The sequence below is a fragment of the Pelecanus crispus genome, chromosome 4 (assembly GCF_030463565.1).
Source record: "Pelecanus crispus isolate bPelCri1 chromosome 4, bPelCri1.pri, whole genome shotgun sequence".
NCBI lineage: Eukaryota > Metazoa > Chordata > Aves > Pelecaniformes > Pelecanidae > Pelecanus > Pelecanus crispus.
The window spans coordinates 85,559,015-85,697,227 of NC_134646.1; the positions used below are offsets into that span (position 1 = coordinate 85,559,015).

The following is a 138,213-nucleotide window of genomic DNA, read 5'->3' on the forward strand; positions in this document are numbered from 1 at the left end:
AATATAAAACACAGGTGTCCCTCCTGACTGCAAATATCTTGGAAAAAGGAATATTTAAAAAGCAGGTCCTGGCTTGTGCCAACAACATGTTAATTGCAAAGCTTTTGACACGGGGATTCGTTCTGTCTAGCGCAAAAGCACCCGGGCGGCAGAGGACTCTGGATGTGACCTCAGTGGAAGTGTTTAATAAAAGCAGATATACAGGACTGTGAATATTACGACCTTTTAATTAAGAGTCTCTGTCCCTTACCACAACTGATGGTCCCAGGCAGCCCGAGAGGATAAAGTGATCTACGAAGGGTCGTGATGTCCTCAGCTACTGCGCTTTTTAACCGACCTCTTGGCACACCAGCAAAATACTAAGCTGTTCTTCAAGCATTTTGCTGAAGATCTAATTGAGTTTTCAGGCTGTTGGATTCGGATGTGCTGAGGTAGTTGGGAACTTACAATTATTGGGAGCCGGTCAACAAGATTCTTCGGCTGTTCTGGAAAATCTCGGCTATTTTAGTGTTTGCGTATTTCAGTGTTAGGTATCTCAAGAACACTTACACCTGATGGAGCCGGCTCCACTCTTGTCTCTTCCTGGTTTGCGACTGAAAAAATGTATGTGGCTTAGTGGGAGATACCTGGGGAATCTCTACATCTAGTCTCGGTAAAAAAAGAAAAAGTGAGGGGAAAAAGCAAGTAAGTGAAGATAAAGCATCTCAGTGGGCAGAAGGGTGGGCAGCAAGGAGAAAGAAAGTGCTCATACGTGAGAAGACTGATTAGGTAGGTGATTCAATTAGTGAAAGGACAGTGGGAGTGCTCCATTAAAAGAAGAGCTGAAATGTGTATGTATTAGTGTGAGTGAAGGAGTTCAAACTGCGGATGCAGGACATGAAACCAGGTATTAGGATAACGATGATAATAATGAGTTAGAGCTCATGACTAGAGCACAGGCACCAAAGAGTCAGTGCTGCTCAGGGAAGATGGAAATAAATGTATGAATGGGGAGGCTGCGCTACGTGCCGTGGTTTACTAGGCTGGAGAAACAGGAGCTGTAACGGGTAGAACAGAACCAGCATAGGTCAACATGACTTTGAGGAAAGCTGGAAAAAGATTTTTCTCCTCACTGTCTGCGGTAGCGCTAACAAGCTGCCATAATTACTGAAATACTGTCGGAGAAAGCAGGAGGGTTTATTAGCTGATTCTGTCTAAATCAGATTGAGGGATAAACAGAATCTGGGCTTAACTGCTGTTTCCAATATCAAAAGAGCAAATCAGGATTAAACGAAGAAAACTGTTGAAAGAGATCATAGAATCATAGAACGGTTTGGGTTGGAAGGGACCTTAAAGACCATCTAGTTCCAACCCCCCTGCCATGGGCAGGGACACCTTCCACTGGACCAGGTTCCTCAAAGCCCCATCCAACCTGGCCTTGAACGCTTCCAGGGATGTGATAACATGATCTGAGGAACTTGGGCCCAGCATCACTCCACCCAAGCTCAGGCAACTAACTGGGGTATTTAAGTTGGGATGATGGTTGCCTCACAGTCCCTAACGAGGTATAGGATCACCAAATGGTTTGGGTTGGAAGAGACATTTGAAGATCATCTAGTCCAAGCCCGCTGCCATGGACAGGGACATCTCTCACTAGATCAGGTTGCTCAGAGCCCCATCCAACCTGGCCTTGAACACTTCCGCGGATGGGGCGTCTACAACTTCTCTGGACAACCTGGTCCAGTGTCTCACCACCCTCATCTTAAAAAAAAGATTCAGCAAGCCTAAGATCCGCTCTCTGAGGGTACATGGTCCCTTCCAGTGACCCCAGAAGGTGCCTAGGATAACTCAACACCTAAGTAAGGTACTCTGGTAAGATGCCCAAAATTAGGTTAAATAGACCCAAGTTTTGAGGACCTGAACATGGAGAAAGCTTGAAAATTCTTTCTGTCAGTGGTGCATGAGTTGTTTAAAATTTTACTCCATCTACAGGAGGGAAAACCCTGTGTCGAAAGGCTCTGGACCTGGGTGGAAAACAACCTCAAAGAGGGTACTGGGAATAAACAGGGACCCTAAGAGGGTGATCAAGAGCACTCATCACTGAAGAAAGCTTTATCTTAGGGGTCAGAAAGCTTAGGATGCAGTTAAGAGTGTGAAAGGGTGAGCCGGGATGAGAAAAGGAACCCCAATGCCTTCCTCCCAAAGAGGTGGGTAATGCTAAGCCCCCGATTTCGAGCAAAAGGAGACCATTTTAGTCAACCTTTCTCCAGTGATCCAAAGTAGGCTGATATCGCTGCTGCAAAGTGTGCTGTTTATTGACATCCCAACCGACAACCAGACAGTGCAGCTCCTGCAAGTATCGCAGTCACAGATTCAGGACTGGTGTCTTGACTCACATCTTATGCAATCCTTCTCCTCACCAGGAAGCGAGAAAAAAACCTATTAAATCTGCCCACACAGCGTCTCTAATGCCTGAGCTGAAAGTGGTAGGAAATTATGATAGATGTATGGAGCTCTTCCCCAGGTTTCAGGCAAATCAGGGGAAAGTTCCTTTGGAAAAATGTACAACTAATTATGGATTTTCCAGCTGCGATAATGTTTGGAGGTCTAAGTCTTTCTTTAATTAAATCAGAGGTTTACGACTGAACGCTTACATTTCTGGTAGGAGTCTGTAGGGAGTAGTCTTTGAATTGGTAAATCAGCTGCCTGAATAAACCACTCGGCAAGCGAAAACATTACGTTCTTTGAGTTATGTGCTAAGTTTAAACAAGAAAATAACGAAGTGAATTTAGTGAGGATGAAAAATGACAAACTGGCAGTGCTGGAAACTGGAGTCTTTCTTTTACCCACAGGTTCAGAACAGCTCCCGCAGTACACTTTCTGTCTGTGCCATCCCATCAGCGTGCTTCTGCTCTGACAGCGAAATCGTTTGCACTCCATCACCCATTCAGACCTTGTTTTCTGTGCTGCACGGAGCTGCCAGAAATATATTCATTTCTGCTAATTTTACTGGTGGGTTTTAGACACTTTGGACCTGGGCTACCCATTTCTTCAGACTGATCTCCCAGATACAATCTGCAGTAGCATCAGGGCTCTGAGGCTGTGCCTGTGGAATATCAAGACGTCTGTTTTATGCTTGCAATATTGAGGAGTCTATTTAAGTTTTCCATCTGTCTTCTTCAGTAGCATACTCCCGAGTCCATTCACCACACTAATGCCCTCGTGTGTTGGCATCCAGGGTATCTGAATTACAGACCAAGGGTGGAGTTCAGCTGGCAGATAAAAAAAGTCTGAATTTAAGTCTCTACACAGAGGTTTTTACATGTGAATTGTGTGTTTAAACCCCTCTACAATCAGCGGCAATGGAGGATGGGATCCAATTGCCTAAAAGTAGCACCTAGTTCAGTCTGAAGTACTTCCACACCTGCCTGGAGCTGGTGGGGGGAAGGCCCTCACCCTTCTGCCATAGCAGCTTTCAGTGATTCCCGAGGCATTCAACTGCTGAAGCATGGGCATCTACTCTGGGGTCAGTTGAATCACTCCTACCCTTCACTAAGCTCAACTCTTGTTACCTACCCACAGACATCTAGTGCCACCTGAGATGTAGCAGAGTGCCCCAGACGTCCATGCAGAACTGGTAAATCAACACCAGACCTATGGGAGACCTGTGTCTTTATGGAAATGGAGATGTGATACTGCTGGGCATCTCAAGTAGCACTCGATGCCTATGTTTGGGCAACAGAACTGAGCCTCAGATTTTAATTGACTGTAAAGGGAGCTTAGACACCTCATTCAGATGCAGGTGTTCGCATACTCCTTTTTCAGGAGCCCCAGTCTTCTACTTGCAACTCTTAGTCAACTTTCACGCTCTCGAGAGGAACCACTCACTGATACTCTCCAGACACATTTTCTTTGATGGCATTTTCTGAAGCAACCTCCTCTCTTTCAGCATTGACCATAAACCCATAGTTAGTTTTTCCGTGACATCCAGATGGCCGCTATTGATTAATTGTCTTCTGTGCTCAGCCATCTCACCTCTGTCTTGTCTCCACTCTTCCATATCTTCTACCTTTGACTTTTATGCCCTTCTTTCCCACTGCAAGATTGCCCAGTCTTAGCTCATCCCTGGTAGCAGTTCTCTGCTCCCTTGTTCAGACTGCAGAGTGTTTGGGGTGGCAGCATGGCAGTTATCTAAGGTTATATTCCTACGGCACAGACTTCTAATCTGAACTCGAGTGTGTAAGCTCCCTTTATAATCTGTGGGGAAAAAATCATACTCTTGTAGGGCATGAGTCAGCTGCTCTGTTTTAGATCTCTATTTTAGGATGAGATGAAGCATGCCCTCAAAGTTTCTGTTCTTCTGCGTTGACTTTAAAGGGAACCCAGGGTGGCTTGCTCAAATGGAGATACCTGTGCTATGAAAGTCTATCTTTGGTCTGATGAATCGCCACAATGAAGAGCAAGGGTGACTTCATCCATTATATATTCATTCTTTTGAGTAGATTCACTCAGTCTCGAGTTCTGCTACCTGGCTAATACACTGTTAGACTCTTGCACTGCTCAGTTCTTGAGGATCCCTTTCTTCTTTGCTCTGCTTCTTTCCCAAGAGCTTATAGACAAGACATATTGTCACCCTTCCCTACCTCTGTGCTTCCCTGCTCTCAATCTGCCTTTCATTTTTCTCCTCCCTGGTCATCAGTGCAGGAGTTTCTTGATTGTCCCTACAATTGCCTCAAATATCTCATGCTATCTCCTTTGCCCTCACTTTCATCCCATCCCCTACTCTCTCCTTACACCCTCATTCTTGACTGCTAATTTCTCATGGTACAATCACGCTTTAGGTTCTGTCATCTCCAAAAACTCTCACTCTGAAACCCATTTGCCACCTCCATTCCTGCCCCACGTTGCCTTCTCTCTCCACATCCAAGCTCATTGAACACACTGAGCAATTGCTGCCACAGATTCATAGAACAGTTCAGGGCTGGAAAGGACTTAGCAGATCCAACTAGATCAGGTTGCTCAGCACTTATAGAATCATAGAATCATAGAATGGTTTAGGTTGGAAAAGACCTTTAAGATCATCCAGTCCAACTATTAACCTACACTACCAAGTCTACTCTAAGCCAATCAAGGGTAGACTAGACTAAACCATGTCCCGAAGTGCCACATCTACCCGTTCACTGGACTTTGTCCAGTGAAGTTCTGAATATCTCCAAGGATGGACATACCAAACCTATCTTGGATTCTTCCAGCATCCATCCCTTTCAATACCTAAGAAATGCTGATTCCAGAGTCCCTCATGACTTCTTTAAAGTTAAATCTCAAAACCAATATTTCATCCTCACCTTCCCTGACCTGTCAATCAATTCCAGAAGTTACACTGATCTCCTTGAAGTCTTGTCCTTCTCTGGCATCTTCCTGTTCCTCCAGTGGATCCTTCAGTATGGACTTTGGAGAATATTTCTCTTCTCGCTCCCAGGCTCTCTGTGTAGGTCTCACAGGGCTCTATATGCTGTGTGCTGTGTGGTCTCCTTGTTACATCTCCTCTGGGAGAATCTCATGGACACAAACCCAGGTACTGCCTCTGTGACAGCGACTCGCAGGTCCAGCCCTTTACTCCACCTGCCCTCCTCAGTCTGGAGCAGAAGCCCAGCCTGTGTTTGGTTTCTTCATATTACAGATGTCAATTCAAGCTCTGAATGGCTTCTGCCAGCCCTCCTCTACATTCCTTAGCAGCCTATCACTCAGACCTTTCATTTGGGCCCCACCTTTGACTTGGGTCTTCCTCTTGATCCCTTCACTCAAGCTGTCTAAATGTCTCTGACTCTTTCCATCTGAAGGCTCTGAGATGCAGTCACCCACACCTAGCCATCTCCTATCCCAAATGTCCCCTTCTCTGGACTTCACAGCCTAACCCCACCTGTACTTACCCAAGGGGCGGCTGCAAAACCTAACATTTTGCTTCTGATGCCCAGCGTCCTCTAGCTCCCTCCTCTCCATTGCCTCCAACTTGAAGCCTTGCTCTTCATTTTTGAGGCCTTTTTTACTTATTCTCGGCGCATCCCTCACCTTTCATCAGCATCAGAAAGCCAGCTCTCTCTGCCAGCGGTGCCAGCCTTCGTTACCCCCGTGCTAGTGTGCAGACAAGCATCTTCATGCTCTTTACCATGCCACTCCCCGCATTTTGCTGCGATTCCTGCAAAAAGCTGCCTAACAGACTACTGGGGTGCTGAGCTGACTTCCCGTCATGCTGGCTGACATTGTATCATTGTTTCCTTGCTTTCCTCCATCTGTCTGTTTCCATCTGTTATATCTTGCCTTATCCTTAGACCGTAGCCTTTGCGAGATGGAGACTGTCCTTTTCATTTCTGTGTCTGTGCAGCGCGTGGTACAGCGTGGCCCTTGTCTGTGAGTAGGGCTAAAAACGCTTTAATGATACACATTCAATAAAGCAATAGTTTATTTTATTGAACCCACAGCAATGGATGCCTAGCCTTTGACTCTCACAAGAAAGAAGAGAGGCCTTGAATTTGTACAAGACTTGACCTCTATTCCCCAAATACTCTTCAGGGGTAATGGAAGATTACTTTGGTTTTAACCATCTGATCGTCCTTAAATTACTTATGTTATAATTATAAACCTCCAAAGTAAAACTAATAACATGCAACCGTAGTTCATTTTCAGACTTGGCTAAGAAAAGGCTGTAACCAGACTGAGCAATTTTAATTTAAGCAAATTAAGGATATAAATTTAGCACGGTAACTAAAATCCTACGAATCATAAACCATCACCCCATGTTAAGTGCATGATCATCTTCTTCTCATAGTTTGTTATTATATAGCATCCTTATTTCTCGGTTTCTGACCAGTCTAAAATCACTGTTACAGTATTAGTCATGCAACGAATGTCTGGGGACTTACAATGCTTAACATTTTGTTTCTTTCTTACTTCATGGAAGGGTTTTTTTTTTTATTACTTTACTATTAAAGTACAGTACAGTACTATTTTTGGAGAGAAACCTTTAAAATTAACTGGGTTTTTATACTTTGTAAGAATAAGAGTCCTACATAAGAAACTGTCTATTTAAATGCTCATTCTTCAATTTAATATTGAACAGCAGAAGCAGGAAAAGATTTTGCTCTTAATCATATTAATGAACTTGATTATTTTAGGAATACATGCTGCCAAGCAGGTTATCTATTTTAGAATGTAATAGCATCATAAAATAAATGTAGCAATTAAAAGAAAATGTGTAGCAAATAACATATATATGAAAGTTTTGACAGATGGGATGGTTGGGCAGGGGGAGGATAGTATGAAGGCAGTCGAATCCCAGGTATGTGTTTTATACAATCCAGTTGTCCCAGTTGGTCATTCCCAGTCCAGTCAAGAAGGAAACAGGATTTCCTTGAACAGAAATAGGATTATGTTATCAGTAGATGTTTTCTATGTGGGTCCCTTTTGTTTTTTACTCTTGATGTATACCCCAGAAACTTTTCAGATTCTGGATACAGAAGCACTCTGGGGAAATCTAATAATAAAAAGAAATATTTACATCTTGTCATTTTAGAAGCCCCAGAAACAAAAAGCTAGGCACTGTCCACGTGTGGGAAGGAGATCTTTGCTATACAGAATTACCCACCAAAGACTGAGACAAGACGTAATTACCAAAACTGCACCATGGTGGGGACAGTCGTCTCTTTGGGGGCTTTGGCTGTTGAAAAGTCCCGTGAACCTTTGCTTCACCACCGACCTACTGGAAGTAGTAATCATCCTCACAAACTCTGTCCCCAGCTCCTCTTTGCAACAGGTCACCCATGCATTGGAGACAACAGGTTCTTGTGGAGGACAGAGCAGAGCACGAGGGCTATGAGGAGCAGCTGAGGGACCTGGGGGTGTTCAGCCTGGAGAAGAGGAGGCTGAGGGGAGACCTGATCGCTCTCTACAACTGCCTGACAGGAGGGTGTAGTGAGGTGGGTGTTGGTCTCTCCTCCCAAGTAGATAATGATAGGACAAGAGGAAATGGGCTCAAGCTGTGCCAGGGGAGGTTTAGATTGGATATTAGAAAAAATTTCTTCACCGACAGAGTAGTCAAGCACTGGAACAGGCTGCCCAGGGAAGTGGTGGAGTCCCCATCCCTGGAGGTTATTTAAAAGACGTGTAGATCTAGTACTTAGGGACATGGTTTAATGGTGGACCTGATAGTGTTAGGTTAATGATTGGACTCAGTGATCTTAAAGGTCCTTTCCAACCTAAACGATTCGATGATTCTATGACTTGGAGCCTCATCTGTGCTGCTTCCCATCATACATAAGCCTGCCTTGAAGACAGGGACCGATCAGTAGCTCTCGGGAAGGAGAGTTTATGTGATAGTGCCATTAACTTCCCAACATCTCGAGAAGATAAGAGAGAAAATTAGCCTTCGCCGTCACAGCAGTTTGCCAGTTCTAATGAAGAACAATTACTGCTGGGGAATAGTAAATGTTTCCCATTGGCAGGTTTCCTTCTCACAGCCCACAGCTCCTCGTGAGGGTGGCAGCCACTTGCTTTGCCTAAGCTGAGAGCCAGCCTCGGTGAGGGAAATGATATTCAGGTCTCAGCTATTGTTGGTTCTAATTCATTTGTGCCCGTTTCAACCCACAGATGGATTCTGGTTAGATTTACAACATGGTCTCTTCGCTGCCTGGGAAGAGCTGGCTTACTCATCTGTGCCATTGAGAGCCATCCGGTGATGCAACGTTCAATACGCTAAACGACGGTGTTAGGACTGCCAGCCTAGAGCTGAAGGGTGATAAAAGAAAGATGAGATGAAACAAAATAAAAGACGATTGATAAAAATATAATTCCACTGATAATTCCATCTGTCAGTCTAATAACTCACTCGTAATTTTTTTTAATAATAATAATAACTTGTGCTTACATAACAGTTCCTATATGTGGCTTTTTAAGAAGTTTGTAAGTATTAATTAAAGCCCAAAACAGCCGTGTGAGGCAGGTGGGAATTCACATCGAATATCGCTATCATCACTCCCTCATTCCACAGGCAGAGAAGTTGGCAGAGCTGGCTACAAGGCTTCGCAGCGCTGCAGGCAAAATTCAGTTTGCTCTGAACAAACTAGTTCCCTTGGTATGCAGAGGCGCAGGCATGGAGCAAGGTCAGATGAGCAGGCAGGAGGGTTTGGGCCAGCTCTTGCCAGCACTGCTTCGTTCAGACTTCAGATCCAGCCGACCCTGGGGGGGGTCTCTGCTGTCTTGAGCCAGCATAAGCTGGGCAAAGCTGTGGTTGCTGCTGTGACGTTCAAAATTGTCTTCGTCTTGCTTGAAGCTCAGCTTCTGCTGCTCTAGGTAACCACCTACTTTGTGTGTAAAGACAGTGCTGGCAACTGGGGAAAAGTGCTGGGTAATAAATCTGTAATCAACCCAGAAAAAGAATGGGGTCTCTTCATACACATCCCTGAGTTGTAGATAACCTTCCTCCCCACTGCTGTCCTCCTGAGCGGACAAGAAAAATGCAACTGGCCCCGAGGTGGGTGCTTAGACAATCAGTTCTCTGTAACCGCTATGCATTTGAAGCTAAGTCCTGTAAATCCTCACTTTCAGTCCCTGGATTCCTTGCGATGACTTAGAAATCGCAATATGTGGTGTTATCTGGATCAGTGCTTTTTTTTTTTCCTTTTCGTTATTATCGTTGATATTGTTGTTTGGGTCCTGGCTGTAGTCCAACAAAGAAATGGTTCCCCTTGGACCTCAAGCTACAGAAACACAACTCCAAGTCATTTGGTGTAAGCTGAAAGAAAACAGGCCCACAAAATGACCCCATTTTACTTGTTTACACATGGATGCCTGCTTGTACGACAGGCATCCAAGCTCCCATGTAGTCAATGGAGATCAGACGATGGAGCCTAGGGAGTGATTCATGTGCCCTAAAATGGGTGCTTATATTTGATGTGCTCTTCTTTACACCATCTGAGCAGATCAGGTGTATGTGGGACCACAGACATCGAGCCTGTTTGTACCAGCGTAGAACTTCATCTTTAAATAAGTAGACAAGTTTGTAATTGCCCTCTGCAGATTCTGTTTGCTGAACCGAATGTCTACAGTGTGTTCTTTCTCAGGTTTTAAGTTGTAATTTTTAGTTGCAAAGACAAAATGAAAACCCACAATGCAGCCTTAGGAGGGGTCACACATCCACTAACGTTGCAGAGGGTCATGGCCTCCCCATTTATATCCCTGAAATCCCGGCACAGAGATTAAATGTATAGCCCATCCCCACCTATTGACCCTCAGTGTCCTGGTGAACCACTTTTGTCTGTGCTACTTCAACCTTTCCATGTTCTCCCCCGCTCCTTTCAATATAGAAACAAATCTAAAATGGTGATTGATTTTAAAAGTGCATTTTATTCCCTTTTATGCCTGTTCAGATGTTGCCAGGCTGGTATTTCACACACGCGCGCATTGTCAGAGCCTGTTACCGAGAAAGCATGATGTTGACTTTCATCTGGCAGGTCACTCCTAGTGTGGAGGTTTATGAATCAACACTTGAGAGGTTTAAGATGTCCATCCTAATTCCTTGAGCTATCTCAGACATCTATGAGCCTGGCTTCCTTGGAAACAAGGCTTAGGTGACTCTGCATGCATCCTTCTGTCTGTTCATCTTCCTAATTTTAAAGGAATAAAGTAATACCTGGCAGATAGCCATTGGGCAGCTTCAACCAAATGTTGTGAATGTCCCAAGCATGGAAGGATTTTTATAGAGTCTGTTAATTAGAGCCTTATAAGACACCAGGGGACCCAATTAAGAGCTACAGCTCTGTAGGACGTCGGGCTTCACTGCTTCTACTTATCACTGCCCACCTTGTTCACTTACATGGTTCATCACACTTTGTGGGCAAAGCTTACCATGTGTGGAGGCTTGGCTTTCCTGGTATTATACTCAAGTTAAACCTGAGTTAACTTGAGTTACCTGTCAGGCAAAGAAGTCAAGCAATAGTTTCTGCCCCACTCTCTGTCTCCCATCTGCAGCCAGCACGCGTTTGTCTATGCTGAGTGTTGGGCGTGGGTCCAACTCCTCTCCAGAAAGAGAGCCTCTGCACCTTTGGGAAGGACCATGCTCCAGTTCATGCTCTCCAAGCAGGGTATGAGGCCAAATAGACAGCCACCGGCCTCCTCAGTAGACAGCCCAAACAGGACTCATCCCAAGCTGGAACAGGCGTTCAGCCCAAGTGTCGCGGTTTAACGCCAGCCGGCAACTGAGCACCACACAGCCGCTCGCTCACTCCCCCCGGTGGGATGGGGGACAGAATTGGAAGAGTAAAAATGAGAAAACTCGTGGGTTGAGATAAAGACAGTTTAATAGGTAAAGCAAAAGCCGCACACACAGGCAAAGCAAATCAAGGAATTCCAGTGCTTCCCATGGGCAGGCAGGTGCTCAGCCATCTCCAGGAAAGCAGGGCTCCATCACGCGTAATGGTGACTTGGGAAGACAAACGCCATCGCTCCCAACGTCCCCCCCTTCCTTCTTCTTCCCCCAGCTTTATGTGCTGAGCACGGTGCCGTACGGTGTGGGATGTCCCTTTGGTCAGCTGGGGTCAGCTGTCCCAGCTGCGTCCCCTCCCAACTTCTTGTGCACCCCCAGCCTGCTCGCTGGTGGGGTGGGGTGAGGAGCAGAAAAGGCCTTGGCTCTGTGTAAGCCCTGCTCAGCAGTAACAAAAACATCCTGTGTTATCAACAGTGTTTCCAGCACAAAGCCAAAACATAGCCTCCTACTAGCTACTATGAGGAAAATTAACTCTATCCCAGCCAAAATCAGCACACCAAGCTACAGCCCACGGTGGGAAAGAAGAGGTGAGAGATCTTGGCATGTCTAAGGCTAGTTTTGAGCCTGCTTCAGCATCTGGTGCAGAGGGTTTGGTGCCCTACAGTTGCCTGCAGAACTGTCAGATCTAAGAGGACAGTGCCTGCTCATGGGTTTAGATTCAGAAATGCTGGGCTGAGGATGCAGGGTAACCCATCCTAGGACACTGATGTGTTGAGCAAGACACATTCCTCTTTGCCAGCTTGCCTTTGTTAGAGATACTCTTCCTCTGAGCTCAAACACAGGCTACCACCCTGTCCCATCCATGACCTGCCTGTGCTGGCACTACTCTCATCTTCCAGAGTATTCTTTATCTGAGAAGTTACCCTTTCCACCTCCATCTCCTTGTCAGCTTCTCTTCCATTACATTACCCTTTTCCCTATTTGGTTTTCGTTTCTCCTTGACATGCCCACGATATGCCAACACTAACTTCTTGATCTTTCACAGTGACTAACGCTTCCGTTTTGCCAACCATTCTGAATCATTCTGGCTGCTTCAGCACACATCCACAGAACTGACACACATCATTACTCTTGGGCGCAAAGTTATATGAAGGAATTACGTCCCCTCAGGTTGCTTTTCTAGTTGCCATTTTTGGCTACAGGATCACCCGGAATTTGCATGCAAAAAAAATATGGTAGCCTGTGCATTGTGGGTGTGTTACAGTTTTCAGTAATTTTATCAGCATGATTTCTGCATCTTTCCATCTGTGAAGCAAGATGCCCTTGGCTTATACATTTGTCATCCACTCTACTAAGATTTTAGAAGCTCCTTTGAAAATCCATGCAACCCAAGTTCAAGCTTTGCTATTGCAAAACAAAGCCTGCCGTGGCTAACCGCAGACCTCTAGAAGACTCTGGAATCCCACTTCCTCAGAAAGAGAAGACACCCGCTTTTTGGGTTCATTCACTACTGAAACAGAGTTCAATCATAAAGGCCAAAATGTCCATGTTTTTGACCTTGGGGCACAGCGATCCTCAGGAAGCAAGAGGCAAGACTCCGCACAGTGCAGACAAGCAGTAAGTGCACTTGTGTTACAACATTTTGCCGAGGACAGTCTTGTCGGTATGGAAGCCAAATGTTTAAAATGAAGTTTGTTTCATGGATGCAAAGCTAAAGAAATTGTTTCTGTAGATAGCATATACAGTCCGTTGCTGGTTCCTCTTGCTCCAGCTGCTCTGTTCATTAAGGCAGCTCGGTTTTTCCCATTTCCAGTGCATGCTTTCAATTCCTCAGAACTTTTGCCAAACTGTAATTGTTTGGACAAGAATTTTCTGGGACAAATGTCTCTCTCCAGCTGAGATTTTGTGTAAAGTTTCAGATTAAACAGTTCTGTGATTTTCAGGAATGAGGGGAGGAGAAAAATATATTGTTTTGCCAGATGAGAAAATGTTTTGGAGTGTTATAAAATGTGTTACAAAATGATCAAGGAGATACCTGTCCCAGGAAAATCCACCTGAACATGCTTATTTCACCTTCGAAAAACCCAGCTTTTTTCCTTATGTTCAATGAGATTTATGGCAAATTTGCAGGCATGTTCTGTGAACATGGATGAGACTATCTCAGCCTTCCACAGCTCCTAAATGTGAACAACATGTGCTCTGCTGCCTGCTCCTACAGCACATGGGACATATGTTAGGAAGACAGGAGCTCGGGAGAACTTTCTTGGCCAGTGCCAAGCATGATACGGGCAAGAGCTGGCATGAATAGCGGGAGTCTGCCTGCCTGTTCCCAAGGCACTGTGAAGGGGTGAGGTACATGTCTCATATAGCAGGACCAAAGGGGTAGGGAGGACAGGAGAATGGGAGAAAGGAAAGAGAGGGATGATGAGCTGGGCAGAAATGGAGTAGGTAATTGAAGAGACTGGGGCAGGAATCAGGAGCTTAAACCTTGGCATTTGGTGTCTTGACAGGGTGCCCTGCTTGAGCTTCACCTGCCACTCCAGGAGGGCACAGGTCTTCTGCAGACCGTCCATCATTTCTGGAGATGTCAGGGGAAACCTGAAATGACTCCAGATGCTGACGTTTGGGCAGCTTAGTCCTCATCTAGGAGCAAACAGCTCAGGTGCATGAGGTAGAAAGGAGCCTCACTGTAGCCTCGCCCTTGACGTAGATCATTTTGGGACCGGGACCTCAAGGCGTGCTGTACCATGCTCCTGCAGTTTCGACATAGTCTGGTGTCACCCTGCAAAGGACCGCACAGGCAACCTTATTTGTGGTGTTCCCAGTTGGGGACAATCTGCTCTCCAAGGTTGTGTGCTGTCCATGCTGTAGGCAGATAGTGTTTGCATTGCTGGAGGAAATATCTCTGTGAACAGTGGAATAACAGGATTGGAAGCACTTAATGTATGCATTGCCTAATTTTCCTTCCAAATTACCCTGATCTAACAAGTGCTGAGAGTAATAATGAAAAGCAAATACAGACGTTCTGGCAACGTGCATGATAGGATTTTGAACATCGCTTGGGAGTTAAAAGCCTCAGCTTTCAGTCTTCTCTGGAAGAGTAATTCAACACCAGCCAATTTCATGAGTCAGCTCCTCGGTTAGTGTCAAGTGGTTGGCTCCAGTGACTGGCTTGGCCCTGTGATTCAATGGAAATCGAAATGCAATGCCTGTTTTTCATGAACTTAAACATGACAAAGGGGAAGTGAAACCTGACAGTCAGAAACAAACATTCCAGGCTTAGTTCAGGCAAGAGCCTGACATTTGCAAAACAGCGCGGTATTTTATTTACCACGTCAGAGAAGTATCAAATATTATTAATCACCTTATTCCATGACTGCAGAGGAGGCTGGAGCAATGAGAGGCTGTAATCACCAAAGAGAAGAAGGAGAAAGTGCTGAACCACCGTTTCTGATATAATGAACCTTCAAAGCGTTTCACCATGGGAAAGTCACAGCAGTGCCAATGAAACGTGGCCTCATTTCATCTCCTGGAAACAACAGACACGTTTCTTCCTCTGAAATGTTTGAGCTTCCAGTGCTTTGTGGTTTTTAGACCTTTTACTATCACTAAGTGAAGCTGAAGTCTAAAAAGAGGGGAAAAAAAAAGAAGAAAATGCTATGCGGAAGTTAAAATAGAGAATATTAGCATATTCTGTACCAAAACTGGTTGCGTTTCAGAGCTGAGAGTAAATACTTGTGATCATATTCACACCCTAAGGACAGCTGGATTACGCCTAGGACGAATCTAGAAATAGGTGTTTCCTGAGAAATCAGCTTTATTTCTTCTGGAGAGGAGGAAAGGAAAATTCAGACCAAACAGTCATGAAACAAACAAAACTCTATATAGCATCAAATGTCTCTGTGTGCATAAAGTCCGAGGTAGGGCAGAAACCTACCAGAAATGTTGGTACCCTTGAAGTCAACAGCAAAATTCCCACCGGCAGGTTCCTACAGAAGCCACTCTCACTCCTCAAGTCCTTTTCGTTACAGCTCTGCAGGTGACTGCTGCGTGCATGACCTCAGGCAGAAGTTTTTCAACTCATAATCCCTTCTAAAACACTTCTCAAGGATTAATTAATTAAATCTCACAAAGTTACTCTGCATTGGGTCATTATGGGCTCAAGCTGCGCCAGGGGAGGTTTAGACTGGATATTAGGAAAAATTTCTTCACGGAAAGGGTAGTCAAGCATTGGACCAGGCTGCCCAGAGAGGTGGTAGAGTCCCCATCCCTGGAGGGGTTCAAAAAATGGGAAGACGTGGCACTTTGGGACATGGTTTAGTGGGCATGGGGGTGTTGGGTTGGTGGTTGGACTGATGATCTTAGGGGTCCGTTCCAATGATTCCTAGTTTTTACTTTCATTAAAAAATAATCCAGCCACCAAGCCAGGAAACATGAAATTATGACTCTGCCCTTAATTGGTTTAGTGGTGGAGTTGGTAGTGTTAGGCTAATGGTTGGAGTGGATGATCTTAAAGGTCTTTTCCAACCTAAACAATTCGATGTTTCTATGATTATTGTTATGATGACAAATCCACTCCCAGCCTCCAGGACCGCCTGGCAATCGCTCCATCCTCTCTACGTTACAGTAAGCAGTTACGTTTCCCAGCCTGGTCTCAAAGGGAGTGCAGAGCTGTAGCTCCGTTCTTTCCTCCTGCTTGGTTTTATTAACACAGGAAACAACAATCAAATAAAAATTCCTGGTTTGGCTCCTTTCTGAGTTGGCACAGGTTGGGAGCTGGACCAGGGACCATTCCCAGGAGGCAACTTGCAGGAAGCCACCTTGTTTTGAAGGGTGAGGAGTTTATTAACCAGCTGGCCTTGGTGCCCAAGTTCCCATGCATGTTTAATTCACTAATGTGTGTCATGCAAGTCGTCTCCGGAGTCCCCGAGCCTCAGCCAGTCAGACTGGGTATCTTCATGGCTACGGAGCACCTACGTGCATTTCCTCTCTATAGGCGACCAGGTCATGGAGGGGAGGGATGGAGGGATGATGTATAACCAGGTCTCTTCCCATCAGGGAGCTGAGGCATGACCAAGGCACAAAATAAACCTAGTCTAATTAGCAGAGACTGGAAGGTTGCAGAGAGAGTCAGGTCCTGACCTGCTGGGAGAGGAATGCACCCCAGCTAACTTTGGGCAATTAAATGGGAGCTCAAATCTCACTGTTCAGCTGGTAGGAAAAGCTGCTAGCTCCAGGTGGCAATTCAAAGTGCCCAAATTTGCAACTGAACTCGCTGGCTTTTTTTTTTTAATCATGGGATCCTGATTCCCCCTAACACCTAAGCTGAGTAGTCAGAGCTCACTGCAGCTCAGTATCCTTTCTGGTGTACTCAGGGGATCATAGAATCATAGAATCATCAAATCATTTAGGTTGGAAAAGACCTTTAAGATCATCCAGTCCAACCATTAACCTCACACTACCAACTCTACCACTAAACCTGTTAAGGGTAGAGTAATAATTTCATGTTTCCTGGCTTGGGGGCTGGATTATTTATAATGAAAGTAAAAACTAGGAATCATTAAGGTTGGAAAGGATCTCTAAGATCATCAGTCCAACCACCAACCCAACACCCCCATGCCCACTAAACCATGTCCCAAAGTGCCACGTCTTCCCATTTTTTGAACCCCTCCAGGGATGGGGACTCCCCCACCTCTCTGGGCAGCCTGGTCCAATGCTTGATCACTCTTTCCGTTATAGAAATTTCTCCCAATATCCAATCTAAACCTCCCCTGACGCAACTTGAGCCCATTTCCTCTCGTCCTATCGCTTGTTCCTTGGGAGAAGAGCCCGACCCCCCTCCCTGCCCCCTCCTGTCAGGCAGCTGTAGAGAGCAATAGTCTCCCCTCAGCCTCCTCTTCTCCAGACTAAACACCCCCCGCTCCCTCAGCCACTCGTCATCAGAGTTCTTGTGCTCCAGACCCTTACCAGCTTCGTTCCCCTTCTAAGGGAAGAGGAGAAGAGTGGTAGGTCAGTGCATGCCCAGGGTTTGCCTTGATATGGAGCTCAGATGGACCCAGAGAGTGGGAGAGACCGGACTCAGGTCTTCCAGAGGATTTCCCAGTTAAAATATAACCTCGGTTAGGTGCGTAGGTACCGTCTAACCTAGATTCTTGCAATTACAGCAGTCAGAGACAAGTGTGAGCACTGCCTCGAGACCCGAAAGCAGAAAGCTAATTTAAAAACAGAAATCAAAACTTTTCTCTCTGTACAGATCTAGCAGTCCTGGGAGTCATCTTCGTGTTTCCTGATTGCTTTTGGTCCTCAGTTCTGACCGCACCCTCATCTCTGGGTATTTTCCTGGCCGTATGGGAAAGAAATGTTTAATTTTCACAGGAAATCATTGATTTGGTGATTTTTCCTGGGCAGAGGTTTAAAGGGCCAGCTAGCTTTAGAAATGCCTTCACTTGGGAACATCACTTTTTATTTTTATTTATCTATTGCCCCACAATTCCTTGAAGCAGACTCAGCTCCTTCTTCTGCTTATTTTTAGTTGTGAACTGGAGCAGTGAAGGAGAAATCGGTGTGAGCTGAGCATGCATCTGTCATCACTAGCTGTCACAACACCAGAGACACCATGTCCGTCCCTTGCCTTGCACCCGGCGTCGTCTCCAGCGATTACATCCCACTTTCCTTTAAAAAAAAAAAAAAAGAGAGCTCAAACGAGGAAGTTCACAGCATCAACAGGCGACAGCATTATTCTTGCCGTCATTAAATTAGCATCAGGTTCTCTTGTCAGGGGTTTCTATGGAGACATTGCACTGTCCTGGCAGGCAGTTTATGCTTCATGCCAGTTATATTTATTTGTATTTGTCAGTGAGCCAGAGTGGGCCAAGCCCTGCTCTGTCCATTTGGAGTAACACAGGATCCCCACTGGATCCCTCTGGCAGAGCTCCGGGCACCCAGCAAGGAGGCACGCTGTTGGTTTCTGCTAACACTTTCTTGTAGGGTTTATTTAATTCTTTGCAGCTCTTGGCCAAGTCTTCTGCAAAGAGAGGAGAGTCCTGGAAGAACAGCTGGCTGCAAACCTGTCTGATAGCAGAGTTAAAGTTTGGTCCCGTGCTGGATGCACTGGGGCTGTGGGAATAAGGGGTGCCATGGAGCCCGCAGCATTGGATGAGTTGTTTGGGATGGTTGGACACATCCCCTAGACTGCAAGCGGGGCATCCCTGCTCCAAGACAACCTGCATGCTTTGGGAATGGCACACGCCGTTAGTGACTGCCTGCAAACCGCCGTGTTGCATCCCAATTTTAGAACAGTAGTAATTTCTCAACTACTGCACTTATTTATAGCTGGATGTAAACTGCAAAACTCCTGCTAATGGCTGTAGTCATTAACTGAAGTGGAATTCCATGCAAATGAGATGCCATCAACTAGTCCCAGCTGGCTTCACCAACTTCAGGGGATGGTGGGAACAGGGCAATCACCAAGGAAGGTCTGGGGACCAAGAGGGAGCTGAAAGGTGCCGTGAAATCACTAGCTGATGGCTGAAGTAGAGAGTTCATAGAATAGAATCATAGAATCATTTAGGTTAGAAAAGACCTTTAAGATCATCCAGTCCAACCATTAACCTAACATTACCAAGTCCACACTAAGTCACTTAAGGGTAGACTAGACTAAACCATGTCCCAGAGTGCCACCTCTGCCTGTTTTTTGAATGCTTCCAGGGATGGTGACTCCACCACCTCTCTGGGCAGCCTGGTCCAATGCTTGACTACCCTTTCCATGAAGAAATTTTTCCTACTATCCGATCTAAACCTCCCCTGGCGCAGCTTGAGCCCATTTCCTCTTGTCCTAAAGAGGAAGAGTTAAGACAAGAGGAGACTTGTTCATCATGTGAACCTGCAGATTAAGGAGTGTCCTGGCGCCACCATTAAATGGACCACTCTGTTCCCTGCAGCTTTTTGACAGAGACCACAGGAGTATTTACTGATGTAAATGTATGAGTGCGCAGGACTGACAGATGCTGTCTTCTTCTGCCTGTCCATCTCCCCACCCCGCTGCTGACAAATGCAAAGCCTTTCTTCCAGATGAGGGGAATGAGCAGGGAACGGAGGCAAAGGTGGATGCGAGCCAAGGAGTCAGGAGAGATCTGTCAGGAGCACAACCGGTGGGCAGATACAATCCCCAGAGTCCAGGACATGAGTCACCTTGCAAGAAGCTCCCTATGATGTCCTCATCCTGCAGGCTCCTGCGTCAAGGTGGGATGTTCAGCACTGCTTGAATCCCTGTTCCAGCAGATCCAAGGAAATGAAAAGACCCTTCTGTTAACTTCAAAGAGGAACTGAAATCAAAGGCATAAACAGGAGTAAATACTCTCGCTGATGTGTGGCATTGTGATGATTCATATGTTTATAGGAAAGTTTCAATCCCTGTCCCTCACTTTCCAGCTCAGAATAATGCTCGAATATGGCTTCCTCACCACATTATTTAATCACCTCCAGCTGATCCTAGTGAAAAGGTGATGCGTTTTGATCATCTTAAAGGTCCTTTCCAACCTAAACAATTCTATGATTCTGTGATTGTATGGTCCAGAAAGCATGGGCCAGCCAGTGGCATCGTGTTCTCATCTGTGCTCTGCACCCATAAATTTCCAGGTTCCTCTAGAAGAAGCTGCTCTGGCCTGCACCCTGTGCGTGAGGCTCCACTCTGAGCCTGGTTGAGAGGGGATGCATCGACTCTTTCCTGTGCTGGACTCGTGCAGAAATGGTGTTGACCCAGATGTGTGTTTGAGTGCAAATACAGCCAGAAACGATGCAGACAATTTATTCCCCTTGGCATATTCTGGTACACCTTAGCCACAGCAGTCCATGTTGTTTCCTGAAGGACAAACCTTGGACTGGAGAATTATCCTCTTCTCAGGAACAAAAAGGACTCAAACACATTGCCAAACTTGATGATGCACCAAAGTCCAGATGCTGCCAAGTGTGCGACCTCAGCGCGAGATGCTGGACTGTCACAAAACAACTCAGGAAGGTTTCCTTCCTCCTTGCACCATAGCAGTGGGATGATCATAGAATCATCAAATCGTTTAGGTTGGAAAAGACCTTTAAGATCATCCAGTCCAACCATTAACCTACACTACCAAGTCCACCACTAAACCAATTAAGGGGAAAGTAGCAATTTTGTGTTTCCTGGCTTGGTGGCTGGATTATTTTTTAATGAAAGTAAAAACTAGGAATCATAAGGTTGGAAAGGACCCCTAAGATCATCAGTCCAACCATCAACCCAACACCCCCATGCCCACTAAACCATGTCCCAAAGTGCCACGTCTGCCCATTTTTTGAACACTTCCAGGGATGGGGACTCCACCATGTCCACCATGATGTCCTGGAGCAGAAACATAGGGTCGGACGCTTTGAGTCAAGCCAAAGCCCAATCTTGCCACGTACTTTGTCCCCTTGACAGCAGCCACTGATGGACGCCTACAGGAAGGTACAAGGGGGCATCCATCTGCACTCAGATTCCCTTGGTATGCCCTTCCAGGTTCTGGCAATCTGTAGCAACTGGCTGCAAAATGCAGCTTAAGACATTTTTAAGAGTAGGTAAAATCAGCATTCTCTGATGGTATTTTGGGGTAAAAAAAAAATGCATTCTAGCATATACATTTTAGAGTGACACTTTTCCCATTTATGCCTGGGTTGGGCAGCCTGATTCCTGCGAGATGGCAAATTCTGCTCCTCTCATAGCTGAACTATATAACAGACATAACTTGTATTAATTTACATACCGTACTATATTTAATAGTTTTCCTAATTATATGCCGAGAGACCAGAGCAGTTAATTTGAAGAGTTCCACAAATTTCCACACACTTCCAACCTTTGGCATGAATATCATTAAGCTTTATTAACTTAATTAATACTAATGGCAAAAAAAGGACTGCTATCATTTCACTCTTGTATTTTGAGTCGATGAGTTGAGATCACGATACTGTAACCACAAGCAACAAATCAGAACTTGATAGATGGATTTGCCTTCATTAGCAGCTGACGGTGACAGCCTTTAAATTTACTTGGGAGGAAGAATTGATGGCATAGAAAGCTGACTTCAGAGGCTGATGGTTTTATTTCATGGAGAGGAGAGTTCATAAATCTTCATGCTGCTCTGATTAATGATTCTGGAGAGTGTCTCTCCAGATTCTTGGAAACTTTCCTGAAAAGGAGCAGTGAGCCGGTCAAGGAAGCAAATAACACTCACAAATGAAAAGCTGTCGGATAAATTCATCTCCGAGCAGGCGCTGGGCCAGATGTGTGTCCCCCGCTCTTTGCAATCAGAGGGGCAAGTAACTGAACGTGGTTCACGGGCACCATTTGCAGTAGCTGGTTAGAAAAGTAACACCGGCTGCAGGGAGCATGGATTCATCCCGATCTCTGCAACAGGCTCTCTGCAACATCCTTGGTCAATTCACTTAGTTTGCACTGGTGGGTACAAAATCAGCCCTTTTAACTCTGAATCTCTCGAGGAAACCCCCTGCCCATTCCCAGGGTTGACCCCAGTTCCCAGTAATCCCTGTGGGCATCGGAAAACTGGGTCTCAAAACCAGCCGGGTGCCCAGGGAGGGAGGGATGGGTGGAGGCAAAACAACCTTGAGGCTTTCTTCCTCTCCCTGCGCTCCTCCCTCTCCAGCCAGCTTAGCTTTTCTTACCTGTCCTTCTCAAAAGGGATTTTATTCTAATGGTTTGTTAATGAACGCCTTTATCTGATTGCAAGGCAGCTCTCTCTCAGGTTGACGACACCGGCGGTAAAGGGGCCAACATTCGTTTGCGTCTCATTCGGGACACGCGTCCCTGGCGCACCTCCGCCGTACCGCTTGCGAAGCCGGAGCCCGCAGGCTGCTGGGTGCCGTGCGAGCCTCTGCTTGCCCTAACAAAACCTGCCCGGGCTGCGGGACCGCAGCGAGCTGAGCAGAAGACAGAAAACCCTCTTGGTTTTCATCTGTGGTGGGGATTGAGATGCCCTGCAACCTAATAAGGATAGAGCCTGACGATGCTCAGGGCTCATTTCAGAGCTCGAGCTCCTGTTCAAGGTCCCCTGGAAACTAAATAATAAAAGTCCAAGTGTTTTGCTTCAGGCTTTTTCTAAATAAAAAAAACCAGTCCAATAATTTGGTTTAAAGAATGCTTTATTTAAAAAGATACGTAATTTTTTTAGAGGTGATTAAAACCAGTGTGAGAATGAGTGGAGAAGGACTTTTTTGGGGCTCAGTGAATCATTTCATTCAAACTGGAAGGCAAGCTTGCTTGGAAATGTTTGCAGCTTCCCAGTCAATACATCAAGGTAGACAAACTCTTAGAAAAAAATGTGAATTTGGAAAGAAGTTGAGAAAATTGTCCCCTCCTGCTTTATTACTTTATTACAGCCAAATCCTGACGGTCCCATCCTCAGCCCCATGTTTATACTGAGCCCAGTTAATCTGCCTGCCCATGACCAATGCGTGCAAAAGCACATGCTAAAAATATTGTATTTAGGACGCGTGATGAAGGAGAGAATAGAAATACCACTTCTGCTCACCGCCAGCTTCTCTGAGAGCTCACAGCATTAGCACTTTGCCTTTAGTATTGGGTTTGATTTTATTATTCGGGGGGTAGGGGGGAGCAGGAGATGAGATTATTTCTGACTATAGCCTATTTTTAGGAGGCGATGCGATCGCAGGCGCTGCAGCGACCTCTCCGCTTTGGCAAGCTGCTCTGCCATCCCCGTGTGCAGTCGCTGCCAGGCTGTAATTCCCCTCGGCTAAACTGCAGGTAGCAGCCAAAGCATCCAAATTTGAGGGATTTTACCCCAAAGCTCAGCTGCTGGTGATAAAAAAGCAAGGATGCAGGAGAAGCCATCTGTAGATTTTAAGGGCAGGGAGAGCTGTTGGCGTTAGCTGAGCACCCGGGGAATATGGTGATGTGCAGCAACATAAAACCTGGAGCGAGATAGCCATCCGCCCTGACCTCCCGCTGTGCCCAGGCGCTGAAATTCCAACCAGCCATTCCTCCCTTGTGCCTGGTAATTAAAAAAAAAAAAAACAAACAACCTTTTGGCAAGCGTTTCGTAGAGCCTCATGTGCTGTTTAAATCTGCTGAGGCCGCCTGGGCACGCCTGAGGAAAGATGCTCTTCAGCAAAGGTCCTCAGAGCATCCCTTCGCTGCCGCCCCGGGGCTGGCAGCACGGCCGGGAGGTGGTGGGGATCTCCTGATCTCCTTCTCCAAGGAGGCAACCTATCCCGGGTTGCCTCCTCTGTCACACGAGCATCCTCTCCACGGCGCCAGGAATAAGTCCACGGCGGAGATGGCACCGCTGGTCGCGTGCCAGTTGCCATGGAAATGCAGAGCGACGTATTCTAGAAGTTTTCCCGGAAGGGGAGATGGTTGGAGCGATCGGAGGGGGAGATGGAGGGCGAAGAGATGAGACCCAGCGGCTGGGCTGTGGCCCGTTGACGTGCCATCTCCAGTGGCTGTCCCACGAGGAATCACTGCTCCCTCACATCTTGCCACCCACCCCGCCGTGCAGTCCGCTGCCAGCTTCAAGATTTTGGGCTGCCGCTCCCTTCTCCATCTCAGTGGCCTGGTGGAGGGAGGTTTAAGGTGGTTTATAAAGAGTCCGGGCTTTGTGGTTGGCTTTTGGTGTGTTTTTTGGTGGGGGTGGTTTAAAGGAGATCCTATGCATCCAGGAGAGCCACTTTCTTGCCCTTGCGAGAAGCCCTTGGAAGGGGTCAGCATTACCAGCAGGGAATTTCCCAGCTATATCCATCACCACAGGGAGGTTTCAATCACCAGGAGGAGGGAATTTGTTGCCCCATGTGAGCAGCTGGCAGATTTATCGCATGCTCACCCATTTGCTCAGAGGCTCTTCTGAAGCTGCAAGCATGGAGACAGTGGGCACGCTCCAAACAAAGAGAAAGAAAGATTTCTTCACCTAAAACTTAGCTCATCCCACAGCGCAGGGGATTCTAAGGGTTCAAAAGGGAATCAGACAGTGGAAAAATCCACTGAGGAATATTAAATATAGGGCATCAGGTCGAATACAGAAGATACATGAGCCATGAATACTTGGGGCTCGGAGAAGACACATGGAAATTACACTTTTCCCTAGATATCTGTCAGCTTTGGGCACATGGGCCCAAGTTTGGCTGCCAAAGCAGTATTGCCATGAACCAATACTCAGCCCATCCCTTTGGAAAAATGAACTCCAGCCTCAGGTCGGTGCTGCCCATCCCTGCCCTTGCCAGCGGCTCTGGGGCTGCCTCCCCTTGCCCAGCCTGCGTGCTGCCATGGCGAAGGTGCTCCCCAGGTCTTCCCCCAGATCCTTGCTGGCTTGTGGCACGGCAAGGCAGGAGGAAGAGGATGATTTGCCTCCTTTCCATGGCAGCTTCTCCCTTAAATAGGGCTGCGAGTCTCAGGAGTGTCCAAACCCCTGCCAAAATCTACCCAGACTGTAGCAAAGACCCCAGACCAAGCCCCCAAAGAGAAAATCTAGGGGAGAAACAGGACAAAGCCAAGAATTAAGGCTTGATTTCCATGCTATAACCCCAACTGGAAGCGCAGACTGGGAAACTGGAGGGAAAGGAAGGCCGATGTGCCGTTGCAATGGATTGCGTGCGGCATGGTGGGACAGTCAGGAGAAAGCTGACCCCTGGGACCAGGCTGGCCCCCGGCTCTGCAGGAGAAACATCTGGGTGGATCAGCAGGAGCCAGCGAGGAGCGCGCCAAGCAAGCGCTCTCCCTGGCTGGCAGAGGCTGGTGAGCGCCCGGGGACAGCGGCTTTTGCCAGCCGGTTGCAGATGGCAGGTGACTGGGGGAGTCCCGGGCTGGCAGCCTGCGCGCTGCAGCACGCCTGGAGGGCTGCAGTCCTGGGCGAGCTTGGGGCTGAGCAAGCTGTGCCCTGCCAGAAAGCTCAGAGACGCCTTTCGGGCTCCCAGCATCACTGGAGCAAAACCACTCTTCCCTTTGGGGTCATCATTTGCTGTCCCAAGGATGCTCGCACAGCACAGAGGGTGCACGGAGGGAGCAGGAGCCCGAAGCCCTTCTGCTTGGGTGAAGCTTTGCTGCAAGGTGCCCCGCGGACACAAACAGGGCTGCCACAGTGGCTTTCCAAACCGCTTCAGCTCTTAAAGACCTTAAGCAAAGCTTCCCGCGGCATCTCAAGCACCAGAGAAAGAGAGAAAGGACCCAAAAACTGGGGCAGAGCCGAGCTCTGGTACCTCCCCGAGGTGCCCGCGTGCAGCGGGGGGGACCTAGCCGCTGCACGGATTTCCTCCCTGTATTTTTATGACGACACGTTTCTCCCCAGGAAGGCTATCCCACCTCCTCGCCAGCCAAGTGCCCCTTCTGGGAAGGGAAACGCTGTGCCAGCACCTGGGCCCGGAGCTTGGCTTTAGTCATGGTCACGTTTTCCCATTACCTCATGCGTGGTGTCACCTCCACGGTCGGAGCTAATGCAGCCACGCTCCTCCCATGGAAACTGCCATCCAAGAGGGTCACTTGAGATTTGTTTTTTAATACAGGTGGGTCTCTATTTATCTCAGGCTTAAAAGAAAAAAGCATTCATCCAGAGGAAGAGGGCACATTAGACAGTACCTATACAGCCACCCCTGTATAGTCAGCAGCGCTCTCCCAGGCAGACAAGGCATATATAAACCACGCAATAATGGTTTATTTTCTTGTCTGGGGAACTGAAATGTCGCCACTATTTCAGGATCATCTCTGAGGAAGAAGAGAGGTTTATGAGAGCTGCCTCTGCCCCGTGGCGGTGGCAGGGGACCTTCCCATGCCACGTCAGGCTGGCATCGTATAAAAGGTAGGACAGTTTTTTCCATCTCCAGGAGAAAAGGAGAGCTGCTTCTCCTGGCAGTGATTGTCCCAGGGACGTGCACGGCAGCAGGTGAGAGCGAGGATCTGGACTCCAGCTCAGAGGCTGGAGGCCCTACACATCCCAAAGCCTGACATCCCAGTTAAAATGTGGTACAGGCAAATAAAATAAGAGGAACCAATGTCTGACGGGTCCATTTAACACAGCCAAGAAGAGGTGAAGAAGAGAGCAAGGACCCCGAGGTCCATCCCATGGTCGAATCATAGAATCATAGAATCACAGAATCATTTAGGTTGGAAAAGACCTTTAAGATCATCCAATCCAACCATTAACCTAACACTACCAAGTACCCCACCAGCATCCAGCAGCTCCCCTAAGCAGCAGGTTGGGCTTGTGTTTAGTAGCCACAGATGGACTATTTTGAACCTGTTTATCATCTTGGTCCCCACGATGTCCTGATGCGCTGAGTTCCAGTTTCATCGACCACTGTGTTCGTCTTTGGTTTGCCTGAAACCCACTTTCTGGCCATTGCACTGGGCTCTCCCCCAGCTCCTGTCAGATGAGAAACGGTGAATAATTGGATCCCACTCACTGTTTCCACACTTTGATAATTTTCTGGATCTCTCTCCATCCCCTCTTTTATTTCTGAACCTGAACCTTACAGCTCATTCCCTGACACTCCCTGAATCACCAGCCGGGCTTAATGCTTATTTGCACCTCTTCGCCAGTGATCTCGATGCGTTTTTGCAGAGGCAAGGATGAACAGCCTGCCCCCAACGTGGGGAAGCGCTGCTAGACACATTTCAGAGCGATTTGCCCAAGGTAACGCAGTGAGTCATTCCTGGAGCCAGGAATAGCGCCAGAGCAGGGCCCCGCTTCAGCCGCTGCGCCCCAGCTCGAGCGTCGCTTGGCCCCGTGGACGTGGATGCGGGCACTGCTGCACATCCCCAATGGATCCGGCCTTCCAGCAAGGGCTGTAAGCACACGGAGACAGGGAAAACATGCAGGTAGGGGGGCCGGGGAGAGGTCCCCTCCTCCTTTCTATCTCCTTCGCACCCCACAGTTTTCTCCTGCAAACTCTGTGATGGAGATAACCTTCTCATCGGCCCCCTTGCACTGAGAAACGGCGGGTTTGTACCTGTAAATATTTTTATAGATGTGTTTTATACTGGGCTCTGAACCCAACAGCCAGATTGCCCGGAGAAGACCTTCCCCTCCCCACGCAAACTGCCTGTGCTGGATGCTGGTGGCGATCCGCTCCCCAGAGCATCGCCGCTCATCCACAGTCAGCTCCAAAAGGACGTTGGAAATTTGGAAATCTCCAAACAACCAAGCAGGGAAAGCAACAACCTCCAGCCTTGCTTCACTGGAGGCTTCACCCCGCCGCAGTGGCTGGGGGGGTCAGGAGGATGCTCAGGTGGTGGAAGCACTGCCAGGGTCCTTCCAAATCACCGCTTGTGTTAGGTCCGCTCTTAAAACATCCCCATTCAACGAGCCGGTGGGATTTGCAGTATGGATCTGCCCTCTCCCAGCCCAAATCCGTGCCTATCGCACGCCGGCCTGGGCGGGAGCCATGAACTCGGATGACTGAAACGCGGCGAGGGAGCTGGCCGCAATGTTTGCCTTCTCTTTTTGGCCGCTCGCTCAAACACAGGAGGAGCCGGCATCCACTTCACGGCTCCCAATGAAAGCAAATACAAAATGCCAGCAGAAAGTATTGCAAAATCAGGCAGGGAAAGGAAGGGAGGGAGAAGGGATGGGGGGGGAATAGCAAACGCGGCACCTTTCACGCTTCTAGAAGGAAGAAGAGCAACAAAAGGCATTCACGGGGAAAAAATAGCATAAGGCGAATAAGAGCCTGGGGAGATGTAAATCTGGAAGAACAGCAGCCCACGTTGGGAGGGGAGCCAAAGCCCCAGTGCATTGCTGCGGCGCAAGGGCCGGATCCGGAGGGGTGCCCAGCATCCTGCCCCCCCACCCCCGACCCAGCCATGGGAACTGCAGGGGCAAAGCTGAACCTGGAGGAAAGCAAAAAAAGCTGCGTGCACACATGCAACACACTCAACGCATGCTTGCACACGCGTGTGTGCACATGCATGTGCATGGGTGTGTTGGGGCAGAAGGTGTGATGGGGGGGATGCGGGCAGGATTGCAAGGGGGGGGGGAGATTGGGGGGGGGGGGATGCTGTGCATCCCTGCAGCGATTTGTTAAAAATATCGCGATTATTAGTTAAAAAGAGAGAGATGGAAGGGGAAGGGGGGGGGGGGGGGGGGGGGAGGGACGCAGAGGAAAGAAAAGGGGGAGGGGAAGGGAGGGGGGAGGAGGAGGGAGGGGGCAGCGCGTCACGGGAGAGATTTCCTTATTGGGACTCCCTAGCCTACATCCTGAGTCCATATATGGGCATTTACGTCACGGCAGCCTCACTGGGGACTCCAGAAATGGCTGCGGCGGAAGGTCGGAGCAGCCCCGCTGCAGCTATAAAGGGGGCGGCGGGGAGGGAGAGCCGGGCGTCCGCACGGGCTGCCGCTGCTGCCCGCCCTGCCTGCACCCCCGGGACCTGCCCACCTCCCCCACCCACCCCCCCGGGGCATAGCACCCCCCCATCGCTCCCGGCACCCAGCCCGAGCATCCTCCGGATTGCCCCCAAGCACCCCCGAGCATCCTCCGGATTGCCCCAAGCACCCCGGAGCACCCCTCGGATTGCCCCAAGCACCCCGGAGCATCATCTAGATTGCCCTAAGCACCCCGGAGCATCCTCCGGATTGCCCCAAGCACCCCGGAGCATCATCCAGATTGCCCTAAGCACCCCGGAGCATCCTCCGGATTGCCCCAAGCACCCCGGAGCACCACTCGGATTTCCCCAAGCACCCCGGAGCATCCCTCGGATTTCCCCAAGCACCCCGGAGCATCATCCAGATTGCCCCAAGCACTCCGCAGCATCCCTGAGACGATCCCTGGCACCTACCCCCAGCACCCCCCAGCTCAGTCCGAGCACCCCGCAGCACCCCCGGACTCACCCCAGCCCGGCCCCGCCGCTCCCGGCCGTGCCTCCAAGGAAAATGCTCAACGTTATGGATTTCTCCTGCCCGGACCCGCTTTATTCCAAGTACGAGGAGAGCTGCGAGATGAAAACCGGAGACCTGCAGAGCTTGGGGCAGCCTGAGCAGCAACTTCTGGCAGAGGCTGATTTTCTGGGAGGTAAGGGCAGGGGGGACCCGGGCAGGGATGAGGGACCCCGCTGGGAGCGATCACTCCAGCCAGGAATTGGGCATCTCCCCCTCCTCTGCCCCCAGCCTGCTCCCAGCCGCTGGCTGTGGGTTCAACAGTCCCCCGCCAGCCCAGGGTGGGGGTCCTGGGGGGCCTTTTTGGAGAAGGGGGGGTGACACCCAGGGCTCCCTGTATGGTCCCGGGGACACGGCTACTAGGACGGGGACCTCACGGTGACGCAACAGCAGCCTCCCGCTGTTCCCCCGTATCCCGCCCCCCCCATCCCCGTATCCCCGCATCCCGCTAACCGCCGTCCCCTCTGCGTCCCCAGGTGAGCTGCTGGGCACCCCGATGAGCGGCGGGGTGGTGGATTACTCCCTCCTGGGCAGCCAGCCCTCCCCTTCGCTCAGCTACACCGGCAGCTTCTTCATCAAGGCGGTACCGGAGCATCCCCAGGACCAGGAATCCCTCTTCAACCTGATGTCGGGTATCCTGGGCATCTCCCCCTTCGCCTCCTCCGAAGGCCACCAAAGGCACCTGGATGCTCTTTACCCCTGTCCCGAGGTGGCTCCCAGCCAGCTGGATCTTTACGCCGCCTGCCAGCCCGAAATGAACGGATCCACCCAAGCCCCCTTCCCGGAGCAGGGTTACGGCGGCTTCCCCACGGCGGAGGGGGCTCAAGCCCTCCAGGCACAGCCCACCTTAGGAAACACCTCGCAGTGCTTCTTCCAGCCCAAGCTCCTGGACAACAAGCAGGACGTCAAGCTGCCCTCTGCTTCCCCACCCCTGGACAAATTTAAAGCCTCCTGCGCCCAGTGGGAGCCCGTCACCCAGCATCAGGCCTACTTGCCCGCCGGCTACGATTCTCCCGAAGCCTTCCCGGCTGGAGAGAGCAACCAGGGGCTGTTCCACCCGCTGGGCTCCAAGATGGAGAGCGTCTTGTCCATCAGCTGCCAGTCGGAGCTCGGCAGCCTGGCAGAGGACGCTGCCTGCTTCGGCACCCACCTGGGCTTCGGCTGCGAGCCAGAAAACTTCCCGGCCCGCGGGGACTTTGCTGACACCAAGATCCACAACCTCCCTCCTCCGTTAATGCCGGAGTTTGACGCCTCCTTGGCCCAGCCCGAAGTCCTGCCGGGTCTGATGAGCTCTGCCGAGCTTCTCCATCCTCACCCTTCACCCTCTGTCCCCCCCACGGACTTTTTGGGCCACCCCACCTCTTCCTCCATCCCTTCCCTGCTGCCCACCAACCCTCCCGCCTTGGCTGAGCCCAAGAAGAAGACCCGCCGGACCAAATGCTCTTCCAAATGCTTCTGCCCGAAACCCCACGAGAAGGCTTTCGCCTGCCCGGTGGAGAACTGCATCCGGAGCTTCGCCCGCTCGGATGAGCTCAACAGGCACCTCCGCATCCATACGGGCCACAAACCCTTCCAGTGCCGCATCTGCCTGAGGAACTTCAGCCGCAGCGACCACCTCACCACCCACATCCGCACCCACACCGGCGAGAAGCCCTTCTCCTGCGACACCTGCGGCCGCCGCTTCGCCCGCAGCGACGAGAAGAAACGCCACAGCAAGGTCCACCTGAAGCAGAAAGCCCGGACGGAGGAGAAACTCAAAGGTTTGGGTTTCTTCTCGGTGGGTCTCTCCTTCGGGACACTGTGAAGCCCCAACCGGAGCGCTGGGAGACGGCGTTTCCCGAGGTCCCCCGAGCATCTCGCGGGAGAGCCGGGGTGGGAATATCCTCCTGGGGTGGCCCCGGAGACGATGACGGCAGATCGGGCCGTGCCAGGGAGGAGAGGGGCACGCGGGAGGCAGAGGCGATGCCGCGGCGCTGGACCACCGGGCTGCGGAGGAGGGATGTGGCAGCTCCGGCCACCCGGAGCCATCTCCAAACTGCAGGGATTGAGTCATTTTTATAGCTCCCGTTCCAACGAGGGGGAAAAAAAAACAACAAAAAACCATGTACAGAAAAGAAATCCCCACCGAGATGGGGGTTTTGGTTTTTTTATATACCCAAACCCACGGACATCCTGTGTTTGCAGCGACCTGGCTGCAATTTCCCCTGCCAGCACTTTATGCGGAGCTCCGGACCGGTTATTTACCAGCCGGCACGGTCGGGGGCTGCGGCTGCACCGGTCCTTTCTCCCAAAGGAGAGAGATGCCGCCGGGCTCCGGCAACTGGTGCGTAACGGGCCCTTTGAGAAGGTGATGTCACTATTATTATTATTATTATTATTTTCCTGTTTGTTTAAAAAGAAAATCAGAAATATTAGAAAATTGTGTCTATTTTTCTAATTAAAGATTTGAGCTAATCAAAGACCTTGCTGGGGTTGCTTTCTGCCTTTCAATCCCATATAGCAGCCGACGCCGGTGGTATTTCTGTCACGTTTTTGACCTCTAGCTGCTGCCTACGGGGAAAAAGGTGCTTAAATAATTAGCGGGGAGCGAAAAATCAATCAGTGCAGCAGGTGGGTTGGCCACCCTCCTCCCGAACATCCCCAAATCCCCAGGGTGGGCGGCTAATCCCGGGAGAAGGGTCTTGTCCTGGGACGGAACGGGGAAAGGATTCCCACTCCCCATGGGTGGGTTTGGGGGGGATGTGGCTCTGGGTTTATTCTGACGGGGCCGAGCCCTGGAGGGATCTGCCCTACTTGGATCCAGAGCAGTGGGGGCTGCTTGCTCCCTCCCTTTCGGCTTTTTTAGACGACCGAAAGATGCCATTTCCCTTCTCCTGGGACCAGCCAGCAGCCGGATGGCTCAAGAGGAGATTTTGCAGCCTGGAAGGTGCTGCTGATAGCAGATCCTCCCTCCTCCAGCAGTTAAAAATCAGCCAAACCCATATATCCTCAAAATCTCGTCCTTCTAACAGGAGATGCTCGCTCGGATGGGGCATGCCGGCCTTTGGGTTTAATTAATGGGGAGGAGAAGGTGCCTGTGGGAACGGAGGGAGCTGGGCAGCGGGGACGGGGCCGCGTGTCCCTGGCTCGGGGCTCGGCGCTCATCGTCAGTGCTGAGGTGTTTTGGGGATTATTGGCCTCTTCTTGCGGAGGGGGAAACTGAGGCAGGGAAGCATGGCTGCAAATCTGCTTTCTCCCACAGATTCTGTCCCCTCCACCAGCGCCGGAGAGGGGGAATCTGTGCCCCAGCTGTGTTATGGAGGAGGGATGTCTCCTTCCCCAGGTCCCCTCATGTTCCCCAGCCCTTTGCCGACATTTCAGCTGGAGCATCCTGGGGCTAAATCCCAGTTATACCATGATCCCGGCAAAATCCACTGCCCCGCACCAAGCTTGCCATGGGGTGGGAGGACCCCGTGGAGATGGGGTGGGAAGATGGGCAGGGGACGCGGGGTCCCTGAAGGCTGCTAGCAGGGGTGGGATGAGGGAAGGGGCCAGAAGGAAACCTGGTTGAGTGGGAAATCCTAAATATCCCCTCGGACCTGTCCCTAAGAGCTCACCCCTCTGATGGCACCCACGGGTGCTCGTGGCCCTCGGGTGGGCACCCACTCGCCCCAAGCACTGCCGGCCTCGGCAGCTGAACCATCCCACATGTGCGAGAGCCTGATCCCGAGCGAGGACCACTCCATGGGATGCAGACGACCCCAGGCACCAGGAAAAACCCTTTCTCTTGGGGGACACCCCAGATATTCTTAGGAGGGACCTCAGCACCCAGGTTTCCTGCAGGAGGAAGCATCTTTTGGGCACCGCTCCGCGGAACGTCAGCTCTCGCCGGGCAGTAAACAGCCCTGCTTTGCCCCGCGCCGCTGGCCATGCGTGATGCATGAGGCCTTTATTAATACCCCTCCGAAAGTGCATCTGTTATTGATGCTGAGTCTGGAAGCTCTGCGAAGGCACCCGGGCTCAAGCCTTCGCCCTCTGCTCCCCCGGCCGGCGCTGCCGAGGGAGGAGGGCACCCACCACGGCAGCTGGGTGCAGCTGTTTCTGCAGTGGGGTGGGACTGAGCAGGCGTGCTTGTGTTTTTAGGAGAGGAGGAGCGTTTCCACCCCGAAATCTGGGGTTTACTCGGTGATGGGACCAAGCGTTCACCCCCAGGCCAGCAGCATCCTGGTGCCAGCGCTGCTGTCTCCCCCCATGTCCACGTCAGAGACGAGAAAACACGGCAGTGCTGGGTGCCTGCGGCGCTGGGGACCAAGCCAGGGTGCTCGGGGACCGGATCAGGACCATGCCAGGGATCAAGCCGGGTGATCAGGGACCGGATCAGGACCAAGCCAGGGATTAAGCCAGGGTGATCAGGGACCGGATCAGGACCAAGCCAGGATGCTCGGGGACTGGGCCAGGACCACGCCAGGGATTAAGCCGGGTGATTAGGGACCGGATCAGGACCAAGCCAGGGACCAGGCCAGGGTGATCAGGGACCGGATCAGGACCAAGCCAGGGATTAAGCTGGGGTGATCAGGGACCAGCTCAGGACTAAGCCACGGACCAAGCCAGGGTGCCTGGAGACTGGGTCAGGACCAAGCCAGGGACCAAGCCAGGGTGATGAGGGACCAGATCAGGACCAAGCCAGGCACCAAGCCAGGGTGCTTGGGGACAGGATCAGGACCAAGCCACGGACCAAGCCAGGGTGCCTGGGGACTGGATCAGGACCAAGCCAGGGATTAAGCCAGGGTGCCTGGGGACTCAATCAGCACCGAGCCAGGGATTAAGCCGAGGTGATCAGGGACCAGATCCAGGCCAAACCAGGCACCAAGCCAGGATGATCAGGGACCAGATCAGGACCAAGCCAGGCACCAAGCCAGGGTGCTTGGGGACCAGCTGGAGCCCAAGCCAGGGTGCTCAGGGACTGGATCAGGACCAAGTCAGGGTCCTTGCAACGGCGGCTCCAGCCCAGGATGGGGGAAGGAGCAATGCAGGTGCCCAGACTCGACCACACACCCCACGCTGGCTGCCCACCCTGGCTGGGGGGGGGATGCTCTGGGGTGATCCCAGCCCGGACCCTGTGCCAGGGGCAGGGTGGGATGGTGGGGCAGGGGAGATGCAGGATGAGGCCGGCGGGCTGCCGCATGGCAGCAAGGCCCGGTGGAGGGCCCGCGGTGTTCGTGGGGAGACAGGCAGAGGGAGCTGTGAAGGAGGAAAGCAGCAGAGAGAAACAGTCCGGGCTCAGGCTGCAAAGGAGGAGGAGGCAGCTGCCAGCGCTCGCCCTCCCTCCTTCCCTCCATCCCTCCCTCCCTCGCCCCTGCCTTCGCCATGCATAGCCCCCCCTGAGCCCCGCAGCACCCCGGGGACCCGCCGTCCCCAGGGTGCCCAGCAGTCCTCACCCTCCCGCCACCCCACCGGGGCCTTCGGCCTCTGCCCCCTTCCTCCTCCTCCCGCAGCCACCACCCTCCCTCCTTCCCCAGGGCCTGGCTGGCATGGAGGTGCTGGCCGCAGGGAGCCGGATGCTTCCCGTGGCTCCTGCCTCCTCCCCAGGCTGCATCCCTCCTGCCCAGCATCCCTCCTTCCCGACAAAGCCCTGAGCCGCTCAGCAGCCGCCTCCTTTGTGCACCGGAGCGGGTGTGCGTGCTCCGTCCCCCACCCCGTAGCCCCCCGGCTGGCTCTGCTCGGCGGGGACGGTGGCGGCCGGCGGGGAAGCGGGAATGATGCTGCCCTCACCGCAGGAGCCAAGCGTGGGAGGTCGGCGGCGAGAAGCAGGTATGGGGCGAAGCGGGATGGGAGGCGGTGGCTTGTCCCCAGGCTGCTCCTCGCCCAGGGCCTCCCGGGGAGCAGGGGGACGCAGCGGGGACAAAGCCACTGCCAGGAGGTGAGGAGGGACCCGCTGCTCCTTGCTCCGGGTGCTGGGGGGGGCTAAGATGCACCCCGGCTTTTCATGCCCGGCTCCCACAAGCCCTCGCCGCCTCGTCCCCAGCCACCCTCGCCCACCGCGGTGCCCCCACCCCATCCTTCCCACCCCACTGCCATTGCAGCCGCCGCCGGGGAAGGATGGGGACCGGCGGGCACACGGCACCGGCAGCACTCGCCACCCCGGCAGCACCCGCCACCCTTCTCCTCCATCCCCCCCTTCCCTCTTCAGCCAGGCAGAGGAGCTTCCTGCTGGTAATTTTTTTTTTTTTTGGAGGGGAGGCGGGCAGGGAAAATGTTAAACAATGCGAAGAAAGGATCCATGATGAATCGCAGGTAGCGGCACCGAAGCAGCCCGGGGATGGGTTTCGCCCGCTGCTGCAATCTCCCAGCAGCTGGGAGCGTTTCCCAGCTCCGGATGCCTGTGGGCTTTATTAGCGTGGCCGCGGTAGTAATGACTCCGCCAATAATTTCCTTAAATCCTGATCGTTGTTAGGTGGGGTGGTAGGGAGGAGAGGTTTTGTGGTCAGGTAGGACCTGCCCAGGACAGGGACCGGGTGATGTCTGCGTTCGGACCCGCCTGGGCCAGATCCTGCCTTGGCTTACGGCTGGGAAATACGGACCGAGGCTGATCGGGTACCCCAGGAGACGCGGGCAGGGATCCAGGCCTGAGATATCGGTGGCACGATGCTGTGGCCCCATCCCTACGGTGGAAAAGCGCTTTCTCATCCCATCAGCAGCAACCGAAGTTGCCAGCGGTTCTTTGTGTTCGCCGGCCGGGCTGGCGCCGGTGGTCGCCCAGGCGGGGTTAACGTGTGAGGGTGTGTTTTTTAACGACCCCAAAACATGGCCTGGCAGTTCCAGAAATCCTCCCAGTACCTCTGATTTTTATTTTTTGCATGGATTTCTTGCCTTTACTGATTTTTCCCTAAAAAATAATTTCCCAAACCTTGTGGCCCAGTTGTGCCCTCGGAGCAGGGTGCTGAGCCGCCGGGGATGCTGCCCTGGGGATGAGCATGGATGGAGGGTTCTGTGGTGGTTTAGCACTCACTAAACGGTGGTTGTGGGGTGCAGAGGGGCTCGGAGGGGAGTTAGGGTGGTGGGAAGAGCCCTTTGTGGGATATTGCAGAGGGACGAGCGAGAGATGCTCCCATCCGTGGGTGCTTTGGGGTGAAAGCATTGCAGCAATGCACCCTGATGTGCACTTGTGCCTCCCAAGCTGGAGGAGACCACGGTGACCTCCCAGGCTGGATTTTTGCTGGCTTACCCCATTTCACAAGGGTGGGGTTCCCCCCCCCGCCGCCAATGTCTCGGAGGGTTTTGTGAGTGGGGGATGAACCAGGTCCCCACAGGGACCCTCACTTGCCCAGGAGTGAGGACCACCAGGTCCTCTGTATCACCAGGACAGCACAGCATGAGGGGTCCCACAGCCCCGAAGGGGATCAGCAATGAGACCCGATGGCTGGGGTGAGGGCCTGGAGAAATAATTAATCCTGCTGCGAGGCTGCACAGGCTGATTTAGCAGGACTGGGTCACCCTTTGCTTGGAGGAGGTGGCTCCCAGCACCCCGGCCCCAGCATCAGACACAGGAATGCTCCCGGGGCCTGGAGACCCCTGGCAGTGCAGGGGCTCATTGCATGGTGGTTGGGCAAGAAAGCACACGGGTCACCCCTTTGTTGCAAGCTCAGGGCGGATGGAGAGAGATTTCTCATGGGTTGTCCACCTTCCTGATGGCTGTACTCCTCCCAAATGGTTGTGAACCTTCCCAATGGTTGTGCACCTTCCCAAGGGGTGGCGGAACTTCCCAACGGTTATGGAGCTTTCCAAGGGTTGCACATCTTTCCAGAGGCTGTGCACCTTTCCAAGGGTTGTGCACCTTTCCAAAGGTTGAGGATCTTCCCAGGGGTTGTGGATCTTCCCAAGGGCTGCGCACCTTCCCAAGGGTTGTGCACCTTCTTGAGCATTGTGCACAAAGCACTGGAACAGGCTGCCCAGAGAGGTGGGGGAGTCCCCATCCGTGGAAGTGTTCAAAAAACGGGCAGACATGGCACTTTGGGACGTGGCTTAGTGGGCATGGGGGTGTTGGGTTGATGATTGGACTGGTGATCTTAGAGATCCTTTCCAACCTTAATGATTCCTAGTTTTTACTTTCATTAAAAATAATCCAGCCACCAAGCCAGAAAACACTAAGTTGCTACTCTCCCCTTAAATGGTTTAGTGGTGGAGTTGGTAATGTTAGATTAATGGTTGGACTGGATGATCTTAAAGGTCTTTTCCAACCTAAACGATTCTGTGATTCTATGATTCTTGAGCGTTGTGCACTCTCCCAAGGGTTGTGCATGAGTGGGAGGAACATGGGAGGGGAGGATGGAGGCAGAGAGGGGACCAAGAAGAAGGACCAAGGAGGGACTTCTGGGGATCCGCCGTCCCTGTATCACTGACTCCCCTATCTCTTCCAGCGCCTGGGACCAACCAATGCTGACATCCCCCTCAGAATTGCCGGACCCCCTGCTTCAGTCCCAGGGCTCTCACCCCACCATGCCCCAGCAGAGCCGTGGCCCCACCACCCAGGGGTCCCCAACCCATCCTGTGCACCACCGGTCCATCCATCCCGTGCCATGAGCGGGGCCGTGCGGTTCCCCTGCGTCAGGGCACGTAGCTGAGGGATGGCCTCGCTGGACCTGCCCTACCGGTGTCCGCGGTGCGGGGAGCACAAGCGCTTCCGCAGCCTCTCCTCGCTGCGGGCGCACCTGGAGTACAACCACACCTATGAGACCCTCTACGTCCTCTCCAAGACCAACAGCATCTGCGATGCCGCCGTCTTCCCCCTGGCCGCTGACGGGGCCCTGCTGACGCCAGCCGCCCGGCGGGACTACTTTGAGAGCACGTCCTTCCAAGGCAAGGACCAGCGCTTCTCCTGCGACCTCGTCCCTGCGGAGGAGCTGGAGCCGGCTCCATCCTCCTCCCCCTCACCCCGCTATGTTCATGAGATCGAGATCCCGCTGACGGAGATCTTCACCCGGGGCAAAGCTGTGGCACCGGCCCCCGCACCGCCAGCCACTATGGACGCTGCCTACGAGGAAGGCTTGGCCCGCCTGAAGATCCGCGCCTTTGAGAAGCTGGAGGTGGACAAGCGGCTGGAGAAGCTGACGGAGGAGGTGGAACAGAAGATCGCCTCGCAGGTGGGCCGGCTCCAGGTGGAGCTGGACCGCAAGAGCTCGGAGCTGGAGAAGGCCAAGCAGGAGAGCCTGCGGCTCAGCCGGGAGAAGCAGGAGCTGGAGGACCGGGCGTCCGAGCTGTCCCGGCAGGTGGATGTCAGCGTGGAGATGCTGGCCTCCCTCAAGCAGGACCTGGTGCAGAAGGAGCAGGAGCTCACCCGCAAGCAACAGTGAGTCTTTTGCCCCCTCTCCTGGCTGCAGGGTGGGGGGATATCGGTCCCCGGTAGCAAGCCCTGAGGAGCCCAACACCATCACCAAACCCTCAGACCAAGTGCTAGGGCACAATCCCCTCGGCCATGCCCATTAGCATCGTTGCTCATCAGGTTTTGCATCTTCTCCCACATGGGCATGAGCCCCTCCATGTCTGTGACCAAGCTGGGTCACGTCATGTCAGACCTTGTCGCAGAGCCACCGGTGCTCCCAGGCCATGGCCAGGCTGGGATGCAGATGGCCATCCTGCTGTCCTGCCAAGGAGCATGGTGGTGGCCATGTTGCTGTAGCCCATCTCTAGTACCAAAGGATGCCCCCCCAAAACCAGGGCTGGGTCATCCCCTCTGGTTCCACAGCTGAATTACCCAGCCCTATACAACCTGAGCAATCCCATTGACCTGTCCCATGGTCATAAACATGAGAGGGGCCACCTTGGCCATGCCTAATTCAGGGTTTTTCTCCCAGAAGGAGGGTGGGATAGGGCAAGCAGTATGACCTCCATTTTCTGTTAGGACCGTGGCACTGTCATTCTCATTTTCACCCCATGTTCCCTACTCAACACCCCCTTCTCATCCCAGTGCTGCTCCCGAGTTTCCGTCTGGTCAAGTATTCGGTTATTTCGCCCATCGGTGTTGCTCAAGGAAACTAGACCTTGTTGCTCAGGAGTTTCTTAGCAAAGCTGGAGGCCACCATGGGGTCCAGAAAGTCAGTGAGGACCAGGTTAGTGGGGGACAGTGGTTGTGCTGGGCTGAGAGCACTGGTGGGGTTCCTCAAAGACATCAAGACATCAGCATGTTCATTCATGACTTTGACTCCAAAATAATGACTGCAGCTCAGAAACAAGGTTCACAGGATTTGCTGGTGGTGGGGATGGTCCTAGGGTGAGGAGTGGGATGACGCTGGGGCTGGATAAGGGCAGCACCTCTTGGTTTGGATGCACGTGTATGGGACAGGCAATAGGGAGTTTTGGGGGCTGCCATCAGCTGCCTTGTAGGTGTTGTCCAGGTGCATCTTGGGGGTGAGTGGTGGCAGGACGAGGGCCACCAGAGTGGACAAGTCAGGAGCAGGGCCTGGAGACATGTAAGACAGGGTGGACAGAGGGTGACCAATGGGTCAAATATGTCTTGTGGTGGAGCTGGGACACTGTTACCATGTAAGAACCTGGTTTTATGCCCTAAAACTAGCTCCTGGACCTCCCTTTCCTTAGAGAAACCCTCCTTGCCCCCTGACTGTCCTCATCGGTCCCCAAACTCCTCCAGCCAGAGTGACAAAATCACTTGCCAGGTTGCAGAGAGAGCATGGAAAGAGCTGATGAAAAGAGATTTTTTTTTTTCCTGGATGCAGGGAAATCATCAGAAATCATTTTCATCGGCAAAGCCAGTTGCACCCTTCCCCAAGAACAAAACATTGCCCAGGACATTTCCCAGCCCTTCCAGCTCCGAAACACCACGAGGCCATGGTCCTCATGGCAGGCTTTTTGCTCCTGGGCTCCATTTGCTTTGCCAGGGGTGTTTTTCCACCCGGTCCATGGGAATGAGAGAGATGCAGGTGATAACCATCAGCATCACCTTACACCCGCTGTGCCAGCACCCCATTTGCCTTCCAAATCTCCGGGGCCCCCTCACCAGGAGCCTTCCCAAATCGTTACCAGGGAGCTCCCAGGCTCATCCTGCAAATGGCAGGTTGGGGGACAATTAATTGGTAATTAAACGGCAATTAATAACCAGCAATGGGAATTATGTCACTAAGGGCTGCCCCCACCTTTTCCTTCACGCTCCTGTGCAGATGGGTGCAGCCAGGTGTGCATGGTTGGGTGTGCATGGTCGGGTGTGCGCGGTTGGGTGCACGTGGTCGGGTGTGCACACGACAGGCGTGCAGAGCTGTGTTTGTGCATCTGCAAGGGGTTCGTGGATGCCGAGTGAAGGTGTGAGAGCGTTTGTGCACATGCTTGTGCGTACCGTCGACCGTGCGGGTGTGATCGGTGCTGGCTGTGTGTGCGACTGACAGTACGTGTGTTTGCAGGTGTGTGTGTGCACGTGCGTGCTCGTGAGGCTGCCTGTGCATGTGTGCCAGTTGTGTCTGGCTCTGTGTGTGCGTGTCGGGGTGTACGTCTGCATTTGTGTCTTCGTGGTGCTTGCGCCTGTGCTCTTGCAGGTGCATGTGCTGCGCTTGTGGGTGTGCACGACGGCTGTGCGTGTGCGCCTGGGTGCACACGTGTGCGTTCACGGGGCACGTGCATTTGCAGAGGTGCGGTGGCTGCGCGAGTTTTCGGGACGTGTGTGCTTGCGGGGGTGCAACGGCTGCGTGCGCCTGCGTGTGCATGCCCATGTTTTTGGGAAGCGGAGGAGGTCAGCGGGTGTGTGTGTGCCTGGACACACGCATGTGCAGGGCGGGATGAGTGCCCTGGGTCGCTGAGCTGGTGGCATGCTCCACCCCAGAGCTGGCTGCATTTTGGGGACATCTCAATGCCTCAGCAGGGTGAACCCTGCCTATCTGCAGGCTCCAAGCTCCCAAGCACCTGCTAATTAATGTGTTAACGAGGGAGCCGGGGTCCTGCAGCCACTGGGCTTAACAGGGTACGGGGCTGAGCGGGGTTTAAGGAGGTAGTGCAGACGTGGCACTTTGGGACATGGTTTAGTGATGGTGTTGGGTTGATGGTTGGACCGATGAACTTAGGGGTTCTTTCCCACCTTAATGATTCCCAGTTTTTACTTTCATTAAAAATAATCCAGCCACCAAGCCAGGAAACACAAAATTGCTACTCTCCCCTTAATTGGTTTAGTGATGGACTTGGTAGTGTTAGGTTAATGGCTGGACTGGATGATCTTAAAGGTCTTTTCCAACCTAAACGATTCGATGATTCTATGACTTCAGGCTGCCCTTAAGATCTTTCCTTTAAGTCTGCCCCAAATGAGGCAGGGTACCACTGCCATCCTCTTCCATCATCCTGCTGCACCTCCTCCCTCCGCTGCATCACGCTCAGGGGCCTGACTCCAGTCCTGGGAGTGACGTACATCCCAACGAAGGTGCTGGGGATGTCATCCCCCCCCCCCCGCAAAACAAGATGCCCAAATCCACCCTGCATGCTGCGAGCATCCCTAGGTCCTTGCTCTGCCCCGAACCATGCCCAGGAGCCATCTGGGCTGGCACAGACCCAAATCAGGCTGATGATGGACCGGTCCGGATGTGCACGAGCGTCCTTGACCTCGCAACGCAGCTCACAGACAGGGATGGAGGTGCTTAACGGGGAGGGGTGGGAAAGGATTGGGGTGTCCACCCACTGTGGTCCCTCCACGCAGGGAGGTGCTGCAGATCGACCAGTTCCTGAAGGAGACGGCCGCCCGCGAGGCCAATGCCAAGGTCCGCCTCCAGCACTTCATCGAGGAGCTGCTGGACCGGGCGGACCGGGCCGAGAAGCAGCTCCAGATCATCAGCAGCAGCTGCGGCACCACCCCAAACGGCAGCCTGGGACGCTGCGGCACGCCGGGGGCCAAGGCCGCCGGCCGACCGGTACCTCCGCGGGCACAGGCACGGGCACTCCAGCAGCTTCAGGCATGCACCCCTGTGGCTTCTCTGATGGCCACAAAGGGTTGAGTGGGGAGGTGTAGGGACCCCCATCTTGTTCCCGCAGGGAAAAGGATAAACCTGGGTGGGGGAATCCCAAAGAGAAGTTGCTTGTCGGTGGGTCTGTGTTTCCGTGGAGAGTGTGGGCAAGGCACTGGGGCGATGCTGGAGATGTTCTTCTGCATCCCACTTCGGTATGGCCTCACCCCAAAATGCAGCTGGCGTTGGGTGGGTTATCGGGGTCGTCTCCCTCAGCTGCACCACCCACATTTTGGGTTCCGCCACGTTGGCTCCTCTTGTCTCATCTCCCTACAGAGAGAGCGGCACCCAGGGCCGGGGGCAGCCATCCATGGTCCTTACGCCGTGTCCAACCAGCGCTCCTCCTCCAGCACTGGGTGAGTCCCCTGTCAGTGCTGCCTGTTTGGGATTTTAATCAGATGCTCATTTTTTGGCGGGCGAGGGGCCGACGGGAAGGGGATGCACACCCCGGCGAGCACTGAGGTTGGGCATCCCTGTCCCCCAGGGCCTCAAGCCGGGCAAAAGCCGTGTCGCAGAGCTCGGGCTGCTACGACAGCGACAGCGCGGAGCCCTGCCCCACCGACGACACCGCCGACGGGCATCCCTACCCAGCGCGGGACGGCGCCCGGGGCTCAGGGCTGCGCCGGCAAGCCATCCAAAACTGGCACCGCCGGCCCTACCGCAACAGCACCGAGGGCGAGGAGGGCGACGTCTCCGACGTGGGCTCCCGCACCACCGAGTCGGAGGCCGAGGGCTGGGAGCCGGAGGCACCCGGATCCGCCGCATCCCGACCCACCGGCAGCTGCCGGCTAACAGGTGAGACCGTGCCGGGCTCTTCTGGTGGGGTGGGAGGACGGGGAGGCTGGAAGGTGGGGTACGGGGATGGCTCCTCAGCTCTGCGAGGAGCATCCCTTCCCTGCCATCCTCCCCGGCCACCAATGGCAACTGACGGTGGGCATCCTACAGCCAGGACCGAGGGGGCCGGGGGCAAGGCGGGCCGGCTGGAGAGGGGCAGCCCGGGCCACTCCAGCGAGGTGATCAGCCCCGAGATCCTCAAGATGCGGGCAGCTCTTTTCTGCATCTTCACCTACCTGGACACCAAGACCCTGCTGCGGGCGGCCGAGGTGTGCAAGGACTGGAAGTTCGTGGCCCGGCACCCAGCCGTGTGGACGCGGGTGCTGCTGGAGAATGCCAGGGTGTCCTCCAAGGTACCGGGGATGGGGATGGCACTGCCCGGGGTGAGACCTTTCTTCCAGAAAGGTGAAGCTATGCAAGCATCTGGCTTGTGTTGATTGTCATGCCATTATGGTCACGGGAACATGGGTGCACACAGCCGCGTGCTTGCACCAGCGGCTGGATGCGTTGCACATTCACACGTGCATGCTTGTGGGCATGAGCTCACATGTGCACATGTTTTCACGTGCTCTGATGGTCACACCCGTGATTTTGTTGCATGCATTCTTGCATGACCTCACATGTGCATTTTCACATATTTATGGCACGTGTGTGTGCAGAAATGCCTGTGTGTGTGCATGTGTGTGCACAGATCTGCCCAAAGACAGACAAGGACGGGTGGCATGGGACATGCTGAGGGTGTCCCCCTCGGTGACGGCCACCTCTGTCCCCCCAGTTCCTGGCCATGCTGTCTCAGTGGTGCACCCAGATGCACTCCCTCACCCTCCAAAACCTCAAGCCGCGCCAGCGAGGGAAGAAGGAGAGCAAGGAAGACTACATGAAGAGCACGCGGTGAGCGTCCGTGTCCCAAGCACCCTCATCCCACAGCCGGAGCTGCTGGTCCTCAGGGATGTTTATGCTCCATGAGCCCCAACATCCCATTTCTACTGATGGATGTTGATCGCACACCGGCTCCTGCTGTGGGTTTTGGGCATCCTGGAGCCACAGATCCCCATGGAACATGTCACCCTCCTGGGGTGGCCATGGGGAGTGTGAACGTGGGCGCCCGTGCCTGACCCTGCCTCCATCCCCGGCAGGGGCTGCTTGGAAGCCGGGCTGGAGTCCCTGCTGAAGGCGACGGGCAGCAACCTGCTCATCCTCCGCATCTCGCACTGCCCCAACGTGCTGACGGATCGCTCGCTCTGGCTGGCCAGCTGCTACTGCCGGGCCCTGCAGGCTGTCACGTACCGGTAAGGATGACCACCAGCATCCACCCCTTGCCCACAGGCACCGTGTGGTTCCCTGGCTGGGATAAAGCTGGGAACTTCCATGGGATGTGCTGGGACTCCTCTAATGCCCATCCCCATTCCCTGTCAGAACGCAGCCCATCTGGCCAGGTGTGAAGGACCCACCTTTCCATGTCCCTATCCCAGGGGCAGCCCCAGAGTCCCCAGTGCAACCTGTCTTTGTGACTCTCATCCTCTTCCAGCATGTTCTCAGGCAGATGTTTCCCTTCCAGCTCCATTCCCGTTGTCCTGTTCCCGATCTCACCCAGCTGCAGGTGTGACCAAGGTCTTGGTATGGGGACACTGCTTTATGTTAGAGGAGGGTGAAGAAGAGGTGCACCAACACCAGGGCCCAGTGAGGTCCCACCTGACTGTCACCTCCTGACAAAAACTTCTAACGGGGAGAAGAGACCTTGGGGTCCCTCTGTCCTGGGAGGGAGGAACAGCTCTGCCACAGGATTGCTAAGACCCAACTTGGAGACCTTGCCCAAGAGCAAGGACACAAACCCCATGATGGTGTAGGTCCTGGAGGAGGTCACAGGTCCTGGAGGAGATCACTGACTGCTCCTTGGTCTTGGCCACCTTCTGAAGAGGCTCTGCCTCGCATGGACAGGATTTAGCTTTCCTACACTCTCAAGGAGGATGATCTTTGCTCTGCTGTGACCTGCAGATGACCAGTTTGGCCTCTGCATCCATTTGACCTGCAGCCAATGGGTGTCCTCATCCAGCCCAGGATGGAGAATCCTTCAGGTGGGAAAGCACGCCCAGCCAGCTCCTCCATGTTGGACCAAGCAACAGTTCTGATCTGGGGATCCCACACCATGAGGCAGCCCAGCGCTACCAGGTTTAACCCAAAGACTCCTCCATTGGTCCTTCCAAGGGCATTAGAGCAAGCTCAAGTGCTCCTGGCACATTGCTAACCTGTGATTCTGACTCATGCTCTAATTAACCCGCCGCGCTCACAAGGGGCTCTTGGCAGGCATCTTCAGTGGAGACATGTGAAACGCTCAAGATAACACCCATCACTTATTTTTAGGCTTGCCTGAAGCTTTGAAGTAGGTCATTTAGAGTTAGGAAGTGCCACCTCAGTCTTCAGGAGGGAGCCCAGTGCAGTGAAGCAGGTAGGGGTCTCTATTTGGGCTGTTAGCATCAGGATGATGCTCTCTGACATCTCTCCTCCATTGACTCGGTGCAGGGAGCCAACGGCATCAGCAAAAGCTCCTCTGGGCCAGTGGCACAAATGCCAGGTGGGCAGGCAGCGTGGCAGCACCTCATCAGTGCCATGACTCATGATAAACCTACACCTCCAGCATGCCCCTGCACGAATCCATCAGCATCCTGTGAGGTCTGTTTTGATACCTCCAAAAACACCAAGGAGGAGCCCACGGCAAACCTCTGCAGTGACATTTGGCCAACAGACACCTACAGATGTGGTGGCACAACCGCAGAGCTGGTACAGAGGCCATGGAGCAGCCACTGCCCTTGGCTGAAAGTTACCACCCGTCAGCTGAAACGTCCTTACCACCTCCTGGCACCTTCCCCATCCAGACTGAGCCCGTGGCAAGTGAAACCAACCCAAAGGGATCTGCAGGGATGTTATATTTGCTCTGCAAGGGTACACGGCCTGGTAGTCTCAGTTCAATCACTTGCCACCCTTGCATCTGGAAGACTTATGCCTTCACCTTCAACCTCACCTTCAACCATCAACCTCACCTTCAGCCTTTACCTTCAGCCCTACCTCATCTTCGATCTCACCTTCAGCCTCACCTTCTTCCATTTTTCTTGACATTGCACATCCGTAAGCACAATTCTAGAGAGAAACAACCTTCAGCCTTCCTGCATGGGTTGGTGTTGGGACTGTGTGATTCATGGGCAGATCGTGGGTTATAAATAATGACCAGATTTGTACCTCCAGGTGCAGAGAGATGTAGCAGCATGGGGGCTGCAGACACAGCCCCCAGGGCAGCATCACTGCCGGTGGGGGCCACCACGTGTCCTCTGTGTTGTTCCAGGAGCTCTACGGACCCCGTGGGTCATGAAGTCATCTGGGCCCTTGGAGCAGGTTGCAGGGACATCATCTCCCTCCAGGTCGCACCTCTGCATCCGTGGTAAGAATCATGTTAGGAGGAGGCCAGGCTGAGTGTGAGGGGCACCCCTGGGCTGGAAAGAAATTGGGTGCCAGATCCAGATTTGCTTTGGGGGGGGGGGGGGGGGGGGGTGCTCATGGGATGAGCAGCAATCCTGGAGGCCAGTTTGGGGGACCGGGAGCTCAGCCCCATCCCTCCCTGCGAAGGCTGGGAGCTCTTGGGTGTAGCACCTCCCTTCCGAGCCGGGGATGTTTCCAGGGAGGCTGCTAACACCAGAGATGAAAGAGGAGCTGTGATGGGTCTGGTAGGCAATGCCGAACATCAAACGCTTGTCTGAGCTCCTCACTGCTCATATAACAGCAGCTCTGAAGGGCCTGGATGTTTTTAAAAGGGTGTCGAGTTGCTGCTTAGGGAGATGACTGCAGTTGTTCTCACTTTGGAAAAGCATTTTGGGGGTGTGAAGAAGCTGGTGGATCTCCACCCTACAACATCTGGGTGCTCAGGATTTCATGGTTCACAGAGTCACTTGGCTCCTTAACCTCTGTGCCATGCAACTGCCTCCCAGGCATTTCTTCTTGTCCTGGGAGGTTTGTTGCAATGTCGTGTCCCCCATCAGTCTGGATCGAGGTGTACAAAGGGGGGGATGTCTCTTACCAGGAGAAGCTGGATATCAAGTCCCTGATGGCTTGTTTCTTCCCTGGGGGAAACACCACAGGGCATGTAGGCTTCTGCACCTGAGCTAGAGGTCCAGGCTCCTGCTACCTGATCACTGCAAGCAACAGAGTTCAGGGTCTGATTCAGATCTCCAAAGGTGGAGGGTTTGGGGCAGAGGGACTTCACTGAGTGCATGGACCTGCCCTGTCCTGGTTGCAGCAGAGCCCAGGGTGGTTGCTCAGGTGGAGATGTCTGCTGTGGAGACACCTCCTTACGGTGTGGCGACCCCCGGGTTGGTGGGGTGGGAGGGGTCCCAATCCCACACCACTGGCAGGAACACTCGTGGGGAGGCGGGGGGGTGAGCTTTTCTGCCAGCCCTCCCCAGCTCTTTCTTCTTCATCTTCCCAGCCAGCAGCCGACGCGTTTCAGCAACCGTTGCCTTCAGATGATCGGCCGGTGCTGGCCGCACCTGCGGGCACTGGGCGTTGGAGGGGCAGGCTGCGGCGTCCAGGGACTGGCATCCTTAGGTAGGCAGCTCTCCTCTGATGGGACAAGGAGAAGGGGACCTTGCTGAAGGCAGGGTGTACCCCTAGGAGATGCCCCATGGGGATCTCAACGGAGAAGCCCACCCCAAGGACCATGGGTGCACCCTGCCCCTCCTTGCTGCCACCCATCCCTCTTACCACCCCATTCTCATCGGTTGTCCTCATCCCTTCCCTGTGGGGCACTGATGGCGGGTGCTCTATCCTTCCAGCCCGAAACTGCATGCGGCTTCAGGTCCTGGAGCTAGACCACGTGGCAGAGATCAACCAGGAGGTTGCAGCGGAGATGTGTCGAGAGGGGCTGAAGGGGCTGGAGATGCTAGTGCTGACCTCCACGCCGGTCACCCCCAAAGCCTTGCTGCACTTCAACAGTGAGTAGCAATGCCAGGGGGGAGCGCATAGCATCGTCCATTGACCAAAAGGCCACCAGATATCCAGATCCATGAACCAGGCGCTGCCTTCCAGCCCCACCCACAGGAACCCACTGCCAACACTGGAAGGTGCTGGGAGCTCCGTGGTGGAAGGTCCAGCAGCCCCCTGCCAAGGATGGGTTAAGAAGCGCTGATTTTGCCTTGGGCCATAGGGAAGATGGAGACACTCCCTCCATGCTCCCTCCAGTATAATGGAGGCCTCAATGTCTGTGGCACACCTGAGGTTTACCCTGGTGTATCTGAGTTTGGAGTCACGCCATTTACTGAAGCCATTTGCCAGGATGGGAGCTCCAGGGGGAAAGAGGTCTGCAGCTGGCAGGAGGGTCTGTTTGAGGTGCCATTCCTGGTGGTCGTGGCACATGTGACTGTGGTTGGACTTACTGGGAACCCACCTATCTGGGTAGAAGAGTAAGGGTTTCCCAAGTGAGAGGTAGGACTGCTGAATTGGAATGGGATAACTGGGAACCATCTCGTAGACCACAGTCCTCCCTACAGAGGTCTTAGTCACCAAGAGCAGGTCTCCTCCATCTTCAGGGTGAGGTTTCCCCAACTTCATAAGGCTTTGAGGAGCACTGGGTGGGCTTTAGGGTCCATCCTGGCTGTGGGGAGACTATCTCCCCACCAGGTATGGCGAGGCCAGGCGGTATCTCTGTCCCCAGGTGTGTGCCGGAACCTGAAGTCCATCGTTGTGCAGGTGGGCATTGTGGACTACTTCAAGGAGCCCCACAGCCCTGAAGCCAAGAAGATGTTTGAAGAAATGGTAAACAAACTCCAGGTAAAGGATGCCATTCCCAGGTCACCCGTGTGTCACCAGTCTCGTGTCCCCATGGGGTCTGAGGACAAATTCTTGCCCACCGCTGAACTTCCTCAGTAGAGAACATTTTAGCTCACTAGGGACATCCTGAAGGCTCGCTATCCTTCAGACACACGTGCCCCAAAGGCTAAAACGAGATATAACATGCTGTGATTCCTTCCCATTGCTTTAACCAGGACTGCTTCTCTGTGGGTCTCTTCCCCAGGGATGGAAAAGGGCTGTTGCCTCCTTCGCAGGGCCACTTACTTGCCGAACACTGTGCAGTGATTTAAAATCCACCCATGAAAGCAGAAATAAGGTTAATTTTAGTTATGCCACGTCGCAGACCTTGCTTAGCTTGTGACACTCAGCAGGGCTTGGGCTGTCCTTGATCTATTCAGGGTCTAAGGCAGGCATCTCCACCCCATGTCCAAGGGGGAAAATAGGTGCCTCCATTTCACTTCATCATCTGGTTGACTTCATCCTGCAGCAGGCTGGGCTTCCATGGGGGTGTAAGGCGAAACTGCCATGGGATGCAAAGCAGGGCTTGGGGAAGGAGGCCTACCGGTGCAGTCGGATGGGGTCAGATGGCTCGTGCGGTTCCTCCTCCATCACCAAGCCCTGGCATGGGAACAACAGTGGGCAGCGAGACAGAACCACATCCATCCCCAGGCTGGGGGCCACCTTCAAAGAAGAGCCGTTTCGAAAGCGCTTTTCTTGTGCAGCCGCCCACCGCCGTGCTTTGCAAATCCCACCTGCCCCTGCACGTTGATGTCATCTGCCCCAAACTACTACTGTCCTCTGGAAACAGGTTTTTTAACCAAGCAGAAAACAAATCCAGAGCTAGCTTCAAGGGCATGAGATGAAGAGGCATTGAGCCAGTCCTGCAAGGAGGCCAAGTCCCCGTGGGAAGCGGTGGTGGGGATGGGACCAGGGTGGACCCCTTCCCATGGTGGGGATTCGAGATGTCCTCTCTCCTTCTCAACCTGTGGGGCAGCAAGACTGCCAGGTCCTGCACCGACCATGCTCTCTGCTTCTCTTCCAGGCCCTGAGGAAGAGACCCGGCTTCTCCAAGATTTTACACATCAAAGTGGAAGGAGGCTGTTAGACCTTCAGGGAACCACAAAGCACATTCCCTCCTCTGCCCGGCGGAGCCAGAGGCCCCTTGAAACCAAACCCACCATCCGCCACTTATCCGTCGCCAGACCTGGAGCACGGAGATGCTGGCCCATGCACAAAAAAACCCAAACTCTTGCAGGCCTTAGTGACTGGCAGCCGGCGCTCGTCCCCGGGGCCAGATCGCGGGCGAGAAGGTGCTACTTAAGGAAATTTTTCGGCTGCCCGAAGAGGCAGGGCTATGCTCTTTCCCGCGAGGGAAGATAGCTTCAACCCCCTCCCCGTGGCTGCTCGTTGCCAAGGATCCTTGTTTGGGGAATGTCTTTTTCTTCGAACTCTCTTTCTGGGGGTTTTTTTGGCCGTTTGATGGTATGGGAGCTGAGGATGTCTCAGCCCGTCCCTGGGGGCTCTTTGCAGAGCGTTGGGCTTGGCGCTGCTGCATCGTGGCTGGACTTTCCCCATCCTCTCCGTGGGCTGGCGGAGATGGGGTGGGAAGGGGCCGTTCCTCCAGAGGAAATGGTGCCCAGCATTCCTGCAGGGTTTCTGCTCGTTTTCATTTCATTTGTTTAACAGAGGGGCACCCAAACCTGGGTAAATACTGCCCAGAAACCAGCAGCCACGACAGCACAAGCCCAGATGGCAGAGCTGCCTCTCGGGGGCTGTAGGAGCCAGAGGACACCAGGAGAGATGGTCGCTCTTCCAGAGGTTTCCAGCCTCACCTCCTCTGCACCCAAACCTTCCTGCCAAGGCAATAAACCATCTCCAAAATCCTCGTCCACCAGGAAACACGGGTCATGCTTCTGTCCCTGCCAACATCCACCACCCGCTCAGGCCTCCTCCAGAGCGAGTTGTCCCATGCGGAGAGAGGGACTGGTATGGGACACCCACCTTCGCCATCTCATCGCCTTCCTGAGCAGCCTGAAGGAGAAACCCTGGTCAAATTGTCCTGAAATCCAAAGCTCCTGGTGAAAGCACCAACCCAGCTGCCCTGGTAGATTCCTTATCTATGGCCACGGCTGGTTTTTAAATTCTGCTTTTTTCTTCTGGCTATCTTCTGCCTGCAAGGACATCATCCTCCCCAAAATACCCTTCTTTTTCCAAAGGAAAAGGCTTTTGAAAGGCATCGGGCAGGGTCAGACATTTCCATCCTCCACCCTAGGGAGAAGGTGCCATGGGGAACACCCATCATAGCACTGCCAGCAGCAGGGACATACCAGCCTTAACCACAGCCCCCTGCCACCCCAAGCCCCAGCCAGGTGTGCTTGGACCTGACATGCTGAGCTGAGAGGAGCCGACTGGGAAAAGCAGATTATGGGGGTTTGTCCTCTTCTCTGGACCATCGTTGGAGGTTTCGGCGCCTGTTGGCCAGCACGGCTGTAAAGAGACAGCTCTTCCCGGGGCATCTCCCCTTCCTCCAGCCCTCCCAGGGTGATGGGCTGCCATGGAGAATCCCCCAGGAGGGAGAAGGCTGCAGACCCATCCTGGTACCACCTTCCTCATCCACATTACGAGAGCTGCAGACCTCAGCCGGGGGCTCCCAGCATGCCGACAGCCCATAGGGACCCCGAAAGAAAATAAAATCTGTTCCAAATTGCTGAAGCTGGTGGTGGGCTGGAGGCAGCTCCTGGGTCTCCAACCCCAGAAGGCACCTCAGGAGACCATTTCATCCACCCCTCATCCTGTCTACACTGTCTCCTCTGAAGCAGGGTAGGGTTTTTTGGCCATAACCTCCCCATTTGAAGCACCTCCGTTCCCCCGCTGACTGCAGCTTTCCAGGAGAAGGCTGTTCCCCGTATGCACAAAATGTGGGAGCCCAAAAAAAAATGCCTGCGAGAAACTACCGCGTCCCACCGTGCCCCCATGGGCAGCATTGGACGAGCTCCCCGGCACCGGGGACAAGCTCCCCGCCATGCCCGCTGTGGGTTTACCTCCACCCCGGGAGGCTGGGACACATGTAATCCAGGGGCAAGAGGAGCAAGGGATGCCCCAACCAGCAAAAAAAACCCACCCAGCAAAGCTACAACCCCCTGGGGACCACCCAGCCACCATCCCACGAGCGTGGTCCCAGAGGATATGTCACCATTCGAAACAACGCAGAGACTTGCGAAATTCCCTTAAAAAAAACAAAGTAAGTATTTATTTCTATAAAGAAGGAAAAAAAAATTTTAAAGGAAAATTATATACTCAGCATGTTTATACACTCTATGCTTAAAGACTATCGTGTTGGAGAGTCATGTCCGAAGACTGAAGGTGGCTGCTCCGGGTTTGCTGCTAGCCCGTGGCCGGCCCCTCGCCCGGCTCCTCCGGGCCGTGGGGAAGGCGAGGATGGGATGATGGAAAGCAGGGGGAGATGGTGAGGACTCTTGGAGAAACGTTCTGTGCTTGCCAGTGAGGCCGGAGCGGCTGCTGGTGCCGGCGGTGGCCGTGTCCGCTGGTGGTCGCAGCGGCGTGGAGCGTGGGTGGGTGTGTGACGTCCCCCCGGTGCCGCGAGGGTTTTGTAAGTCACGGCAGGACAACCTCACCCGAATTTGGTGCTTTGGTGTGTCGCCGAGACCAGACCAAACCATCCACCTTCCCTCGGGGCATTCCCAAAAAGTCCAATTTCTGGCTTAGCAAAGCCAGATTTTTTACAAAAATACTGCACTGACGCAAGACCTTGAGCAGATTCAAGGATTAGAAGATGGAAAGTGGGGTTTTTTTCCCCCATTTTGCCTGGGCTTGGACAGGTCCCTTCCTCCTCCTCAGCTGGAGATGAAGGTGGCTGGCACAGTGACACAGGCTTGGTGGTGATGAGAGCCCTGTGTCTCCCTGGCCCTCCCGGTGGCTCCTAATTGCCCAGGTTGTTAATGGCAACGAGCTCATTAACGGCTCCGTATTTCTTCCACTGAAATGTCATATTGATGGTTTCCCTGCTGCTTTCCCTCCCCATCCCGCCAGCGCGTGGCCCCGTTGGCTCCCCCACAAACCCCCATGGCTCACCCCCATCCCGAGGGGATGCTGAGGCAACGCTGCCCACGGCCGTAGGATTCACCGCGTCGGTCGTAGGCTTTCAGCCCCCTTCCCTCCGGAAACGATGGAGATGCACAGAAATACCAAATGCTCTGGGAAAGCCTTGAAATCACGCAGTGTATTCGGGTGCTGGTAGGGAAGGGGCTGCTGCGGCGTGAGCTCAACCCCATAGTAGACCCTAGAGAAGCCCCAGGGGGGCTCTGCGATGACAATCCCCAGCAAAAGCCAGGGTGCAGCCGCCCGACCCGGGGCGAGCGTCAGCGGCGAGCAGCTTTCGCTCGGGGTCACGGCGACGACCAGATCTGGCAGGGGCTGGGTGGGCGGTGCTGCCGGTTCCTGCCGGACCTGGTCCCCATGGGATGAGTTTTGGGGGGGATTTATTCCCTTTCGATTGAGTTTGCCCAAAGTTTCCCCGTGGCCAATGCTCGCGACATTCCTCTTCTCTTGAATTTGGGTGCCGGTCAGGGATCTTAAGAGGAACACCACCAGCAAAGGCAGCCTTGGAGGCCAAATTTATCCCAAATCCATGTTTTTCTGTCTCCATCATGTATGGGATTTTGCTCGTCATCCATCGCTCCGAGCCCCCAGGAGCCGGGGATGTGCCGGGGACCGGCTGCCTCCTCCCGCCTTCACCCCTGTGCCCCCAATTTGGGGGGGTCCAGGGGTGTAAGGTCTCCAGAAAAGGGGGAACCCCCCCGGTTGGCTCCGTCCAAGGAGGGTTTTAAACCTCTTTATCAAGCGAAGAAGGCAGGAAAAAAATATCCCACCTCTCGCCATGTGTCACGGTCCCGGCTGCCACCCAAGGCACCGCCACGGCTGGGTCTTGGGCAGCTCGTTCGGATCCACCAAAAGACTCTGAATTTGGTGAAAACAGAACAAAAAAAAAAAAAAAAAAGTGTTGATAAAGGCTCTTAAAGCAGTTGACCAACGTTTTCTCTCAGCTTTTAGAGGAGCTCGCCCCAGGAGTTGAAAACCTGCAGGTGGGGGTGGAGCAAAAGCAATTGGGAGTCGGTGCCAAATGACAAAATGCTTTAAAAAAAGAAAAGAAGAAAAAAAAAAACAAAACAAAACAAAAAAAAAACCAGGGAGTGGGGAGATTTTAGCAACCGGAGATGGTTTGTTGTGACCGAAGCATCGCGGGGTGCTGCTGCGAGGTGAGCGATGCAGGACCTTCCCCCTCGGTGGGAGGCAAAATAATCCCTGCGGCGGGTGGAGCGGGCGCTCCTGCCCCGACGAAAAGCTGCTGCACATCCTTCCCCGGTGCGCAGCAGCAAGGAGAGGAGGGAAAACTGCCCAAAAGCAGGAAAAAAAAAAAAAAAAAAAAAGGGATTTTTTGATCCAGCCTCGGGATTGAGCCCCGTGGAGGGGGAGCTGAGGCGGGCTGGGGCCGGGGACAAGCGGGTGCAATGGTGATGGAGGGTGGGATGGCTTTGGGGAAGCGAGCACGGTAACGCACACTTGCTTAGAGATAATCAGAGGACGCACTCCCCGTGGGGAGAGAAAAAAAAAATATATATATATATATACAGGAATCGCAATCGTTTCCCTAAAGCACTTCACGGCGGCGTTAGCTCAGCCCTGGTGAGCGATGGCCGAGGGGCCCTGTACAGCGACCTCCCCCCTCCCGAAAGGTAGCGAGTTTGCCTCCTAAGTTATTTTTTTAAATCTATATAAATTTAGGTCTATTTTAGTCTTTCGCAGCAATGTGCCAGTGTCTGGAGAACCAAACATCCCCTTTTTCCCCCCGCTCCGCCCCGCGGTCCCTTGATGCTAGGAGACTCGGCGCTCGATCTGCCGGAGGATGCTGCCCCGGAGGAGGGGGTGCAGCCGAAATCGGGGTGCAGCCGGAGGTGGGGAGGTGTCAGCGGGAGGCTCCGGGTGCTTTTGTTGGCAGCAAGGGTCCGACAGCGGCCGGGGAGCGCGGGCGAGGCTCGCGGGGGGGGCCATGTTTTTAGCACTTTGGTTGGTACTATCACCTGTAGACGCACTTTGATGTTGTTGCTTTGAAACTTTGCCGAGTGTAAGCAGTGTGTATTTAAAGAATTACAGAAAAAAGAAAAAAGAAAAAAAAAAAAAGAAAAAAAAAAGGTGTGTAAAGAGCTATTTTATGATTCGGTGTTGAATAAAGACTCTTGAGATTGAGGTGGGGTTTTCACTCTCCTGGGAGCCACGTTGAACCCAGCGCCGGCCAGCTCCAGCACCAAACCAGTGAGACCAGTTGCTGTTTGAGGCTTACTGGAAGCATCCCACCTCCTTACCCGCCTCTCCCTGCAAGGGTTTCAGGGCCCATGGGGCACAGGGACAAAGCGGGGTACAGGGACGGCGAGGGGGGAGCAGCCTCCCCGGGTCTTGGCTGCACCGGGAGCATTTGGCAGCGCCAAGACGGTGCCGGAGAGAGCCCCGAGGCAGCGGCGGGCGAAGCGGGGGCTCCCCGAACCCGCGTCCTTCGGCAGCGGAGGGGGCTGATCTCAGACCGTTGCAGAGGGAAAAGTAGAGTTTGGACATTTTTGTGCCGGTTCTCTGCTGGGAAAAAAAAAAAATTATCTGGAAGGAAAAAAAAAAAAAAAAGAAAAAGGGGATTAATTTTTGGTGGAGAAAACAGCCCAGGTGGCTGGGGGATTCCCGCTTCCCAGATTACAACCCCGCAGAGCTGGGAATCAGCTTTACAGGTTGGAGAACAGCACGGCAAGAGCTGGAAACCGAGCTTCCCAGAGCCCGGCCAGGCGGGTCGGGGTGTGGCAGCCCGGGGTGCAGGGAGATGGGACCACGCTGGAAGGAGATGGGCAGGAGGAAACTCCTTCCTCCGGCTCCCTGCCTCCCTCTGCCCGAGGATCTGCCATCCGCGCCGGGCGGCACGGCGGCTGCCGGCACGGGGGGACACAGGATCAGCCCCCTCCGGTCCCGCTTCTACCCCTCCCGGGCTGCCGAGCTGCGTTTTAGAATCATAGAATCACAGAATCATTTAGGTTGGAAAAGACCTTTAAGATTTCCAGCCTTAATGATTCCTAGTTTTGACTTTCATTAAAAAATAATCCAGCCACCAAGCCAGGAAACATGAAATTGCTGCTCTCCCCTTAACTGGCTTAGTGGTGGAGTTGGCAGTGTGAGGTTAATGGTTGGACTGGGTGATCTTTAAGGGCTTTTCCAACCTAAACGGTTCCATGATTCTATGATCATCCAGTCCAACCATTAACTATTACCAAGTCCAGCACTAAACCAGTTAAGGGGAGAGTAAGAATTAATTTCATGTGTCCTGGCTTGGTGGCTGCATTATTTTTCAATGAAAGTAAAAACTAGGAATCACTAAGGTTGGAAAGGATCTCTAAGATCATCAGCCCAACCACCAACCCAACACCCCCATGCCCACTAAACCATGTCCCAAAGTGCCACCTCTGCCCATTTTTTGAACCCTTCCAGGGATGGGGACTCCCCCACCTCTCTGGGCAGCCTGGTCCAATGCTTGACTACCCCTTCCAGGAAGAAATTTTTCCTAATATCCAATCTAAACCTCCCCTGATGCAGCTTGAGCCCATTTCCTCTCTTCCTATCGCTTGTTCCTTGGGAGAAGAGCCCGACCCCCCTCCCTGCCCCCTCCTGCCAGGAGCTGCAGAGCGATCAGGTCTCCCCTCAGCCTCCTCTTCTCCAGGCTGAACACCCCCAGCTCCCCCAGCCGCTCCCCACCAGCCCTGTGCTCCAGACCCATTTTCTCTTGGGAGCGTTCATCTTTAAATGCCAGCATCGAGAAACGCCGAGAGATTTTTACACAGAAGCTGTAACTGCGCTCGCTTTTCACCACGACCGCTCGGACGCTGCCGAAAACGCGCGTCAGGTGAGCGGAACGGCCGCGGGGGTCACGTTAGGGGACGTGCGCGATGGCTCTGCGCCTCCGACGGGGCCCGGAGGGGCTGTCGCACAGCAGCGCTTTACCGACGGGGCAGAAATAACACATTTGTGGTGCAACAGACCATCAACTTGCCTAATTAAACGAGACCTAGGGTTGATACCAGATAGATACCAAATTTCTTCCACTGTCTTCCATTAACACTTTTGACCTACCAGACCCAAGTCTCCCCAAGAGGATTTTCCTGCTGGATACGCCCCAAGCACCAGGATCCATCCCCTTGCCAGGGCTGGAGATGTCAGACACAGCTGCTGCCCCGAGCCGCCTTCCACAGAGTAAAAAGTGAGATGTCAGTGGCCCGTTAAGCAAAAGGAGGTAGAAACATCACTGAGCAACAGTGAGGAGCTCCAAGGGAGGTGACAGGCGGTGGGGCGATCTGTCTTGGAAGCTGTATTGGGTTTGCGTGGCAAGGTTTTTGGGAGCAGGGGGGCCACAGAGGTGGCTTCTGTGAGAAGCTGCTGGAAGCCTCCCCCATGTCCGATAGAGCCGATGCCACCGGCTCCAAGATGGACCCAGTGCTGGCCAAGGCCGAGCCCTTCAGCGACGGTGGCAGCGCCCCTGGGATGACAGAGTTAAGGGGAAAAACCCCCTGAGCCACTGCAGCCGGAGAGAGGAGCGAGAACGCGTGAGAGGAACGGCCCTGCAGCCCCGAGGGCAGGGCAGGAGGGCTCCAGGCACGGAGCAGAGATTCCCCTGCACCCCTGGGGCAGCCCATGGCGAGGCAGCTGTGCCCTGCACCCACGGAGACCCCCGGGGAGCAGAGATCCCCCTGCACCCGGGGAGGAGCCCAGCCAGAGCAGGGGATGTGCCCGGAGGAGGCTGGGATCCCGGGGGAATCCCGCGCTGGAGCAGGCTCCTGGCAGGAGCTGTGGCCCCGTGGGGAGAGGAGCCCAGGCTGGGGCAGGGTTGGTGGCAGGAATTGGGACCCCGAGGGGGACCCACACTGGAGCAGGCTGCTCCTGAGGGGCTGCGCCCGCGGGAGGGACCCACGCTGGGGCACTTGGTGAAGAGCTGCACCCCGGGGAAGGACCCACGCTGGAGCAGTTCATGGAGGACTGTCTGCGGTGGGAGGGACCCACGCTGGGGCAGGGAGGAGTGTGAGGAGTCCTCCCTGAGGAGGAAGGAGCAGCAGAGACAACGCGTGATGGACTGACCACAGCCCCCATTCCCCGTCCCCCTGTGCTGCTGGCGGGGAGGGAGAGAAAATTGGGAAACAGGGAGTGAAGTTGAACCCGGGAAGAAGGGAGGGGTGGGGGGAAGGTGTTTTAAGATTTCATTTCTGTTTCTCATTACCGTACTCTAATTTGATTGATAATAAATTAAACTGATTTGCCCTAAGTCGAGTCTGTTCTGCCCGTGACTGTAACTGCTGAGTGATCTCTCCCTGTCCTTATCCCCACCCAGGAGCCTTGCGTTGTATTTTCTCTCCCCTGCCCAGCTGCGGAGGGCGGTGACAGTGCGGCTTTGGTGGGCACCTGGGCTCCCACCCCAGAAGCACAGGGAACCAGGGTGCGCTTGGAGGGGGTCCCGCTTCCCAGCACAGCGCCTGCTTTTAAACAGGGCAAAAAACGAGTTTGGAAGGTTAACCTTTTAGCTCTAACCACGAGCTGCCACCCTGCGGGATGAAGCAAGCAGGAGAGAACAGAGGAACACCCCCATTTGCCACTGAAAGGAAGTCACCTTTTTATTGTGTTTGAGCCTGGGTTCAAAACCCCCAGAAGAAAAAAAAAAAAAGTATAAATAGGAACAAACCCCACACTTGCTGCACTACCTGTCAGCGTTGAAGAGGGCTCCTCCGCTCAGCGCGGCTTCCGAGGGGAAGGCTGAGGCGAGCCTAAGGGGATCAGTGCTGCGTAGGAAATGTCGGGGCAGGGCATCTCACAGGAGGTTGCCGCTGCCGAGGCCAAGATTTGACTCTAATTAAACAAGGCCAGTGGTTGCCTGTAAGCCCTCAAAATGACCATCTGGTAAACGGCCCATTAATTAAGCTGCTAATCAATTCTTCTTTTCATTTCGCACATTGGAAGAGGACGCCAGCCCCCGTGGCGGAGTGGGGTCTCAGTGGTTGTGGGGTCGGCCTCGCCCCCGGCCCCGTGCGCTGGGCGCAGCGTCCACGGTGGACCGGGGATTCTTGATGGTTTCGTCCACGGAGACGATGAGGCAAGCGGCCTCGGAGGCTGCTGTCAGCGCATTGATGCGCACGATGGCCGGCTCCCACACGCAGGCCTCGAAGTTATCAGCAATGTCCTCGTTGTTGACGTCCACGCCGTACCACATACCTCCCTGGGGGGAGAGAAGAGGGAAGGGGGGGGGGTCTCGTTATCGGGCTAGGCAGGACTTCAGGGCAGGGCACTGGAAAGCAAAGACGTGCAAATGTTTGGGGGAGGCAGAGACTGGACTTTGCTGTATGAAGGATGTTTGAGGGAAACACAAAGGGAAAAAAAAAAAAAACCCAAAACCAAAAACCACCACCAAAAAGCCTTTGTTGTCAGCAAACAGTGTCAGCGAGCCTCGTAAAATAGGAGGCGTGCTCCGTTTTGGAAAGAAGCTGTAGAGGCCTCACAGGACGGACTTCCACTCCACTGCTGTCACTCCCCTACCCACAGCCCCAGTTTTTGCAGCCCAAGGTACAGCCGCTCATTTTGGGGCACCCCTCCTAACCCCACAATCATCAGCAGGGTGACCTGTGGTGGGAGCAACCCCCACAAAGCAGCAGCTGCTTCCGAGAGAAGTAAACTTCCAGTCTGCAGCTCCTCTGGAAAACGCACGGTTTGGCCAACTTCTACACTCTAATTATTTCAATGTTTAATATAGAAGCCTCCCTCCTGACAAACTATGCATTTTTAAAAAGCAAATCAAAAACCCCCAGCTCTAGAAGTCACCCGACAGCCGTGATCAAAGGGAAAACAGATCATTTCCTTTTATAGAAACCTGCACCAAGCCCACACTTGATCTCGAAACCAAAACACCGCATTTAATCAGAGGACGCAAGCCTAACCGGATCCATCAGGCTCAAGGGGAAAAAAACAACAAAAAAAAAAAAAAAAAGGAAAGAAATCACACACAGTGCTGGTTCTCTCTAGCAGCCCTCGCTTCAAAGGTGGGCACCTACCTGCGCGTGCTTGGCTCGGAGCTTGTTCAGTATGTTGGTGGCATCAAAGCCAGCGTTGTCGCAGAGCTGGCGCGGAATGATCTCGAGGGCTTTAGCGTAAGCACCTATCAGCAGCTGTTGTTTGCCTGGAATGGTTCTGGAATAGTCCCGGAGATATTTGGAAAGCTCCATCTCGATCGCACCACCGCCGGCAACAACCGAGTCATTCTGAAAGAAGAAGGGAAACTCTGGCTCTCATTGCGGGAATGGGGAGAGCGGGAAAGCCTCCTTTCCTGCGGGTGTTGCACGGCAGGGTGATGCAGACACAGCGGATCCAGGGGAATCCATAGCCCAGGCTGCTGCTGTCCTGGGAAGCGCCTGCCAGCTCTGCCGGGAGCTTCAGAAACAGGCCAAGGGCCTCCAGAGGCAGCCACCAGCAGCTCTTTCCAGCTGCACACAAGATAAAGGAGTGATCGGGGGACAGTGGACCAGGAGAGGGGTCCAGGAGAGGGATGGCCAACCACAGCTCCCTTGTGCTGGGCAAGTTCCCCCTCACTTTTGTAAAGCGTTCAAATTTAAAGGTATTTGCAGCGGCACTTCCCAGCCAAGTTCTGCTATCCACCCCCCCCACCCCCCGCCATTTGTTTCAGTAGGGAGATCGGGATGTTCTTTCTAGAAGCAAAACAGTTCCAAAAATCTTGACATGCTTCTTCCCATCCCCTCAGGGCACTCAGCCTCAGAGCTGTTTTTAACCAGAAAACATGGCGTTGACACGTTACTATGCGTAACCCAGAAACGCCCGCAGTCAGGCAGCATCTACCACACAGGACCAGCAACTCCACAAGCGGAGCTCACATTTACACGTGCCTCACACTTCTCTCTTGGTGCTCCCAGCTTACCTTGACGGCCAGGGGACGGTCACCCCGAGATTGGTGACCAAGAGGGGGAAGAAGCGGTTTTAACAGGTGCTAACACACACATGGGATCAACCTTGCTGTTTAAATCTACTGAAAATCTACCCAACGCACCCAAAATCTGGCATTCGCTTTAGGATGGAGGCGTTTACACCCCAACCCAGCAAGCACAAGTTACGACTGTACTAAGAAGGCAAACACCAGGCGTGCCTGAAAAGCAGCTGCCAACGCTGCCGAGGCAACACTGCTTCAGCCACGGAACAGCACTCGAGTTAAATCAATCAGATGCTGCCTGTCTGCGCACTCCACTCGACCGGCTGAGAGCTCCCGGTCTCTCCACAAAGACCTTAGCCAAATCCTGATGTGGGAAAAGAATTCTAGAAGGAGTTACAGCTGTGCTGAGTCTGATCAACAACCCCAACGCCAAGCCAGCAGGAAGGTATCTCCTCTGGTCCTTACCTTGATTGCTCTCCTGACTATCATGATGGCATCGTGCAGGGACCGTTCCGTCTCTTCCATGAACTGCTCTGCACCCCCTCGCAGGATTATCGTGCAAGTCTTTGCCTTCGGGCAGCCTGTGAAGAAGTTATACCTGCCAACAGCATGACACAAGAAGGGTTAAATTAAGGTGATGGAGAAGCAGCGCTGCTACTCAACACGCTTTGCACAGATATGACAGCACTGGGGAGGCCGCACCTGGAATCCGGTGCCCAGTTTGGGCCCCTTAATACAAGAAGGACATTGAGGGGCTGGAGCGTGTCCAGAGAAGGGCAACGGAGCTGGGGAAGGGTCTGGAGCACAGGGCTGGTGGGGAGCGGCTGAGGGAGCTGGGGGTGCTCAGCCTGGAGAAGAGGAGGCTGAGGGGAGACCTGATTGCTCTGCAGCTCCTGGCAGGAGGGGGCAGGGAGGGGGGTCGGGCTCTTCTCCCAAGGAACAAGCGATAGGACGAGAGGAAATGGGCTCAAGCTGCGCCAGGGGAGGTTTAGATTGGATATTGGGAGAAATTTCTTTACTGAAAGAATGGTCAGGCATTGGACCAGGCTGCCCAGAGAGGTGGGGGAGTCCCCATCCCTGGAGGGGTTCAAAAAACGGGCAGAGGTGGCACTTTGGGACATGGTTTAGTGGGCATGGGGGTGTTGGGTTGACGGTTGGACTGATGATCTCAGAGGTCCTTTCCAGCCTTAGTGATTCCTAGTTTTTACTTTCATTGAAAAATAATGCAGCCACCAAACCAGGACACATGAAATTCTTACTCTCCCTTTAATTGGTTTAGTGGTGGACTTGGCAGTGCTAGGTTAATGGTTGGACTGGATGGTCTTAAAGGTCTTTTCCAACCCAAACGATTCGATGATTCTATGACAGTACGGGAACAGAGAAGTTCTTTACAAGCCAGATGCATGCCTGAAGCCGTTTCACCCTACGCAGTGCCCCTATCAGATCCTGAGCTAAGAAGCAGCGGAGCCAGGCAACATACAAGCGGAATTCAAGCTGACCCAGGAAAATCCACTCTCTCCTGTTGCTAGGGCTTTGCGCTAAACAGGTGCTCTCATTTTCACTTGGCAGGGACACAGCAGATGTTAGCAGACAGCCCCGAAGAGGATTTCTCCTCCTCTAGCAACAGGAAGAACCCCATTAGATAGGACCCAGCTTCATTGGTGCCGACAGTGAAGTGTCACTGTGGGATTATCAGTGATACGAGCGCCACATCAACCCCAAAACGCATTGCTTTTAAGTTACAAATGAAAAAATACCGCTACGCTTTCTACAAGGCATTGGGGAATAAATATATATTTTTAAGCCTGTAAAAAGAGGTAAGATTTAGATGAAAGCTTACTCCTGCCCCCTCCCTCAGCCTCACAAAAAGCAGCAATAACGCAATCTTGTCATCCCACCATCACCTTGAGAGACGCCCAAACCTGCCAATGCTTAGACCCTAACTTTTCAGACTAATATTAGAGTGCTTGCACAGGAGCACAGGTTCACAGCTTGGCGCATTTACCTCTCTCCTCCAATCTGAGTCTCCTCAAAGAGTTCGCATCGGCCCAGAACATCATCCGACAGGGCACTGACACTCGTCTGAATGGAACCACCGCAGGCCTGCACGGAAAGGAGATAAAGCGCGGCATTACCAACACTGGCAAACAAGACAAATTTTCCCAGCAGGCTCCTACTCTGCAGAGACAGCCCGGCCTTTTAGTTGATGCAAAACCAACCTGCAGGCCAGATTCAGGAAAAAAAATACCTTCCACTTTCCTCCTATCTCATGCATTTAGGCAGGCTACTGACATCAGAAATAATCCTCGACAAGCAAAATAAGATTATGCTTCTTCTAAGTGCTGACTCACAGGCTCTAGAGTCCAGCAGCTACACAAAGCAAGCTTAGGAAAAAACCACTCACGATGGAACAGGCAAGAACCAGGGAAAATAAACCTCCACCGATGCAATGTACAGACCCTAATATATAACATCAGAGAAACAAAAAAGGCAGTGCAGGTGCAATTAGCGTGTGATTGTTCATTCCATCAAGGAACAGCTTTGTCAGTATACGGCAACTTTACACAATAACCACATTGGCAAAAATATTAGGCAATTTTCATTTTAAATCTTTGTAAGGAACAGTGTGTTCAGTCACCGATTGCTGCCCTGTTTTGGGAATGACCAGCTTGGTGCTGTCAAAACTAAACAAAAAGTCTTTATTCTGAAACAAGGCAGCTCACCATCATGGTTCGCTTGAGATCTTCTTCTGGGACGCGGCCGGCACAAAACATGTCTCTGTCCGCGAAGTATTGAGTAGCCACATCACCGATAGGAAGTTTGGACAGGACAACTTTGGCTCCCGACTTGTGGATTTTGTCTAGCTTGTCATACAAGATGTTCCACTCGGCATCCACGATGGCCTGGTAATCCTAGCAGGGACAAGAGAGAAAGGGCCAAGCGCTCACATTAAAAAGCGTTTGCAAATGCTACCCTGCAGCACCTGCAAAGGGAGAGCTGGTCTAAAACAAAGGCGGCAGCGACGCTGCGCTGTGCAGCCCTGGCAGACAACTGCTTTCCAAGACTCACAGGCGATTTTAGGTCGCTCCATTTTATGCCAAAGAGCCACATCTGTTAAAATGCTTCCAGCAGCAGAACTGAGTCGTTAAAGGGGCTGGATGAACTGACAGAGAGGCAGCGACAGCTCAAGGGAGCGAGCACAAGGAGGGAGAAGGGATTATATTGATGCCTGAGAGGCATTTACAGAACCACACATGGATGTTGGGGTGGACAGACTTACAGTATCTATCACAGAGGAAAAAAACACAGATCCTGAGAAACCTCATGCTTTACCAAGTGTGCTCAGGCTTCACAAGCCTGTTGTGCTCCAGCTGTCAGTGAAACACAGCCACAGACAGCTGGGAAAGCTCACAAAAGCACACAGCAACACTGCATACAGCAGCCAACTACAAGAGAAAAGACCATCGCTTTCACCACGGCAGAGAGGGGACCTTTAAGGAAACAATTATTAAGATGACAGCGGGGCCAAGACCCTGAAAGCAAAGCACCCAGAGATCTTCAAATACCACAATTATGCAGGAACCAAATGCACGCAACATCCCGGTACTTTCCAAGGTGTCACAGGAAGACCACGTTTCATAAAGGTATTTTAACAAGATGGAAAGAGAACTACTGTCCAAATGGCTACTTTGTTTGCTTAAATATTGCAGAGGCTTTTCCAGCATTTAAAGCGCCACTTAATAAGCTTTCCCTGGAATGCCACTTGTTAGGCGTAAAGTAGTCAGCACACAGCTGACGACTGATCACGGCATAGCTGAGGAACGATGACTGAGCAGAAACATGCCCTAAACGTGCTGTAATTCAAATTCTGCCATACCCTTCTCCCAAACGAGGCAGCATAACCCGCCAGCTATTTTCAGGGGGGTGAAGGACACAGAGAAGGCAATCCCATTTATCCCACTGGCTCTCAAGCAGCCACCACGTCTTGTGGGCATGAGGAAGCGCAACAGGCTCCCCTTTCGGCTCTTACCTCCACCGTGTTTACTCGGACTTCGGCATTGTCCTTCTCAGCTTTGAGCTCCAGCTCCACATTCAGCAAGGCAATCTTGGGAGACTGATACTTCTTGGGCTGCATTTCAAACCCAGCGTAAGAGAACGTCTTCTTAAAGGCAACTCCGGCCACCAGCTGCGAGTCCTTGAAGACAGGGATTTGCGTTAGGCTCAGCCTCCCAAGGTTTTCTCAACAGGGTTAGTAACTCCCACAGGAGACTCCCTGCTTTCAGAGTCCTCATTTACAAAGCGCTCATCAACAGCTGTCTCCTTTGATTAACCCACTTTTAGAGAAAATAAGCAGCAAATATTTTCTTCTCTCTGTTCATAAAACCAGCTTCTATCACTTCCTTTCTACCCCTCAAGACGCCGCAGCCAAAGATGCTACACACAATCTGAAGATCAAGGGATGGAGCAATCTGCTCGCTCTCTCTGATGTCTTGCCTATTTCCAGATGGATATTTCTCATCCACAGCCCCACACTCGCGGGGTTTTGTTGCCCTGGTTTGTTTTTCCAAGCTCCATCACCACCTCCCGGCCTGTTTCGCAGCAGGACTGCCCTGCCCAACACTGCCCCCTGAAGGGAACTTCTTGACTTCATGGCTGGGAGAGAAATCAGCATATCAATCTCCTCCCCGCCGAGTATCTAACCAGAGTATCTAACCACGCACTGCACTGCGGACTTGGCTCTGCCCAGGACACTGAAGCCCAGAGGGTCCCTGTCCTTCCTAAGCTAGGACAAGCACCGACTTTCTCTGCTCTAGCTGACAGGGTGAGATGACCCAGGATCTCTGTCCTGGTTTCAGCTGGGATAGAGTTAATTTTCTTCCTAGTAGCAGGCATAGTGCTGTGTTTTGGATTTAGAATGAGAAGAATGTTGATAACACACTGATGTTTTAGTTGTTGCTGAGTACTGCTTATGCTAGTCAAGGACTCTTCAGCTTCCCATGCTCTGCCAGGTGCACAAGAAACTGGGAGGGGGCACAGGCAGGACAGTTGATCCAAACTGGCCCAAGGGCTATTCCATACCATACGGTGTCATGGGCAGTATAGAAACTGGGGGGGGTTTGCCAGGGAGCAGCGATCGCTGCTCGGGAACTGGCTGGGTATCGGTCAACGGGTGGTGAGCAATTGCATTGGGCATCACTTGCTTTGTATATTATTATTATCATTATTATATTGTTATTACTATCATTACTACTTTACTTTATTTCAGTTATTAAACTGTTCTTATCTCACCCCAGGAGTGTTTCTCACTCTTACTCCTCCGATTCTCTCCCCCATCCCACTGGGGCAGGGGGAGTGAGTGAGCGGCTGCGTGGTGCTGAGTTGCTGGCTGGGGCTAAACCACGACAATCTCTCACAAGCCAACCGTAGCATGCTAAATTATTTGCCCCATCCTCGTACAGGTCTCCAAGGGGTCTGACAGAAGGGCCAAACAATACAGAGTAGGGAGAGCCACTTTTATCCAGAACAGGAGACACCTCCCTCCCCAGGAGACCAATTTCTGCAAGCCTCGGAATACCAGCAGGCCCAGACACCACAAAAACAGATGCTGAAACGTTCCTAATGCACTAAATTAGTTGTCTGGGCAAGATAATGGCATAATTATAATGCCTCTTCCCAATGAAAACGCTCACGCAGAGTGTTTACAGACAGTAACAGCCACAGAATAACAACTCACAGAGACTGTGGCAGGTTTTACTTTTCAGTGGTCCCAAGCGACGGGCCAAACCTACACAGGATACAGGCAGGAGAGAGCACGGACACACCAGCTGTCCCCACAGCCCAAGAACAACTCCCTGCCACGCACCCGCGTGCAGTGCCGTACACGACAGGTATTCCAGCACTGTGGCATAAACCACACAGCCCATCCGCCCTGCTCACAGCTAGATCGGCTCCTTCACAATGTTTTCTTTGCATTTTTTCCAAGCCGGTACTCATGCATACAACCAAGACTATGTGGCTTTTGGTTCCAGAAGTAACAAAGGCTTCCCATTAAAAAAAAAAAAAAAAAATTTCATTATTTGCAGAGATGTAAATGGAATTTGTACCAGTTAACAACATTTGCTGCAGAGGGCAGCGAGGTAAGAGTGTATTTGGCTCAAAAAAGCAGATTCTCCACCTACAGAAAAGAAATCCAGCCCTACTCACTAAGCTTTTTCCTCACATCGACAGCTTTGTTTCACTTTGGTAATTCCCGAACAGGCATTATCAAGCCAGGCTGCATTTCTGCTTGAGTCAACCCATTGAAGGTGTAATGGTTTTAAACTAAAGAAGAATAGATTTAGACTGGACATACGGAAGAAATGTTTTACAGTGAGGGTGGTGAGGCACTGGCAGAGGTTGCCCAGAGAGGCGGTGGAGGCCCCATCCCTGGGAACATCCCAGGCCAGGCTGGACGGGGCTCTGAGCACCCTGCTCTGGTTAAAGCTGTCCCTGGCACTGCAGGGTTGGGCTGGGTGGGCTCTGAAGGGCCCTTCCCACCCAAAGCATTCTGTGATTCTATGACTGAAGGAGCTGTGATTGCTGTCTCCTACCCTTTCAGGACAGGCTCCGACAGAACTTACTTCCAAAGCACCTCCTTGCACCTTCTTTATTCCAATCATTTTGAGTTGTAACAAGTCGTCTAACATCATGACAGCATCTACGACCATCTTGGAGAAAAACTCCTTGCTCTGGGAGATCAGCTTAGAGCTCAGGGCTGTGGCTGCACACTTCTCCAGCAGGCTTCTCTGCTCACTGCAAGAAAGAAAGAAAGAAAAAACAAGGTCTTGTTCCCTTGCCGATTCTTTTCGCAAGCTCACAAAACACCATGTATACGGCGCGATTAATCCACTCTTACAGAAGCAAAGATCAGCTCCTTTCTATCGACGGGGAAAGCAAGGCACCCACGTGTCCAAGGCCAGACTGTCAAAGTACAATTCTCTCTTTCAGAGCCCGAGCATCAGACTAGCACTGAGCAGGTTGGTTTGCTTTTAGACACCTGAGCAAAACAGCGGGGCTCAGCATCCTCTCCTTCATCCAAAGGCAGTAAGGAGCTTCCGAAACCCTCTAAAGGTGGCACATCCTGTAAAGCATTAACTCAGGTAATGTACGCCGTAACAGAGTAGATAATACAAGGTACGCCAGGGAAATAGGGATCCGACTCCCAGGCTCCATCACCCAAGTTACTGCTGAGCATGAGAACTACATATTTCACATCACAGACCAGCAGAAAGGATCCAACTCATTTGGGTTTATTTAAGATGGTTACACGCTTCAACTTGAAGTTTTACTGCAGGTATTAGTAAGGTCAGATCAAGCAGACAAAAGCTTAAAATGCAGGGAGAAAATGAACTCTGGTATTCTCCCCTCAGTTGAAGGGATCATTTCCTTACTGCTGTTAGCTATCTAACTTCATGCATTCAACAGCTAAAAAGCGATCTGATTTTCCAAGAAGCACTGAGCATTTCACACTGCCACTGATTGCAGCAAAAGCTGCAGGTCTCCACCACCACCAGAAAAAAGAAATCAGGACACTTATTTTGGTACCTAGCTTCCTCCATGTGCACTGGAAGACACCGGCCTACATAACTTGCTGCAGCCCAAGTGAGAGCACGGCATCTTCCCCGGAGGAGCAGGAAACTCCAAAAGCTTGAGAATAACCCCGGTGTGGGGCCGCAGCTGTTCGGCCCGACCTTGAGACCTCAGCCAGAGCCAGAGCATAAGTCAGAGACGCCCTCACTCCAGCTGAACTGAAGCCCAGCTACACAACCAGGTCATCTGTAAGGGAAACTTACTCTTTATCTTCCTTCTTCACTGCAACAGCAATGTCTTTGATCTTGTTTACAGCCTGTCAAAACACAAACCAACAGCGGGATTAATAATTCATGCTCGTAAGTTCATCTGATCGGCAACTTTTCTCGTTGTATTTTACGGTACCTTTTATTCCCTACTTCAGCATCACTGAAGTTTCAAGCATTTAAGCTATTCCTTCCAGCACAGTAATTCTACGAAACACATCAACATAAGTTTAAGAAGATCAGGAAGAGGCTCAGAGCTGCTCCACTGTTTTCAGCAGAGATCTGGGGAACCAAAGGGCTGCTGAAGGAGTTAACCTCCAGAGAAGGTTCAGGTTAACGGGACCAACGCGCTTCATGAGACGTAAGGTTTACCAAGGAGCAGTAGCAATCAGGTGAATGGGAAATTAATTTTCCCACTTCTTCCTCGGAGCAAAAACAAAGGAAGCAATAGCGCTCCAGAGGTACTAGCTGGTAATAACAGCTCACTGACACCAGAGAAGGCAGCTGACGTTTGCAGTAAGACAGCGTGAGATCGCGACCGTCACCCTCAATGCCCAGTCACTACTGACTTTTGCCTGGAAGTGTGTTGTTTTTCCTTTTTGCCACAGAACTCCCCTCCCCAGACGCTCTGGTGGAACCAATACACTCCCCAGCTCTGTGGCAGCAGCTGAGCCCTCCCTTACCAGCTGCGTCGCTGTGCGGAAGGCACGGATGATGATTTGAGGATGGAGGCCTTCCTCCACGTAGGGCTTCACTTGTTTCAGGAACTCAGCAGCAAGCAGAGTTACAGACGTGGTACCATCACCAACCTGCACAGAGAGGAAACACTTTGGGTCACCCGCACACCACAGAGCCTCTGGGATAGAGGCTTCAAAACCATGCAAGGGCTTCCAGAGGAAATCAGACTTCATAATTTTCTCTCCTCACAGACTTGCAGCTGGATTCTTTAGTGATTAAGAAGGGCTGGGTTCACACTGCATCCCGTATGAGGGTGAAGTCTCATTTCCCAGTCACCTATGTTCACAAAATGTGAACTTTGTATCTTTCAAATTTCCAAACCACCCATCAGATGCGGCTGAAACAGTGTAAAAGATTTGGAAGTTATCACGAAAGAGAAGGCATCAATAAAGAAACCAGAATAAATGCCAGCACTCCATGAGCAATTCCCACTTGTTAACACAAAGTCCACGCAACCACTGACAAGAGCAAGCTTACTGCTGCATGTTTTGCTTCCGAGTGCAGCCAGGCTACCCTCCTACCTCTGCATCTTGAGATTTGGCGATGTCCACTAGCGTCTTCGCAGCCGGATGGACAACATCGAGGAGCTTCAGGATGGTGGCACCGTCGTTGGAGATAGTGGCTTTGCCTAGGATTGATGTACAAAAGGAAGTCAAGCTCGACTGCTGAGAGTAAAGCCCTGGTCAGGGCACCTCCACACCCAAGGAGCTTTTCAGACCTCAGAGAGAAGTTAGTACAAGGGTAACTTAGAATCATGGAATCACAGAATCGTTTAGGTTGGAAAAGCCCTTGAAGATCATCCAGTCCAACCATTAACCTAACGCTGCCAACTCCACCACTCAACCAATTAAAGGTAGAGTAAGAATTAATTTCATGTTTCCTGGCTTGGGGGCTGGATTATTTTTCAATGAAAGTAAAAACTAGGAATCACTAAGGTTGGAAAGGATCTCTAAGATCATCAGTCCAACCACCAACCCAACACCCCCATGCCCACTAAACCATGTCCCAAAGTGCCACCTCTGCCCGTTTTTTGAACCCCTCCAGGGATGGGGACTCCCCCACCTCTCTGGGCAGCCTGTCCCAATGCTTGACCAATCTTTCCAGGAAGAAATTTTTCCTGATATCCAATCTAAATCTCCCTGCGGCCTGACGAGCAAGGCCAGGCCCAGCCTGATCCATGGCCTCGGGCAGGGCCGCCCGCTGCGCACTTCAGACCAGCCAGCCTCCCTGTGCTTCACCCGTTCACCTTTCACGTCAAACGTGTCCCCAACCTGTTATTACACTACACTGCTCCCCAATAAAGCCCTGGTCCCGCATCACTGTGAATTTTGTTATGTCTGAACAACCACAGGCTCTCCTCCCAAATTTCCACCTAAAAGCCATTTTTCTTCAGCCAAATGACTGTTTTTTTTTCTCCTACATGATTTGAGATGTGATGGCCACGATGTTTTAATACACTCCTGCAGCCAGATACACAGCTATGAAGCGGCTGAAAAGGAAAGTGAAGGGTGACCCCATGGAGAGGGGGAGCCCAAAACAACTGTTTCACAGAGGGTGTCTCAGCAGGTGCCTCCATGCTGTATCAACAGCGTCTTTTGAGTCCATTTTTGGAGCAGATCAAGGGAATTTAGTTTGAGTGCAGAACACCTCTTCACACCAACTAATAGGGGCTTTAAATTCATTTCCCTTTTAGTTCTCAATAGCCTCCCCAGACGGACAAAAACAGATATTCTATTCTGCCACTCGCATGATGGAAGAGACTAGAAATCAATCATAGTAGTTATTAGGTAAATTTAAATCCAATTATCCTTTTTATTAAAGTTATTACACTTCCAATTTGTAAGAACTATTTACAGACAATACCAAGACCTTCCACTCCACCCTTCAATACCAGCAATAAAAAAAAGCCCACAAACAATACACTTGTTTGGTGACTTCATCAAGTCTTTTCAGAGGGGGGGCCAAGTCTCATCCCCAAATCATACCAAAAAAATAATCAACCCAGTAACATCCACAGACCTCACACTCAGCCACAACAAGGGCTGAGTAACTCCATACGTATTATGAGCCTTGTTTTAAAAATAAATAGAGATGGTCAGGGATAGCTGAAGACCAGGGTCAAAACACACTTGGAAACCTCCTTTCTGGTACAGACCTTCTCGTATCTAGTCCCACTAACCACGGATCTACCCAACCTCACAACAAAGACCACAGCTGCCTTATTGAATCATTTAGGTTGGAAAAGACCTTTAAGATCATCCACTCCAACCATTAACCTAATACTGCCAACTCCACCACTAAACCAATTAAAGGTAGAGTAGCAATTTCATGTGTCCTGGCTTGGTGGCTGGATTATTTTTTAATGAAAGTAAAAACTAGGAATCATTAAGGTTGGAAAGGACCCCTAAGATCATCAGTCCAACCACCAACCCAACACCCCCATGCCCACTAAACCATGTCCCAAAGTGCCACCTCTGCCCATTTTTTGAACCCCTCCAGGGATGGGGACTCCCCCACCTCTCTGGGCAGCCTGTTCACCTGTGTGGAGTGATTGCTGGAGGTGACTTAGACACCAGACGTAGATTTACGATTACAAGAAAGGTACAGCATTGAAGAAGCTTTCTGGATGGAATGCAGCTGGATGCAAGGAATCTATCCCACAGAAGTTCCTAAGCCTGTAACCTTGGATGTTGCAACCCAGGGGAGCCTGGTGTGCTGATTCTGAGAGGAGCTGCCCAGGGGGTGGAGTGGTGTGGAGACATCACGGCCAAGCCCTGTGATAAGGGAACTCGAAGGGGCACCATGGCCTTGATAAGCTGCATAAGTGATACCCTGCGTCAGCAAACTATCATGATGTTGACAAAAATGCTGTCCTTTAGTAACTTTTACTCATTATAACATCATTATAATACTAGAACACACTCCCATCTCAAAACCCACCCGCCTCCAAGGTAAGACCCCCCCTCACTGAGCCTGCGCTGACTTTTTCTGGGCCTGTACCTTTAAAACGAAGCGAGAAAGTTTTACACCAATCGTAACAAAAGTAGGTATGACTAGAGTCCCTCAAGCTCCACCTAATGTGTAAAATACTATAAAATTGGCCTAAGGGAGAGGGGATGTTAGGGAAGACATCACCGTATACTACTCTGACCTCTGGGATCAGTCGACGGGCTGAGCCTCTCTTCCCCCCCATCGGGACGCCTTTGGGTAAGAATCTAACACTTGGTTATACCAAGTGCCTCCGCGAGAAACTTAGAAACCTCTATAGAGTCACTTTATGTCTTTTGATGCATCTGTGTTATTCTAACCTTTGGCAAGCGTAGGTGCCTTGCAGTCAGTGAATTTATCACCGGTAATCCAAAGAACCTGTGTGTCTGTTGCTTTAATAAATTGCTTTGACTTATTGGTCTAGCGTGATAGTGGTCATTGAACGCGACCACACACTTTAAGCGTGGCCGTGATAGTTCATGCAGCACAACTAGACGAAAGGTGCCTACGTTATTTGTGAATCCGTAATCGTGATAGTTCAGTGTGCTGAACGCAACCGGACTTATAACGATAAATTGGGTACCTTCCAAAGCCTCTCTTCACGCAACAACCTGACCACCCTTTCCGTGAAGAAATTTTTCCTACTATCCAATCTAAACCTCCCCTGACACAGCTTGAGCCCATTTCCTCTCATCCTATCACTAACTACTTGGAAGAAGAGACCAAACAGGCAGCAAACAGGTAGTTCCTCAGGTAAGTCTGACAATTATCTTCTCTTCAACAGCAGAGGCCAGAGTCAAGGTGTAAAACTAAACACTGAGACAGAGGCTGAACCTCTACTACGAGAGTTAAGTTTAGTACGGGGTGAAGAAGTTGAAGTCTGGATATATGCAAATGCTGGTTTTAATTGGTATGAAGATGTGAATAAATACGCACGCTGCCAGCGTGTGCTGTCCTTGGAGATTATTTCCGAGTCGCTTTTCTACGCGGCTGTGCGAGACCACTGCCCAGCGCTTACCCTGGTCATCCACGATGAGCTTGTCCATGCCCCGAGGTCCCAGGGTAGTGCGCACAGCTTCCGCGATAACCTGGCAGGCATTGATGTTGCTGACGAGCTGAGGGATCCCTTGCGAGGTGTCCGTCCCCTCCTTCAGCAGGATAACCGGTGTTGGCTGAGGAGAGAACCCAGAGCAGAGCCGTTACTCCAATCCCAACAGCCTGCGGACAACCTGGAGCTAACTCCTCACACAGCCCAGCAAGCCACCATCACACAAAAAGGCCGAGATCAACACCTGCAGCCTCCTTAAAATTCCTCTGCCTTCACACCAGCTAGCTGCCTTCCATCTCCCAGTGCTCCCACAGCGTAACTGGAATTCACCCAGTGCCTCCAGTGCATGCTCTGAGACCGTACAGTAACGGTCCCCAAAAGCGGGCTTCCTCCACACAGCGTAGTTCAGCAAAGTTCTGATCTCGACGCTAGACTGGAGAAGACAGTACACGCAGTGATGCTGAGAGAGCGGGGAACTGCCCGAGTGCTGCGACCGGATCAGTGATTCTTTACGGTAGCGCCAGCAAGATGGTCAGCAGGACAGGCACAGCAGCCCCTTCCTCGTCACGCCTCAAATCAGAGCCCAAGCTGCCCACTGCTGAAAGATGCTTTCACAGAGAGGACGCAGTAGATGAACACAATTTAAGTGATTACACCTGCCAGCCAGCCTCTGAGCTGTCTCCAGCACAGTTTACTATCAGAGGCCACAGCAGAGAGGGGCTTCTCACTGCTCTGGGAGCGCACCAGCCCTTTTCACAAAGCAAACGTGCCTTACAGGCAAAGCTCCAACCAAGTCCGAACGCAGCCAAAGTTTGCGAGGCACGTGGTTTTACACAACCGCCTGCAGGCAGAGAGCAAAATTATACCGTGACTGTTGCACTAAAGAGTGCGGGAATAGAACAGGGGGGTGAGGATCACAGTTAGGGCTCCCTAAAACCTGGAAAGGTCTTGTGGAAGAAAACGTACCGAGTTCTTCCATGCCCACCGGAGCAGAGATCTCAACACAAATGAACCCTGGCATCCCTGAGAAAATCAGGGTAGAGGCAGACACACTGCCCTTGTGCTGCAGCTGCCTGCTCCTGAGCTACCGCAGCGGGGCTCGGAGCTGGGGAGCACCAGGGCCGAAGGGGACCCACAGCCAGGGGAGGTGCTGGGCCGGGCGGCTGAGGGGGCCGCAGCCATGGGGCTGGGGTGGGAGACGTGGGCTGGGGCTCCAGGAGCGCCTCACATCATCATGGAATAGAATCATGGAATCGTTTAGGTTGGAAAAGACCTTTAAGATCATCCAGTCCAACCATTAACCTCACACTACCAACTCCACCACTAAACCAATTAAAGGGAGAGTAAGAATTAATTTCATGTTTCCTGGCTTGGGGGCTGGATTATTTATAATGAAAGTAGAAACTAGGAATCGTTAAGGTTGGAAAGGATCTCTAAGATCATCAGCCCAACCACCAACCCAACACCCCCATGCCCACTAAACCATGTCCCAAAGTGCCACCTCTGCCCGTTTTTTGAACCCCTCCAGGGATGGGGACTCCCCCACCTCTCTGGGCAGCCTGTTCCAATGCTTGACCACTCTTTGCGTGAAGAAATTTCTCCCAATATCCAATCTAAACCTCCCCTGGCGCACCTTGAGCCCATTTCCTCTCATCCTATCGCTTGTTCCTTGGGAGAAGAGCCCGACCCCCCTCCCTGCCCCCTCCTGCCAGGAGCTGCAGAGCGATCAGGTCTCCCCTCAGCCTCCTCTTCTCCAGGCTGAACACCCCCAGCTCCCTCAGCCGCTCCCCACCAGCCCTGTGCTCCAGACCCTGCCCCAGCTCCGTTGCCCTTCTCTGGACACGCTCCAGCCCCTCTTGTGCTGAGGGGCCCAAACTGGGCACCGGATTCCAGGTGCGGCCTCCCCAGTGCCGAGCAGAGGGGCACGATCGCCTCCCCGCTCCTGCCGCCCGGCCCGCACGACTACAGCTCCCAGCACGCACCGCTCCCGCCCAGCCCAGCCGCTCGCACCCGGGCCCAGGAGGCCGGCGGGAACCGGGGCCCGCCGTGCCCCCTCACGCCGCGGACAGCGGCAGGCCTCCGCGGCAGGGCGGCTTCCGCCCTCCCCAGCGCGCAGCGGCCCCGCTATAACCCCGCCAAACACGGCCCTCGGAAGGTGGCGGAGGCCGAGCAGGGCTCCCCCGGGCAGCGGGGGGCGGCGGCGAGGCGGATGGCGGCGGATGGCGGGGGATGGCACTCACCATCATCCCGGCGGTGAATCCTCGCTGCCGCTCCCCCCCGGCTCCGGCAGGCCCTGCCCCACAATGCACCGCGCCCGCCCAGAAGCTTCCCCGGGGCGGGAAGGGAAGCGCGCGTTGCTAGGCGACCGCTTCCGCCCGCGCTCGGTGGTAGGGGCGGGCAGAGCGGCCCCGAGGTGCCCGCTCCTCCCCGAACGGCCATAGAGAGGCGGGGAGGCGCGGGAGGGCGGCTCGCTGTTTGCCAGGGGATGGAGCGGGCGCACGGCCCGGGGCGAGCGGGGCTGGCGGGTGCGGCTGTGTTTGGCGGGGCCCGTGAGGGGACGCGGCGGCCCCGCCGCGCCGCAGGGGTCACCGAGCTGACCGGGGCCGCGCAGGCCCTTCCCTGTCTCGCAGGAGATTGACGGCGGCGCCGGCCAATAGGAAGGCGAGTGCGGTGGGCGCCGCCAATAGGCTTGGGGCGGGGGCGGGCGGGGCGGCTGGCGGCGCCGGGGGCAGCCATGCTGCGCCGCTGGCTCTGGCTCTGCCTCTGCCTCTGCCTCTGCTCCTGCCCGGCCCGCGGTGAGTGCGAGCGGCCCGCCCGGCCCCGGCGCCCCGCACCGCCCCGCACGGCTGCTTTTCCCCGCCGTGCACCCCGGCCCGGTCGCGTTCCCCCTCGGTGCACCCCCATCCGGGTGCATTTCCCCTCCGCGCCCCCCGGCCCCGTTGCGTTTCCCCTCGCTGCACCGCGATCCGGGTGCGTTTCCCCTCCTGCATCCCGATCCGGGTGCGTTTCCCCTCCTGCATCCCAATCCGGGTGCGTTTCCCCTCGCTGCCCCGCGATCCCGCTGCATTTCCCCTTGGTGCGTCGCGATCCGGGTGCATTTCCCCTCGGTGCACCCCCACCTAATTGCATTTCCCCATCCAGCACCCCGTTCTGGGTGCATTTCCCCTCCTGCACCCCAATCCGGCTGCATTTTGCCTCCATGCATCGCGATGCAGGTGCATGTCCCCTCGCTGCACCGTTTCCATTGCTTTTCCCCTCCGTGCACCACATTCCGGGTGCATTTCCCCTCCTGCAACCCAATCCGGCTGCATTTTGCCTCCATGCATCGCGATGCAGGTGCATGTCCCCTCGCTGCACCGTTTCCATTGCTTTTCCCCTCCGTGCACCACATTCCGGGTGCATTTCCCCTCCCGCACCCCAGTCTGGCTGCATTTCCCCTCGGTGCACCCCAACCCCATTACATTTCCCCATCCCACACCCCAATCCGGCTGCATTTCCCCTCGGTGCACCCCAACCCCATTGCATTTCCCCTCCCGCACCCCAGTCCGGCTGCATTTTGCCTCCATGCACCGCCATGCAAGTGCATGTTCCCTCGCTGCACCGTCTCCATTGCTTTTCCCCTCCGTGCACCGCGATGCAGGTGCATTTTGCCTCCTGCACCCCAATCCATGTGCATTTCCCCTTGGTGCGCCCTGGCCCCACTGCATTTCCCCTCCTGCATCCCAACCCAGCTGCATTTCCCCTCAGTGCCCCCCAACCCCATTGCATTTCCCCTCCTGCATCCCAACCCAGCTGCATTTCCCCTCAGTGCCCCCCAACCCCATGTGCATTTCCCCTCCTGCACCCCAATCCGGCTGCATTTCCCCTCGGTGCACCCTGGCCCCATTGCATTTCCCCTCCTGCACCCCAGTCCGGCTGCATTTCCCCTCAGTGCCCCCCCACCCCACTGCATTTCCCCTCCTGTACCCCAATCCATATGCATTTCCCCTTGGTGCGCCCTGGTCCCACTGCATTTCCTCTCCTGCATCCCAATCCATGTGCATTTCCCCTCAGTGCACCCCAACCCCATTGCATTTCCCCTCCTGCATCCCAATCCATGTGCATTTCCCCTCGGTGCACCCCAGCCCCACTGCATTTCCCCACCCCAGTGCATTTCTTTTCAGGGTGCCTCAGTCCAAGCACGTTTCCCCTCTGTGCCCCCCAATCCGGGTGCATGTCACCCCTACCCCCTCCGTGCTCCAGGTGCGTTTTCCCCTTCCCTCGTGCCCCCCAGTCCCGCTGCCTTCCCCCCACACCACGCTCCCTCCTGGGTGCTGGTGCCTCTCCCCTGGCAGCACCCCAGGCTCAACCCAGCATTTTGGGTCCTCAGCCCCAGGGCGCAGCCAGGAGCTGGTGTTGCTGACGGGTGCGTTCCCTTCAGCGTGGTGCAATTCGGGAGCGGTAGCTGGGGATTTTCCCTTTTTTTCAGGAATTTTCCCTTTTCTCTGCCTCTCCCCTCTCTCCATGCACACCCAGGTTTACGCATCCATGAATATTTGTATTTCCAAGTGCTGAGCCCGGGAGACATCCGCTACATCTTCACTGCCACTCTGGCCAGGGATTTTGGTGGCGTGTTTGTAAGTATTAAGGACTGAATTTGTCTTGGGTCCTCCCAGGTTAATTATTTCTCCACAGCAGGGCCCGGTGATTTGAAGTCTTTTATGAAAATGGAGCCAATTGCTCTTCCGCGAGCTTTCCCTTAGGAAGGAGGCATGCGCTTGTCCCTGCCTTCGGCCTCAGCAGGCTTTTGGAGGGGGATTTTGGTCCCACGTGTGTTCAGGGAGCACGTGCCCCGCTCTTTCCTCCTCCAAGGGCTGAGACAGGCACGGCTACGTCCCAGGAGGAGATGCTCAGGCTCCTGCAGGGAATGGCAGAGAGAAACCAACTGTCTGCAGATGTGAGACCTTTCCCTGAATAAACCCGGGATTAATAAACTGGGATTGTTTAGCCTGGAGGAGGCTGAGGGGAGACCTTATCGCTCTCTACAGCTGCCTGACAGGAGGGTGCAGGGAGGTGGGGGTCAGTCTCTTCTCCCAAGTAACAAGCGACAGAATGAGAGGAAATGGCCTCAAGCTGTGTCAGGGGAGGTTTAGATTGGATATTGGGAGAAATTTCTTCACGCAAAGAGTGGTCAAGCATTGGAACAGGCTGCCCAGAGAGGTGGGGGAGTCCCCATCCCTGGAAGCATCCAAAAAAACATGCAGACATGGCACTTTGGGACATGGTTTAGTGGGCATGGGGGTGTTGGGTTGATGGTTGGACTGATGATCTTAGAGAGCCTTTCCAACCTTAATGATTCCCAGTTTTTACTTTCATTAAAAAATAATCCAGCCCCCAAGCCAGGAAACATGAAATGATTCCTCTGCCTTTAATTGGTTTAGTGGTGGAGTTGGTAGTGTGAGGTTAATGGTTGGACTGGATGATCTTAAAGGTCTTTTCCAACCTAAACAATTCGGTGATTCTATGATAAATCTCCCTAAAGCACACCCTGCACGGGGATGAGCAGGCACGGGACAGCGGGGACGGCCGCGGTGGGGCTGGGGACGGGAAGCAGCCCCGCTCCCGCCTCGCTCACCCCTGCCTGTCTCCCGCTCGGAGAACACAAGGTACGACCAGATCCACCTGGTCCCGGCCGATCCCCCCGAAGCCTGCGGAGAGCTGAATAATGGCGTCTTCATCCAGGACCAGATTGCCTTGGTGGAGAGGGGGTACGTCTGGCGTCACGGGAGCGGTTTTGGGGGGGGACCCTCGGGCAGGAGGGGAGCTGCCCACGGCACAGAGGGTGACAGTGCCACGGCCACATTTTACCGTCACCTCCAGCTTCTTCCTGTGACGTACCCCACGTGGGTATACGAGGAAAACGTGAGGGTGCTCCTACCGCAGAGCATTTCATGTGGCATCTCTTAGTGCGGACTGTTTTCCAAGTTGGAAAAAGCCCCGGTTTGTTTTCTGTTTTCTTAGGAGAAAGTGGCAGAGTGGGCAGCCTGTGCCTAAAATGGTGGTGTTGGGTTGATGGTTGGACTTGATGATCTTAGGGGTCCTTTCTAATCTTAATGATTCCTAGCTTTTACTTTCATTAAAAATAATCCAGCCACCAAGCCAGGAAACATGAGATTGCTACTCTGCGCTTAACTGGTTGAGTGGTGGCCTTGGTAGTGTTAGGTTAATGGTTGGACTGGATGATCTTAAAGGTCTTTTCCAACCTAAACAATTCTATGATTCTAAAGTACAGCCTCAAAGAGGAGCAGGGTTTGGGGGAGGCACGGGGCCAGGGAGACAGTCCCCGGTTTGGGTGTTTCCAGGCAAGCTCTGGTTTTGTATCTGCCGAGGATCCGCCTGCGGCCACCAAAGATATGTCGCTCTCTGCCCCAGGGGTTGCTCATTCCTGTCAAAGACGCGGGTGATCCAGGAGCACGGCGGACGGGCGGTGATCATCGCAGATAATGCCTACGATAACGACAGCTTCTACATCGAGATGATCCAGGACAGCACCAGGCGGACAGCAGACATCCCCGCGCTCTTCCTGCTGGGCAGGGACGGGTAGGTGCCTTGGCCAACAGACGTCTCGTCTCCCCAGGTGCGGAATATCTCATGGGAAGGGCCAAGCGACAGCCTTGTCCCCACAAAACAGGGAGCTGCCAAGGATCAGCGTGGCCCACCTGGGCTTGGTGAAGCAGATTTTTAGCAGATTCAGTCGTAATTAATCTGCAGAGTTTCTCTTTGAGCTGCTTTTGTGGTTTACACTCACAGCTGGGCTCCACTCTCCCGACTCGGGCACGCCTGTCACCTCTTTATCTTTCCAGGTACATGATCAGGCGCTCCCTGGAGCAGCACGGGCTCCCCTGGGCTGTCATCTCCATTCCCGTCAACGTCACCAGCATCCCCACGTACGAAATGATGCAGCCCCCCTGGACCTTCTGGTAGCAGCAGGAGGCTGCGGCAGATCGAGGACTTCTCGGTGGATCCCAGGAGTTTGTCCCAGGGATCAGGTATGAGGAAAGGGTCCCAACGCGCTCCAGAGATCCCACCGCCTGGCCTCACCGGATTCAGCAACGCGGAGATCTTTCTGCTGCCGCCGGCGTGTGGCTGGAGGGCAAACGCCAGCACCTGCAGCGGGAACCTTGAGCCTGGCACCCAGCACCCTTTGTAGTGACTTTCTGGGAGGGAGGCGATGGCCCAGAGCAGGCCAGGAATTCCCCGAGAAACATCTTAACGACGCGTAAGATGCCACCAGTAATTTGTGCTGCCGATTTAGAGGGACGCAGGGTTACGTGGATGTGGTCTGTCAGGGATGGGAGGGAGAGTGAGATACAGGCTTGGACTGTACTAGCAGGGCTCGCCCAATATCTGTATATTTTTGCCTGAGCTAATGAAGTCTGAACAAGTTTTAGAGAAAGGGAGGTTTCTCTTTTTTTCCATCAACCAGGGGATGAAGGAACAAATCTCATCCCCTAATGATGTTTTCCTAGTAAACTTCCCAAGGTGCCTCCTGCAGCCAGGGCAGGGCTCACGTCAGAGCCCTGTGCAGCACGGATCAGTCATGCACCGGGGCAGAAACAGCCTCGCGGCACAGCACTGCCACCAGCGTCCGTCCCCGAGGGTGGGCTGGTGGCAGAACCAGAGCCCAGACCTCAGGGGGCATCTGTTCCCTCATCCCCAGACCTCCACATCTCTAACTGGGACCAGCCCCTGGATCGTAGCGCTCGTTTCTGCGCTCACCACCCTCCGGTTTACCAGTACAAACGACACGGCCCCGCTTCTCACCAGTCCCAGTTTATTACGAACACTGAAAGGGACACGGCCCCGGGACGACTGGGGACAAGCAGTGAGGTGCAGGTGATGGTAGTGTCAGAAGTGCCCATCTACAGCGTCACCCTCGGTCCCGCAATCCCGCTGCCGCAAGGCTCGAAGGAAGCGGCAGCAGGAAAACAGCTCCCCAAAATCTAAAAAGGAGAGGAAAATACCCCAGGAGCATCCCCAACCTGCTGCCTGTCCCTTGCCCGGAGCCACCTTCTCCCTCCGGCCGCATGGGCGGCAGACGGGGACACTGCGCACAGCGGCACGGCCTCATCGGCGGCTGGCAGCACACGATGGATGACAACGCTCGGCCGCCAGCGATGTCTCCATGCGGGGCCGCACACGGCACCACGCCGCATCCCTGGGCATGGCGGCTCCCGCTCGGGATGCACCTGCTGCCGAAGCAGCCCGGAGGGACGGCTCGCTTGCCACAAAACCTGAAACGTCTTTTGGGTTTTAAACGGTGACTTTGCTTATGCAACACCAAAGCCCGTGTCAGTTCTGGGCTAGCAGCAGCCTGGCCGTTCCTGCCCCCCGAACAGCCCGGCAATCGCTGCCTGGGGCTTTGTCGTGTGAAGGACGGAGCCAAGGCGGGAGGGAAGTGTCTGCCAGGGTCAGCCCCACTCTCCCCGCTGGACTCGGGCACCTGAGCCACCCATAAGGTGTCTCTGGCCCACCTGCAAAATCATTTTGCCCCTTGCTGCTCGCCGAGCCAAGGCATGGAATGGAGGATATATAAGGACCCCAGCTCCTTGGTGTGTAGATAGTGCTAATATAGACATTAAATAGTACCCCTCGTGCACAAACACACGTACACACGCACACGCATTCCCCTCGTCCCTGCGGGGTAGGAAAGGCCATGCTCCTCCGCGCCCGTGGCCGGCACAGGCATGGCGGAGCAGCCTCGCAGGTGGCCACAGGGCAACCATCGTGATGTCCCGGGGGCTGGCCAGACCCCGTGCTCCTCCAGCCTCCCCTGCGAGCACCAGCCAGTCCCTCCAGCCACTGGGACGTGATGGGGGCCACCGGCTCACAGCCTGTCCTCACAGGACACGCACACACACGCACGCACACACACAGAGCGCACAACAAGGACAGGCGGGAGCAGGGCCTGCCTCCGGCTCCCCCACTGCCCCGATCCACCAGACCTCCGCACCCACCACCGGCACGTGGCCTCCCACCCGACCCCAAAACACAACCCTGTTTCTAGTATTAAAGCTGCTGCCTCTCGGAGGACCCCGTCCCGTCCCTTGCCTCTCCTCTCGCCCAGGGCCAGGATCAAACATCAGTCATCTCATCCTCCAGCTCAGCATCATCCGTCTCCCCTTCGCCCTCCTCTTCTTCGTCCGACGTCACGTCGGCATCGTCAGCTTGCGCTAGGCACTTGGGACACGAGCAGGTAAACAAGTAGTTCTCCCTGGAAGAAGGGAAGGAAGGAGAAGAGCGATGGGGTTGAGACGGGCGCAACGCCAACGCTGCTGCCAGGCAGGGGGCCGGGGACAGAGCAGCCAGGAAGGGGCTAACGATGTTAAACCCGGAGGAGTTTGCGGGTTCAATCACGCTGGGCTCAGGTGGGGTTGGAGGCAGTCTGGGTGGAGAGGGGGATTTCTCAGCCCCACAGGGGTGACGAGACGTGGGGACGGTGACCGTCAGCAGGAACCCCTACCCTTGAAGGGCAGAGAAGGAAAAGGAAGGTGGGTGGGGACAGCAAGGGTTTGCAGGAGCGAACCGCAGAGCGGTGCAAGCCTGCAGAGAGCTCGAATCCTCGGTCCCTAAGGCTACAACACGTAAGGAACCACAAGGAGCTCAAAGCACCGCAACCATCACGTGCTACAGGCGCACCCTGCCACAGTGCCCAAAAGCACCCACTGTGTGCGCACACCCTGCCGCGAGCACACTGGCTTACACGCCAGCCCACGCACGGGGATGCAGCCCCGACTGACGCGCTGGGGGTGCAAAGGGGTGCCGCGTCCCCCCCGCCCCGGTTCCTCCAAGCAGCCCCTACCTGAGTATCTTGTTGCGGCTGTGTCTGCTGCGCTCCCTCTGACAGCAGTCTAAATAACTGATGCAGATTTCCTGCGAGCAAAGAGAAATGAGCCGGGCTGAGCGCCGCTTCCCACGAACCCAAAGCAGCGCAATTTGTAGCAGTTCCTCTCGGAGTCAGGCAGAAACACAGGGTCTGGCAGCCCCTGCACGGGATGAGGCGTGAATTCCTCTGCCAGGACAACGCAAGAGATGGGAGGTACGGGGCCGGGGTCCATGGGGGATGCAGGGGACACAGGGACCCTCTGCCAAGGTGCGATGCCACCCCAAGTTCATCCGGGCCCCCCTGTCTCACCTCTCCTGCTTCGATGTCCTCCAGAGCCGTCAGATGCAGGAGGAAGTTGTTTTCTGGGAAGGATGTCTCGGCATTGGGGATGCAGCTGTGGTTACCTACGGGGAAGATGGGATGCAACTGTGAGGGTGTCTCCAGAGGAAGGGGAAGGCAGTGGCAGTGTCAGAAACCCCACACACAGCCCATGGGGCTCGTGCCTGCCCTTCTGGGTGGCCCGGGCATGTGGGAGCCAGTGCGTCCAACCAGGAGGGCCACGGCCTGGCTACAGATAAGGCAGCGCAGTGCCACGGCCACCCCATCTACCTCGGGGACACCTGCGTGACACCCTCCACTCACACTGGGGACTACAGGGTCCAGCGGAGCAGGGTGCAGGGTCAGGGCTCTCCCTCAAGCCCACAAAAACCACTTGGAGAGAGCCAGCTGTCCTGGAGCAACCCCAGGGATTCACAGCACCGTCTCTGCCTCCAGACACAAGGGAAGGATGCACAGGGCAGCACTTTTTCCCTGCTCCACAGCCAGTCCCCAGGCCCTGCTTGTCCCCGCTCTGCCATTAACGCTTAGGAGTGAAGGAAGACAGCTCTGGGTGCTGGGACATCCTCTCCTATGTCCCCGTGGCCCAGCCAAAAAAGGCTCCCTCCCTTAACAGTTTGTTCAGCTCCGTTTTGCTCAGACAAGGTTGGAGGCAGTCTCTTTGCTAACTGGCTCCCGGAGACCACATCGCATCCAAGTCCAGTCAAGCCAGGACTGACCATTTCATAGCGAGGTGAGATGCCAGGGGACCCCGAGAGAGCAGCCAGGCCCCCGGGCAGCACCCATCCAGCCAGTGTGGCCAGCGGGAGCAGGGCAGGGATCATGCACCTGTACTCAGCACTGGGGAGGCCACACCTGAAATACAGTGCCCAGTTTTGGGCCCCTCAGCACAAGAAGGACATTGAGGGGCTGGAGCATGTCCAGAGAAGGGCAACGGAGCTGGGGAAGGGTCTGGAGCACAGGGCTGGTGGGGAGCGGCTGAGGGAGCTGGGGGTGTTCAGCCTGGAGAAGAGGAGGCTGAGGGGAGACCTTATTGCTCTGCAGCTCCTGACAGGAGGGGGTAGGGAGCGGGGGTCGGGCTCTTCTCCCAAGGAACAAGCGATAGGACAAGAGGAAATGGTCTCAAGCTGCGCCAGGGGAGGTTTAGATTGGATATTGGGACAAATTTCTTCACAGAAAGAGTGGTCAAGCATTGGACCAGGCTGCCCAGAGAGATGGGGGAGTCCCCATCCCTGGAAGCGTTCAAAAAATGGGCAGAGGTGGCACTTTGGGACATGGTTTAGTGGGCATGGTCGTGTTGGGTTGATGGCTGGACTGATGATCTTAGGGGTCCTTTCCAACCTTATGATTCCTAGTTTTTACTTTCATTAAAAAATAATCCAGCCACCAAGCCAGGACACATGAAATTATGACTCTCCCCTTAATTGGTTTAGTGGTGGACTTGGCAGCGTTAGGTTAATGGTTGGACTGGGTGATCTTAAAGGTCTTTTCCAACCTAAACAACTCTACGATTCTGTGATTCATCCCATCCCATCCCATCCCATGGATGGGGAGCACAAACCCCTCTCTCCAGAAGCTTTTAGGAAGAGGTAAGCCAGTCTAGCCCAGGACATCTCCCTCCTCACTACCAGTTTTCCTCCCAGTCCTTGTGTTACTTACAGCAGCTCTGGAGCACGTAGAGACCCGATCCCTCACAGTTGAGGAACTCTCCTGACTCTGCAGCACAGAGAGGGGGGGTTAGAGCTTTGCATGGAACGTTCTGGCTCTTCAATGCGCACAGCTCAGCGCGAGCACGAAGGGATATCCATCAACGCTGAATGCACCCAGCCAGCATTACTTTGGGGGCCGGGTGTTGGAGGATGGTTTCCAAAACACCCTTCCCTCCCCACCGGCAGGGGATGGAGGACACAAAGATTTGCACCCCCAGTTCAAGTCTGCACTCCCTGGCCTGTCCCTGTACTCACACAGCTGCCTCAGTCAAAAAAAGCGATAAACAGGTCTTTGAACGTTTAGTGTAAATGGGACTTTTCCGCACAGGATCCCTCCAGATCAGCCCTCCAGCCACCCCGACCTGCCGCAGGTCGCACTGCCCATAAATGTGGACTTGCCCTATCCACGCAGCAAGCCAAAGGCAGCAGGCATGGCTTACATGGACCAGGGGAAGTGGGATCTCCCAGTTCCCAGTGGAAACCTCTCCTATTCCCTGAATGCTGGGAAGAGTCTCCAGCGGTCTCCTGAAAACGGCCCTGCTTGACGCTGCCCACAGCCACATCAGAGCCTCACCCTTCTCGATGTCCTTGTAGAGCTGGTCGATGAAGGCGTCCAGCTCCTCGCGCTGCAGCATGGGGAGATCTAGCGCATCGCAAGCATGCACCCACTGGCTCAGAGAGCTGTCGGGAAGCAGAGGGACACCGTTACATTCCCACAGTGCTGTCGGCACACGGTGGGACCTCGCAGGGGGGATACAGGGGTTCAAATCAGTGGCTCTGAGTGGCCAAAGTCTGGCAGAGGGATGCGAAAGCACTGGAACAGGCTGCCCAGACAGGTGGTGGAGTCCCCATCCCTGGAGGCGGTCAGCAAATGGACAGACATGGCACTCTGGGACATGGTTTAGTGGGCATGGTCGTGTTGGGTTGACAGGTGGACTGATGATCTTAGGGGTCCTTTCCGACCTTAGCGATTCCTGCTTTTACTTTCATTAAAAAATAATCCAGCCACCAAGCCAGGACACATGAAATTGCTACTCTCCCCTTAATTGGTTTAGTGGTGGACTTGGTCGTGCTAGGTTAATGGTTGGACTTGATGATCTTAAAGGTCTTTTCCCGACCTAAACGATTCGATGATACTATGAAAAGGTTGGACACAGCCAAGATGAAGGATTGCTTTCAAGTTTGCCTCTCCATCCCCCTCTCTTATGTCTGAACCCAGCAGTTACCCAGGCCAGCATGGATTTACAGACTGTACATCCCGTCCACGCCACATCTCTGCTGCTCTGCAAGGAGCACCCAGAAAGCCCCATTACCTTGTTCCTATGCCTTGGCCATTGGTCCCAACGAGGGCAAAGAGGGATCGAAAGCCTTCTGGAGTGAACCACTGCAGAAGGGAGATGAAAAAGCAGCTGAGCCCAGGCCAGCCTGCGGCAGCACCCCACTCTGCAAGTGCCTCAAATCCCACCAGGAGCTTTGGGGGAAGCAAGGAATGGGCAGAGTCCCAGGGAAAGCCCTGGCCTTCAGGGCAGACATGACCCAGGGGGGCTGGCACCAAGCGGAGGGTCCCGCCACGCTCCTGGGCTAGTCGGGAGGCGGCTCAACTCACCTTGCTGAGATACTCGTCGTAAAGGGCTTCGGTGAAGAGCAACCGCAGCAGCTCCAGCTGGCCCTGGCAGGACATGGCAACACCGTCAGGGTGGGGAGATGCCGCTGGGAGTCAGACCCAGGCTGATGGCCGAGCCCAGCACGGGCTAGAAGGCTCAGGAGTCAGGCTCCTCATCCTCCCCTGCAAGGCTGGAGGCTGCTGCCCTTAGAGCAGCAAAAGCCACTCATTTTAGCAGCAAAAGCTAGTATCGCCATGTCCCACCCCACAGCAGAAGCATCTCCAGCATAGGAACGAGCAGCGTGTCCCACTGAAGCACCACAAGCCCAAAGCCCTCTAAGTAACCCATTTCCTCCCTGTCAGGTCAGCCAGCCCCTAACGGGGGGCTTTGTGCCCCCACTTCGAGCCTGGGTTTTCCAGTGTCTCCCATCCCAGCTGTAACGGGGCCTCTGCACCCGTGGGCTCGGAGACACAGGCAGGGAGAGGGCAGGTTCAGGGATTCAACGCATCCAAGCGCTGCCAGGCTCTTACCTTAAATGTGTCCCCCAGCAGCTTGTGCACAATCTCCTCTTCTTCATTTGCTGTCTTACTGCAGAACTGGGAGAAGGCCTTGATCCACCACTCCTTGTCTTTAGCCTGACAAAGGAATCAAGCAAAGGCATTGCACCGACACCGCTTTCCTCCCCAGCCAGGAGAGAGGGAGGACAAGCCCCGCTGAGCTCAGAGGTATCCAGCCTGCTATCAAAAACCACCAGAAGCAGTCACGTGGTGGTGGTTTATTGTCAGAATAAATGCTGAGAAAGCCAGGCCAAAGAAACAGAGCCAAAGGAAAGGTTCAGTTCCAACTAGCTATTTTGGTATGGAAAAAAAGACCTGCTTGGCTCAGGACATAGGAACCTCCTTTCCTGCCTGCTGTCTCCATGACCAGGGACCCCTAGACGTTGAAATCTATTCAAGCAGGGCCCCGCCGGTCGCCAGAGATGAGTCCTTGGGAGTAACAGCCACAACAGGATGAGGAAACCACATGCCGACGGCTGTGGCTCCAAACTGCAGACGTACCTGTTTGACAGTGGCGACCATCCGGGCCATCAACATGATGCTGGAAGTCTCTGGTGGATAATGCATGTTTCTGGGGGATAAGAATGAAGAAAAGAGATGAGCAGGTCAGTGCTGGTAGGGAAGTAAAAAGCTGGAGGGAGGCAGAGGCAGCTGCCATCCACATGGCCAGCCCCGCACTCATCTGTCACACCAAAGCGGCCAGGGCAGCATCGCTGCGTGGGGATCCAGCGCTGCTCGGGGCGAGGAAAAGCCTGCACCCATCTGCCTGCTCTGAGCATACAAATAATCCCCTACCACCCTGCTAAACTAGAGCCTGGGAACCCTACAAAGCCCAGGACTGCAGCGAGTGCTGTAGTTTGTGACGAGCTTTGGGTCGGGGATGTCACTTCTCCCCTCTGTGCCCATTCTTGTCACCTGCAAGCAGGGACAGCAATTTATCTACCCGCAGGGGTGCTACAAGGAGGATCTCCCAGAGGCTGGAGATCTGCAGGAGGACTATAAAATTGCAGGAATGAGGGATGCGAAGCTCAGTGCTTTGTAGCTGTTTAGTGGGAGAAAAAGAACAACTGCTCAGCCATGTGTCCAAACCCTTGCGCTGCCAACACAAATTCACCTGCTGCCCAACCAGCAGGTAGAGCTGGGCAGTGTCCCACGGCCACCACCACCCTCCAGCCACCCCATGCAGGGATGAAAAGCAAGGATGGTCCTCAGCCCTGGTCCCAGGCAGCATCACCCAGCCCAGGAGAGCCACCTCCTCTGCCCGTGGAGCAACAGGCAGGTCGGTCCCCTACCTCCATGCCTCCTGCAGCTTGTTGAGGGGGTGCGTGGGGTCGTCACGGGATGGGCCAAGGCAGAGGACCTGGTGGTACTGCTCCAAAGCGGCCTGCCTGCATTCAGCGCTGCAGTACGTCACCTAGAGCGAGGGGCACAGTGCCCAGCATTGGCTACGGCAGCAGGAAAAGGAGGTCCTAGGCCCATCTGAGCCCCAGCTCTTTAGCGATGCAGAAGGGAAAGGCAGACACCCATCTCGGGGCAGCGCAAGTGCCTGGCTAGATGCTGTAAAGGAGTCAGCGACCCCAACAAGACCACGGTCCCTCCCAGTAGCCCCATACCTGGCACTGGGGACACTGCTGGTGCAGGTCTTTCCGGATGCTGCACTGCTCCGGGTGAGGCAGCACCAGCGAGCTCTTCCCCAGCAGTCGCTGGGCGTTTTCCTCTGCCGTCTCCAAAGCCCGCAGGCAGTGATCGCAGGCTGCAGGGAGACAAGACGGATGGATGCCATAGTGAGACCAGTGTCTTCGAAAAGGAAAGGGGCCAGAGCCCGGGACAAGACAGCGGGACTGGTACCAACACCATCAAGAGAGGACCATCTCCGAGCTGGAGGCACCAGTCTCTTACTGCTCCCTCCACAGGAAAGACCATTTCTGCTGCAATTTAAACCCCCCCAGCCCTCATGTGCTACCCTGTAACGCTGGGAAGCGTTTTAAGTGCCACACGATGGCAAGCGTCGCCATGTCGCTGACCCATGACGGGAGTTCAGCAGACAGCAGGGTCTAGGTAGGACAAAAAAAGTTTTAAATCCTGCTCTTACAACCCTCGTTTTTTGTTCTGACACCTCCGGAGAACACTGGCACCATTGCAAGCCGTACCCCGTCGTGGTGAGATTGGGATAGGACCCACAGCACTTAAAAAAAAATCAGGGTTACCACACAGACGGTGCCCGATGGTGGCACGTGGTGCTTTCCTCTGGGGTTGATGGAAGTCACCATCCCTCAAACAACCCCAACGTTTTCAACTTGCCAACAGCTCGTTTAGCGGCGGGGCAGAAATGGCAGCAGGGCCACCTTCCCAGCGGCGCTAAGACAAACCCAAACCTTTTCCTGGAAAACAGAGCAGCTCCTTCGGGACCCCGCGGTCACCTCGCCGGGGCAGGCGATGGGGACCTGCCACCACGGCCGCTCACCTCGGTAGTTGTACAGGGCGTTCCAGAGGAACTGAGACGACACCACCGGCCTCTCCACGAAGATGGTTTCACCTTTGCGGATGTTCTTGGTGGCGAACAAGCCTTTCCCCTGCCGAAGGAGAGGTGTGGGTCAGGGGATGCACCCGAAGCCGAAACCCACCCCAGGGCTGAGGGTACCCCCCCCGCCCCGCTCAGCCTGAGGGGAGGCCGCCGGCTTTTTACCCCTTTTTCCCCCTCAAAGTTTAGCTCTGCCGCAGCGTGAGGGAAGGGAGGGACCCCCGCGGCGGGGGAACCGGCCGGGATCGCCGGGCTCACCTTGGCGCTGCTGATGAACCGCGCCTCCGCCGCAGCCCCGGCCCCGGCGCGGCCCCCCGGCACGGCGCCGCACACGTCCCCCGCCGCGGCGGCCATCTTCGGGCGGCGACTTCCCCGCTCTGACCCGCCGGGGGCGGGCAGCGCCTCTTCTTCCTCTTCCTCTTCCTCCTCCTCCTCCGCCCCCCTCGCCCGCCGCCCCGCACGAAGATGGCTGCCGGCCCCTCCTCGGGGGTCCGCGCCCGCCATCACCCCCCCCCCCCCCGGCCTCAGCGCCAGGGCGGGCGGGGGCCGGTCGCCATCTTAGCCCTCCCCTCAGCCCACCGCCACCTCCCAAAAACACCGCCAAAAAGCCCCGAAACAGGGCTGGAGGGCTTCCACAGCCACGAAAAAAAACCCCAAAACAGACGGGAGTTTTGCTGCCTCTCCCCTATTAATTATAATTCTTTTTTTAACCGTGCAGCCGGAGGGGGAATAGCCTCCATGTCCCTGTCAGGCGGGAACGCAAGGTACCCCCTCACAGGGTGGGGAGACCTCACCAGCCGCCCCAGCGCACCCAAAACTGGCCCAGCTTTCCCCAAAAAAACCTTCAAAACACGCTAACATGGCCCCTGCGCCCTCGCTACCTCCTGCTAGGCTGTCTGCAAACGCCTAAAATCCATGACAACGTGTGTTTAGTTGTATTTACTAATTCACACCGGCGGTGCTAATGCCCGTTCAGACTCAGTCGCCGCTCTTCATCAACCAGGCGGCTGCGGCGGGTTTGGGAATATGGGAATATTTCATTTTTGGGGCGTTTTGGGGGTGTTTTGGAGTCACTAGATGTCACTGTCGGCTCGCGGTGGGGACACGGCAGCGGGTGGCTGGCTGATCCCACTGCCTCCATGCCCAGGCCAGCAGCCCATGCAGGAGCATGGCCGCAGAGTGGGAGACCTCCTTGGCCACCCGGCTGGCAACAAGGGACAGACAAACTGCCTGGGACACCTTCCCCATCTGTATTTTGGGATCTGGCCCCGGGTGAACCCAGCAGCGGGCTGTGCGGGGCACTGCTCCACCATGCAACGCCCATCCCATGGGTCTACAAGGACCTAGACACGGGTGGAGCAATGCTACCTTATGACTCCTACTTCAATTACATCTTCATACTAGTAGTAGGAAGACTAGCCATTATTGTAATAACACCATTACATGTCCTGTTTTTCCAGGGTTTCAGCGCTAAATGGCAGGGCGTTTCACATGTAGAGCATCAGCTTGAGTCGTGTCCCAGCCAGCAACACTTCGAAGCATCCTCCATGTCTCTGAACGAGCCCTGGAGCCCACAACATTAATTTGGAAGTATTTGCGAAGCTGGACTGCGATTGCTTCTGCTTCTGTATTTGCAGAGCGCAAGGGGAACCTTTCTCCTGGACTTCAGTTTGTTGAAGCATCGGCCTGGCAGAGTGGGGGGCTGCACAGGTTTGGCCGCGTCCATCTGCAGACGGAGGTCCTTGTTCTCCGGGAGCAGCAGCCCAAACCCGAGCACCACGAGCCTACCTGATGTTATATTTCATACTATAAATGTAGTTCTATCTCTGCAGGAACTGGCCCAGAGATAACTCATGTTACCTACTTTCACCCATAATATGGGGTCACCAATCAATTTCAAAAAAAACATTCTTTTTTAGCGTTTATTTCATCCAAAACAGCTTATTAAGAAAAAAACCCTCAAACTCAAACTTTTGGGAAGGATGAAAATATGTTGGGGGGGTGGGGTTTTAATAATTTCAATTGAAAATTAAAAAGAGAATAGTTGGAAATGTGTTTTCCTTCTGATTACATGTTTTTTCTTTCTACTTACAGGTTTTCAGCTGATGTGTTTAAAAGCTGTTCTTGCTCCATTCCAAATGTTCAAGAGGGAGACGAGTGCGCAGGTTTACCAGCACACACACAAGTGGGGGGGGGGGGAAACCTGCTTTCATATTTGTATTGGCATGTCAGGAATGAAAACGTGCGAGAAGAAATCACCCTGTCAAGAAGAAATTACTCTTTTGTGACTTCCACTGTTAGAAACTAGCTATTACTTTTTGACAACAGGGATCTTATAGGAGGAAAAGGTGCGTTTCTTTTCTTTTTTTTTTTTTTTTTTTAACTCAGCATCCTCAGAAACACAGCAAAAAGGATCAGTAACCCATCCCTGGCAGCTGTGGGGCAAGAAGCCAGAGGCACTGCTGCCTGCTCAGAAACCAAGGAGCTGCCCAACCCTGCCTCCACCCAGCCAGTCCCATCTCTTTTTAAAATACACTAGATTTTTATTAAGAAGCAAAGCAAATAAATAACTGACACTTATTCAAGGGGAAAAAAAAAAAAAAAGAGTTATTTCTATAAATAGCAATATAAGAGTAAAGTGATATACAGTGTTCTGGGTCAGAAAGAGACACAATAAATTATCCTGAGCTGATGGGATGTGGTGCCTGGTACCCTGGGCAGACCTGGGAAGGCGAGGTGACAGCCTGAGCGCTGACAGCCTGGCCTAAGAGCACTTAGCTGCTAACACACAGACGGGGAGGGTCGAGTACTCAGTCCTGACCCCTCAAAGCCATCCCGCCCGCCAGAAATACAACTGCTAACTGCGTCGGGCGATTACAGACGCGCTCGCCGAACGCTCCAGGTGCCGTTTGCCGTGGCACCTGGGTGTATAATGAGGAGAGAACAGAGCAACTGCCGTCTGGGCCAGAATCGGCACATCTGGACGAGGGGCAGGGGGTCGTCTGAAGCGCCAGAGGTGTTGGAAAGCTGCCTTTTTATAACGGCCCGGATCCCCGCACCTTGGCCAGCCCGAGCGCCTCACTCCCTGCTGCAGCAGCCTACACACGCCTTGGCGAAGTAAGGCAGTGCCCGAAGGCAGGGGGACCCACCGGGTTCTGCCCTCCAGGTTTGGGAAGCCAAAACAAAGGCACAAAACCATCAAGGCACAGGACAAGAGGAGGCACTTCTGTTCCAGGGGCGGGATCAGACCCTGTTCATCTTATTGCAGGAGTAATGATACAGTCTGCGGGTGGGAGCAAAGGGCTTTCCAATTTTCTTTTTTTTTTGTTGTTGAGATCTAAGCATCAAACATGGGAGTCAAATCAACCAGGAAAAAACATCAGGGTTGATTTTCCTCCCAGCACAGGTCTCCCTCCTAGGAGCACTCAGCTGCACGCAACATGAGTGACCCTGTGTTCAAACGCCCTTATGCCCGCAGCCGTCACAGACACCGTCCGATTGTCACCCCGGCCTCTCTGCTGGAAACTGTTTGTGTGTCCTGCTGCTTCAAGAGCAAACAGGAGATGACATGCCTTGCCACACCTGTGGCACCATCAAAGACAACTGGCCTGGTGATGAAACCCCAGGAATTATGGCACATGGCTACCAAACAGCAGCCAAACAATATTTGGGGGGATCTGCCCAGCCAGCTGCAGTTCAGTCCCGTAGCTCCAACTCTCAGATCGAGAGCGTAATGTCTCGCTTGGACCAAAGAAGCACAGACGTGCCCGCATCCCTGGTATCTCCATCAAGCAGACACGGCTCAAAAACCAGCGGTGGCAGCTGAATCTCATCAGCTGCTCAGAGCTCAACGTCCACGGTGTCCTCCTCGTGCTCCTTGATGTCCGTCGAGTCCGCGGTGGCAGGCTGTATCACCCCAAACTGCGACAGCTTTGCCGCCTTCTGCTCCATGCTCTGCTTCCTCCATTTGATCCTCCGGTTTTGGAACCAGACTTTCACCTAGCAGGAAAATAGCACAACAGCTTCATCCAGGCTCTCCAGGAGCCCATTTCCAATGGGGGCTGTTGCCACATGCTTCCGAGGCAGATGTCCCCAAAAAGCAGCGTTCCTTAAAGAGAGGGACGTGCCCCTTCTCTGCTCGGGGCACAGTGCATGTGAGCAGGAGGAGGTGACACTGCGGAGGGCAGAGTGGTGCTGGCAGAAGGGAGCAGGGGAGAGGGGGACGCAGCGGCCCAGAGGAGGTTCTGGCTGGGGGAGTGAAGGACGAGTCTCCCCAAGCTCCCACAAGCCACTGAACCCATCTCCAGGGCCACGGCTGCCAGAGGGCACGATGAGACACCCACCCACCCACCCCCTGCCCCTGCTCCCTGTGCTGTTCACGCCTTCCCTCACCCCCCAAAACCGCCCTTGCTTTGTTCTCCCTTTCCCCAGCTCAATTTGGACCCCACCACGGAAGATCACGTGTCTCCTCCTTTCCACAATAAGTAAGCAGCTTGCAGAAACTCACTGGGAAGAGCAGAAAAAAAAATTGTAGATCCAGCATCACAAAAGGACACTTAATGCAGAGGACCATAACAATGTAGATTCTATTATTCTATGAGATACATTGGTCCAACCCAGCTTGAACTCTAACGCAAGCAGGTTTGTGCTCTTAAATGCTTTTTGTTCCACTTCATGGATTAAGAAAAGGATGTTCTTAATTCATAAAGCATCTAAACCTGTCTCGCATCCCTCCAGGCACGTGGCTTCAATGTCATCTTGCAGCAGGGAGCCCCACGGGTCACTCTGCATCATGTCCTCCTCCCACGGCACTTCTCGGCAGGGAAATCACCACAGGCCAAACCCAGACCCAGGATCTATGCCGCAGTCCCCAGCACCCCCGTTTGTTACCTGAGTCTCCGTGAGATGCAGAGTTGCGGCCAGGTCTACTCGCTCTGTGCCCACCATGTACTGCTGCTTGAGGAACTCTTGCTCCAGCCGCTCCAGCTGCTCTGGTTTGAAGACGGTGCGGACCCTCTTCATCTTGCAGGGCCCCCCGGACCGCCAAGGCACAGCGGGGCCCAGCGAGTTGGCCCCTACACAGTGAGACAGCTCCAGACCTGCAAGCAAGAAGCAGCAGACTGAAGGGGTCTGAATGTTTGAGGCCATTCCTCCAGCCCTGTTGAGGTGCCCAGCCTGGCTTGCTTCAGCTGTAGCTGAAATCTAAATGCAGCCGCTCTGTGCGCTAAAGGGGGCTGAGAGAAAGCAGCACCAAAAAGAAAAGCAGGGATGTCCCTACCTAGATCATCTTAGGACGAGAGGAAATGGCTTCAAGTTGCATCAGGGGAGGTTTAGATTGGATATTAAGAGAAATTTCTTTACTGAAAGAGTGGTCAAGCACTGGAACAGGCTGCCCAGAGAGGTGGGGGAGTCCCCATCCATGGAGGAGTTCAAAAAACGGGCAGACGTGGCACTTTGGGACATGGTTTAGTGGGCATGGGGGTGTTGGGTTGATGGTTGCGCTGATGATCTTAGAGATCCTTTCCAACCTTAATGACTCCTAGTTTTTATTTTCATAAAAAAAACCTTTCATCCAGCCCCCAAGCCAGGAAACATGAAATTAATTCTTACTCTCCCCTTAATTGGTTTAGTGGTGGAGTTGGTATTGTTAGGTTAATGGTTGGACTGGATGATCTTAAAGGTCTTTTCCAACCTAAACGATTCGATGATTCTATGATTCATCTAGGCTCCCTTTCCCACAAAAGGCTGGACCAGATGATCTTCAGAGGTCCCTTCCAACCTATTCTATGATTCTACCCACAGATACAACCTAGGAGAGTCCTGGACGTGCAGCCAGACCGAAAGAGGTCAGCACTCAATGAGGTGAGCAGAGTTTGACCTCCATCTGTACAGGATCTTTGTAACAGAATCATAAAGCCCATCAAGAGCTGCTGAACACAAGAATCCCATTTCCATCTCAGGGAAATACTGAAGCTGGCAGACTGGCCTGATGAAGACAAGAGTCACCAACCCTCGTGCAGGTCCTCACCCTGGACCTTCGTCCTTTGGTCTCAGGAGGTTGAATGATCCATAAAGTTCCTCATATGCAGAGGCATTAGCAGGACTAACAAGTGGATCTGGTCTCAGTCTCCTATCTAGTTGTGGGCTGGTGATAACCGTAATTACCTAATTAACATACAATACACCACCAGCACTGTTGCAGGACCAGTGGGCTCCCAAGAGCAGCGCTGTCTCTGGTTTCTAAAGCCCTCACCCTGCCAGCACGGACTGGGATTCACACACATCTCCACGTACGAAAGGATGTGTGACTGCTACCCCCAGCCATCCCCAGGAGCCACAGGGCTCATCCCAGCCGGCTCTGTCCTCCCAAAGGACCTTCAGCCCAGCCCGATCTCACTGCCAGGAGCACTGCAGGGTGGGGAGACCCCAGCCAAGGGCTGAGGAGAGGGGGCTGCTGCCATCGAGGAAAATCCCTCTGCACCCAAGATGCTGGGTCCAGAGTTACGGGGTGCACAGGAACGTTAGCACGGACTTTGCACATCTGAGCGTGAAGCAGCGGAGGGGCAATCGAGCCCAAAAAGCTGCTGGACTGGGGACTCTGCTCCTGTTGTGAGCCCCAGGACTCCAGGCGGTGGGACCCGCCGGCACAGGCAAGACCACGGGGTGCCCCGAGAACCCCTCCAAGTGCCCAAATACAACCGTGAAGGTTGTTAGGAACCAGATAAGGCCAGCACTAAGACACGGCCCATGGTACCACAGCTTCTGTCCTGCTGACAGCCAGGCACACGCTTGATTTCAACCCACTACAGCTAGCGGGACATCCCCCTCAGCCGGAGTCATCGCACGCTGTCACCAGCTACAGCAACAGCAGCCACGAGGGACGTTGGACTGATGTGACACGTCGTGGCGAGGCAAGTTTCTTTAACTTTTAGGGAAATACTGCACATAACAATGCCAAATCACACCCACTACTTCTCTCTCCTTTAACGACTGATGTGTTCTCCAGCCACGAATGCGCACCTTGACCTACTTCATTTCATTAATTCAGCGTAAGTTCTGTGTGCGTTTAAGGATTTGTGGGATGGAGACCTGACAGCTTAACAGCCGTAATCACACTTAAAAACTATTTTCATCATTAAAATAATTTCACCCGTCACATTTTTTTCTATTTTAATACCGAGATAATAGCAAGTGTAATTTCAAACATGAAACACTTTGTGGAAATAGCTTTGCAAATTGTTTAACTGTATTTTCATACCTGTATATTTGATATCATACACAGATTAAAGAACAGCTATGTGGGTGCTGTCTTGTCAAAGAAAGACTCGATTAAATAGTTATGCTAAGCACTTAAAAAAGATCAAGAGTAGCAAACAGTTTTGGTATCTGAATATTGTAGCTATCAGGATCAAATCAAGAGTTCCCGATGCAAGTAAAATATGCGCTTGGCTGCAGGTTTTGCCTGGGCAACGGCGAGATCAGGCTCTGAATGCTAAAAAGATGCTTAATTTGAAGACAGATATTCTGAATAGAGGTACTTCATTGCAACAAACGAGTCATTTTGCTTATAAAAAGTTACAGCACCCCTCTGAAAATACAGAGCCCGATGGATTAGCCAGTATTGTCCATCACCACTGTGTAAATTTTACCCACGGATCAACAAAAAACTTTTTCCTTAGGTGCTTTTGCACTAAAAATACAAAGTTTTTGGGACGAGGTGCTGCGAAACGCTCAGCAGTTTCACTTCTGCGAGTGAAAAAAAATTGCAGGGAGACCAAAATTACAGATGGACGAGGGCAGCTTTGGGAGAAGAGGGGGCCCCACGCAACAGCGGAGGGGTGCTGGCGTGGTGGAGAAATTATTTTGGGGATGGGGCTTTGGGAAATTACAGCAGTTTTTCACAGGCGTGATGAAAACGCAGGCGTTGCAGTGCCTTTCTAGTGCATGAAAAAGAAAAATAAATGCCAATGGGTGCAAAGCAGCCCTTAAAATGCAGGTGGGGGCAGACGTGGATGTGGGGGGGACTGTCCCTGACCCAAAACCTTCTACTGAAGTCAAGCCTGAAGGATGTAAATCGTTGTCATGAGGGCATCGCTTCACCCGGTCATTAATTGTTGGGGGTAAATGGTTAATATTAATTACAGAATCATAGAATCGTTTAGGTTGGAAAAGACCTTTAAGATCATCAAGTCCAACCGTTAACATAACACTACCAAGTCCACCACTAAACCTAAAAAGGTCTACCCTAAAAAGGGGAGAGTAATAATTAATTTCAGGTTTCCTGGCTTGGAGGCTGGATTATTTTTAATGAAAGTAAAAACTAGGAATCACTAAGGTTGGAAAGGAGCTCCAAGATCATCAGGCCAACCGCCAACCCAACACCACCGTGCCCGCTAAACCATGTCCCAAAGTTATCAATCGCTACAGAGGGGGAAAAGAATTATTAGGAAGTTCTTCTCTTCCCCTCCTTCATTTCCCACAGCCCCAAGCCAAGCCTTCACCTTGGGGTTGGTCGAGAGGCGGCAAGAAACGAAACCCCAGCCGTCAGAGGGGGGAAAAAAAGGAAAAAAGGCAAATTTGGGGTGACCCAAACCCCTTTACTTTCCAGTGCGGCTGGCGGGTCCCCCCGCCCCAAGGCTGCAGAGCCCCACTCCAGCCCCCATTGCCCACCCGCGACGGGCGGCAACACCCCACGCACGCACACCTGCACACACACCTACACCCAAAACAACACCCCCACCCCGCTCACCTGCACCGCCCCAGCCCCAGCCCCAGCCGCCCGGTAGCGGCCCCAGCGCCGATCCGGGGCCCGGGCCCGGCCCCGCCGCGGGGCAGCGCGGAGGCAGCGGGGCGGGGGGGGCGGCGGGGCCGCGGCGCGGCGGCTCCCGGGCGAGGAGCGCTTCGATGTGGAAGGGGGTCTTGGGGGGCGGCGGGTCGGGCCCGGGCCGCGGCGGGCTGCGCAGCATGGCCGGGCCGCTGTGCCGGCCGCCGGCCCCGCCGGCTTATATGGAGGGCGCGGGGGGGCTGGGATGAGCCGCGGGCCTATGCAAAGCGGCGGCGGGGGGAGGCTGCCCCCATCCCCGCGGGGCTGCAGCGGCACCCCGGCGGACACCCCTTCTTCCCCGCGGATCCCCGCGGACACCCCTTCTTCCTCACCATCACCCCTTCTTCCTCACTGTCACCCCTTCTTCCTCACCTTCCCCCCTTCTTCCCCACCGACACCCCTTCTTCCCCGTGGATCCCCGCGGACACCCCTTCTTCCTCACTGTCACCCCTTCTTCCTCACCATCACCCCTTCTTCCTCACTGTCACCCCTTGTTCCTCACTGTCCCCCCTTCTTCCCCAATGACACCCCTTCTTCCTCACCATCACCCCTTCTTCCTCACTGTCACCCCTTCTTCCCCAACGACACCCCTTCTTCCCCACAGACACCCCTTTTTCTTCACCGTGACCCCTTCTTCCCCACCAACACCCCCACCGTCACCCCTTCTTCTACACCAACACCCCCACAGACACTCCTTCTTCCCCACCAATACCCCTTCTTCCCCACCAACACCCCACCGACACCCCACCGACACCCCACCAACACCCCTTCTTCCCCACAGACACCCCTTCTTCCCCACTGACACCCCCACAGTCACCCCTTCTTCTACACCAACACCCCCACCGACACCCCTTCTTCCCCACCAACACCCCTTCTTCCCCACTGACACCCTTTCTTTCCCACAGACACACCTTCTTCCCCACCAACACCCCTTCTTCTACACCAACACCCCCACCGACACCCCTTCTTCCCCACCGACACCCCTTCTTCCCCACTGACACCCCTTCTTCCCCACCAACACCCCCACAGACACCCCTTCTTCCCCACCAACACCCCCACTGTCGCCCCTTCTTCCCCACAGACACCCCTTCTTCCCCACCAACACCCCCTCTTCCACACCGACACCCTCACGGACTCCCCTTCTTCCACACCGACACCCCTTCTTCCCCACAGACACCCCCACAGGCTCCCCTCCTTCCCTGCCGGCTCCTCCGCTGACACCCCCCTGCACCGACCCCCCCACAGCCACAGTGCCCCTTCCCCACGGACCCCCATGCCACCGACACCTGCTTCTTCCCCACAGACGCACTGACACCCACTCCTTCCCACGGACACCCAGAGTGACACCAGTTCCTTCCCCACGGACACCCACACGACACCCACTCCTTCTCCACAGGCACCTGCTCCTCCTCCATGGACACCCACACCGACACCCACTCCAGACAGACACCCACGTGGACACTCGCTCCTTCTGCCACAGACGCCTCCTCCCTTCCTCACGGCCAGCTACACCTTCCCCCCACCCCAAACCTCGCTGGTACCCTCACCTTCCCCCACAGACACCCACGTGGACACCCACATGGACAGCTACAGCTCCCCACCCTGACCCGACTGACACCCAAACCCCCCCTGGCACCCACACCTTCTCCCCAGGCCTCACAGGCACACCCACGCCATCCCCTCGGTCGCACTCCTCGGGCAGCCCACCCCTACCCGCTGCCCACGGGCACGGACGTACCCCGGGACCGGCTGTGCGAGCTTGGCCTGCCGCCGTGCCAAGGGGAACGCGCCCGGCTGGGTCGGAGGGCGGATGTGCGGCTGGGATGTGGGAAAAACCCCTCAGGAGCTCGCACAGGCTAAGGGGCGACCATACCGTGGAAATTTAACTGCTTGTCTGGTTTAGGTGACGCTCGTGTGATACCCCCGGAGCCAAGCGCAGATGCATGGTCCGACAGAGCTCCACGGATGGCACAGACACCTTGCCCCGATGCGAGCGTACTCGGTAAACATAGCGCCGGGGATTCGCAGCCCTGCTCTCATCTCCCCGGTGCCAAATTCGCACTGAAAATTCACTCCGATGTATGCAAACACGGAGAAATCCCCAGACGGGAGTCTCCGGGTTAATAAACGCAGAGCAAAAATCCCCTGCGGCTTAATAACCCAGCATGAAACATCTCTGCGTGCGTGGGCTAGCTGTCCCTATCCTGTAAATCCCGCCTTAAATCAGGGATTCGTGCCATTTAAAGTTTCTTTTCACTGCCCGAGCCGTAGAAATAGTCCTTGTTATAAATGAGCATCTCTATATTTTTGAGCATTTCAAAGCAAATGGAAATGATGGGAATGCAGGGGCAGGATTATCCCGCTCGCAAGGAAGCACCCTGGTGATGGCTACGGGAACCTCGGGGAAGAGGATGCCCGCAGGAGACAAAAGAATCCCTCAAGTTTGCCTTTAAAACACTTTTTTTTTTTTCCTCCCGTTTAGCATCCTGTCTTCCACAGCAGCTTCAAAATAAGTGAATAAATACAGCTGCCGCTTTATTGCTCCTTATCCAAACAGCCAGCCCCAATCCTGCCGCCGTGTAACTATGTGCTTAATTGAAATCACACGTTCAAAGCTGGGCAAGCGCCGAAGCCTCTCCAAAAAACAAAACAAAAAAAAAGCCGCTGCTGAGAAAAAAAGATCTGCAGAGATTCACAGCTGCTGGCTTTGCTTGCACAGAGGTCGCGTGGATTAAAATATGCGTGATGTTATACAAGTTTTTCGTTTGTTTTGTCAAAAGCTTGTTAAATCTCTCAATTAATTTTCCTCTTTATCATAAGTCGTGTGACAGGCACTGTAATTTGGATGTAGTTTCCCATGGAAAGAGATGTCGGAGATTCTCCTCGGGTTATTCGCGGAGGGGTTTATGTTGCAGCCCTTGGGATGGGCGAGCCGTGGCGGAGCAGGGGGTTACGGTGAGGTGCTGCTGCTGGCAGGGAGGACGGACGGACGGATGGCCAGCAAGGATGGGCGATGGCCAGCGAGGACGAGTGATGGCCAAAAGCACCGGCTGACTTTTCCCTTCGCCTTCTCCCGCTTGGCCGAATTCGCTGCCTAATGACGCGTCCTGTTTCCCATTAGTACTGTGTGCTCAGCTAATGCATTTTGGTTGGAAAGCTGGAAATTTTCACTCGCTGGTAATGACTTGGGAAATATAGCACCCAGCAGCCAGGCAGCGCGGGGGCTTGGGGACCCCCCGCCTGCCCCGGCCCACGTAAGGTTGAACCACACGCTCCATCCCCATCTGCTCCAGCAAAGGAGATTTTTGCAGGAGCTGGGCAGGGGAGATGAAAGGATGGACCCTGATCCTCTTTTTTTTTTTGTTTGGGTTTTTTTTTCTGGTGGTGGGCTTTTGGTGTGAGGTTTTTTTTAAATTTTATTTTATTCCAGTTTTGTTTTTCAAGAGAAAATAAAAGGGGAAGGGGGAGTTTCTTAGGGGGGGGTAAAACAAAAAAAAAAAAATCCCAACAACAAAACAACAACAAAAAGCCCCCAGCCCTTTGTAAACAGCCCCCCTGAGCAAAGGGAAGGAGGTGAAAAGCATTTCCTGATAACTCCATTAAAGAATGAGGCTGCATTAACATTCCAAGTACCTCGACAAGAGATGAAAGTGGGGAACTTGAGTTCAGCCTCTCCTTGCTCCAGATGTTATTAGGGGCTCCCTGAAAGGTTTTTTTATTTCTTTTTTTTGCAAAGAGACAAAGATGTTGCCTACTTCAAACGGGGCTAATTGATGCTAATGACTATCAGATAGAGTGGGGGCCCTGATTCCCCCCTGCCAAGGGGAAAGAGAGAGTGCATTTTACAATCCCCTCATAGAAAACGCCCCACTCTTCAAACCAGGTTGCTGCTTTGGGGATTTTTGTTCCTCTCTGGCTGCTGCTTTCTCTCCTCCTCCACTCCCCCCCCCCCCCCGCCCCTTCTTCATCTTTTCTGTCCCCCTTCTTCTGGGCACCCCGCAGCTCTCACTTGTTTGCCCATGAGAAATTTCACACCTCGCCTCCGTCGGTGGGGAGAGCCTGGCTCCATTTCCATCCCTCTCCAACCCGCAAAACCATCCCAGCGGGCGAAAGAAGTGACGGAAATTTCCCCAAACCCACAGCGAGCACACGCGAAAACGTGAGGGGGATTTTGTGCATCTGTAATCCCGGGCGTGAGGCCTTCTGCAAGTGGGGAAAACATCTCCTCCGCCAAGCGCATCCTCGCCGTCGCATCCTATTAGGGAGAAGATGGATGCCACGGCTCCTGGTGCTGATTAGACAGGCGTGTGCTTGCGCTCATTAGGATAACTAGCCCAGCACCGCCAACCTAAGGAGCCTGAAATCGTGAGCTCATGCCTTTTACTCTTAAAAAAGCAAAAATTGGCTGCAAAATGAGATTCTGAACGCTAACTTCAGCTTTCAGCCTCGTGTCAGATTTTTGCAGCCATTTCTCCCGTGATAATCCATAGTAATAATCAATAATAACCCGTAATCCAACAATAAAAAGGCAACGAGGAACATCCCCAAATCACATGGCTCCCAGAGCTGGTGATTTGCCCCTTCCCAAGCCGGATCCCACTGAACCCTGTAGGGAGAGGAGAACGGGGATTCAACTTTGCCGCAAAAAGAGGAGTGCGGGGTTTCTCCCCGGAGGATAACCGATGCACGGTCATTCCTTCATCAGAAAGCGTGGAAAAGAGAAATTAATTACTCAGGCTAACGACAATCACTGTGTGCGCTCTCTTGCTCCGGGAGCACCCAGCCATGCCAGGTGCCGGGTGCCGCCCTGCCTCGGCTTTGCCACCTTGGCCGAGGTGCTGGGGAGCTCCGGAGAGAGCTGCGGGTGTCGATTGCTCTCGGCAAATCCCATCTCTCTCATTTTTGCAGCCGGATCTGGCCACGGTTCGCTTTGCCTTCTGGATCCTCGACACCTTGCAAGGTCCCGTTAAGAGACCCGACACGGGGTGAGGACAGGAGCGACGGCACGATGCCGGCTGCGCTTTGAGGGTGTTACGCAGCAATGGCAGCCCCGGTTGCATGTGGCAAGGGCACGGCCAGCCCCATACGTCCCCCCGCGAGAGCCCAGCAAGGGCACAGCCAGCCCCATACGTTCCCCCACAAGAGCCCGGCAAGGGCACAGCCAGCCCCATACGTCCCCCCGTGAGAGCCCGGCAAGGGCACGGCCAGCCCCATACGTTCCCCCCCAAGAGCCCAGCAAGGGCACAGCCAGCCCCATACGTCCCGCCGTGAGAGCCCGGCAAGGGCACGGCCAGCCCCATACGTCCCGCCGTGAGAGCCCGGCAAGGGCACGGCCAGCCCCATACGTTCCCCCCCAAGAGCCCAGCAAGGGCATGGCCAGCCCCATACGTCCCGCCGCGAGAGCCCGGCAAGGGCACGGCCAGCCCCATACGTCCCGCCGCGAGAGCCCGGCAAGGGCACGGCCAGCCCCATACGTCCCGCCACAAGAGCCCGGCAAGGGCACGGCCAGCCCCATACGTCCCCCCCGGCACAGGGACAGCCACCGGCTCCGGGGAAATGCTTCTCCTGAGATCATGGTTACTTTTTGGCTGAGTGCTCCCCAGTTTGATCCGCTGCCCAAGGACCGGACGGGCCGCAAAAGCCCTGTGCAAGTAGCAGCGTGGGATGGGCACGAGGATTTGGGAAGAGAGGAGTTTCCCCCAAGCAGGATGTGCCCCACACCCCTCTGCGGAGGAGGCAGCCCCGCTCCCCTCTCCTCTCCATCCCTCTCAACGCCAGCTTGGCCTTGGCAAACCTCTTGGGGAGCCGGTTCAACATGTTGGTGCGATGGAAAACAAAATGCCGGGCCCTTGTTTTCAGCTCAGGGGTGCGGGCGGAGGGGAGCTGGCGCAGGGGGGAGGCAGAGGGCAGCACCCTTCTCTCCCCCAGGCCCCAGACGGCCAATACACACCCCGGCCGCCCTGCAGACACTGGCCCCGGCTGCATTGTCAAGTTAATTTGGGATAATGGCCTGCAAAGCACCTCAGCCCCATCCAGGTCTCATTAGCACTTGATAATATCAAGCATCCTGAGGAATTGGGGCTCTTCCCCCTCCTCCCCAGAGCACGGAGCCCTGCACCCTGGGGGTGGGTCCAGGACCCGCTCCTCATTGCTCCTCGCCAAACTTGTGGGGCAACGCAGGTCTCCCCCCCACCGCCTGCGGCCTTTCCTGTGATTTACCAGCGAGGCTGATATTTCCAGGCAAGATCTGAATGAAACCCACGCTGCGATGTGGCTCGGCAAGGCTGGATCCACAGGGAGATGTTATCCCTGAGCCAAGCGGGGCTGTTCCTCGGTGTCACACCCCTCCGTGTCACATCTGGCCCCGTAGCTCAGCCAGATGTGGAATGAGGGAGCGGGACCTGCTGCATCCCACCACCCTCACCCCTCCCCGGGTGCTTGGGGGTCCCTCCAAATACAGCGTGCGTTGAGTCCCAGGGGTTGGCTACACCCAGCTGACAGCAAAGTCTGGGTGACCCCCCAAAAACACCCTAATACCCTCCTGCAAGGCCTCGGAGGATGCTGCGTGGTCCTCCCGTCAAGCAGGGCCCCGAACCCCACGGTGTTCACAGGGGGTTGCAATTGCTGGTATTAAGAGCACCCCGAAACCACGCATTTAAAATTAATTGGGAATTATAAACAAACTAAGCATTGAGGGAGCCCGGGTCCAGGCCTGAGTGCACCATCAGCCCGCTGCTGCCTTCAATTATCTTTTTTTCTCCCACATTGTTCTCTCCTAATGAGGAGACTAATGACCAAAGGATGGTTCATAAGTGGTTCCCAGACTCTCCTTGCCCAGGGCAAACACCGTCCACAATAGGATCACAAATTGTAGGGAGAAGCCCCGGCTGATCACATCAGAAACGGTGCAGGGATTTATCTCTCTGCCTTAACAATAACAGTATGTTCTTAATCGCCACTCCAAAGGGACAGCTAGCAGGGGATCTGCCCGGCCTCATCATTAAAAGCTGGCAGCATCTTTGCTAGCGCTGCCCCTTTGTTCATCTTTCATTATTCCAATGCTCCGGCCCCGTTAATTCCTCTCCATCTTATTAAATCAATAGAGATGGAGTGGGGGGAAGGAAGGATGAGGCAGAGCAAGGGTCGGATCCGGCTCGGCTCTCAGCAGGGATGCTGAGCGGGAGCGGGATCAGACCCGGCCCGGATAAGCACGCGTGGAGCTGATAGCGCGTGTGTCCAAGGCTGCATTTCCCAGCTCCCGCAGCTGGGGAAACTGAGGCACCGCAGCATCACAGCCCAAGTGCCAGGAGGAGGTTTTAGCGGAGCTGGGGAGCACTTTATCCGACTGCCAGTCCTGCACCTCCCTGCGAAATCCCCTTATTCATCCCATGCCATCAGGGCTTACCTGATTTAATGATTTAATCAACTTTTTTAAATAAAATCACACTGTTGCAGAGTGTGTCAGGTGCCGGGGCCCCCGGTACACCCCCAGTGAAAACCCAGCTCAACCGTGCCACAGGGCCGAGGGATTTTGTGCCACAGGGCCGAGGGATTTTGCGCCACAAACCATTTGCAAAAGGGGAGATGGTGCAATTTTTGTCATTTTTTTCCCTTTTTCCTAACAGTTTATCTCACCAAAACGAAGCAAACTGGTTTCTGGCAGGCCCAGCCACGTGCGTGGCTGGGAGCAGAGCCGGGGAAGGATTCCATCCCAGTCTTTCCATTTCTGAGCCTGGGATGGGAGGCGAGGAAGGAGCAGGGAGCCGGTGGGGTGAGCACCAGCAGCTATTTTAGAGCTGACGAGCCCCATGGCAAACCCAGGCCAGGGCTGATGGAGTTCCCTGCGCAGCCCTACGCAGGATTTAGGCACGGTGCTGCTCTTGCTCTCCCTCCAACAGCACTCAGTGCATGGTCCCGGTCCACAGCCCTGTGTCTCTTGTTGCAAGAAACTTTCTTCTTTTAAAGCTGGGATTTTTAAACCCCGACATTTTGGCCGCTGCAATGCTCACCCCATATGAGGGGTCTCCTTAGTCGCCTGGTTTCCCCGTTGCATTTCCAGGCAGGTCACCCCATTTCACCCTTATTTTCATGCACCCAGGAGCTACTTCCAGCTGAGAGTTTAATGCAAAGGTTCAAGAGTCGGTGCTTTTGCTCTTCAGCTGAACAAGGCAACTTGGGGCAAATTCATCCCAGAAAGACTGCAAAAGTTGGGATGTCGTGGCGTTTCCTCCTGTGTTGCTCGCGATGGCTTTTTTTATTTCCACTGAAACCAGGCGGCGTGGAGCCCTTGGAGCTGCCTGGCAGCTTCGGGAAGCTTATTTGATGTTTCAATCGGGAATTAAAGGGGAGGGAGAAGCAGGGGGAAATGCTCCCTGACCATTTAACAAGATTACACGACGAGACGGAGCCTGGAAACATGCATGGTCGACCCCGGCGCCCCGCATCCCAGCTCGGGTCGGGCTTTGCCTTGAACCTCCGCCGCCAGAAGTTTGCCCTCCACGGCACCCCGGCCCGTCCTCGGCACAGGGTAATCCCATTTAGCAAAACCCCCCGAAAAGAGAGCGTGAGGGGGCAATCAGCCGAGGAGAAGGGAGCTGCCGGCTCGGGGAAGGGATGCAAAAGGTGCCTGGGAAAGCGGCTGGGTCACGGGGCTGGAGGGGGCTGGAGGGCTCCTGCGGCTCCAACATCCAAACGCCCCATCCTGCGAACTTCTACCGGCCTGGCTAAACGCGACCGGTGCAAACAAATCGCCTCCGTCGCCATGTGCTCAGCAGGAATAATCCTGGCAGGAATGACAGCGGGGAGGGGGACACGGAGGAGCCGTGTGCCACAGCTCCACCTGGTTATCCCTTCTCCTATCTCTCCCTCCGTCTCCCATCCCATTTATCCATTTACACCTCTTCGCCAGCGCCCTGCATTCATCCCCAATCATCCACCCATCCAGCTTATCCACGGGCAGAACAGGCTGTTCCTCTGGGCAAACAGTCCACCCTAATCCATCCGCACACCCCTCACAGTCCACCCTAATCCATCCGCACACCCCTCACAGTCCACCCTAATCCACCCACGCACCCCTCTCGCAACCTACCTGTCCTCCTACAAGCCTACTTTTTCATTAAAAATAATCCAGCCACCAAGCCAGGAAACACGAAATTGCTACTCTCCCCTTAACTGGTTTAGTGGTGGAGTTAGCAGTGTCAGGTTAATGGTTGGACCGGATGATCTTAAAGGTCTTTTCCAACCTAAACAATTCGATGATTCTATGATTCTACTTATCTACAGAGTGGAGATTTGCCGGGGAGGACTCAGCGCTGCATCTTTAGCAGATAACCTTTATCCTCTTAATAAGGCTGCTTAATTCTCACTTCCTTGTAATTATCTGCCACTGAAAGCCAACTCATTTTTTGGCAGACAGGTGAAAAAAACAGTGTCTTTAAGACAGCAAAGTGATACGGGATTGGGAAGCGACTTAGCAGGGTTTTGGGGACATGCATGGGGTCTGGGTAAGGACACGCAAGCCAAAACGCTCTTATTCTGTACAGGCTTTCCTGGAGCAGGAGAGGAGCCAAGGCTGTGCCCCGCGTGGGTTGATCCAGCACAAGACCTTGCCAAGCTCTCGGAGCATCTCTCTCCCTTATTTTCCACGGTGCCAAATCGCTGTGCCCGGGTTTGATCCCAAGCCATGTGCCCCCGGTCGAGCTGCCAGGAGTTGGGCTCGGCTGCAAGACCTGCTCCCCGGATCGGGGAGGGAGATATCTCCGATGGGAGAAGAAAACTGCATTTCTACCCCCTTTCTGGGATGCCAGGGCCGGCAGGGACTTGGCAAGGTGTAAAATAACCCAGCTGAATCCAGCTTTTCTGAAAACCATCGACTCCATCCCATTATCAGGGTCAGACCTGGGCGTTTGGCTCTTCTCATCCCACTGGAGCAGCGATGGGCTGCTTTGCCCTGCGGATATGCTGCCTTCCTCACCCTAAGGAACTTGCAAACAGGTTAATCACTGGGTGGAAGGAAGGCAGGGGATGGCCTTTCCCGGCACCCGGCTGTCCCCTGGCAGGTAGGAAAGGGGACACAGGCGTCCCGAGCCCTGTGCTACCCCCAGGGACCGGCCACCTCCTCAAGGATCATCACCCACCATGAGAAAAGGCTCCCAGCCAAAGCCCAAGGTGCCGGAGGGATGGGATGTGGTTTACTTCACCTCATAGAAAAGTCACCTTTTGAAAAACTCAAATCAAGCCCAGCAGTTTTAATTAAAGTCATTTCCCCGGTCGGATGCTGCCCGCAGAGGGGTCCGAGCTGAGCAGACGCTGCCGGAGCATCCCCCGGCGCGGGGACCGGTCCCCCGCTGCCCAGCCCGGAGGAGCCCGGCACCGCCGAAAGGCCCAATTCTGCCCAAGGCGGAGCGCTGCCAGCTCCCAGGGGATTAAAGGTGTCCTGAGAACAACTTAACTCTCGCAATCAGCTCGGCCCCCGGCCAGGCGATATTAAAACATCCCCCGTAAGCCCTGTTGTCTCGGGGATGGTTGCAATAAACCCACCAGCATGCGAGATTAGCGGGTTAAACCCGCCGGCGCAGCCTGGGCTCTCGGCAGACATGTGAAGACATTAGCACAGTTTGGGCTCTTTGAGACGCGCTGGCTAATCCCGGCTCTGAAAACAGCTGGAACAAAGGGCAGCTTCCGTCACGTCGTCCCCTTCTCCTGGTGCCATCCCCTTCTTCTTGCACTGTCCCCTTTTCCTGCATCGTCCCCGTCTCCTTGCACCATCCCCTTCTCCTTGCGTCGTCCCCCTTTTCCTTGCATCGTCCCCCTCCCCTTGCACCATCCCTCTCCTTACACCATTCCTCTCTCCTTGCATTGTCCCCTTCTTATATTGTCCCCTTCTCCTTGCACCGTCCTCACCTCCTAGCATCATTCCCCCTCTCTTGGCATCATTCCGCTTCTCCTTGCACTGTCCCCTTCTCCTTGCACCATCCCCTTCTGGCATCATCTCCTCTCCTTGCATCATCCCCCTCTCCTTCTGCTGTCCCTTCTCCTTGCCCCATCCCCTTCATAATTGTCCCCTTTCTCCTTGGATCGTCCCCTTCTCCTTGTCTCATCCCCTCTTCTTGCATAAGGTTTCACACCTGCCCAAATAAACCCTCCGCCTGGGTCCCTTCTTCCTCCAGCCGCAAGCCCAGAGCAGACGTGGAGAAAATACGCTTAGCAGGAGCTGGTGCTGCCTGGGTGAGCACCCAAATTTCCCCATTGCTGCTCTTATCTAGGAGGTCCAGGGCTGTTGGTACTCGCTTGCTCCCCAGCTCTTCACAGAGCCCACCCTTGGCTCATCCCCAGGCCCGTGTCCAGCCCAAACCTGCTGGATTGGAAACCTCTACATCTGCCTAAGCAGGGCCAAGCAATTAAAATTAAAACCTGGCTAATCCTTGCCCAGCTGAGATGGCACCCCAGGTGTCCAGCTCACAAAGCCACCGCCAGCTCTGCTCTCCAGGTACGCTTTCCCTGGTTTTCCCAACTTTCCTGGCTCCGAAAGCCCCAGGGAGCAGGATGCCATCACTGGATCGGGATGTGTGAGCCGTGGTGGGTGGAGCAGGGCTTTGTGGTGAAGATGCTGCTGTCAGGAAGGAAGGTGGAGATGGATGGACCGCGGGATGGAGGTCCTCTACAAGGAGCTGGGCTCTGTGAAGGTCCCGAGTTATTTTAGAGTGCAAGGAGGTATCTGAGCACCCAGCGCCTTTGGGATGAGCCTGGCTACAGGGTTGAATGTGGGTGGGGTGTGCAGGTGGCCCCTACTCCCCCAGTCCTCCTGGGCTGGCTCCCATGAACGACCCCCCACCAAACACTTGCTGCCACTGCAGGTGTGTGTTGTTCCTCCTCCTCCTCCTCCAAAGATGAGCCCAAGAGTTGCATAAATAATTTATTTTCGCACTGCAAAAATAATTGTTGCCCTGTATATATTAGATACGCTCAATGCCAGCTATGATACATTCATATAATACACACGGAAAAGCAGCCCGAAGGGGCGATTCAGCAGCTCTTTGCCACAGTCTGTGCGGGTGCTGTCCCTGAACCCGGGGAGGAGGCCGTGTCCTCCTGGCCGTCCTCTGACTCCATTGGGAACTCCTTGTCCTCCTCACCGTGGTGGCTCTGCGAGTCCGGGCTCCTCTGCGGGGTGGCCAAACCCATTTTGGCCAGTTTGGCTTGTTGCTGTTCCAGGCTTTGTTTTCTCCACTTGATCCTTCGGTTTTGGAACCAGACTTTCACCTTAGGAAGAGGTAAAGCTCCATTTTCAGACCTGGTTTCTCCATGGACCATGGTCTGCTAAACCCCCGTGGCTCAGGCAGTGCCCAGGCACTCCACAAACCCTTAGGTGCCCTCAGACATCCCCTGGCTGGCCAGGACAGAAGTCCCCTGCCCCACTCTGTCCCTAGCAAGATGGAAATGAGAGGAAATGGCCTCAAGTTGGGCCAGGGGAGGTTTAGACTGGATATTAGGAAAAATTTCTTCACAGAAAGAGTGGTCAGGCATTGGAACAGGCTGCCCAGAGAGGTGGGGGAGTCCCCATCCCTGGAGGGGTTCAAAAAATGGGCAGATGTGGCACTTTGGGACATGGTTTAGTGGGCATGGGGGTGTTGGGTTGACGGTTGGACTGATGATCTTAGAGGTCCTTTCCAACCTTAGTGGTTCCTAGTTTTTACTTTCATTAAAAAATAATCCAGCCACCAAGCCAGGAAACATGAAATTCTTACTCTACCTTTAATTGGTTTAGTGGTGGAGTTGGCAGTGTTAGGTTAATGGTTGGACTGGATGATCTTAAAGGTCTTTTCCAACCTAAACGATTTGATGGTTCTAAAACTGTCCCCTGCAGCCCAGGAGCTGAGCCTGCATTGGTGAGCCAGGACCTGCCAGCAGTGGAGAAGGTCCAGCCTTAAGACGGACACAAGTTCAACCCCTCCACGTGGCCTTAGGACAACCGCTTTGTGACTCAGTTTCCCCATCTGTGATCCTCCACCTTTTTTAATGTAAACCATCTGCAACTACTACCTACACGGCTCCTGCCCCAGTCTGAGGGACACGGCCCAGGTCCCACCCACTGGCACACAGGTTTGGGAGCCTCCCTGGACCTGCTGGTGGGGGCAGGTGGAGATGGAGCACGGTGGGGCTTACCTGCTCTTCAGTGAGGTGCAGGGAAGAGGCGAGCAGGCACCTTTCCGTGCCCACCATGTACTGCTGTCGTGCAAACTCCTTCTCCAGCCGGGCCAGCTGGTCACTGGTGAAGATGGTCCGGACTCGCTTGGCTTTGCCAGTCTTGGCTTTGAAGATGGGGAAGCAGCACTTGGAGATCAGGAAGCCTGGAGGCGAGAGAGAGAGAGGGGAGGTCAGGGTGGAGAGGAGCCCTTGGAGGGGTCCCCTTTAGAGTGGGGTCCCCCCTTGGAAGGTCCTTTCTTGTAAAGGCAGAAAGGATCTTCCCATTTGGAGGTGTCTCCTTTGGAGAGGCAGAAGGGGTCTCTTTGGAGAGGGTCCTCCATTTGGAGAAGATCTCCTTGGAGAGGTGAATATAGGTCCCTCTTGTATACAATCACTTTGGAGGGGGTCCCCATGAAAGGGTAGAGCGAGCTCCCCCATTTGGAGATGTCCCCCTGAGAGAGGCCAGAGGGTCCCATTTGGAGGGGCAGAAGAGGGTCCTTGTTGGAGAGAGCACCTTGGGAGGGGCAGAGGAGCTCCCCCATTTGGAGACATCTGAATGGGAGATGTGGACAGGGGTCATCCCCCTGGAAAAGGTCCCCTTGGGAGAGAGGTCCCCCATTTGGAGAGGGGGCCAAGGGCCCCCCCTTGGAAACATGAAAGGAGGTCCCCCATTTGGGGGTGTCTTGAGACAGGTGGGCATGGGTCCCCCTGGAAGAGATCCCTTTTGGAGGGGTCCCCCCCTTGGAGAGGTGAAAGAGGATTCCCATTTGGAGATGTCCCCATGGGAGAGGTGGATTCAGGTCCCCATGTGGAGACATGCCCATGGGAGAAGTGGACAGGGCCCTGCCTGGAGGAAGTCCCCTTGAGAGGGGTCCCCCAGGACAGGTAGCTAAGGGTCCCCCCTTGAAGAGATGGATAGAGATCCCCATCTGGAGATGTCCCCATGGGACAGGTGGATAGGGCCCCCATATAGAAAGGGTCCCCTTGAGTGGGGTCCCCCATTTGCAGAGGTGGCCAAAGTTGCCCCACGCCTTGAGTGGTGGAAGGAGGCCCCCTATTTGGAGGTGTCCCCCTGGGAGAAGTGGATGTGGCCCCCCCTGGCAAAGGTGTCCTTGAGAGGGGTCCCCCCTTGGGCAGCTGGCAGGAGGTCCCCATTTGGAAGTGTCCCCATGGGAGAGGTGGGCAAGGGTCTCCCTGGGAGAGATCCCTTTGAGAGGGGTCCCCAGGAGAGGTGAGCAAGGGTCTCCCCTCAAAGAGCTGGCAGGAGGTCCCCATTTGGAGGTGTCCCCCTGGGAGAGGTGGATGTGGGTCCCCCTTGGGCAGCTGGCAGGAGGTCCCCATTCGGGGTGTCCCCATGGGAGAGGTGGGCAAGGGTGTCCCTGGGAGAGGTGGGCAGGGGTCTCCTCTCAAAGAGCTGGCAGGAGGTCCCCATTTGGAGGTGTCCCCATGGGAGAGGTGGACGTGGGCCCCCCTGGCAGAGGTCCCTTTGAGAGAGGTCCCCCCTTGGGCAGCTGGCAGGAGGTCCCCATTTGGAAGTGTCCCCATGGGAGAGGTGGGCAAGGGTCTCCCTGGGAGAGATCCCTTTGAGAGGGGTCCTCTGGGAGAGGTGAGCAGGGGTCCCCCCTCAAAGAGCTGGCAGGAGGTGCCCATTTGGAGGTGTCCCCCTGGCAGAGGTGGATGTGGGTCCCCCTGGCAGAGGTCTCCTTGAGATGGGTCCCCCCTTGGGCAGCTGGCAGGAGGTTCCCGTTTAGGTGTCCCCCTGGCAGAGGTCCCTTTGAGAGGGGTCCCCCGGGAGAGGTAGCCAAGGGTCTCCCCTCAAAGAGCTGGCAGGAGGCCCCCATTTGGAGGTGTCCCCATGGGAGAGGTGGACGTGGGCCCCCCTTGGGCAGCTGGCAGGAGGTCCCCATTCAGGGTGTCCCCATGGGAGAGGTGGGCAAGGGTGTGCCTGGGAGAGGTGGGCAGGGGTCTCCCCTCAAAGAGCTGGCAGGAGGCCCCTATTTGGAGGTGTCCCCATGGGAGAGGTGGACGTGGGCCCCCCCTTGGGCAGCTGGCAGGAGGTCCCCATTTGGAAGTGTCCCCATGGGAGAGGTGGGCAAGGGTCTCCCTGGGAGAGATCCCTTTGAGAGGGGTTCTCTGGGAGAGGTGAGCAGGGGTCCCCCCTCAAAAAGCTAGCAGGAGGTCCCCATTTGGAAGTGTCCCCTTGGGAGAGGTGGATGTGGGCCCCCCTGGCAGAGGTCTCCTTGAGAGGGGTCCCCTGGGAAAGGTCGCCAAGGGTGTCCCCTCAAAGAGCTGGCAGGAGGCCCCCTTTTGGAGGTGTCCCCATGGGAGAGGTGGATGTGGGTTCCCCTGGCAGAGGTCTCCTTGAGAGGGGTCCCCCCTTGGGCAGCTGGCAGGAGGTCCCCGTTTGGGGGTGTCCCCATGGGAGAGGTGGACGTGGGCCCCCCTGGCAGAGGTCCCTTTGAGAGGGGTCCCCTCTTGGGCAGCTGGCAGGAGGTCCCCATTTGGAGGTGTCCCCATGGGAGAGGTCCCTTTGAGAGGGGTCCCCCGGGAGAGGTAGCCAAGGGTATCCCCTCAAAGAGCTGGCAGGAGGTCCCCATTTGGGGGTGTCCCCATGGGAGAGGTGGACGTGGGCCCCCCTTGGGCAGCTGGCAGGAGGTCCCCATTCGGGGTGTCCCCATGGGAGAGGTGGGCAAGGGGTGTCCCTGGGAGAGGTGGGCAGGGGTCTCCCCTCAAAGAGCTGGCAGGAGGCCCCTATTTGGAGGTGTCCCCCTGGGAGAGGTGGATGTGGGCCCCCCTGGCAGAGGTCTCCTTGAGAGGGGTCCCCCCTTGGGCAGCTGGCAGGAGGTCCCCGTTTGGGGGTGTCCCCCATGGGAGAGGTGGACGTGGGCCCCCCTGGCAGAGGTCCCCTTTGAGAGGGGTCCCCTCTTGGGCAGCTGGCAGGAGGTCCCCATTTGGAGGTGTCCCCATGGGAGAGGTCCCTTTGAGAGGGGTCCCCCGGGAGAGGTAGCCAAGGGTCTCCCCTCAAAGAGCTGGCAGGAGGTCCCCATTTGGAGGTGTCCCCCTGGGAGAGGTGGATGTGGGCCCCCCTGGCAGAGGTCCCTTTGAGAGAGGTCCCCCCTTGGGCAGCTGGCAGGAGGTCCCCATTCGGGGTGTCCCCATGGGAGAGGTGGGCAGGGGTCCCCCCTCAAAGAGCTGGCAGGAGGTCCCCATTTGGAGGTGTCCCCCTGGGAGAGGTGGATGTGGGTTCCCCTGGCAGAGGTCTCCTTGAGAGAGGTCCCCCCTTGGGCAGCTGGCAGGAGGTCCCCATTTGGGGGTGTCCCCATGGGAGAGGTGGATGTGGGCCCCCCTGGCAGAGGTCTCCTTGAGAGGGGTCCCCCCTTGGGCAGCTGGCAGGAGGTCCCCGTTTGGGGGTGTCCCCGTTTGGGGGTGTCCCCGCTCGGGGGTCCCGGCGCGGGGCGGTACCTGGCGGGACCCCGCAGCAGGCGGGGCAGAGCGGCCGGGGGGCGGCGGGCGGCGGCGGCAGCGGGAGCCGGGCGGCGGCGGCGGCGGCGGGGCCGGGGCCCGGGGGGGGTCCCCGGGGCGGCGGGGAGGCTCGGCCCAGCAGAGCCGCGATGGTGAAGGCCTGGCCGGGCCGGGCGGGGGGCGGCGGGGCCGGCATGGCGGGGTCTGCTCGGGGCCCCGCCGCCCGCCTTTATAGGGCAGCCCCGACCGGCCCCCGCGGGGCTCCCGGCCGGCCCGGGGCGGGATGGGGCGGGATGGGGCGGGCGGGGACGGGGGGGATCGCCCTGTGCCCTGCCCGGGGGGCGGCGGGGCGGGGGTCCCCTGTGCCCCCCACGTCGCCCTGCCCTCGATGGGGTGTCCCCCCACGTCCCCCTGGAGTGGAGATCCCCCCGTGTCCCTCTGTCCCTGGAGTGGGGACCCCCCCCATGTCCCACTGCCGCTGGAGTGGGGACCCCCCCCCATGTCCCACTGTCCCTGGAGTGGAAATCCCCTGTGTCCCTCTGTCCCTGGAGTGGGGACCCCCCCCCATGTCCCACTGTCCCTGGAGTGGGGATCCCACCCTGTGTCCCGCTGCCCCTGGAGTGGGGACCCCCCCATGTCCCTCTGTCCCTGGAGTGGGGACCCCCCCCCCCATGTCCCACTGTCCCTGGAGTGGGGATCCCACCCTGTGTCTTGCTGTCCCTGGCGTGGGGACCCCTCTCATGTCCCCACTGTCCCTGGAGAGGAGACCACCCATGTCTCGCTGTCCCTGGAGACCCCCCTTGTCCCGCTGTCCCTGGAGTGAAGACCCCCCCCGCCGTGTCTCGCTGTCCCTGGAGTGGAGACCCCCTGTGTCCCTCTGTCCTTGGAATGGGGATGCCCCATGTCCTGCTGTCCCTGCAGTGGAGTCCCCCCACTGTATCCCACTGTCCCTGGAGTGGGACCCCCCATGTCTCACTGTCCCTGGAGACCCCCGTGTCCCACTGTCCTTGGAGTGGAGATCCCCTGCCATGTCCCACTGTCCCTGGAGTGGGGACCCCCTGTGTCCCACTGTCCCTCAACTGGGGACCCCCTGTGTCCCACTGTCCCTGGACACCCCCCCATGTCCCGCTGTCCCTGGAGTGGGGACCCCCCGTGTCCCTCCCCAGGGTGCCTTTAGCTCTGACACAATCAGGAGGATCCAGGTGACACCACGGGACAGCCAGTGTGACCCCACGGCCACCAAAGGGGCGCGGGGTTCCCCTTGGCACTCCGAGTCCATTGCGCTGGCACTCACCCCACCGCACAGCTGCTTTTGGGGGGGGCACAGCTGTCCCCTGGGCCAGCGAGATGAAGGGACGGGAGCGGGGATGCTCTGAGAGGCAGCGGCATTGGGGGGGGGGGGCTGTCCCTGCACCCCCTCAACTCGCCCCTCTCGGCTGATGGGATTCAGATGGTCATTAGGGTCCGAGATTCTTCAAATCGCGCAGCTTTTCCTAATGAGCTGGGAAAAGTCACACCTCGGGCCCGGCGCGGCGGGGGAGCGAGCCCCGGTCAAAGGACTTCACCAGGGCTTGGGGGTTTATTGGGGAGGAAATGGGGCGCGGGGGAGTCGGGGGGCCGGGCCCCACATCTGCACAGCAGCAGCTTCCCCTCGCCCGGCTTTCACGAGGACCCCGGGACCCAGCTCACACGTGTGCAGCCAAAAACGACCAAAAAAAAAAAAAAAAAACCCACCCCAAAAAACCCGCCAAGGATCGCTCCGGCTCTGAGAAAGTCATGATGGGGAGCATCCTCCGCTCTGCAGCTGCGTGGCCACCTCGGGGACAGGGACAGGGACGGGGACGGGGACCCCCACCCCAACTCCACGGTACCGGGAGCACGTCCGAGCCCGGTACCAGCAGGCGAAGGCTCCCCGGGGATGTCTTTACGTTAAAAAGCCATAAAAAGCCCACGGTGGGCACCGGGCCGGTGGCGATGCCACGCTTTCTGGCTCATCGCGGGGCCGTCGCCCCGCAGCCGCCGCGGTGGGGGCAAATAAAGACCCTGGGTGGGGGGCAGAGATGAAAGGGCGGCAGATTTGGCGTTATTAATTCTTAATTAGTCTTGAAAAGGCCGAGATAAAAAGGCAGGAGGCCCCCACCCAGGCTTGGTGGGCTCCGGCGTGTTTGGTTAGGAGGTGCTTTCCCCTTTTTTATTCCCTTTTTCCTCTCCCTCTGTTTGATGGAGTTCAGCAAACACACGCATCCCTCCCGGCACCCCACACAGCAGGGTGGCCCCGGGACATGGGGGGTGCCCAGCACCCCTGGGCTGGATGGGATGCAAACGGCATCCATAGGGTTGGGATCCAAGGGATACAGGGCTAAAATGGGAATACTGGTACCCAGTGGTGCTTTGGGACAGCCAGGTGGGAAAATCCTGTCTTGGAGAGATGGGCGGGGGGGGGGGGTAGTAATTTTTGGGGGTGATGCGGTGCAAGCAAGGAGCTGGAGCGGGGAATTCCCAGAGGGCTGGAATCGGGGGGGGGGGTTCGCCACCCACAAATCCAGCGGTTCCTTTCACCAGGTCCGGATCCAGACCAGGGACGTGAACCCAGGGATGGCTCCTGCCTAATTTTGAGGCATAATTGCCCCAAGGCTCCGGCTCCTGAGCTAATTAATAACAATGCTGCTCATTAGCCTGTGGCCGGGCTGTCTGGGCAGGGTGTGGATTGTCCGTCTGCAGAGGAGCGGGGGGCCCCAGGGTCACCCCCCTGTCCCCGACAGCCTCAGGGGTGACCCCAGGACCCCCCCTTGGTCTTGCGTCCATCCCCTGTCCTGCAGCATCCCTCTGTCTGGCCGTTGTCCGTCCATCCATCCCGGTTTTTGGAGCGCTTCACCCATAAAATCCCTTTGCATCCGATTGCCGACACGCCGTGCCGGTCCTATGCTGGGGGCTGGGATGGGGGGGCTCGGGACACCCACAATTTGCAGGGCGAAGGGCTATTTTCTACTAATTCAGCTGAAATTCTTGGAAAAAACCAAAACGTTTGGACACCCGCTGCCATCAAGTGGCTGAGGAGGATCCAGGCCTGACCTCGGTCCCTCCTGGATAGAATCATCGAATCATCGAATTCTTTAGGTTGGAAAAGACCTTTAAGATCACCCAGTCCAACCAGATCATCCAGTCCAACCTGGATCATTTTATCTGAACCCCAGACCTCCCCCCCCCCCCCAATTAAATCCACTCTCCCTTTGGTGTTATTAAAGGTCTTGGCGCCTGGATTTGGGACGCGGAGCGAAGCCCTCCCTTAAGCATCGTAAGATATGCAGCTCTGCTTCTTCTCTCGATAGACTTGACCCAGCTCTAGGGAGCTTTGCTCGAGCAGGACTCGTACGTGCGCAGGTCACCGCCGCCCCCGGGGGCTGTTTACAGGCGCAAAGGCAGAAAAAAAATAAAGAAAAATATCTTTTTTTCAACCCTGCCGGCGGTCAACCTGGGGAACTCCTTGCCCAGGAGCTCTCGGAGGTTGAGAGCTTCGACGGAGGAGTTTGGGCAAATAATAACCTCCGTAGGTGTATGATATGGGATAAAATACGCCGTGCCCCAAACTGCGGGAGTCCTGCGGCAGAGCTGGGCGACTCGGGGCTGGGATGGGTCCCCCCAGGGCTGGGACGGGTCCCCCCTCCAGCAGATGAGCCGGATAGAGAATTGAAGTGGAAGGGATGTGTCTTCTTTAAAGGTTTTGCACCTTTCCATGCACCTGAAGGAAAACTGGTGGGTTTTTTTTTCCCCCCAATAATCCTCTTTATTTCTGTTTCATGGCTTGTTAGAGCTGTGGCTCGTCAGGTTCGTGGCTGAGGACAAATCCTGCCCCGTTCACACTGCTTTGGCCCCACTCTGTACCAGAGCTCTTTCGGGTGCCAGCGGCGGCAAAGCAGCCGCTTCCAGCAAAATATCCACCGCTCCGGAGCAACTGGGACCGATTCCCAAGGGCACCTGAAGCGCTGAGCATCTCTGATGCATGAGCATCCCATTAGCAGGGACCCCAGTTAGCAAGCACTGCTGTTAGTGGGCGTACCAGTTAATTCCAGTTACTGGGCATCCCAGTTAGCGGGCTTTCCACTTAGCGAGCGTCCCAGTGAGTAAGGAACCCAGTTAGTGAGCATCCCCAGTAGCAGGCATCCCGGTTAGTGGGCATCCCAGTTAGCGAGCATCCCAGTTAGCGAGCATCCCAGTTAGTGGGGATCCCAGTCAGTGGGGTCCCAGTTAGCAAGTCTGCCGATTAGTGGGGATCCCAGTTAGCGAGCGTCCCATCTAGCAGGGATCCCAGTTAACAGCCATCCCAGTTACCACAACATCCCAGTTAGCACAAACGTTTTTTTTTTTTCCAAGAATTCCAGTCAGCAGGCTGCCAGTTAGAGAGGGTCCCAGTTCCCACTCATCCCAGTTAGCAGGCTGCTAATTACTGGGGACGCCAGTTAGCGGGGGGCCTGCCCAGCGCATCGCTGCGCCTCAGAGACCCCGGCTCTCGGGGATCCGGGGGTGGCGAGCACCCTGGGCAGCGGGCTCCCATTTAATGGGGACCCCAACTGGGAGGGCCCCAGCGGGCAGGGTGCTGGGGGGGGTTCTGGGGGATGCCGGGGGGTCTGGAAGAGTCCTGGAGGGTGCTGGGGGGCTTCTGGGGGGTCCTGGAGGGTCCCAGAGGATCTCGTGGAGGTCCCAGGGTGTCCCGGAGGGTGCCAGGTGGTCCCGGGCAGGTCCCAGGCGTGTCCCGGGGGGTCCTGGAGGGTTCCAGAGGGTCTCGGGGGGTCCCGGGGGGTTTCTGGGGGGTCCCGGAGGGTGGCAGGTGGTCCCAGACGGGTCCCGGAGGGTGCCACGGGGGTCTCGGGCAGGTCCCGGGGGGTCCTGGAGGGTCTTGGGGCATTTCAGGCGGGTTCTGGGGGGTCCCGGGCTGTCTCTTGGGAGTCCCGGAGGGTCTCGGGGGGTCCTGGGGGGTCCTGGGAGGTCCCAGGGTGTCCCAGAGGGTGCCAGAGGGGTCCCAGGCAGGCCCTGGGCATGTCACGGGGGATCCCGGAGGGTCTCAGGGGGGTTCCGGGCAGGTCCCGGGGGGTCCCGGGGGGTCTCGGGCAGTCTCCCGGGGGTCCCGGAGGGTGCCGGGGGTGGTTCCTGGAGGGTCCCAGAGGGTCTCGAGGGGGTCCCAGGGTGTCCCGGAGGGTGCCGGGGGGTCCCGGGCAGGTCCCAGGCGTGTCCCGGGGGGGTCCTGGAGGGTCCCGGAGGGTCTTGGGGGGTTCCGGGGGGTTTCTGGGGGGGCCCGGAGGGTGCCGGGGGGGTCCTGGAGGGTCCTGGAGGGTCTCGGGGGGGGTTCGGGCGAGTCCCGGGGGGTCCCGGGCCGTATCGAGGGGTCCTTGGGGGTCCTGGGGGGCCCCGGGGGGGGTGTCCGGGAGGTCCCGGAGGGTGCCGGGGGTCCCCGGGGGGTGCCGGGGGGTCCCGGGTGGTCCCGGCGAGCGGGTCCCGGAGGGGCCGTTCCCCCGCTGCCCGCCAGAGGCCACTGCCCGACCGCGCTGAGCCCCGGCCGGGGGGGGGGGGGGGGGGGACGGGGACAGCGGGAGGGGGACAGCGGGGTGGTGGGCAGTGGGGTGGGGGGCAGTGGGGTGGGGACAGCAGGATGGTGGGCAGTGGGGTGGGGGGGACAGCGGGGTGGGGACAGCAGGGTGGTGGGCAGTGGGGTGGGGGCAGTGGGGTGGGGGACACCAGGGTGGGGACAGCGGGGTGGGGGACACCGGGATGGTGGGCAGTGGGGTGGGGGGGACAGTGGGGTGGGGGGACAGCAAGGGGGGCCAGCGGGAGGGGGACAGCAGGATGGTCGGCAGTGGGGTGGGGGGGGCAGTGGGGTGGGGGGGGACAGCAGGGTGGGGGACAGCAAGGTGGGGACAGCGGGGTGGGGACAGCAGGATGGTGGGCAGAAGGAGGGGGGACAGTGGGAAGAGTGACAGTGGGATGGGGGACAATGGGGTGGGGGACACCGGGATGGTGGACAGTCGGCTGGGGGACAGCGGGATGGGACACACCAGGGATAGGACACACCAGGCTTGGACACTCCGGGCTGGGGGACACTGGGATGGGACACATTGGGATGGGACATACTGGGGTGGGACACATCAGGGCTGGGACACACCAGGACTGCAACACCCCACGTTGGGACATATCGGATGTGGGACACATTGGGATGGGACACGCTGAGACGGGACACCCCAGGGATGTGACACAACAGGGCTGGGATACCCCAGGGATGGGACACCCCAGGGATGGGACACAACGGGGCTGGGACACCCCAGGGATGGGACACCCCAGGGATGGGACACAATGGGGCTGGGACACCCCAGGGATGGGACACCCCAGGGATGTGACACAATGGGGCTGGGATACCCCAGTGCTGGGACACCCCAGGGATGGGACACCCCAGGGATGTGACACAATGGGGCTGGGATACCCCAGTGCTGGGATACCCCAGTGCTGGGACACCCCAGGGATGTGAGCTCTGCAGGGATGGCTCCATCCTCATCGTCCCGCTTGTTGGCTGACCCCATCCTCATCGTCCCGCTTGTTGGCTGACCCCATGGTGAGCTGGCCAAATTCAGCCCATCGCTACCTGAGAGAACAGATGAGGGCTCCAGCCAGCCCCAAAACCCCCTTAATCGGCCCTAAAAGGGCACAACCCTGGGCAGAACCGTAAGGCCGTGCCCGTCCCCACCATCCCACAGGGCAGCATCAACCAGGGGCGATGGGGAGGTTGAGGCAAGCGATAGGACGAGAGGAAATGGGCTCAAGCTGTGCGAGGGGAGGTTTAGATTGGATATTAGGAAAAATTTCTTCATGGAAAGGGTAGTCAAGCCTTGGAACAGGCTGCCCAGAGAGGTGGGGGAGTCCCCATCCCTGGAAGTGTTCAACAAACGGGCAGAGGTGGCACTCTGGGACATGGTTTAGTGGGCATGGGGGTGTTGGGTTGATGGTTGGAATGATGATCTTAGAGGGCCTTTCCAACCTTAATGACTCCTAGTTTTTATTTTCATAAAAAAACCCCTTTCATCCAGCCCCCAAGCCAGGAAACATGAAATTGCTACTCTGCCCTTAACTGGTTGAGTGGTGGAGTTGGCAGTGTAGGTCAATGGTTGGACTGGGTGATCTTAAAGGTCTTCTCCAACCTAAACGATGACTCTGTGATTCTCCGTGCGCTGGTTACAGGGCAGCGGGGCCAAGCGTGCCCCACGACAGCGTCTCTCCCCCAATTTACCTGCAGTGGGAACCGGGTGCGGGAGGTTTGCAGCATCCCCAGGGCCACCGGCACCTCTCCGGTCCCCCCCTTCGCGCTACCATCTGCCCCCCAAATCTGGGAGCGCGTCAAAACCCTCATCCATCTGCCCAGCCGGGAAAGTCAAAAGCAGTGTCATTGCCAAATCCAGAGGCACCCGCGGAATTGATGGCGACGGATTTCCACCCTTATTTGTCAACAAGGCTCGCCGGCCTCCCCCCCCGCCCCGCAAAGCCCCGTTAATCTCCGATACAATTGCGGTTTGCTGTGCAAACAGCTTTGGGGGGGGCCGGCGTGGGGTTTGCATGAGAAATGTGTCATTTGGGGGCGGCCGGCAGCCTTGTGGGTAAGCCAGCGAGTGAATCGCGGCATCGCTAACGCCGGATTGAAACGATTTCGAAGCAATTGCCCTTCAATAACCCTAATCCTCGGCCGTGAATGGGGGTTTTTAACTCCTGGCCATTATTCCCACCTTATTATCTATTGATTGACTTTTAGAAAGGGTAATAACATAAATAGATTGATGCTCTGAATCCCGCCCGGAGATCAAATGGAGCCGCCGGTTGATTTTCCACGTGGGATCCAGCGGATAAAGCCCAGAGCTTTGATTTTGCCCCCCGAAGCGGGGATGGGGGCGAAGGGGTGATGGGAGGCAAGGAGATGGGGAAAGGGGAGGGGGGGGACGGGACCCGCGGGGAGCGGCAGCCTCCGTCCCTCCCCGCTCCGCCAAACAATCAGAATAAAAGCAAATTATTTCTCCTATTTTCCTTCCCGAGATGAACGATAAACTGTCCATCCCCGAAAAGAAACTGATAACGCCTCTAATTTTACTGGAAGGCCTAAAAATGCCATTTCTACGCAAAACAGGGCGCCGCTCTCCTCCCCAGCCAGCCTTTGATAAATGCTGGGTTGGTTTTTTTTTTTTCTTCTTCTTTTTTACCTTTTTTTCCTTTTTTGGTTTTTTTTTTCCTATTTCCCTTTCGGTTTGCAAGGGGAAATGCCCCCGGAGCTACAAACAACGCACAATAAAGCAAAATAATATTTTAGTCAAAATAGGCAGACGGCGCTCGCAGCCAACTTTCAAATTAACATTTTGAGGGCAAATATGCAGACAATTTGAGATAATGAGGCCTGATTATTCAATCCAATGAATGTTAAATAGGCAGCGAGGGCGCCCGCGTCTTATCTCCCCCGCTTTCGATTTATTTTAGTTTAGTTTAGTTTTAATCGTTTCCCATTTGAACTCTTTATTTGCCTTGGCTCCAGGCCCCCCCACCCCACCCCCTCGCCTCCATTCCTGGGCATCCCTGCGTTGCCAGCCGGGATTTTGCAGTGGGAAATCGCCGGCACGGACCCACCCTCCCCTTTGCAAAATATTTCCAGGGAGCATTTTGCAGCTTGTCCCTCAAAAATTGGAGCCTGGGGGGAGGTTTGGGTGCTGCTGTCAGTCCCGGTCCGTGTGTCCGTCCTGAAATTGGGGGATGTTTGGGTGCTGTTTTGCACCCAATATTTGTGAATATTTGCAGGGGCGTGCGTCGCCGGCGCCGAGATTTGGGGTGATGCATCCCCAGCTCCGGCTCATCCTTCATCGCCAAGCGACGGTGCGGTTGCTCCCACCCTGGGTCTCAGCACCCATCGTAAAACGAACGCAAAAAGCAAACGAGCCCCAGGGAGGATGATCCCAGCACCCGCTGCCAGCCCAAAGCCCAGCCCGTCGTGCATTCCCTGGCGACCTTCCGGCAGCGTTTTGCTTTGCTATCTCGTGGAAATGCAATTTTTTTGCAAGCCCAGCGAAGCGCTTTTCCCATCCCCGAGGAGGGAAGGCTTAGCTCCAGGCTGGGGAGCTCCTGGGGGGTGAGGAGCACCAGGCCCACCATGATGGAGAGCAGCATTTTGCAGCAAAAGTGGGAGAAAAAAAAGCAAAATCCTGTAATTAGCATCATTTTCCAGCTCCTCGCCAGCAAGGCAGCTGGGATAGGTGAGCCCCTCGTCGAGGACGCCGTTGCAATGATATTTAGGAGCGGGCTGGGAGAGATGCACGGCTGCCACGGAGCAGGGGGAAGCAAAAATTAAAGTTAAGCAAAAATTAAAGTTAAGCTAAACTGCAAGTTAAGCCAAACTGAAAGTTAAAGCAAAAATTAAAGTCGAAGCAAAAGTTAAAGCAAAATTTAACCCGGCCCAGGCTCACCGAGGACGGTGCAAAGGGCGCCTGTAAGGCAGCGACACGTCTGCCACGCTGCCGCTAACCCCTGTTTTCCCTGCGATTCAAGAGAAAAAAAAAAAAAAAAATTGATTTCAGGGGTAATTAAAAAACTTCTTTATGTCTCAGATGCAAAGGTGGTGGTAAAATCAAAGAGATGAATAAATAAGAGCTGGGAAGCAGGGCGGGGTGGGGAAGGTGAAGGGAGACAAGAAAAAAAAAAAAACCCCAATTACGGGGCAAGGATGGAAAGCGGCGGAGAGGAGATGCAGCGAGAGGAGAGATAATCAGAAAGAAAAAAAAAAAAGGGGAAAAACAATCAAAAGAAGGCAAAATAAAAAGCAGATGCTGAGGAGGGATAAGAGGCGGCCGACGGAGCGGGACCGGGCACTGGACCGGAGGGATAATTGGATTTTGGTTCATCTTGGGGGCGATAAGAAATTCCCCATGTATTTTTTTTTTTCCCCTATTTGCAGCATATTTTAATGCGAGATTTGAATACGGCCAGGGCAGCGCATCCCGCCCGGAAAAATACGGGTTGCTGAGGGTTTTTTTTTACCCCATTTCCCCCAGTTTATGCACTCGCCGGGAAGCTTTTTGGGGCAGAACGCGGCCGTTCCTGCACTCAGTGGCGTGGGTCTCGTTAGCAGCTGTTTGGGGTGAGCGGGAGCGGTGCGAACCCCCGAAAGCAGGAGAGGGGACGCAGCACCCCCAAAGGGGCTGCAGCAAATCCCAGAGGGGCCGTAGCACCCCCGGAGGGGACATAGGAACCTCAAAGGGGGTGCAGGGACCCCTGAGAGGACACAGCACCCCCAAAGGGGATGTTGCACCCCCAAAGGGGACCCAGGGATCCCAGAGGGGACACAGCAAACCCCAAAGGGGATGTTGCACCCCCAAAGGGGACGCAGCAAATCCCAAAAGGGCCGCAGCACCCCAAAGGGGACGTTGCACAGCCAAAGGGGACGTAGAAACCTCAAAGGGGACGCGGGGATCCCAGAGGGGACACAGCACCCCCAAAGGGGACACAGCACCCCCAAAGGGGACCCAGGGATCCCAGAGGGGACACAGCACCCCCAAAGGGGACACAGCACCCCCAAAGGGGACCCAGGGATCCCAGAGGGGACACAGCACCCCCAAAGGGGACACAGCACCCCCAAAGGGGACCCAGGGATCCCAGAGGGGACACAGCACCCCCAAAGGGGACACAGCACCCCCAAAGGGGACCCAGGGATCCCAGAGGGGACACAGCAAACCCCAAAGGGGATGTTGCACCCCCAAAGGGGACGCAGCAAATCCCAAAAGGGCCGCAGCACCCCAAAGGGGACGTTGCACAGCCAAAGGGGACGTAGAAACCTCAAAGGGGACGCGGGGATCCCAGAGGGGACACAGCACCCCCAAAGGGGACACAGCACCCCCAAAGGGGACCCAGGGATCCCAGAGGGGACACAGCACCCCCAAAGGGGACACAGCACCCCCAAAGGGGACCCAGGGATCCCAGAGGGGACACAGCACCCCCAAAGGGGACACAGCACCCCCAAAGGGGACCCAGGGATCCCAGAGGGGACACAGCACCCCCAAAGGGGACACAGCACCCCCAAAGGGGACCCAGGGATCCCAGAGGGGACACAGCACCCCCAAAGGGGACACAGCACCCCCAAAGGGGGCATTGCAGACCCAAAGGGGACACAGTAACCCCAGAGGGGACACAGCACCCCCAAAGGGGACCCAGAGATCTCAGAGGGGGCACAGCAAATCCCAAAAGGGCTGCAGCACCCCGAAAGGGGACAATGCAGACCCAAAGGGGACGCAGCGACCCCAAAGGGGATGCAGGCATCCCAGAGGGGACACAGCAAATCTCAAAGGGAACGTCGCACCCCCAAAGGGGACACAGCAACCCCAGAGGGGACACAACAACCCCAAAGGGGATGCAGCAAACCCCAAAGGGGATGTTGCATCCCAAAGGGGATGTAGCAAATCCCAAAAGGGCCGCAGCAACCCCAAAGGGGACGTTGCACAGCCAAAGGGGACGTAGAAACCTCAAAGGGGACGCGGGGATCCCAGAGGGGACACAGCACCCCCAAAGGGGACACAGCACCCCCAAAGGGGACCCAGGGATCCCAGAGGGGACACAGCACCCCCAAAGGGGACACAGCACCCCCAAAGGGGACCCAGGGATCCCAGAGGGGACACAGCACCCCCAAAGGGGACACAGCACCCCCAAAGGGGACCCAGGGATCCCAGAGGGGACACAGCACCCCCAAAGGGGACACAGCACCCCCAAAGGGGGCATTGCAGACCCAAAGGGGACACAGTAACCCCAGAGGGGACACAGCACCCCCAAAGGGGACCCAGAGATCTCAGAGGGGGCACAGCAAATCCCAAAAGGGCTGCAGCACCCCGAAAGGGGACAATGCAGACCCAAAGGGGACGCAGCGACCCCAAAGGGGATGCAGGCATCCCAGAGGGGACACAGCAAATCTCAAAGGGAACGTCGCACCCCCAAAGGGGACACAGCAACCCCAGAGGGGACACAACAACCCCAAAGGGGATGCAGCAAACCCCAAAGGGGATGTTGCATCCCAAAGGGGATGTAGCAAATCCCAAAAGGGCCGCAGCAACCCCAAAGGGGACGTTGCACAGCCAAAGGGGACGTAGAAACCTCAAAGGGGACGCGGGGATCCCAGAGGGGACACAGCACCCCCAAAGGGGACACAGCACCCCCAAAGGGGACCCAGGGATCCCAGAGGGGACACAGCACCCCCAAAGGGGACCCAGGGATCCCAGAGGGGACACAGCAAACCCCAAAGGGGATGCAGCACCCCCAAAGGGGGCATTGCAGACCCAAAGGGGACACAGTAACCCCAGAGGGGACACAGCACCCCCAAAGGGGACCCGGAGATCTCAGAGGGGGCACAGCAAATCCCAAAAGGGGACGCAGCACCCCGAAAGGGGACAATGCAGACCCAAAGGGGACGCAGCGACCCCAAAGGGGACACAGCAAATCCCAAAGGGGCTGCAGCACCCCGAAAGGGGACATTGCAGACCCAAAGGGGACGCAGCAACCCCAAAGGGGATGCAGGCATCCCAGAGGGGACGCAGCAAATCTCAAAGGGAACGTCGCACCCCCAAAGGGGACACAGCAACCCCAGAGGGGACACAACAACCCCAGAGGGGATGCAGCAAACCCCAAAGGGGATGTTGCATCCCAAAGGGGATGTAGCAAATCCCAAAAGGGCCGCAGCAACCCCAAAGGGGACGTTGCACAGCCAAAGGGGACGTAGAAACCTCAAAGGGGACGCGGGGATCCCAGAGGGGACACAGCAAATCCCAAAGGGGACCCAGGGATCCCAGAGGGGGCACAGCAAATCCCAAAGGGGATGTTGCACCCCCAAGGGGCTCTAGCAACCCCAAAGGGGACGCAGCAAACCCCAAAGGGGACGCTGCACACCCAAAGGGGATGTAGAAACCTCAAAGGGGACACGGGGATCCCAGAGGGGACACAGCAAATCCCAAAGGGGACACAGCAAATCCCAAAAGGGCTGCAGCACCCCAAAAGGGGACATTGCAGACCCAAAGGGGACACAGCAACCCCAAAGGGGACGCAGCAACACCAGAGGGGATGTTGCACCCCCAATGTGCCATAGCAACCCCAAAGGGGACGCAGCAAAGCCCAAAAGGGACATTGCACCCCCCAAAGGGGCTGTAGCAACCCCAGGGGGGACACAGCACCCCCAAAGGGGACACAGCAACCTCAGAGGGGACCCAGGGATCCCAGAGGGGACACAGCACCCCCAAAGGGGACGCAGCAACTCCAAAGGGGACGCAGCAAATCCCAAAAGGGCTGCAGCACCCCCAAAGGGGACATTGGAGACCCAAAGGGGACACAGCACCCCCAGAGGGGACGCAGCAACCCCAAAGGGGATGCAGGGATCCCAGAGGGGACACAGCAAATCCCAAAGGGAACGTCGCACCCCCAAAGGGGACATAGCAACCCCAAATGGGACGTTGCACTCCCAAAGGGGACACAGCAACCCCAGAGGGGACACAACAACCCCAGAGGGGACACAACAACCCCAGAGGGGATGCAGCAAACCCCAAAGGGGATGTTGCATCCCAAAGGGGATGTAGCAAATCCCAAAAGGGCCGCAGCAACCCCAAAGGGGACGTTGCACAGCCAAAGGGGACGTAGAAACCTCAAAGGGGACGCGGGGATCCCAGAGGGGACACAGCAAATCCCAAAGGGGACCCAGGGATCCCAGAGGGGACACAGCACCCCCAAAGGGGACCCAGGGATCCCAGAGGGGACACAGCACCCCCAAAGGGGACACAGCACCCCCAAAGGGGACCCAGAGATCTCAGAGGGGGCACAGCAAATCCCAAAAGGGCTGCAGCACCCCGAAAGGGGACAATGCAGACCCAAAGGGGACACAGCAACCCCAAAGGGGACACAGCAAATCCCAAAGGGGCTGCAGCACCCCGAAAGGGGACATTGCAGACCCAAAGGGGACACAGTAACCCCAGAGGGGACACAGCACCCCCAAAGGGGACCCAGGGATCCCAAAGGGGACGCAGCAAATCCCAAAGGGGACGCAGCAAATCCCAAAGTGGATGTTGCACCCCCAAAGGGGACCCAGGGATCCCAGAGGGGACGCAGCAAATCCCAAAGGGGACGCAGCAAATCCCAAAGTGGATGTTGCACCCCCAAAGGGGACCCAGGGATCCCAAAGGGGACGCAGCAAATCCCAAAGGGGACGCAGCAAATCCCAAAGGGGACACAGCAAATCCTAAAGGGGCCGTTGTACCCCCAAAGGGGACACAGCAACTCCAAAAGGGGTGCACACCAAATCCCAAAGGTCGTCCAGCAAATCCCAAAGGGGACCCAGGGATCCCAGAGGGGGCGCAGCAAATCCCAAAGGGGACGCAGCAAATCCCAAAGTGGATGTTGCACCCCCAAAGGGGACCCAGGGATCCCAAAGGGGACGCAGCAAATCCCAAAGGGGACACAGCAAATCCTAAAGGGGCCGTTGTACCCCCAAAGGGGACACAGCAACCCCAAAAGGGGTGCACACCAAATCCCAAAGGTCGTCCAGCAAATCCCAAAGGGGACGCAGGGATCCCAAAGGAGACACAGCAGCCCCAAAGGGGCCGTTGCACCCGCGCAATGCCCCGCCACCCCGTCGGGGCACCCTGCGTCCCCGCAGCCGAGCGGAACGGACGGTCCCGGCCCCCGGGGAGGGGACACGAAGCAGAAGGAGGCCAAAAAAAAAAAAATTGCCGCTGATTCGATGCCGGAGATGGGAGCGATAGAGCAGAGCGGGCCAGCCCCGTGCCATTAACCGAGGTGGCCCCGAATGTCCCTTATCGCGACGGCATCAAAGCCCCAGGGCCCAGATCGCCCCGGCATAACCCAATGAGCACCCAAAATGCTGGGACCGAGCACGGCGCACCCCGGCACGGCTTTTTCGGCGTGACCTTGCTTGAGGGGCCGGGGAACGTGGGGTTTGGTGGGGCAGTGGAGTTCTTGGGGTCAGCGGGGAGGTTTTTAATGGTTTATTAGGATTGGGGCCCTGTGGGGGACGCGGCTGCCCCCTGCCCGGCTGCTGCCTGGGAAATGGTGCTGAATATTTAAAGCGAAGCTCGGGAAGGGGGAAATTTGTGCACGGCTCGACGCCAGCGTCGTCGCCGGGAATAATCCCGGGGGGAACGCCGGGAATCCGCTCCCGCGTGCGCGCGTTCGAGGGCGAAGCAGCCGGCAAAACGCTGGTGGCGTGGGCGCTGCAAAGGGGTGCAGGGGTGCGCCGGCGGCAAGCGGTGCATGCACGTGCGTGCTCGCCTTGGTGTGTGCTTGGATGTGGATGCACGTGCTCGTGCTTGCACGTGCACGGACACGCATGCTCGTGCTCGCATGCACATGGACACACATGCGTGCTTGCGCATGCAGACACGCGCATGCTCGTGCTTGCACGTGCATGAACATGGACGTACATTCACTGACACGTGTGCTTGTGCTTGCACGCTCACGGACACGCATGCTCATGCTTGCACGTGCATGGACATGGATGCACATACATGCTTGCACATGCACAGACGCACATTGCGCATGCTTGTGCTTGCACATGCACGGACACAGACACACATGCATGGACATGCATGCTCGTGCACAGACACAGACACACATGCATGCTTGCACGTGCATGGACACGCATGCTTGTGCTTGTGTGTGCATGGACATGGACATACATGCATGGACACGCATGCTTGTGCTTGCACGTGCATGGACATGGATGCACATGCGCGCTTGCATGTGCACAGACACGCTTGCATGTGCACGAACACGGACATGCATGCTTGGACACGCCTGCTTGGACATGCATGCTTGTGCTTGCACATGCACGGACATGGACGCACATGCACACTCACATGTGCATGGACACACATGCTCGTGCTGGCATGTGCATGGGCACGGATGCACATGCATGCTTGCACATGCATGGACACGCATGCTCGTGCTTGTGCGTGCACGGACATAGATGCACATGCACGCTTGCGCACACACGGACAAGCATGATCATACATGGACACGGACACACATGCACACTTGCACATGCATGGACACGCATGCTCGTGCCTGCACGTGCACATGCACAGACACGCATGCTTGTGCTTGCACGTGCGCAGACACGCATGCTCACGCTTGCACACGCGTGCACGCCCATGCACATGCATGCACTCGGCCCGTGGGGCAGGGTAACCGGAACGAGCACGAGAAGCACCGGTACCGGCAGGGCCCGGCGGGGCCCGGGGCGGGTGCAGCGGGATGTCGGGGCGCACAGACGTGTGTGTGTGTCCCGCTCTTTTCCCGACATGTCACGACACTCCGGGAGGCCCATCGTGACTCTGCGGTGACCCCAGCCTGCTGCGGGTCCAAGCCACCCCCCCCGGTGTCCGGCCCGGGGCAGGAACGGACGCGACCGCGCCCCCCGCCCCCCCGTTCCCCCCCCGTTCCCCCCCCCGTTACAGCGGGGGGCGGAGAGGGGCGTGGCCTAGAGAGGGAGGGGAGTGGCCGAGGCGCGGGGGGCGGTGCTACGCCAGGCGCGGGGGCGTGGCTAGAGCCGGGCGGGGGCGGGGCTTGGGGCGGGGCGGGGCGGCCGCTGGGGCTCGCGCTGCGGCCCGGCTGCGGCAGCGGCGGCGGAGCGAGGCCCGGCCCGGCCCGGCTCGGCCCGGTTCTGTCCGGTTCTGTCCGGTTCTGTCCGGCCCGGCCCGGCTCCGGCGCCTCCTCAGCGTCCCGCCATGGCGCTGCTGCGGGCGGCCGCGCTTCCCGCTGAGGGGGCTCCGGCCTGGCTGCCCACCCACGTCCAGGTGACGGTGCTGCGGGCCCGCGGGCTGCGGTGCAAGGGCGGCGGCAAGCCGGGCACCAGCGACGCCTACACCATCATCCAGCTGGGCCGGGAGAAGTACAGCACCTCGGTGGCCGAGAAGAGCACCGGCAACCCCGAATGGCGGGAGGAGTGTGCCTTCGAGCTGCCCCCCGAGCTGGGCGCCTCGGCGGGCCCGGCCCGCGGTGGCCTGGTGCTCACCGTCATGCACCGGGCGCTGGTGGGCATGGACCGCTTCCTGGGCCAGGCCCTGGTGCCCCTGGAGCCCACCCTGCAGCAGGGCCGCGCGCCCGACGAGCGGTGAGTGGGTCCCGCCGGGCATCGCCCAGCGCCCGTGGGGACAGAGCGGGGGAGGCCTCTGGGATGGGCGTCGCGGGGTCCCTGCGTGTCCTAGGGTGGGCGTCATGGGTCTGCGTGAGCCCCAGGGTGGGCGTCACAGGGTCTGCGTGAGCCCCAGGGTGGGCGTCGCAGGGTCCCTGCGTGAGCCCCAGGGTGGGCGTCATGGGTCTGCGTGAGCCCCAGGGTGGGCGTCACAGGGTTTGTGTGAGCCCCAGGTTGGGCGTCGCAGGGTCCCTGTGTGAGCCCCAGGGTGGGCGTCATGGGTCTGCGTGAGCCCCAGGGTGGGCGTCGCAGGGTCTGCGTGAGCCCCAGGTTGGGCGTCACAGGGTCCCTGCGTGAGCCCCAGGTTGGGCGTCGCAGGGTCCCTGTGTGAGCCCCAGGGTGGGCGTCATGGGTCTGCGTGAGCCCCAGGGTGGGCGTCACAGGGTCCCTGCGTGAGCCCCAGGGTGGGCGTCGCAGGGTCCTTGCGTGAGCCCCAGGGTGGGCGTCACAGGGTCCCTGCGTGAGCCCCAGGGTGGGCGTCATGGGTCTGTGTGAGCCCCAGGGTGGGCGTCGCAGGGTCTGTGTGAGCCCCAGGGTGGGCGTCACAGGGTCCCTGCGTGAGCCCCAGGTTGGGCGTCACAGGGTCCCTGCGTGAGCCCCAGGGTGGGCGTCACAGGGTCCCTGCGTGAGCCCCAGGGTGGGCGTCACAGGGTCCCTGCGTGAGCCCCAGGGTGGGCGTCACAGGGTCTGCGTGAGCCCCAGGGTGGGCGTCACAGGGTCTGCGTGAGCCCCAGGGTGGGCGTCACAGGGTCCCTGCGTGAGCCCTAGGTTGGGCGTCGCAGGGTCTGCGTGAGCCCCAGGGTGGGCGTCGCAGGGTCCTTGCGTGAGCCCCAGGGTGGGCGTCACAGGGTCCCTGCGTGAGCCCCAGGGTGGGCGTCATGGGTCTGTGTGAGCCCCAGGGTGGGCGTCGCAGGGTCTGTGTGAGCCCCAGGGTGGGCGTCACAGGGTCTCTGCGTGCCCCAGGGTGGGCGTCATGGGTCTGTGTGAGCCCCAGGGTGGGCGTTGCAGGGTCCCTGTGTGCCCCAGGGTGGGTGTCATGGATCTGCATGAGCCCCAGGGTGGGTGTCATGGATCTGCGTGAGCCCCAGGGTGGGCATCGCAGGGTCCCTGCGTGAGCCCCAGAGTGGGCGTCGTGGGTCTGTGTGAGCCCCAGGGTGGGCGTCGCAGGGTCCGTGTGAGCCCCAGAGTGGGCGTCACAGGGTCCGTGTGAGCCCCAGGGTGGGCGTCACAGGGTCTGTGTGAGCCCCAGGGTGGGTGTCATGGGTCCATGTGAGCCCCAGGGTGGGTGTCACAGGGTCCCTGCGTGCCCCAGGGTGGGTGTCACAGGGTCCCTGCCTGCCATGGTGGGCACGGACCGGGTCCGTGTGAGCCCCAGGATGGGCGTCTTGGGTCCCTGCCTGCCCTGGTGGGCATGGACTGGGTCCCTGCGTGCCCCAGAATGGGTGTCACGGGTCCCTGGGTGCCCTAGGATGGGCGTGACGGGGTCCCTGCATTCCCCAGGATGGGCATCACGGGTCCGTGTGAGTCCCAGGGTGGGCATGGCAGTGGGTGGGGTGTTGTGGGGTCCGTGTGTGCCCCTGGCAGGGCATTGCAGGAGGTAGGGTGTGGTAGGGTCCGTGCATGCCCCAGGAAAGGGCTTTGTAGTGTGTATGGTGTCACAGGGTCCCTGCGTGTCCCAGGAAGGGTGTTGCTGGGGACAGGGAATCATGAGGACCATGCATGTCCCAGGAAGGGCACTGCAGGAGGGGGGGTGTGGTAGGGTCCGTGCGTGCCCCAGGAAGGGCGTTGCTGGAGGTAGGGCGTCACAGGGTCCGTGGACACCCTAGGTAGGGTGCCACAGGGCGTAGGGTGTCACGGGGTCCAGCCATGCCCCAGGATGGGCTTTGCAGGAGGTCACCCACCGTCACAGGGGCCGTGCATGCCCCAAGAAGGGTGTCATGGGGACGGGGCATTGCAGGGTGCATGGGTGCCCTGGGAAGGGTGCCACAGAGGATGGGGTGGCATGGGGTCTGATTCAGGAAGGGCAATGCAGGATACAGGGTATCGCAGGGCCCGGGGATGCTCCGGGAAGGGCATCACGGGGGACAGGATGTCACGTGTGCTCCAGGAAGGGTGTTGTGGAGGATGGGGTGTCTCGGGGTCCCTCCACCCCCCAGGAGTCGTGTGGGACCATGCGTCGCGGGATCCTTCCTCCCCCTGGGCAGGGGATCCTGGGGGACCGGGTGCTGCGAGGTCCTTCCGCATCCCGGGAGGGTTCCCCCCGGGGTCTGTCACTCCTGGGAAGCGGTGGCACAGATGCGTGCGGTGGTTTGTCCTTCCGATGGCTGCGGTGGCTTTGCAGCCCGCTCCGGCTCGGTGGGGCCGTCGGCGTGACCTGGTTTGTTGTGCTGCTGCTGCTGCAGGAGGGTCCCCCAGTTCGGGGGACCGAACCCCAGCCCTGTATTGCCTCCAGCATAAATCCCTGTGGTGGGGGGGATTTGCTGTTATTCCTCCTTCCCTCAGAAGGGTTTCAAACAACAATAATGTTTCCTAGCCTTTGCCAAGCAGAGAAATGGAGGAATGTGGATGAAATTCCTTTAGGGAAGAAGTTGAGCTTTGCTCCACACAGACCTGGCTGGGCTGCTGCGTGCCTCTGGGAGCATCCCCGCCGTTCGCTGGCTCCCTGGACCCCAGGAATTCGGCTGGCTCGCTGCCCGAAGCTGCGGGCTTGGAGAGGAGCCTCCCTCACCCTCCTACCCGGGGCACGGCCGGGCAGGCGGCGGAGGGAGCGCCGGGGCTTGGCAGACGGCGCAGCCTCGCTCCTGGAGAGCGGAATTAGCGTGGAAAGGGGTTGGAAAAACTTTTCCCGTGGAGAAACGCGGCTCGTTTGCATCTGCAGCCCGTGGAGACTCCTGCTTGCCCTAAAATGGGAGCATGGCCACAGAGGAAAAGTGACTAACCCCGGAGTTACTGTCTGAGTGTTTCACCTCCGGCGTTTATTTTGCTTTTATTAGCGCTGCCTAGAGAATGGGCGGCGTCGGAGGAGCTGGATCTGAATTCTTCGGGCCTAATTCAAACCAGCATCGTGCGCAGACTTCAGAGCGAGGGAGCCGATCCGCAGCCTTTCGGGTGCGCCGGGAGAGGCGTGTTGTTTTGGCACGGGAGGATGTGAAATAACTTTCCGTCCTCTTTGTGGTTTGGGTAGCGAGCCCTGCGCCGGGAGCCGGCGTAGGAGCCGTGTCTTGAAGAAAGCCACGCTCCTGTTAGCAGAAGTTGATGAAGCTGTGCGAAGCAGGAGGCCCTGCGACGGTCCCGCGAAGGTTTCGGGATGCCGAGCCTGTGGTCTCGTCTCAAAGGTCTCAGCGTTAGGGGCCGTTAATCCCATGGGTGCAACGTCCAACGCGGCCGGGCCCCGTGCTGGCTCTCACGGCTGCCGGTCACCCCGGCGGCACTGCTACTGCGGCCCAAGGAGGGGATCCGGGCTGTGAGGCAGGAGATCCCCAGGATTTTTGCTGTCTGTTTCCCTCCCTTCCTGTAGCTTCGCTTGCATAAGGAAAATTAACTTCCCCTCGCGCCGTTTGGGATTGCAAGAACTTTTAAGGCTCTTTATTCTCGCCCGTGGCCCCCGGTGATGGAAGCGAGCACAGAAAACGTGACGGAGAGCTCCCACCCTGCGCCCCGAGCGTCTCCGTTTGCTCGAACCCCTGAGCTGGAAGGTGTCTCGAGGGTGGGTGGCAGGTCTGCAGTGAGGAAGGGGCTGCACTTTTTTTTGGAGGGGGGTCCCAAGTGCTGGAGCTTGTCCAGGCGGGTGGGAGAAGGGTTGAGGGGAGCCCCGGGGGGGTTTGGCTCTGCGAGCCGCGTAAGCTTCCAACCAACCTCTGACGTCTGGTTCGGCCCTGTTGCAAAGAACTTTGTTTAGGAGGAAATTTTAGTCCCAGATTAAAAACCAGCAAAACAAATGCAGGCTCCGCCTCACCAGGACCACACCGCAGTGTGCACCCCGGCCTGTGCAGCGGCGATAACTGTCGGCCCCCGAGCGAGGGATGTGTAAGTTGAGTTTCCGCCATACGCTGGTTTTTAGGATCCCATCTGCAGTCCTCGCTCCTGGGCATAAAACCGCTGCCAGTTGGAATGGGACCTCGCTTAAAAAAAGGCCTCGATTGTCAGCGTGTTGACCTTGCTCTCATTTTCCTGCTGATTTTTGTTGCATGGAAACTTTTACCGGTGATGATTTTTATACTTGTTTTCAGCTTGATGGAAAATGTTCCGTCAAACTTGGACTATTCTCCAGGAACGAGCCGTCAGCCGGCAGTGTTTGTGAGCTGCCTCGTTTGGCCAAACGTCTCGGTCATTTTGCCTGCGAGAAAATCAGCTCTTGGATTTGGCCTTTTTGGCCATCCCAAGGCTTGTCCCATGCTCGGCTACCTCCAAGGCTTGGGGTTGGGCAAGCGAAGCACCAGTGCCGAGCATCAAATCTCCCTTCCTATTTGAGCTGTGTAGTGCTTTTATTTTTCACCTGTGCCTTCTACTGCCTCACTGAGCCCCATGTGCGTCTCCAGACGCAATAACTTTTGGCATCAGGAAAACCCTTTGCTGTGGCCCTGGCCGGGCGGGATGCTCCGGGTCCTCACCTCTCCTTCCCATGACCTGATCCCTGCAGCTCTCCATCCTGCCTCCTTTTTTAGGAGCCCAAAGCCCGGTGCTGCCGGCAGGATGAGACTGTGCAATGAAGTGCTCGTTCCTATGACTGGCACGGTGACCATCGCCGTGTCCGAGCATAACAGTCTGCTGGTGGGTCCTCGAGCGCTGCCGGCTCGGCGCAGGCCGGCAGGCAGATGTGGTTGCTCAGCGGGGTGGTCAGTCCCTCCAAAACAAGGGCTCAGCCCAGCAGAAGAGGGTTTTTTTTTCTGTACTCGCAAGGCAGCTATCACTTCTGCTTCCTGACATGAAGGAAATGCCATTGCGGTCCCCTGCGGGGGCTCATCCTGCCTTGCCTGCGGCGTGGCACCAAGCCGGGGAGCGTTACGTCCATCCCTGTCAACGCAGCATCTGGGAAGGGTGGAAATGCCTCCGGCTGCAGCAGGACGAGAGCTTCCACCCAACACTCGTCGGGCTGTGTTTTCCCCTTGGCCGACGTGGTCCGGTGGGTGGGTGGCACAGCGAGGGCTCGGCGTTGGGGAGGACAGGAGGTGCGCAGTAACGTCTGCGAGGTTGGACCTGGGACCTCGCTGCGTGGGGGCCCAAAAGGCCTTGATTTTGCTTTGAAAGGGCCTTGGTTTTGCTCCATTGGCTGCAAGGCTGATGGCAGGGCGGGGCAGTGGGCACCCAAGGTTTCCTGGGCTGGGTAGAGAAAAAATATAGAATCATAGAATCGTTTAGGTTGGAAAAGACCTTTAAGATCATCCAGTCCAACCATTAACCTCACACTACCAACTCCACCACTCAACTGATTAAGGGGAGAGTAGCAATTTCATGTTTCCTGGCTTGGTGGCTGGATTATTTTTTAATGAAAATAAAACTAG

The 138,213-nt window shown here is 55.4% G+C and overlaps 8 protein-coding genes across 10 annotated transcripts in view; 4 read left to right on the forward strand and 4 right to left on the reverse strand.

The window, feature by feature from the left end:
* Positions 1-29,133: 29,133 nt before the first annotated feature.
* On the forward strand, positions 29,134-30,940 carry EGR4 (early growth response 4). Its single transcript, XM_075709757.1, has 2 exons — positions 29,134-29,272; positions 29,613-30,940. Exons 1-2 carry the CDS (start codon positions 29,134-29,136, stop codon positions 30,938-30,940), a joined length of 1,467 nt encoding a protein of 488 aa, XP_075565872.1.
* A 6,799-nt stretch (positions 30,941-37,739) lies between these two features.
* Positions 37,740-49,878, forward strand: FBXO41 (F-box protein 41). The gene is made up of 12 exons (XM_075709670.1): positions 37,740-38,461; positions 41,801-42,029; positions 42,381-42,460; positions 42,589-42,899; positions 43,023-43,291; positions 43,714-43,829; positions 44,075-44,227; positions 46,276-46,371; positions 47,413-47,531; positions 47,759-47,917; positions 48,637-48,752; positions 49,816-49,878. Exons 1-12 carry the CDS (start codon positions 37,740-37,742, stop codon positions 49,876-49,878), a joined length of 2,433 nt encoding a protein of 810 aa, XP_075565785.1.
* An 8,917-nt stretch (positions 49,879-58,795) lies between these two features.
* CCT7 (chaperonin containing TCP1 subunit 7) lies at positions 58,796-75,664 on the reverse strand. Its single transcript, XM_075708868.1, has 12 exons — positions 75,645-75,664; positions 73,375-73,528; positions 69,890-69,996; positions 69,314-69,439; positions 68,628-68,680; positions 67,416-67,587; positions 64,826-64,990; positions 63,519-63,707; positions 62,801-62,898; positions 61,261-61,393; positions 59,909-60,115; positions 58,796-59,079 (listed from the first exon to the last, which is right to left on the reverse strand). The coding sequence occupies exons 1-12, from the start codon at positions 75,648-75,650 to the stop codon at positions 58,855-58,857; spliced, it is 1,635 nt and encodes a 544-aa protein (XP_075564983.1). The 5' UTR covers positions 75,651-75,664; the 3' UTR covers positions 58,796-58,854.
* Positions 75,665-76,138: 474 nt separating this feature from the next.
* On the forward strand, positions 76,139-80,367 carry PRADC1 (protease associated domain containing 1). The gene is made up of 5 exons (XM_075708870.1): positions 76,139-76,199; positions 77,920-78,020; positions 79,042-79,151; positions 79,816-79,983; positions 80,247-80,367. Exons 1-5 carry the CDS (start codon positions 76,139-76,141, stop codon positions 80,365-80,367), a joined length of 561 nt encoding a protein of 186 aa, XP_075564985.1.
* A 2,151-nt stretch (positions 80,368-82,518) lies between these two features.
* SMYD5 (SMYD family member 5) lies at positions 82,519-90,350 on the reverse strand. Its single transcript, XM_075709640.1, has 13 exons — positions 90,255-90,350; positions 89,940-90,048; positions 89,089-89,228; positions 88,768-88,889; positions 87,977-88,046; positions 87,449-87,553; positions 86,921-86,983; positions 86,628-86,698; positions 85,889-85,995; positions 85,265-85,321; positions 83,579-83,673; positions 83,246-83,316; positions 82,519-82,657 (listed from the first exon to the last, which is right to left on the reverse strand). Exons 1-13 carry the CDS (start codon positions 90,348-90,350, stop codon positions 82,519-82,521), a joined length of 1,245 nt encoding a protein of 414 aa, XP_075565755.1.
* Positions 90,351-93,836: 3,486 nt separating this feature from the next.
* Positions 93,837-95,018, reverse strand: LOC104027504 (homeobox protein not2). The gene is made up of 2 exons (XM_009478261.2): positions 94,887-95,018; positions 93,837-93,995 (listed from the first exon to the last, which is right to left on the reverse strand). The coding sequence occupies exons 1-2, from the start codon at positions 95,016-95,018 to the stop codon at positions 93,837-93,839; spliced, it is 291 nt and encodes a 96-aa protein (XP_009476536.2).
* Positions 95,019-110,844: 15,826 nt separating this feature from the next.
* Positions 110,845-115,663, reverse strand: LOC104034179 (homeobox protein Nkx-6.1). The gene is made up of 3 exons (XM_075709881.1): positions 115,455-115,663; positions 111,985-112,183; positions 110,845-111,081 (listed from the first exon to the last, which is right to left on the reverse strand). The coding sequence occupies exons 1-3, from the start codon at positions 115,661-115,663 to the stop codon at positions 110,845-110,847; spliced, it is 645 nt and encodes a 214-aa protein (XP_075565996.1).
* Positions 115,664-132,245: 16,582 nt separating this feature from the next.
* The window catches only part of RAB11FIP5 (RAB11 family interacting protein 5), a 43,051-nt gene continuing 37,083 nt past the window's right edge, over positions 132,246-138,213 (forward strand). For all 3 annotated transcript variants that reach the window (XR_012831019.1, XM_075709578.1, XM_075709579.1), the window contains exon 1: positions 132,246-132,631. Coding sequence is in view for 2 of the 3 variants with exons in the window: in XM_075709578.1 (XP_075565693.1) it covers positions 132,246-132,631 (386 nt within the window). In the remaining variant the exon portion in view is untranslated. The remainder of the gene's footprint in view (positions 132,632-138,213) is intronic.

What these genes read in the sequence shown, in the direction of transcription:
- SMYD5 (XM_075709640.1), bottom strand. Translation starts at nt 90,350, where the DNA reads ATGGCCGCCGCGGCGGGGGACGTGTGCGGCGCCGTGCCGGGGGGCCGC. An exon ending in TGCTGGGGGACACATTTAAG is followed by an intron (nt 86,984 to 87,448) that starts GTAAGAGCCTGG and finishes ATGTCCTGCCAG; the next exon opens with GGCCAGCTGGAGCTGCTGCG. An exon ending in GGCCAAGGCATAGGAACAAG is followed by an intron (nt 85,996 to 86,627) that starts GTAATGGGGCTT and finishes GCTTCCCGACAG; the next exon opens with CTCTCTGAGCCAGTGGGTGC.
- CCT7 (XM_075708868.1), bottom strand. An exon ending in GTGAAGAAGGAAGATAAAGA is followed by an intron (nt 67,588 to 68,627) that starts GTAAGTTTCCCT and finishes TCTTTCTTGCAG; the next exon opens with TGAGCAGAGAAGCCTGCTGG. An exon ending in ACTCAGATTGGAGGAGAGAG is followed by an intron (nt 61,394 to 62,800) that starts GTAAATGCGCCA and finishes TGCTGTTGGCAG; the next exon opens with GTATAACTTCTTCACAGGCT.
- LOC104027504 (XM_009478261.2), bottom strand. Translation starts at nt 95,018, where the DNA reads ATGAAGAGGGTCCGCACCGTCTTCAAACCAGAGCAGCTGGAGCGGCTG. An exon ending in TGCATCTCACGGAGACTCAG is followed by an intron (nt 93,996 to 94,886) that starts GTAACAAACGGG and finishes TTTTCCTGCTAG; the next exon opens with GTGAAAGTCTGGTTCCAAAA.
- LOC104034179 (XM_075709881.1), bottom strand. Translation starts at nt 115,663, where the DNA reads ATGCCGGCCCCGCCGCCCCCCGCCCGGCCCGGCCAGGCCTTCACCATC. An exon ending in CCGCCAGGTACCGCCCCGCG is followed by an intron (nt 112,184 to 115,454) that starts CCGGGACCCCCG and finishes CTCCCCTCTCTC; the next exon opens with TCTCTCGCCTCCAGGCTTCC. An exon ending in TGCACCTCACTGAAGAGCAG is followed by an intron (nt 111,082 to 111,984) that starts GTAAGCCCCACC and finishes CCTCTTCCTAAG; the next exon opens with GTGAAAGTCTGGTTCCAAAA.
- FBXO41 (XM_075709670.1), top strand. Translation starts at nt 37,740, where the DNA reads ATGGCCTCGCTGGACCTGCCCTACCGGTGTCCGCGGTGCGGGGAGCAC. An exon ending in ATGCCAGGGTGTCCTCCAAG is followed by an intron (nt 43,292 to 43,713) that starts GTACCGGGGATG and finishes CTGTCCCCCCAG; the next exon opens with TTCCTGGCCATGCTGTCTCA. An exon ending in CTGCAGGCTGTCACGTACCG is followed by an intron (nt 44,228 to 46,275) that starts GTAAGGATGACC and finishes GTGTTGTTCCAG; the next exon opens with GAGCTCTACGGACCCCGTGG.
- PRADC1 (XM_075708870.1), top strand. Translation starts at nt 76,139, where the DNA reads ATGCTGCGCCGCTGGCTCTGGCTCTGCCTCTGCCTCTGCCTCTGCTCC. An exon ending in GGGATTTTGGTGGCGTGTTT is followed by an intron (nt 78,021 to 79,041) that starts GTAAGTATTAAG and finishes TCCCGCTCGGAG; the next exon opens with AACACAAGGTACGACCAGAT. An exon ending in ATTGCCTTGGTGGAGAGGGG is followed by an intron (nt 79,152 to 79,815) that starts GTACGTCTGGCG and finishes TCTCTGCCCCAG; the next exon opens with GGGTTGCTCATTCCTGTCAA.
- EGR4 (XM_075709757.1), top strand. Translation starts at nt 29,134, where the DNA reads ATGCTCAACGTTATGGATTTCTCCTGCCCGGACCCGCTTTATTCCAAG. An exon ending in AGAGGCTGATTTTCTGGGAG is followed by an intron (nt 29,273 to 29,612) that starts GTAAGGGCAGGG and finishes CTGCGTCCCCAG; the next exon opens with GTGAGCTGCTGGGCACCCCG.